This window comes from Anabas testudineus, chromosome 1, assembly GCF_900324465.2.
Source record: "Anabas testudineus chromosome 1, fAnaTes1.2, whole genome shotgun sequence".
In the NCBI taxonomy this organism is placed as follows: domain Eukaryota; kingdom Metazoa; phylum Chordata; class Actinopteri; order Anabantiformes; family Anabantidae; genus Anabas; species Anabas testudineus.
Window position 1 is genome coordinate 7,182,190 of NC_046610.1, and position 144,179 is coordinate 7,326,368.

The following is a 144,179-nucleotide window of genomic DNA, read 5'->3' on the forward strand; positions in this document are numbered from 1 at the left end:
AATTTCCATTAGGAACAGGCACAGCAATGCACTCTGGTATATATCATACCACACACTTGTCAAACATCTGAAAAGCATAGAAAGGATGTTCCACATGGTTCTGATAAAAGCAGATGCAAGCTATGGTCACTGAGCGCAGTTTGCTTGTTCCTGTTCTGTGATTAATTCTTTATGTAAATTGCATTGTAAACTCTGACCATAGGAAAAAATGTCTGCTGTAAATATATGATAAATTTGGGCCCTGTTATTAATAAATTATAGTGCTAGACTTTTATTGTGTTCTGGTGTCGAATGTGTCCCCTTATGTTTTGGGAATAAAGGTAAAAAAATGAGAAAATAGAAAACATTTGGGTTGTTTCCAGCTCACAAACGAAGCATGAAGTATGCTCTCAGTGTGGCAATGATTATATAATCTTTCAGCAACACGGCTAAGATGAACATATAGGTTTATAGAAAAAAAGCACAACGCTGCACATAGCATATGCTGATTGTCTGGAGTCAAAGGGCCAAGCAGTGATTTATGATACTGAAAAAGATGAAGATTTATGTTTTTGCACAATCCTGCAGCAAAAGTGCAAACATATTCTCGCTTTTATCAAAAACTAATAATGTTTATTCAGTGAGAACTTGTTCAGCGAAGATATAATTCCCCTGCTACCTTATAAGAAGCAACCTTTAACTAACATAATAAGTTTGAGTAACAGATTTGTTTAACAGATGTTGAAACACTTAGGCAGGATTTCACACCTCTGAAAAGCTAATGCTGTGTGTATCGCTTTATTCTTCCTCCCAAATACAGTTTAAATCATTCAGGTTACAAAATAATATATTAGGAATATGTAGGAGTATACGGGTGACTTTATTAGTTACACCTGTACAATCTAATGCAAGCAAAAACAGCAGCTCTGCCATGAATTCTACCTTTTACAAATTTATAATTTCTCAGTTTTGGTCGCAACTGCCAGCGGTGATAAGGTGCATTAAATTATCACGCATTTCTAATATTTGGAAAAAAAAAAATTGTATATAGAGTAGTCAATCATCATTGCAGGATATATATGTATGACGCAGGTAAAGGTTTAGCTAGGTTAATGTTTTGCCAGACAATTCTTTTTGCAGTGTATGTATATAAAATGTATATAGGAAATATGTATAATTACAATTAAAATTATTTTAAACATAGTCAGGTGATTGCTATTACTAGATTGAGCTGCTTTTTATTTGTCAGTCTGAGTTCAGCCTATAATATAGTCAAACAGAAGAGTTCCTAGACGCTCATGTTTTTTCTCAACTTGGACTTGAATAAAAATCTCATGGTACAAATCTGCATTACTGACACTTTACTGTTCAGTCTAACAAAGATAAGTCAGACAACCTAAACTCAAATGTGTGAGTTAAAGCACAACACAGAAACAATGTAATGTCCTAGTAGCTGCAACAAGGTGTATTTTTAAATAAGATCATCTATGAAAACACTGCTCCACAACCCTTTCTCTGCCCAGTAAATGTAAACTAAACTCTTTCTGTTCGCCTTGCGGCTGCATGTCCCCTAAGATGCAACCCAGGAACCACCATGCAGAACTTGTTTACAGGCCAGTACATATCTCAGTAGAAGACTAATGCAGATCAACATGAAATCCAAGCCAGGATGAGAACACAGCTGTGCTTTATTTGTAACTGTGCCTCCTCTTTCATACGACTATCAGTCTGGACAATCAGATGATAATCTTTTCTTCTTCTTCTGGAGGAAAGGATTGTTGTGAGCTCATCCTTAACCAGATTTGACAAGTGGGGATTTAACACAGATGAGTGTGCATTAAGATAGGACTAAGAGATTGCTTGCTTTGATTCAACTGTGTCTGTTGGAAATTGACACCTCCCTGTTCACCAATGTAATATGAAATAACTCAAATCAACACAACAGATGTTAACGGCTACTAGAAATTATACTAGCATGTCAGTCACTGCAGATAGTTTAGGGTAAATTAAAATCCTCTCATCAGGCTTACGTGTTGCATATCTCTTAATTTGCAATCAGCAATAAGGAAGAAAGTATCTTTGCAGCTACCTTTGAAAGGGAATTACCTAACGTATCTATTAAAAATCCCTGTTTCTGCCAAAACTAAAGTCTCTGCCTTTGCTTAAGTGCAAAATGAGACTGCCAAATGTAGTGACTTGACTGAGTGACAGAAAGTATTTGATAGAGATCTAAGATCACTAAGCTGCTCTTTACTTGAGTTGCGCAGACTGTTGAGAGCTGAGACGCAGAAGCTTGTTTGGTCAGATCTCCTGATACGCCGAGAGGTCTCCAACATCACCGTGATCCTGGGGCTATGAAACTGCTGAAATCACAAATACAGAAAAGTGTGGAGCTTGTCAAAATCCACTTAGGTGCAGAGGAGAGACTGGACTGAGTCAATAAATTGTTACGCACATATCAGCGACTACATGCATGATCCACTTGGTTGGTATGGTTCAGAGCACGGCTGTTTATTATCTTTCATGAAACTATCTGATCAAGAGTTTAGTTCCTCAGCTTCCTCAGCTCATATGTTTCCCTGAGGGCAGCACATTTGGATTAAGAGCAGACGAAGTGGAGCCATGCTGAATCACTTTGTATTTCTTTACTTTTCTTCGAGAAGCAAAGTTCTTAGATGTTCAGATCACTGTTCTCAGCAACAAATCCAAAGTCCAAATGCTCCACTTACAGTAACTCTTACTTGTAGCCTGATAATTACACATGATTGCTGTATTGTTTCACTTCATTCATACATATTTGAAGCACTGAACACATCTAAGATGTGGGCAGTGATTCAGAAGCTTGGAACCAGGTATTACCAAACACTGAGACGGAGATCTGCAATCACTAACAGGATGTAAACCTGATAAAATCCTTGGATGTGGTCTTACTTTGCAGCAGAAGTGTACAATGGAAGAACTGATTCCATCACCGTAACAAATCAGAGGAGACAGCTCATCAGTATTGGGATTCTTTCTAAAGCCAAACTAAATGGTGTAAAGTTCAGGAAATATTGGAGCTTATGATTGAAAATATGAACTGTCCTAGATTGAAGGAAGAAAATAAGCTACGTTCATTGTGATTTTATTGTTTTTTTATTGGCACAATGCATTAAAAGAAGAGGGAGGCATAAAAGGGCCTAAATTTAAAAAGCTGTTTTTTATTATTCCAGGATGATAGACTTAACCACAAAACAATGTTGCCTTTCTTTGGTTATTAAAGTTAAACCAACCTTGAAAAAATTTCCATTTAGAATCTGCAACCAACGGCAATAACAAAGTGTTTCATTTTCTGCACATACAAACATGTTTACAATAAAACATTCAATTATTAATCGCTGACTCAGACATCTGCTCTTATTCAACATGCTGCATCTTAAGAATACAGAACAGGAATGAACTCCAGCTTCTCCAGTATTAGTTTTATTACAGAGGAGAGTTATGATATAAACTCAGTCTAAGTGTTTAAGCAACTATATTGTCTCCATAAGAAAATTGCCTACACCATCTTGCATTCCTTTGACCCCATGCTCTTGAAACCCATGAGCCAAAAAACATTAAAATGGGAACAGTCCTTCATTTTACCCTGAAAAAGTCTGATTTGTTGGTTTCATTTATAGAATGAAACCAAACTGTGCAGTGTCCTTTAAAGCCTCCCATAATATTTCAGGTGGCAAATGGGAGTTGGAGTTGAATGTCATAGATAAACAGAGTCAAACTCAGAGTCTACACCTGTACTTCCGCCTCCAACAGGCTTGCTGTTAGGGGCCCTGAGTCAAGTCTGATACCCCCCACTCCAGTGTCAGAGACAACTGGTGAGGCACTGGGGGTTCTCATGGTGAGAGAAGACAGTGAAGGGGAAAAAGTGGGTGTCATTATTGAAGGGGTAAGTCCTGTGTTCCTGGCTAAAGGCGAATATGCGTATTTGCGGTAAGAGGGGTTTCTGCTAAGGCTTGGCATACGCCCCATCTTTCGGGGAGGTACAGTCCTGATGCCAGCCTGAGCAACTCCTGTTATTAGAGGCGGTGGGTACATCAGGCAGCTTGACTCTGCTGCTAAGTCCTCACGGCCGCCTTGGAGCTCCTCGTCAGGGAGCATCCCTATATCATTGAAGACAGAGGACATAGTCTGGAAGCGTGGCTCCCAGTCCAAAAGGTAGTCCCAGCTGTAGCTGCCCTGCAGCTGCTCCTCCGTAAACACCAGGGAAGTGAGAGAATCTGCACAGGCTTGGGCTTCTGAGAGGGGAGCATACCCTTTTGTTCCCATATTCTCCTCCAAATCTCTAACCCTAAGTATTGCAGGAAGTAGTCCCTCGCCTCCTCCCTCCTCTTTGAAATGGTGGAGGCTTTCTGTGCTGGCCATCCCTGAGACTAAACATTTATTGACTGATAAAATCTGTTCTGCTCCTACATCATGAGAGTGGCAGGAGATATCATCTCCAGGTAAGGCAGAGTCTGGCATCTCAGTGGTCCCATTGCCCTTCATGGATTCATCTCTTTTACGACAGGGATACTCATTTATCCACTTGATCTCCTGGTCCTCAGCTGTCTCACCTTCTGCTGATCCGCGGCCACTTGAGTGTGACTGATTGCATGTGTCCCTCTTGGTCAACAAGATGCTGGGCCGTTTCATTTCTTGCAGAGAGATGTCGCTTTGCATTTGGCTATTGGACCTACAGAACGAACCTGTACCGTGGTTCAGTGCTGAAGCAATGGCAGCAGCCTTTTTGATCGCTGCTTCTTTGATCTTATACCTGAGCACCAAGCTCACAAAAACGACAAGGACAAGAAGGAACATAACCAATGAGACACTCAAACTAAGCATATGAGTATCAAGAGGCACCCCAGTAAGTGCCTCTGCTGAGCTGGAGATATTGACAAAAACCACACAAGTGGTGGATCTGGAGCCCAATCTGGGGCTACCAGCAGACACTACTAGCTCCACCATGTCCTCACTGGCATAACCTCTCCTGCGGAATACAGGACCTGACACATAGATAGCACCGATTGTTTTATTTACTGAGAAAAATGGGGATGAATTCACAAGGGAGTACTCCACCAGCCCATCTATCCCTCCATCATGGTCCATCGCCATTATGTAACCAACTGTTTCTCCAGGCTTGATGTTTTGTGGCAGGAGAAAGTGGTACTGCTTCTGGGTGAAGACGGGACTGAACTCATCCACTCCCTTGATGGTCACCTGCACTCTCACCGTAGCAGCTTTGCCGCCTCTGTCTCTGGCTTCAACTACAAAGCAGTACTCGTTCTCGCGTTCGTAATCAAAGGTCTGTCTGGTGTGAATGTCGCCTGTTAGGGGGTCAATGGCAAAAGCCTCCTTCCTCTCAGGGCTGCCACTGCCATAGTCCATGTAGCAGGAGGACAGAATTGAGTAGGTGAGCTGCCCATAGGGGCCTAAGTCATTGTCAACAGCGTGCACCGAACAGATCTGGGTAAACGCTGGGAGGTTTTCCAACACAGAACAGTTAATGGTTGGGAACATAAAGAATGGAGTGTTGTCATTTTCATCCAACACTGTGATTAAGACAACTGTAAAAGCCACTTTACGATCCTCGGATGATACACCACCATCAGATGCTCGGATAGTGAGGACGTATTTTGAGTCTTCCTCATAGTCAAGAGAGTGGTTGACAACTAAAAGGCCGGACTGAGGGTCGAGCTTAAGGTGACCTTTGCTGTTTCCAGATATAATGTCATAGCGCAGCAGTCCATTGGTTCCCAGGTCAGGATCATGAGCGCTGACCTGGACCAGCCTGGTACCTACTTGGCTGTTTTCACTCACGTGTGCATGGTATTCTGTGCTTGAAAAGACAGGAGGATTATCATTGCAGTCTGTCACAGTCACCATAATGACTGCAGAACTGTTCAGTGGAGGTACTCCTCGATCTGAAACACTCATTGTTATCGCGTAGCTCTCAGTGGTCTCTCGATCTAAAGGTTTACACAGAACAAGTTTTCCCAAATTTTTCATCTGATTCTCAACTTCAATCATTTTTACTTCTAGACAGAATCGCTTCTCCTCATTTCCCCCAACGATGGCGTAGTCCAAATGGGTATTTTCAGGACTCCAGTCTTGGTCTTCTGCAGAGAGTGTCAAAAGTGTGGTGTCTGTGGGGGTGTCCTCTGGGATGGTGAGGGTGTAGATGTCCTGGTGGAACAAAGGTGCATGGTCATTGGAGTCCAGAATCAGCACATCTATAGAGGTGACCGTAGACCGCACAGGATCGCCTGCATCTTTGGCCTCAACGAGAAGATGGATCAGGTTGTTGTTTGTGATGGCCTTTAGTGGCTTATTGGTGAAAACAGACCCTGCAAGACAAAAGCAAAAGCTCATAACTAAGTAAGTTTCTTTAGTTACACTCAATATTTTTACATTAGCAAAGGATCCAGTCACTGGGTAATGTGAAAGAGTTGTTCGTGTCCACTTCCCCGTTACTGCTGCACAGTGCTGCTCCGTCTATTTACAATTTACTAAACAGACACAAACTGTTCCTGGATTTATTTCTCCTCAGAATAAGAACTATAAAACACGCCTGTTTTTTTAGCAATATATCGAGAGTTAATTCAAAATTGCTCTTGACATTAGACACCACAATGCAATTTAACTTCCTGTGTGGCAATTCTTAAATTAATTCCATGTGCACACTGTAAGAGTCAATATACTTCTTAGATGACAATAAAGTGTTTTTCATTATAATTTATTGTTCCACTTCCCCACAACTTATACTTTTCTCTAGCGTAATGCTGGTCAAAGACTTATTGTTCATGACACATGTGTCAAGGAAAAATGAGATCCCACCACAAAAAAGCACCATATTCAATTCTTGGACAGTGTTAGTCAACATTGATGCACATTTTCAAATTACATTAGTGTTCCCCACTGCAAAATAATGTAAACATGGTAGAAGCCCATAAATCACTCATAAATGGAAAAGACTGGTAAGTAGTGAGGAGTGATTGGTTTGGTTACAGCTCTGTAGGCTCTTCTTTCTTTATTAGTTTGAGGGATTTTAAAAGGGAGATAATAAGCTAGGCATGGGTCCTCTGAAGCACTTTATCTTACTGACTTCTAATTGCCCTATTTGTTGCATCACTCTCTCCTTGTGTTCCCTTGCAGATCCAAGACTTCAAATTATACAAGCCATGGAGAAATATACTGCCACTGGCATAATGATATTGCATGCTGAGCTGCTCATAATAAAGACTTTCTCTATGCCCTTTTCTTTGGCATGTGCCCCTTTAACTATTCCAGAAGAACAGATTTTAATAGGGAGAATTACAGAGATGAATATAAAAATCAGAACACCAGAAAATCATAAGTCATGAAACTTGAAGCAAAGTAATATCTTTTACAGAACTATAAAGTATATTTTGGATTCAGTTTTCTGTTCTTTATGACTTCCTAACCTGTTTAGTAATGGTTTACTCTCAGTTAGACATCTCTACCAGAGCTATTAGAGGATTTATTTTCCTTCAGTTAAGCAGCTCTTACCATTGTCTGGCTGGATGTAAAAGCCTTGTAAAGGAGATGAAAGCAGTCTGTAGCTGATAATGCCATTGAGTCCTGAGTCTCGGTCAGTTGCAGACACTGACAAAACAAGAGTGTCTGCTGAGACCAGTTCTGATAACTCCACCTTAAAAAAAAAAAAAAAAAAAAAAAAAGGAATAATCAGTCACATTTACATCCATGATATCCAGTGAGGTGCCACCTCCTACAAAGAAATAGTTTTAGCTTTATAATCAAAATGTGTAAGAACAGCACTTAGGTATAGGGTCTCTACCTTTTTACTGTTCTACTGTATGTTATTAAAATTATTACAGTCTAATATCAATAATACCTGGTAGGAGACCTGACTGAATGCTGGAGCATTGTCATTGACATCAAGCACTTGAACTTTGACCTCTCCTGTGGTCTGGTGGAGGGAATCAGATGCCCAGACTATCAGAGAGTACTCTGCCTGCTCCTCGTAGTCTAGGGCTCGTGTCAGAGTAATCACACCAGTGTATCGATCTATAGCAAAGGGAACATTGGTGCTACTGTTGTCTGAGAAGCTGTAGGTGATGGTTGAGCTCAGGTCCACGTCATTTGCAGTAACCTGAGTGACCATGTATCCTGCTGGCAGATCTGCAGAAAAAACAGATAACGTCAAGATAAGAGCATAAGATGGAGAAGGAGAATATAAAGATACTAGATTCAGATTTCAGAGAGGATTGGAGGTTGGTTTTACTCTCTGCAATGAACACGGGTTCCATGGAGGGGATGGCAGGGCTGTTATCATTGACGTCCACCACTTGGACTCTGACGGTGGCAGTGCTGCTAAGCGGAGGGTTCCCCCTGTCTGCTGCCTGAAGAACCAGCCTACAATATAATGTGAGCAAACAAAAGATGGCACTTAATCAAAATACTCCTGACTTGTGCAAAGCAGCGTTTGCAGATCACTACGTGAAAAGGGCCCAAGATTACCACACTGGCTTTCTCACTGTGACAACACATAGTAGCAGTCAACTTGAAGCTCATTTAAACTAAAAGAAGTTACTTCCTTTTTCTTGAGACAGAAGATGAAAGTATTTTTTTAACATTCAACTATGGCTGTGGTGTGTTAAATACCAAATTTTACAAACAAATACAGTAGATTTTACATATTCTACTAGACACATATTTTAGAAATTCTAGACACATTTTTCTAATTACATATTTTAGCTAGCTAATACCATTCAATATATGTGTTTGGCATACTTATATGAAGGAGTGATCTCCCGGTCCAGTAAAACATTGGTAGCAAGGATCCCGCGCACAGAGTCCAAAATAAATGCTTCGTTGTTGTTACCAGACACAATGGAGTATTCAATCTGCCCATTCATGCCACTGTCAGCATCAGTTGCAAACACCTGCACAAAGGGGAAGTGGCCGGTATTAATGGGATGACCTATTATCACAGAAAAATACACAAGACCCTTACTTAATATTTATAATGTCAAAGAGCACTTAAAACCTGAGAGTATACCTGCATAATATAGGTGTTGTGCACTTGGCCCTCCCAGACAGCTGTTCTGTAGCTGCTGTGTTCAAACAGTGGTGCGTTGTCGTTGATGTCCAGCAGGCTAATGGAAACTCTGCAGTGAGCTGTCTGCAGCCCGCTGTCAGCCAGCACCACCAGCTGGATCCTAGGACTCACCTCAAAGTCCAGAGAGTTATCTTTCTGTACTCGGATCTCACCTGTATGAAGCAAACAGCCAGTAAACTCAAAAACTGCACTCAAAACAACACCTGGGAGAAGAGTAATCCATTTTACTGCATTTACAGGTAAAGTGGAATGAGTTCTTTAAAATATAGCAATCACACATTTATTCTATAAATAATAATATTAACATATGAACACATTTCTACTTTGGTTTCAGCCTTTCTGTCTTTACCCCTGCAATGCCCCTTATTGCCTAATTGGATAGAAATAAAGGGAGAAGTTGGCAAGAAGAAGAAGAAGAAGGCAGAAATAATTTTAGGTTCATGTTTTTGTGGTAACAAAACAAATATTTTAGTTTAACTGTCTGCTGGGTTAGAACATGATAAAATCAGATAGAAAATACAGGTACGGTCAGGTTTTTTTCTGGATACCAAAGTTTGAAATACAAGAATACCTTTTGCCCATGACCTGCAAATTAAGTTCCACCGCCAGTAAGAAGAAGAAGAACATACAAAAGCATTCATATGTTTCTTACCTGTGTGACGATTAATGGAGAAAACATGATTCTCGTTGCCACTAAATATGGTGTACGTGATTCTTTGTCGGCCGTTGGTTTGGTCACTGGCCTCCACTTTTGTAATCCAAGTGCCTAGACAAAGAGAAGGTGAAACAGTTGATGAGGTTTTTATCGGTATTAGTGAAAACAATAGGAACAGCAGCAGTAAGACCTACCAGCTCTACTGTTCTCCTTGACAGTAGCGTTGTACACTTTGTTGCTGAACTGTAGTCCTTCGTGTTCTCTCTTCAGATGGATAAAAACGAGGCAGGTGGAAGTCAGAGTAGGTTGTCCTCGGTCTGAAACCACAACGTGCAGCTTCCTCCCAGAGAAACCTGCTCTCACTCGTCTCCTCAGTGAAATCTCTCCTGACTCGCTGTTTATGTCAAACAAATTTTCTTCATCATTCAACATAAACTGTATTGTCCCATTCTCTCCCTGGTCGGCATCTGTTGCTATCACTGTGGTAACTATGTCGTTTGGTAGTGTCCTCATAGAAACCCATGCATTAATGGGATTCTGGTCGCAGACTGGCACGTTGTCATTAACGTCCTCCACCTGTATGGTCACAGATGCCACAGAGCTCAGTGGTCCTTGAGAGCAGCCATCAGTTGCGACAGCTCTGAGGGTGTACTGCGCCCTTCGCTCTCTGTCCAAAGCCCTGGTGGTGCGGATCAGTCCTGTGAAAGCGTCCACTGAGAAGACCCCCTGGCTGCTGTCTTCTGTCAGGGAGTAGGTTATGTCCCCGTTTGATCCCTCATCGGGATCAAAGGCATTAATATGTAGGACCTCGGCTCCTGCAGGCAGGCTTTCGCTGATGGAGACATGGTAGCTTTTACGAGTGAAGGATGGGATGTTATCGTTCTGGTCGAGCACCAACAGCTGAAGCTGGGTGGAGGAGCTGAGCGGGGTGGGGCCATAGTCACGAGCCTGTATGGTGATTGTATAATTCTGCATTTCCTCACGGTCAAGTACCTGCGTGGTGCTGACAGCGCCTGTGTGACTGTTTATTGTGAAGCGACCTCTGTAGTCCTCACCTGAAGACACCAGTGGATAGATATTAGAGACCAGACAAGAGAATACTCACTTCATTACAGCCTGGTTCACACATTTGTCCTCACCAAAGTCATGGCTAAGATCTCAAAACATTACTATGACAAAGTCTGAAACAAGCTATTAGGGCACCAGATTTAGCACTAGGCTATACCACCTCTACTAAGAGGAACTATACCTCATCTAAAAATTACAATCCTCATACTCGATGTGAAGAACACAGTTCATGCTCCTCACCTACTATGGCGTAGTGTATAGTTCCATTTTCCCCATGATCTGGATCAGAGGCCTGAGCATTGTGGACCACCCCAGGAGGTACGTTTTCTGGCAGACTGATCTGGAAGGATGACTGCATGAACTCTGGAGGGTTGTCATTTTCATCCAGCACAGAGCACAGCACTGTGGCCGTGCCAGAAAGAGGCCGTGTGCTGCTGTCCCGAGCTTGGACTGAGGACAGGAATTGAAATGAAATTACAATCACACTCACTCACCCTCCTACTACTGAAGAGTCTGGCATAGCTTTTGATGATACAATTACAGTTTGATTGTCATTTGAAAAAAGTAATTTAATCTCTTCTTATGAACTTTTTAGGAGGAGTTATCACATGTAGAAAGGTCCTAATAAGAATTAAACATGGAGAGGTGCAATCACAGTATACATTTATGATATTCATCCACTAGACCACCGTAACTCACTTATATACAGTATGTGTTGTTAATAAGAATACGTCAACATGGACACAATGACCTTCTGAAAGCACGAAACCAAAGCAAGATCATTTAATATTCAACAACGTGGACATATGAATGTCCATAAAACAATTTGTGTGAATGAGCAGATGTTGAGGAATTAATTGAAACCAACAATGCTAAATAGTGATGCTAGATGAATATTCAAGAAATCATCAGACTTGACTGGATTCATCCTCTGGGAAACACGAACACATCATCATTATTGTGCCTCTAACTGTTACATACCACTGTGTGTGCAACGAAAACATCTGTATGCATTATACTTTTGCTCAATATGCCAATATGCCAATCTTACAAAGATTAAAGCATAGTTGAGTTGCAGTACAGACACAAACTGCAACAGATTTTAACACTTGAAAAGATTTTTTTTATTTTTTTATTTCTTTCCAAATTCATCAGCAGCCAGATAAAATTGTCCCAACAAACTTTGGTATTTTCTAATTTATATAATAAGCCCTGTTTGATTCTGGCACAACTTCAAAACATCCAGGCTTTTGTGTAATTATATTTTATTATGAGATGTAATTGTTACACTTACTTATTGCTGACTTTACAAATATTATAATAAAACATCTGAAAGCAGTTGATCACTAAACAAAATTGCTGAATAGTTTTAATGTAATTACTGCGTGCGCCTGTGAGGGAGGGAAAGCAAACATTTCAAAAGGCTGAGGGTGCAGCGGTGCAGTGAGAAGAGGTTAGATATACTGCACCTCAGCTCTGTAAAAGTCTGATGTTTCCTTCACATAAATCAATCTGCTGAACAATATTGCCTTCATACAGAAAGCAGACCTTGAATTCTTTATGATTTTGGCTGTGAAGCATGACAAGAGAGAAGGTAGAGAGAAATGTCTGTGTTTAATTGAGACTGTAAAAGACAGTTTTATATGTTTTATTTAAGCTATTGTTTGATGTGCTAAGATATAAGATATTTTTATAACCCTCCAATAGAAAGACCTGAGCCAAGTATCAATGTGTAGCCAAGCAGGAACATTGAATCACAGACGTTTGAATTTTCGGCTGTAACTGTACTTTTATCTTCAGTGTCACTTCAAAGCGATTTCAGTATGAGAACGTTTTTATTAAAACCTTCCCTCAGGCAAATCCAATCACAGCCGTTCACGATGCAGGTCCAGCTGGTCAGTCGGAATCTAGTATGACTCAAAATATGTTCAACACATGATTATGAAATTAACTTGATCCTTTTGTTTGTTTCTCCTCACACATCGGTGCTGGATTGTGGCTGATTGGGCCATTTGTCACTACTAATTTTTCCCTTTTGCAGCACGTTGGGCTGAATAACTACATCCAGCTGAACGTCTGATCAGTCACCTGATGCATCGAGTTAATGATGTAGCTACTGGTTTAACCTTTCTCCTCACTCATTAAGTAAACATTTAATTATACAGGGTAAATATTCATGTAAAAAATGCATAAAGATAATCTCCAGCAACAAGAAAAGACAATATCATTTTTCTTTATGTAGAAATTAGTTTGAACAATGCTGCTTTCTCAGATATATAACTGCTGTTGATCAGATCCAGATCCCACAACTGGCCATCTCTTGATACCCCATGATAAAGTCATGGCTGCATTGCACCACTTGGCGTCAAATAAATGGAATAAACGTCGAAGGACCATGAAACTTGAAAGTCTCGTTGGAGTAATTTAAACTTGTTAACAATGCTGTTTGAACATATGTGCCTGCGTGTAACTCTTATCACATGTTCTTATTTGTCCTGCGACTCAAGTCTCTCTTGCAAAAGAGATCTTAAATAAACAGTTAAAATAAATTAAGGTTTTAATAAAGTACATGGCCTTGGCTGTGTGATGCAGAGTCACTACTGTGACTTCTGTGATGCTTAACAGGCTTATATTGATAAAAATTTAATTTCAGGCAGAGTCTTCAGATGTTACTACAATATACTCAACACAACTCCTGTATCATTCATATCAGTCTTAATCACAGAGAACAAATGAAGTAAAACATGAAAAACACCCATATGGTAGGAATCGCTTTCCAAGTCACTTGTGTGTTTCTATAAGTTTAAATTCTAAGAGTATTAATATGTTAAAAATAGCATCTTACCTCTGAGGGCATAATGTTGCTGTTGCTCTCTGTCTAAGTAGGATGTGGTGGTGATCAGACCAGTGTAAGGGTTAATGCTGAAGAGCTCGTATCCAGGGCCCGGCAACAGACTGTACCACACAACGGCGTTTTCCTCTGAGGATATTAATAATAATTATTATTTTATACATCATAATAAAAGTAAACTTCAGGGCTAGAAAAAACAATAACATACGAGATACACTCTACTCTGCTTTACTGTGGATGTAACCTGTATCTTTCACAGATTTCTTTTCTTGACGTACATGACAAAATAGGTTTTTATTGTAATTGGAGTAAACCAACATTACTGCCAGTTGTTCTATAATTTAACTGCTTCCCAGTTTATTAGAAAATGTGTTTTTAGAAGTGTTAAAAGTGTGTTGAGTGGAGGCCAAGGTGATTTTAATTAAGTAGCAGGTGGCCAAGTGAAGTACATGTACATACTGTATACTGTACATTGGGCACATGTGACTGAACTAGTTTCAGTTCACAAATAAAAACAACCAGAAACACTATGTTTAAATACAGATGTCTACATGATATGAGGTGAGATGTGGTGATCAGATCCTGCCATGAAATTACTTTATGAATAATCAAACTGCATCTGTTTGGCGTGACCCCAAACACAACTCAGTTACTCTTTTAAAAATCCAGCAGAACATGTGAACAAAGTGAAATCCAGGATGTGCAGAGTAACGCAAAGGTTAGCTGTCACACTCGTTGATACTGCACATCTCCTCTGACTCAGTCCAACACATGGAAACTGGATACAGAGACCAACAGAGAAACAAAACAATGGTCATCTTTGGGGAGCAATGGTGGAAAAGCAGCGTAAATGATAATCAAATAAGACTGGTGGGGGAGCTGGCTGAGCTGCCAGACGAGGTGATTTGAGGAGGCAGATGAAAACATGGCGCCTGTTGGCACAGATGGTTTGGATTAGGGAAATCATCACGAGACGGGACCTTTCAAATCTCTCAAAGGAGCTGTGTGCTTGCTGTTCTTGGACAACTCTCACCCCCAAGAATGTTAGTTCATATCAAAAACCCGTCCTGTACATGTCCTCCTGCCCCATGTCCTCCACCTCATGCATTTAAAAGGATGCATACTGTCAACATGACGGGCTGAAATGGGATTTAGGAGGCCCCGTGCACGATGTGTTAAAATAAACGGGACCGATGTGTAGATTTGTGAATATGATTAGGGGTCAGATGAATAAAATTTGCTGGGATGAACAGTGAAAGCAGCTCAGGAAAAAGCCTGAACAGGAACAACACACAGGGAAAAAGGGCAGGGGTTGGTTTCAATTAAACGCCTAATGGAGTGAAACAAAACAGACGTTAACCTTGATTCACTGCAGTGCTGACGTTTAACCAAAACACGGGAGGGTGAGCTGCTGCTCCACTGTATTTTAACTTGTGGTACTACGCTTTAAAAATAATACGTACACTACTGCTTCAATAGTAAAAGTTGTTTGAGAATTTCCAAAATTTTAATTCTACCTTTAATTAATATAACAGGTTTGAGAGCTGCAGAAAAAAAAAGTATTCAGTCCCATGTCCCATTTTACAATACCGCCTACAGCATCATTACTATCATCTCAGAGGCTTTTCCCATTGGCTTTGTGACACTCATTGGTTATATGTTAACTGACTATATGATTTGAGTTTGTTAGACTTTACAGATACATGCTAGTGCTGCCATCTAGCCACCCTGGAAGCATACTACCATCTCCATGTCACTAGGAGCACTAGCTAAATGCTTGACATAGTGGGAAATGCAAACAATGCAGATCATGTTTACCTGAATCTTTATCAGTAGCAGAGACTCTGACCACTGGCTCTCCAGGGTCTCTGTTCTCTGCGACACTGGCATTGTAGATGCTCTGACTGAACACAGGTGGCTGGTCGTTCACATCACCCACTTCTACTGTGAGTGTCTGGGTAGAGGAGAGTGAGGGCAGGCCGTGGTCCACCGCACGGACGGTCAGACGGTGGAAACGCTGAGTCTCATAGTCCAGAGGCGCAGCGAGAAACAAAAGGCCTGGAGAAGATGGCAGAGTTTGAATATGACGGCCAAGAGGGGGAATACAATTACCTCTTTTTGTTGTGTCACAACATAAAATGACTTGATTTGATGATGAGGATAGTGTTGATTAACATAATGAGATATATTTCATAATCAAGACCCAAAAACATGGAACCCAGAATTATGTACAAACATAAACTCACCTGTTTTCTCCTCTAGTGTGAAAAATCCTCTCTTGTTTCCAGCTATGATGGAGTAGGAGACAATTCCATTTTCACCTTGATCTCCATCTATGACCACAAAATGGTGCAGCAGACTCCCCACTTCTGCGTCCTCCATCATCTGAACTGTGTCCGCTGATATAAACACCGGCCGGTTATCGTTCACGTCCAGCAGGAAGACCTGAGCGGTCACCGACGTCTGTTTACGCTCCTCCTTCCTCTTCGCCTGGTCAGTGGCTGTTACAGTGAAGGCAAAGCTGGAGGTGGTCTCGTGGTCTAGAGGTAGTGCTACAGTCAGACTCCCTGTGTCAGGGTTGATGCGGAAGGGGAATCGTGATAAAGACGCACTGCGTTCAGGGTCAAAGGTGAGAGTGTACTGGAGGGCACTGTTAGGAAAGGTCCCATCAGCGTCTCGGGCATTAAAAGCAAACACCAGTGATCCGACTTTGGCGTCCTCTCTCAGTCCGAACGTCACCAGTTTGTCAGGGAACCAGGGTGTGTGGTCGTTTACATCCTCCACCATCACATTGACCAGTACAGACATGTTGACTCCAGGAGCGAGGCCGGCATCTTCAGCTCTCACCATGAGGAAATACTGCATGGCCGACTCATAGTCCAGCGGCTGGTTGATGTATATGTCACCAGAGGAGCTGTCGATGCCAAAGTGAATGCTCCCATCCCCCTCAGAGATTGAATAAAGGAATTTCCCCGTCTCTGAAACACTAGCAGAGCCGATAACAGTGGCCGGCTCAGTGTCCTCTCTCACTGTGAAGCGTCTCACAATTTGCTGATCAGCATGAAGAGGCTCTAGTCCATGAACCTGCAGGTGAAACACATTAAACACAGTTAGTCCATTAAAAAAACAGGTCAAACAAGACAAAATGTCCCAGTTGTGGAAAAAAGAAAGATGCTCCAGCATGAAACCTTTTCATATACATCCCAAATACTGAGTCGGCTCATGGTCTAATGTTTGTATGAACCTTTGTAAAATCTAAATGAATGTCTCCCCCTTGTGCTAAAGTTAGGCTATACATAGAAATACGTTATAAAGTAAAGATGACTCTTTTACATTTAGCAGATACTTTTATCCAAAGCAAAGGCAGGGTAAGCGTAAGGTTTTCATCTAAAAACAACACACAGGATGCAGAGGATTAAACACTGTACCTGCACATGAATTACTGCAGTGTCTTCCTGAGGTGCGGCTCCATTGTCCTTGGCGGTTACTTTAAGAGTGTAATACGGTTTAGTGTTGTGGGTGAAAAGCTCTGTCGTTCTGATGTCTCCAGTCTCACTGTCAATCTCAAAGTGTCCAAGATCATCATGTTCTAGATTGAGGAAGAAAAATAAAATGTGTTTTTTTCTCAGAAACGCATTAATAAGTTACAAATGACAGGAAATAGTGATGACAAAAACATAAAATAACACACCTGCGACCAATGAGAAGGTAACTGTTCCATTCTCTCCTGCATCCAAATCTTTGGCAAACATGTTTGTTACCAAGGCACCTGGTTGTAAATCAGACCATATCTGTAATAGAGAGAAGAAAGAGTTCAATACACACATACAAATCTGACAGGACAGTGACCATCCTGCACAATTTAAAGATATATACAGAACAATAAATAATAAACTTTATTATATGACAAGACAAGTAAATCGTTTAATACTGCTGTTAACACTGAGAGCCATTAAAGTAAAAAGTTTATGAGAGTAAAAAACTCTTTCTCATTCTTACCTGCACATTGTGCTCTTTGCTGGCAGGCAGATGTGTAAACTGAGGTGCATTGTCATTGGCGTCAGTGACCAGGATGTGAACGGTGGCAGTGGCGTTGAGACGAGGGTGACCCTGATCAGTCACCATTACCTTCAGGCTGTGCTGACTGTGCTGCTCCCGGTCCAGAGCCACCCAATTGATGATTTCTCCTGAATGGTTACAGGAAAGACAAAGATAGGCTGCGACACTAGAGCACAATATGACCTCAAGATGCCATTTTTAATGTGAATTAATTTACCTGTTTTAGTGTTAATGCGAAAGAATTTTCCATCTGAGAGCAGGATATAGGACAGCTGGGAGTTTTTCCCGAAATCCTTATCGATAGCCTTGACTGTTCCCACCAGGCCCTGAGGTGATGACCCCTCAGACACAGTGAAGTAGTAAACCTCACTGCTGAATACGGGGGCGTTGTCATTGATGTCCAGCACCAACACTATCACTGTGGCTGTAGCTGTAGTGTTAGTGAGCGACGCTTCGCTGGCTGTGGCCAACACTCGAAAACGGTACACTGATTCGGTCTCGTAGTCGAGGCTGTGAGAGAGATATAACCATCCTGTCTTTGGGTGAACCCGAAACGGAGCAGGAGGGAACCCATCTTCTGCCTGCAGTGAGTATGTGAGGCCCGAGTGCGACATGTGAGTTCCTCTGCTGCGGTGCGCCCTCACCTGGATGACGCGAGCGTCCTTCCGATATCCTTCGCCTATCTCCACCTGGTAAACTAAAGTCTCAAAGGCCAGGCTGTCTTCAGCTGTGGTGTGGTCTATGTTGACCGTGAGCATCAGGGTGGAGCTCAGGGGAAGTTCTCCTTCATCTTTAGCCACGATTTCCAGGCTGTACCTCTGCTGATGATCCACCTGTAAACTCTGATTTAACATAACTGTCCCAAGGCTGGGGTCGACAACAAAAGTGCCATTTCTGCTGCTTTTCAGGAAATACTGCACCCTCCCATTAGCACCACTGTCGTAGTCGTGTGCATGAGCGATGAACAACACTGTTCCCGGTGGAGTGTTTTGAGAAACTGTGATGGTGTCACGGAGTTTGGGGAAGACAGGAGCGTTATCGTTAATGTCAGCTATAGTGATGTTGACCTGGGTGGTGCTGTAAACTGGAGAGGTGTCCGTGTAGGATTGAAGAACCAACAGAGCATATGGTTGTGACTCGTGGTCCAGAGGTTGGATGTTGCTGATCAGGCCAGACTTTGGATGAACTGAAAACAAACCCTGAGGGTCTCCAGAGGAGATTCGGTAGGACACAGGTTCCACAGAGTCTGTGAGGACAGAAAGAGTTAAATGATAGACGAGCCCTAAAACATTAACGGGTTCATCTCTATGTCTTGTGCACTGATTTTTTGAGTATGCTTTGGTCTTAATTCATGGTAACGTGGGTGAGAAACATAGTTTTTATAAATCAAGTACACTGGTTTACCTGCACCTGAACACAGCACACACACACAAAAAGCAGCATTAAGTAATTACAGCACAGGTTGGAAGATCCCATTAATCCCCTTCGAGTGTTTGTTGCACTCCAACACTAACTACAAAGCACAGAGACAAGCAGAGAGCTTAACGGTGCCCGACCCCTGTCAAAAAGACCTAATTCTGTTGTTTCCGTTTTAAGTCGAAGCCTTAATCTCTTAATTGATTGGACAGCCTTAAATGACTGTCTAGTTTATGAGGGGGGTTTAAACACTGAAGGGACTCAGTGGAGTTAGTTGCACGTAACTAGTGGACTATGAAGGGATAATCCATATAAACCAGGGGGCTGCTTTTCAAAGAGAGCAGGATAGTTCACGTTAGTGTAGATCAAATATTATAAAGAGTACCAGCTGATGTTTCTCCTTTACTCCTAATCTTATTACTGTAATATTCAACATGTCCTTCACTTTTACCTGCAACAACATCAGATGAATACACACCTCACTAATCTGACTAATACTTTAACAACACATATTTAACATCGAGAAAAAGTCCTATACATGTATCTTTGATGTATGTTAAAGACATCATTACATTTGACTTCTAAGAACAGTCACACACTATCTAGTGCAGCTGTCTCTGACCATTTATCATCTGTCATCTGTTTATGTGGCTAAGGAGGATTAAAGATTAAACTGGAGGAAGGAGATCTGAATGATGGCAGCGATTCCTCAGTTGTTTTTGTCACAATCATCTGTCAGCTCCAATCCAGCTTAAATCTATCAGTCCAGTGTTATTTGAAGATTTTCTATTTGAACCTTCTAGTTTGAATTAAACTGGACACACAACGAAGAAGTTTGTTCTACGAACCTAAAAAATGTTTTGTTACACTTCAATTTCCCATTAAATTACTATCGCTGTGTCTGCAGTAACTCCCTGTTTACTACACAATGAACTACATTTAACCTGACTGAGTGCACAACCTAAGGTAAATCTGCACAGACATGACAAACACATCAGTAGTGTGACTTGCACTCGCCAAAGACATCATTAGCTTCACTGTCCATCTACAAATGGTCTTAGAAAATGAATCTTTCCTGACACTCATCTCGTCTAGTCTGTACATATAGACATGAGCTAAAAAGCCCCTCGTTCATGAGTATGAAGTACATATGGCACAAATATGATATAATTTATTAAGAGATATTTTAATCTTCCCACTGACTGAAAGAAAACTACAGTATGTTCAGTAATGTAATGACCTTCACACCCCTCACAAGTAATACCAGCCTTCTCATAAGCCCCCAAATCTCATCCAGCTGCTCTCAGACCAGTAAATGAGGAGGAGACCAGATATCCACTGACCTGCTGGGTTTACAGCCTCCACTGTGCCCACTGAAGTCCCTGGAGGTGCGTCTTCAGGCACTGTAAAAGAGTAGCGTGACCTCTGGAACACAGCTGGAGCCTCAGCGCTGCGTAAAACATTGATGGTGACCTCGGCAGGTCTGGCTGAGGTCAGGCCCTCACCGTCCTGTGCTGTTATTAGGAGCTTCACACTGGCTGCACCCAGGTGAGTCAGAGAGGAGGTCAGGAAGAGCATTCCTACACAGCCAGGAAAAAGTTCAAGTTCAGCTTTATTTATAAGATTCAAAGCTCTGAGTGTGTGTGTTTTTTCTTTTAATCATTTATAAAAATGACAGACAGCTTTAATTGAGATTAATATTTCCTCTTGAAGACAGCTCCAAGAGTTGATAAAATATTTTAAATGCTAAAAAGCCATTAGAGACACCAAAGAGACCAACTGTAAAACTTTGACACTGCAAATCTTCTCCTGCACTGAGCCATGAGGGGATATAAAGCTTTGGGCTTTCTGCAACACCCCTGCTGAGCACGACACTAACAATCATATCAGGGGGACTTACACAAAGTAGGCAGTTGTTTATCCCTGAATACTGGAGCTGCCAGTCGCACTAGTTACCGAAAGACTAGTGAGTGGAACAAGTCACTAAAGCCTCAGAAGTCACTCAAATACAAAACCCCAAGATAACATAACGTGTGATTCCTATATATTTTTTATGATGGAGTGTGACTTGATTACGATGGATTTGTTGGCTGCTGAATTATCATTTCACTCTCATTATGACAGAGCTGAAGATCATTTTGCGTCATGTTCACGTCTCTTGTGTCTGTACCTTTATTTCCTACGCGTTCATGCCTACCTGTTTGTTTATCCAGTGCAAACAAACTGGACATGTCCCCAGGAAGGATGTCATAGGTGACCTGGCCAAACCTGCCCGAGTCTTGGTCCGTAGCGATGACGTTGAGGATTTCTGTGCCGATCTGTGTGTGGCTGCTGATGCTCATGGTGTACTTGTCAGGGTTAAACACTGGAGCGTTGTCATTTAGGTCTTCTATCTCGATGTGCACATAGGTTTGAGCACTGAGGCTTCCCTGTAAGATGAAATTAAACCACATTACAAAGCTGCAGTTTGTGAGGCAAATGTAATTTATTGTGATCATGATATGTCAAGACCACTCACTGCATCTTCAGCTTTGATCAGAATGTCGTGGACTGTCTGTCCCGCATCCCGATCGATATCCTGAGAGACGCAGAGCTCTCCGGTCTGTGGGTGGATCTGGAACAGGGGGTGTTTTTCCTGCTTGTCAAAGCCGTCAGACAGAGAGTACAGCAGTGTGCCAAACTCAGGGCTGTCTGCATCTGTGGCAACAACCTAGACAGAAGACAAACCAGTTGTGAAGATCCTAAGGACTTAAAACATTTCTGTGTGTACATCAGTATGTGAGCACGTTCAGTGCACGTGAAGAAGGTTGTATCTGGTACTCCACCTCACAGATTGACAGACAGATGACTGACAGACTCCCTGCTGTTGCCAAAAACAGTGTGATAAACCCTTTTATATAACAATGAGCTGCTGACAATTATTCCCCCACATTTAAACTAAGTTTTTAAGAAGAACAGAGTCTGAGGAGAATATAAGTCTTAAAATTTTAAATGAAACAAGACGTGTGCACATTCTTGTCTTTGAAAATACGGAGAATGATGCAGACACATTTTCCGTTGACAGTTAAAACTTTAAAGCCTTATTGGATGTTAATCCTTTGTTTGTGTGCACTTGCTCACACCACAAAGCTTTTATCCACTGTGGACATAATCTTAATAGTGATTAATCTCTCACTACGTGAGAGAGCCAGCAGAGACGTCTGCTGCTCATGTGCAGCTGTGGTCGAGCTGCAACAGTCCCAGTTCTTCTAATATAAAAACAAACTAAAATGGTATCAAGTTAATAGAGGAAATATCTCTTGACTTCATAGTCTGTAAGAAGTCTGAAGCGTAACTAGTGACTACTTTCATTATTGATTGATCTAACAATTATTTTGGTAATTGTGTAGAACCAGAAAAAATTTACCTTTAAGAAGTGAACAAGTGATTTTTATTTTATTTTGTTTTGCTTAAAAAACTTTCATCACCTCTCTAAATAATTGCTAAATAATTATCTTCAAGTAATAATTTCAGCTTTAAAGCTATATTATATATAAATATGTATATTACTTATATATGGGTATAGATTTTTGCACACACATCAATTTCTTATAATAAAAATAATATTATGTTTTCCTTTGCACTCTCTGTCTATTTTTGGTTTTTATGCAACACTTTATGTGACTTTCTAACAAGGAATATCATCATTTACTTCACACCTCCTGACCTCTAACGCCCCTGAGCCTGTGCCAGGTCGGCCCCTTCAGTAATCTGAATAAGTATATGATTAACATTAGTGCTGCAGTGTCGTGTCGTTAACCTTTGAAGACACTGAATCATAATGAAAGTCTTGGTTTGCCAACAAAGATCAACATAATAAAACCATAAAACATCCCCACAATCAAACGGTAAGAAAGGCAAACTGCCGTGCAAAAGGCTCAGCTCGGGTCCAAGTGAGCTCTTTTCATGTCGGACTGTGCTCGTGACAACAGACACATTTCACAGATAAAGCGCTCACCTCGCAGTCATAAAGATGATATCATCTCAGACTTAACCAACTGTGATCAAAGAACGTTTGAAAGACTTGGATCAAAGTCTGATTAGACTTGTAACACGCCCAACAAGCTTCAGGCCATCTGTGTGTTCTTATGTGTGGCTCCTTGATTTAAACACATCAACTGCATTTGTTAACCTCGCTTCTTTGGCAGGAACAGTAGCTTCTGCTAAATCTTTTCATAGATCTCCTGTAGGTCCACGGTTGACCATTGTTTCATATCAAATGTGTATATAGAGCAACAGATCACAGCTCTTCTTTGTTCTTAGCACACTTCTAAATCGGACTCCCTCCTACATTATGAGCCCTTTCTGTATTTTCATAATCCATTTTCAGGTCTTACTTAAACTCCACTTATCACTAATATACAGATAATGCACTGGGACATAAAGCGTCTTTTGTAAAGGGCTTCATTTTGTGCCAGGCTACAGGATCGTGGTACCAGGCGTCACGTCATGTCAGAGTGGAAAGGGTGTGTGTTGTGTGTTTAGGGGGAACACTGCCGACTGTGTGCGTATGGAATAAAGGAAACTTTTGTCTCATGAGACGTAAAGAGATGAGATGAGAAGACAGAACGCTAGAAGCCAAACGTTCACAGCGCGGATTTCTGAAAACTTATATCTGCAGCTTTTTTCTGTAAGACATAGCTGGTCTAAGTAGAACTGAGAGATCAGACATGGTCAGAGTAAAACTATCCATGTATTCATGCACAAAACTTTAAAAAATATAGTTTTGACCATCAAAAATTAACTGGATTTATTTAGTCTGACCTTTGTGCATCATCTGGTTCGCTCTGCTTTTACAGTCAGCACTATTACATTCTGTGTAATACAGACATAACAAAGCCCTCAGCCCATCAGTATGGCTAGATCCCTGAAGAAATGTGAGAGAATATGTTATTTATGTTGTGATGTGAGTGAACCATCAACCCCGAAACAAGAATATTCTCCAACATACTTGTAGAAAGCAGCTTCCAATGTCACTGTGCTCTGGGATTGACACGTTGTACAGCTGCTGCTGAAACACGGGTTCATTGTCGTTGATGTCCTCCACCAGCACGGTGACTGTTGCTGTGGATGACAGAGCGGGTTCCCCTCCATCCACCGCCGCCACCAGGAACCACACCTCCGTCTGTGTCTCTCTGTCCAGAGCTGCAGCTGTGGTGACCAGGCCTGACTCTGGGTCGATGCTGATCAGGCTGTCCTCGTTTGACTTGAGGATGGAGTATGTGACATCGGAGTTGACGCCTTCGTCTGCGTCTCTGGCCTCCACCTGGATGAGGGAACTCCCCTGAGGAGCATCCTCTGAGATCCGTACGACGTATACATCCTTCTGAAATAATGGATGGCAGTCGTTGGTGTCAGCCACCCTCAGGAAGAAAACTATCTCACTGCTGAGCGGGACGCTCCCAAAATCTGATGCCTGCACCTTCAACTCATACAGATCCTGTTCTTCCCTGTCAAGTTCTGCATTAACACACAAAGCATACAGGAAATCATCTGTCTGCTTCAAGCTGAACTTCCCATCACCTCCCTCAAGTGTGACAGTGATCCTCTCCTCCTCAAAATCAGGGTCTGACACTGAAATCCGGGCAACGTAGTCCCCGATTGTTGCCGACTCTGACACCACAGCATCTCCGTTCTCACTGAGAAACAGCACGCTGATGGTCGGACTGTTATCATTGATATTTAGCACTTTAACCACAACGAAAGTGCTGCTGTACTCAGGCTGAGCCCCATTGTCTCTGGCACTGATGATCAGCTCGTGAAAAGCCTGAGTCTCAAAATCCAGTGGCTTGTTGAGATAAACTACCCCGGTGGTCTCATTAATGGAGAAAACTTCGTTTGGGTCACTCTGCCGTCTGTTGATGTCATAGGTGATCTGTCCATTGTCGCCCAGGTCCAGGTCAGTGGCGTGAACCTGACACACAGAAGACAGGACGGGAGCATGTTCTGGTACAGAGGCGTGATATTCAGTCTGGTTGAACACAGGCGGGTTGTCGTTCTCATCCAGGACGCAGACGTTCACATGAAGAGTCCCCGTCCTGGCTGGGATCCCACCATCGAAGGCCTCAATGGTCAGAGAGTGGAAGTCCACGGTTTCTCGGTCCAGTTTGCTGTCAAGAACCAGATCCAGGCTCACGTGGTTGTCTGATCCAGAGCGAAAATCAAGGTGGAACAAGTCCCCCATGTCACTCTCTGTGATCCTGTAGCCCTGGATACCAAACTCCCCCTCATCCTGGTCTTTAGCACCTTCAAGTTGAAACCGACTTCCTGGTGGACTCAGCTCTGATATTTCCAAATCAACATCCTCTGAGGGAAACACAGGCGAATGGTCGTTGACATCTTTCACCTCAATGTTCACTTTAATCATCTCCCCTGTGAGAGTGGCTGCAACAAACTCATACCTCTCTCTGCTCTCTCTGTCCAGAACCACGGCTGTGGAGATGATCCCCGAGTCTGCGTCTATTTCCAAATCTCTGAACACGTAAGAGTCTCTGCTCTCGGAAATAAAGAAGCCAGTACTTGGCCTGCGGAGCCCGGCTCCGAGGTCTCCAACGATAGTTTTAGCGGGCAAGCCCTCTTTAACAGACAGCGTCAGGTTGAACACCTGTCCGCGCGTGTGGCCGCAGAGCAGGCACAGGGCGAGCGTCAGGAGGAGCAAACCCGAGGCCTGTCTGCGACCCATTCCTCCTTTAGACGTGGTTTTTCTTCGACACTCGACGTCAGGTTACATATTTCCCGGTAAAACTCCCCCTGCTCACTCGCGTTTTAAAGCACCTTTCCAAACAGGTGAACGCACCGTGCGTATTTGCGCGCAGAGAAGCAGCCAGCTGTCATTCTCCATCTCTGTGTTTCCGACGGCCCGTTGCGTGATTGCGGGGAGGAGAGGAGAGGTCCACGCGTCCGGTGGCGCAAATCCCCAGAGCTTCTTCACACATCACGGGACTGAGGGACCACAGAGCACCAACTGTGCGCACTGAACACACCTCCTGGCAGCCGGAGCGCCTCCATCTGTGGCACAGATTGCTTGAAATTTAATTAGGCCGAGAGATTAGCGGCTGCCTTCAGCTGACAGGTGGCAGAGTAACTGTGACCTGTGGAAGACCGCAAAGTCAGCTGGGAGGTGGAAATTAACCATAAAACATCTGGAATGGACCGAAAGAGAGTTGAGCTAATTCACTGACTTAGTACGTACATAAAAATAAATAATAATAAAATAAAGTTAATATTTGGTTCAGCGTTTATTGAGCAGTTTAAATATCTGATCATAGATTTTCGTTTGGGTAATTCCATGTGGCGTCATCGTGGCGCCCTCCATTGGTCAAAACAAGACACTTCCCCGCACAAAGACCCTAAAATTCATTTTGATCGACCCTCTCCAGCCAAATGTTATTGTTTCTTATCATGACAGGACCTGTGTATCTACTGCTCTTTGAAAATGTGTGAGTGTTTTGTCTGACTGGACTCACTGAATAACTAAAATGTTCCCACACTGCTGACTGGAAGGAGGGAACCCATCTTCAGAAATCCCTTTAGACTGTCGTCATTTGTACGGTGGTTTCAATCTCAGTTTCAGAACTGGTTTACCCTTAATGTACAACAATAATAATAATACTTGAGCAGAGTCTATAATTTGTTTTTTCTTTTAAAGAATGTAAACTCCCACCGTGGCTAAAACCCCCAAATAAAATAACATAAAACACAGAACATGACCAAGACGTCTGAGATTTCCACTGTAAAATAAAAGTGTTTTACTAGAGGAGAGTTACATGTATTGTAAGTTAATAAAATAATAACAGCAACAACAACTACTGTAAGGGGAGTTCATGTAGAAACTAGTTCTAATGAATACTGTTTCCGTTGTTGTCTGATGTTGTCATCACAGGAAGGTGAGAAATGATTTTTGTAATTTGTTTGAACTGACTCTTTAACCCCACTGTAACTAAGCTGTGTCACTACCAGTGCAGTTGATGTAAGCTTTGTGCTGCTGTTGATGGACTCGACTTCACGTGAGCAGATAATCCACCCGACTGGTGACAGCAGAGACACAGTGCGACGCCTGCAGATCTCTGTTACTGTAAGGAGATTAAGAGTAACGGCTGTAAATGCAGGAACACTGTCACCACCTGATCTGTGTGAATCCAGAAACTCATCTTTGCAAAATAAACATTGAACATGTGAAAAATGTGGTCTTTTATTAAATGGAGCAAAATAAGCTTCACAATGCAAATCAGAAAAAGGCAATGTTTGTTTTCATGTCTGTACAACTGGCAAAACGATATTTTCCTGTCTAACATCTTACGATAAAGACTGCATACGTTTTATAGGAGAGAATTTAGAAGTTTGCCTGGTGAAGAAACACTAACAAGCAACACTTGATGGGTGGGTCTAACAGTCGGTTTGTAGAAATAAAATTCAAAATTGTTGCTGCAACAAAAGGAACAAAATAAAAATCATTAAAATCGTTTCCTCTTGAGGATTTCTGGTTTCCAGCTGACTGGATGACTTTCTTCTGTCTGTAAGAGAGAAAACAACAGTTGATAAATTTTCCATCTGCTCACTGGGAATAAGCTAAGAAATATAAACTGATTTAAAATTGGATCGTCAAACTTACCGCTGTGTCGTCCTCTTTGTAAACTTTAATGGTCTTGTCAGCCTCCGCCGTGATCAGTCTGCTTTCCGAGTGGTCGAACACGCAGGCAAAGATTCCAGACTCACTGTCCAGAGACCCGGGCTGCACAGCGGCGTGAATCCGCTGGAAGTTGTAGCCCGTCCTCCAGTCCCACATGTGGATGGTTCCATTGTCGGCTACAGAGAAAATAAATGTGTGAATTTTGTGTTTCTAATATTTTAATACTATAACAAACTGACCTCTAGTAATGTCTTATAACGTTATTATCTGTCACTGTCACATCTGATCATATCATTACCTCCAGACACTAACACGCCATCAGAGTTAACAGCCAGGGTGTTGATAATGGCGTTGTGACCCGACAGGTTCTGGATGAAGTTTCCATCTGGAAACATCCACTGTTTGATGTTATCAGCAGAACCAGAAGCGAACGTGTATCTGTAAATCAGAGGAAATAAACCAATATTAGAACTCCCTGATAGAGAAAGCTTTGCTTATTTTGTAGAAATAAAACCTTATTTACAATAAAATAAGACCAAGAAACAAACAAACAAAATAAAAAATAATATGTTAACCTGACAAATGATTTTTCACAGTTTATCTAATTTATAGACATTAATGTTTTGTTGTGCAGCTCTTCAGACGACCTAGATTCCCAGCACCACACTTACTGCCTGGGGTGCAGCACCAGAGTTCGGACAGACTTTTTGTGGTTGGTCAGTGTCGCTCTGGTTTTTCCAGCAATCAGATCCCACAGCCTGATGGTTGAATCGTGGCTGCCTGCAATGAGTTAATCAGCTGTCAATAGTTACTCAGGAAGAAACTGCAGACGTATAGCATTAAACTGCAGTTAAATGTTTTTACCAGTGATGATTTGTGGCTCTGCAGATTGGCATCTGACCGTGGCCACAGTGTTGGTGTGTCCGGTGAGTGTGTGCACGTTAGCTTTGGTTCTGATGTCCCACACCTGTGTGGACAGAAAAGAGAATCCATTTAGTCTGACGGATTAATCCTGCAGAGTTCAAAACATATTCATCAAAGAATTTACTGGTGGAAGGACACGACACAACAACTTATACACCCCATAACTTGAACGGATTGAAATTAAATTTCCAAAAGCAGCAGGATTCATCTGGACGCTGTGTTTGGTCTTCAAACAGGAGAAGTTATTAACATTTGAACCTGAGTGTAAACTACAGGTAACTAATCCAAATGTACACCATTGAAAAACCCAAAACCAGAAGTTATTCATGCTTTCAGACAGGAGTCAAACCACAGTCTCTAAACCACAAAGTAAACATTCAGTAATTATAAATAACTCGTCTCCTTTTGACGTTAGACTGCAGCAGGAATATAAATAGATACATTTTAAAGTTTTTCTCCTTGGACAAAACTAAACCTAACAGACTAACTAACATTCAACACAACACATGTAGAGTGAGCACTTGCCCTTGCTGTGGCATCTCTGCTGCATGTTACCAGCACGTCAATGGTTGGATGCAGATCTAAATCGTACACAGCACTCAGGTGCCCATGATAATGCCTGATGACCTAAAGGACAATGAATACATAGAAAACACAGAATCATGAAAAACAAATTCCTCAGTTTATTTTGAAAGTGACTCTCAATAACTCCATGCTACCAATAACACACCTTGTTGTACTCCAGATCCCAACACTTGACCTGCTTGTCTTCTCCACAGGAGAAGAGGTAGGGGCTGCGGCTGCTGACAGCTACACCGCGCACCGTGCTGATGTGTCCAGTCAGAGAGAGTTTCAGCTTCCCACTAGCCAGGTCCCAAATCTGTCAAACAACCCACATTACAGTCATGTTAGGATCATTATAGAACATTTCTACATCATAAAAATATCTTTATAAAAGATCATGTTTCAGTTTTGGTGACATTGTTAGACATGTACACATTGAGCGTCTGTTTATTGTGGAGGTCTCTGTTAAAAATAGTGTTGTACTGGACTATAGACTGCATCATATTGGGCCTGTATATTTTTGTTTTGCCTATTTTCAAACTGGGTCAGAACATTACATTGTATATTCCAGTCCTACTTAGTAAAGTGTTCTACGTTACCTTTGTTATTGTTTCTGTTGCACAGAATAATTAGACAAAACAACAGACACATTATTTTCAGCTCTACTCACCTTTATGGTTCTGTCAGCAGAGCCTGTGACAAACCACTGATTCCCAGGTTCCACAGCGATAGACCTCACCCAGCCGAGGTGACCACTGATGACCTATCAGATAAAACACAGCACTGTTAAAAATAACACAGTAGGTGGAGACCTCACTTTAGCATCAGTGTGTCAAAGGCATGCACACATTTTATTTACCCGAAACAGTTTCCATGGTGGATGCCACTGGGGTTTGGGCATTGTCGGCGCTTTCCTCATGAGCGCAGAGTTTCTGGTGCCGCCTCCTTCCAGTAGAGACTAAAATAAATACATTTATCATCAGCTCTGCACTTTTTTCAGGGACTATACAGCAAAGAGAAAGATATTACATAAATGAAGGTGTAAACACAATGCGACCTACCACAACAGACTGAGGGTGAGATCTCTCTGCTCCTCCTGCGTGTCGATGAATGTCAGCAACACTAGCTGCTGTGCGGCTCGCGTCCAGCCTAAAATTCAATTATGATGTAAATTTTGTTTGTTGTCTAAAAAGTGTGAAAAGTTTTGCATTTTGTATTATGAGAAACTGCTACTAATAATTTACCTTACTAATACACTGTGGAGAGAAGAAGGTGTTTACCTGACTTGTGAGGGTGGCAATGCCAGCGCCATGGAGTGAACTCCTCCCTCACTGGGATTCCTGTGCATCTTTGTGTCGGCAGTCAAAGCTAAACCTGTCAAATGAAAAATACTGGTGTTATAAATTAAAGTAATATTGAACTAGTGCAGCTCAGCTAAAATAAAACCATTGTACTTACCAGGACCAGAGGGGTAAGCATGTGTCCCTGTGATCAGGTATTCTGGGTCATCTCCTGGATAAAAGGAAATTATTTTAACACAACTTCTTTCCCACAATGACTGGGAATTTTCACTGACACATCTACGAAAATACAATTTCTGTGTGGGTGTTTTCTATTAATTTACTGTCATGAAGCTCCAGTGTTTGTTTCTTCCTCACCTGGCTGTGTGTAGCCCTGCTGGCCTTGCATGCTGCCTGAAAGATGTAAAATTCGGTCTTTTCCTTCCTTTAGGACGGGCATGTGTAAAACTGCACCATAGTCTGCTTTCAGTTTTGTTCCCATCTTTAGTTTGTGACTGCAAATACAGAAGACAAGACACATCAATACCTTTGCTCCAAAACCAAACATTTGACCATAGTATCTAAGGAACATGCTTCATATAGTGGTGGAGACTCTTTCATACAAGCAGCAACATTTAAGGCACCGAGTGCTCAGGGTTCAGTGACATATGGCCAGGAGGACCTGGAAGTTGAACTACTGTTTGGGTCGCAATCATAGTTCACTACTTGGTTTGCCTGAGTTATGTTTGACATAATGAACATATACACTAAAGCTTTAGTTTTCGATTTGTTTGTTGCTCAATTGGCACAAAAATAGTGGCAGATTTTATTCAAATAAAAACTAAAAATACAAAACTAACTATTTTGAATATTTGGGACATCACATTTTGCTGTGTAAGGTTGTTGGTGTCTGACTAAACACCAAATAAAATGAAATAAACAAAAAAGCCAAAGAGGGCTCCTGAAGTTAATGGGAAAGTTAAAGGAAACATATCTCTATGTTATCAGAAAAAAATATATGGGAAATGGGAATAACACAGTTTGCATGTTTCTGCAAAAGCATGAAACTACTAACATGAAAATATAGTTTAAGTGGCAAATCAAGAAGATTAATAGATCATTTCCAGTTACTAAATAAACATTTGCCTATAAATTAGCAGAAAATGGAAACACTAAATAATAGAGGTTATGTAGATACTTAAAAACGTAAATGTACTTTTACCACAGAACAACAAACACCACTGAGTATTTAAATATTATGTTGAACTTTGTGAAACCTAATCGTTCGTGTGAAAACACATAAATCAACTTTCTTCAACAGGTATAAATATAAATGATCAGATTTACCTTTCATCATCCAGAGCGATAGATTTCGCATGGTCGGACACAAACATATCATGAGTCCTTTTGAGAGACCTGAACACCAAAGTGTGGACTGAGTGCTTCTGGACATCCTGTGGAAAAACACAATCATCTTAACTACCACTGTATTTTACCCGCGATGTTTGAAGTTACTCTAATTTTCAATATATTTAAGTTTAACACATCTAAAATCACAACGTTAAGATATCGCGTTTCAGCAATTAGCCGGGCCCGACCGTGTGTAACGTAGCTAGCGTCTGAGCGGGAGCAAAGAAAAAGTCCCGAAAGAAAAAACATCAGACATCATCTTACCTCAGTCATTGTGGTAAATAATATACTGATACAACACAGTGGCTCAGGAAAGTATTTACTCCAATATTTATCTCTTGGTCACGGGCGAAAATGTATCACAAACGTAGAACCATGACCACCATAGACGACCCGGTGATCCGGAAGTAAACAACAAACCAGGGGCGCCTATAGTTGGTCAGCGCCACGTCCTGGTCAGGAGGTGTACTGCAATTCTTCTTCTTTAAAAAATATAAGAATAAAAATAAAAAAAAGACACTATATTCCAGAAATGTCAGTATTTTAATGTTCACTCGTTGATATATTAATACAGTGACTGTAAGTAGTATGGAAGGAGAAAACCCAGTTAAGAGCAAAGTCGGTTTACTTAAAAAAACTCTCACCAGCTGGACGTGAATACATACATATATATACTATTTAGTATGGTGATGCATAAAGAAGCCCAGTTTGGGGGCTAATTAAATCATGTAAAGTGGCGCCCCCTAGAAGTAATGTGGTGTAGGGTACATGTATCAGATTACAGATTAGATATTTTTATTAAAATAAAAAATATATTTCTATGTAAATTAAAAACGACAACAACAACGACTGAAGAGTGATGGAAGATAGGCTCCACCTAAAACATTGCGCAAACGTCAGACCTCTGGTTGAAGGTCTGGACTTGAATCAGAAGTTGAGGAAGACACACACCGCCCACAGGAGTGAGAAGGGAATACACAAAGAACCCAACAACCCCCCCTGGCTGTTGCTGGCTGGGTTTAACTTCACAAAGGTTCAGAGAGGACAGAGGCACAACTAAATTAACACACACAAAAAGGAAACTTTGCCGATATCTGGTGATCTCAGGTGGCGCTCCATGTATGTGGGGATTTTACCCATTTGAATGAATGTAACTTGCAGACAGCACAGGCCAAAGTGTCCTGCATGTGTACTAGACCATGTTTGCCCAACAGAGCAGCTTACACTGATCAATGATTACCTGATCCCCAAAAGCCAAAAAGTGCTGTCTGGCTTGTTTGTGTAAAGTGTGTCAGCTGCCCTGTTTTGGCGTAGTAAGGCTATAACCAAACAATCACGTTTAAAACCAAAAAGTCTGAGATATTGCAAAAACATCTCTTGACTTTCGATCACTTCAGGGAGTGAGGTGGCCTTTATGTGGGGCATTTGCACAATCAACTGATGTTACGACAATATACATAAAAAGGCATTTGTTATTTTGGCACTACCATTTACAACAAAGCAGGTGGAATTTGGACTCTACAAGTAGTTGCTGAGATGAGTGGGACTAGTACTAGTACACAATTAAAAGTAAATAAACTGTCCAAATGCAGAATGAACTTCACATGGCAACTCTACCACAATAACTTTGGGCGTAATACTGAAAAACTGAATTGTGTTGTGTTTCTTAGGAAGCAAATCAGTTTAATCAATGATTTTAATTTAATTCCATTTATTAAAAAAGGTTTTCTGTGGAGACCTGTTCAGTGTGTACCCCGCCTGTCGCACAAAGATAACTGGAAAAGACTCCAGCACCCTGTGACCCTTATCAGGAACAGCAGTTAAGATGGATGGATAAAAGGTTTTCTGTGGAAAACCACTCATTTATCAAAATGTTATTAAAGGTGATGCAAAGAAAATATGCTGCTTGTGTACCCATGTGATATTCCAGTCATTTGTAAAGAATTGAAAGTCAAATTCAAAGTGTTTGTGCACATTTCGCAGTTCAAAAAAATAGAACATCTAAGTAACACAGTTACCCAGGCCTTGAATGTAGAGTGGTCAGACGTCACAGAAGCCACAACTGTAGTTTTAAAGGATGTATATGAATATGTTGGGGTCTGAATACTTTAGTGACTGTAGATTGTGTTAGTATTTATAAAACTTTAATAAACACTGGTCAGAGGCGATTCCAGGATTTTATCCTCAATGGGGCTTGTTAATGAGGAATTCAATTTTGTATTAGCATCAAGCTAATAGGCTAGTTTTACACATTCATTGTCATTTGACTGGGATGAGAAATGTGTCTCGATGTTGTAGATATTTAAATGTGCTCTCAATTTTGATATGGTTGATCTAAATATCTTTTCTTTTGTATATTTCAGTTTAAAAGTGTTTCTGGTAAGTTGGTGTAAAATGACAAAACGTTTTTGCAGACTCAGACATACGCCTTGTTTCTTGTTCAGACGTTCTACATTATTTTCTTCTTTTGTCTTATGTCCACGTCGTATTTCTAACAGTTTTTCAAATGGACTTCACCCGGTTGTGTTTCCAGGCTAATAAAGTTATCACAAACACATTTGGTAAAGACGTTTATTTAGTGCTTAAAACAACACTTAAAGGAGCTTAAAGGAAAGGAAATTGTTAATTTTGGTTTCAGTTTGGATCAAATCACCATGATATGCGAATCTCACACAGAGAAACATCATACAAGCAGAAATTTTCCATTGGGTGAGTTTATTTGATCGAAGTGGGTTCAGGACTGTTGTGCTCAACACAATGAGCAGAAACAAACCAACACGTGTCTGCTTTTTATACGTCAAGTCCACCAAACTGTTTGACACCAGCATGCTGTCCCTCTGTTGCGATGCGGCTGAGGGGAATGAGCTTCATGGTGGTCTCCTTCAGGGAGTACCAGCGGTTGTGCCATGTGACCCAAATGATGCCGTTGTCGAAGCCATATTCACCTGCATCCTTTTCTGTGTACCTGCCACCTGGATGAAAAGAACACAGCCACTTTATAGCAAGACCTAAATGACTTATATGTGCTACCGGTTTTGTTAATGTACATGTGTGGTTTGTTAATTATAGAGCTTTAAGTGCTGCTGTTCATGCATGTGAGCATTAGTTAAAGGACTGGTCACTGGTTTTGACCATGTATTCTTACCCTGGTAGTATTTGCCGTTCAAATGTGCAGCATGGCATCTGTTCATCCACCAGCCAGAGCCATCCTGCTGAGCGCAGTTACCGTCATACTTGTCGTTGTCCTTGTCACGGGTGCTGAACTGCATGCCGTTGTGTGACGTGTAGAACTTGTCGCTGGGGTCGTCTCCGAAGTCGAAGCCATCAAATGCATCTCCAGCGTCACCGCCAAGGTAGTAACCGTAGGTCAGGCGGTACATGTCGGCCTCTGGTCCCACTCTGAACATGGTGTAGTCTGCATACCTGGAGACAGGGAACCACAAAGAGGGATGGGGGATTTCATTTACCAGTCATTTTTACTTACATACAAACAAACAAACAAACAACAAACAAACGCATGACTGGGGTCGTGTTTGCTTTGTCAATGAGTCCCTTTGCTCTCTTCTTACATAATCTGTTATCATATGTGTTTGCTGTGTGTGGGTGTATGTGTGTGTGTGGGTGTGTGTGTGTGTGTGTGTGTGTGGGTGTATGTGTGTGTGTGTGTGTGTGTGTGTGTGTGGGTGTGTACTTTTTCTTGCCATCCCAGTCAACGAGCTCTATCCTCAGAACAGTTGGAATGGCTGCACTGGCTGTCAGCAGATGGATCTTCTCGTTGCCAAGCCAGAACTCAGTGGTGTCGTCTGGGGAGAGGTAACCAAAGCCCTCCTTGTACTGGATCCAGTCCTTGTTGAAGTCCAGTTTTCCATCACGTCTCTGTGGAAAGCAGTGATCAGAATTTGTTGAGGAAGAAGAACAATTTGATTGTAATAAAATACTGAAATAATCTTTTGATTATTTTCTTGCTAGCCAACAAAACCTTTCCTAAATCCTGATGCCAACTCTAAAAAGACGAATTGCATCAAAAAACTTGTTGAAGTTGAAACTTGAGTTAAAAAAATAATATACAGGAATCATCTAGTGTAAGATGAAGAGCTTCTTTCTCATGTTCAATGGTGCATACCCTCTGAATGACTGTGAAGCCGCGTCTAAAGGTGTCGATCTCACAGTAGACCAGGAACTTCTCAGTAGCCTTCGCTGGCTTCACATAGTAAAGACCACTGATGGTGGCGCCTTTGTTTGCAATATCCTGGCAGTCTGTGAACAAATTACATGTTATGTGCCAGGTGATTTACAAAAAATAAATCCAGACTCAAACACAAAGACTTACAATTGTAGGTTTGAATTATATTTTAGTTGAGAAGCTCGTTAAACACGAGGTTACGAAACGTTATGTCTAGATACATGTTTACTTTGCACTGATGCAGCATATTGATCTTAGTCTCTGACTAAACACTGAACAAGGACAAATGTTCAGATGAGGCATGATTGAGAAACCTCTTATGAAACAGAAGCGACCTGAAGGTCACAGTAGATTTTTTATTTTTTACCTGATCCTGTAGTAGGTTGGATCTCAACCGAGTCTTTGCAGGGCTCGCTGCATTTCTGCTGCAGCTGAAGGGAGAGTTGTTTCAAATCTGCCATTCTCCTCTCGTTAGACGAAATTAAATTCTCAAGTTCACTGGAAAGAGGGAGAAAAACAAGGGTTATGTGGTTTTATCATTAGGAATGAGGGGATATTTAAAAAGATAACTGACCATAGTTGGAAATAATTACATTTTAGTTCTGAATTAAATGTATTAATATTATTAATTACATTTTTTTCTGAATATCAGCAGTGAGTCTATAGGTCAAAGAGGTGTGGGTGGCAAATCACCCCATGATCTGTGCTCTGTGCTAATTGTGTGGGCGAGGAGAATGGTGTGCATTGACCTTCAGATGTGGGCGGTGGAAAGCAAAAGTAGCAAAAAAAAAAGAAAATTGGAATTTTTTTTAAACTAGAAAAAGCATTTAAAACCTTCAGAAGTATCAAAAATAGATTCAATGAATCCTCAATGTCACGTTATATTTTTGGATTGAGCAAGTAAGTAAGTAAGAAACACTGTGACATGAAGTAACTTCAGCTTCAGCACATTATGACAGTGGACTTTAAAGTACTCTAAAATGTAGTAAAGTAGAAATAAAAAGTTACATAAAGTACAGTAAAGTTCAGTACTTCAGTTGTTGTGGTCTGTGTATGATGTATTGTAACTTACAATATTTGTTGATCCTGTGCTGTGATGGTCTTTTCAAACTGACGAACATCTTCCAGCATGCTCACTGACTTTTTGTAGTACGAGTCTGAAATGAAAAGTCAGTTTCAGCTGTGAACTCAAATCTACAGACACATTTTGTGCTCATGTCAAATAAAATCACACACATTCTGTCAAATAAAACACAAAAGCGTAAATGATTGTCATCATCTTAAAAGACGATGTGGCTCAGGACAATATTTAAAGGCACCAAATTAAGCGTTTCACCTTGCGGGGAACTCTTTTGATGTGAAATCGCAGAGTCTTTCATGTAGACCACCTTTTCTTCAGTCCCCTGGGTCAAATTGGAAATTGTTTCCAGCTCTCTTAGCAAGTAGTCCACATCCTCCGTCGCTATGTCTGTATACCTCTGCAGGTAATCGGCCACTCCACATGTAGTGGGACAATACTTTCCCTATTTACAGACAGAAAAAAAAATAACGCCATTGTGCTCAATAATGTCTCAACATGCAAACTGCACTGCAACTTGTCACGGTTTACTTACAAATCCATCATTTGAGCTGCATGACACAATGCTGTCTCCTCTGGTTTGCTGCACACAAAGAGACACACGTTTAGAAAATCAGTGGCAGAAATCGGCGTCAGTGAAAAATCTCACTTGAGTCACTCACTGCTGATGTGAAGGAGAAAAGTAACAGAAGTCCTCCCGCCGCTGCAAGAAGCGATGGAGCCATGTTGCTTTGGCCACCAGTTGTGGTCTCGTCTTGTTGGAGAATGAAGAGCAGCTCGGTGGTGTTGGGTATTTATCCGAACAAGGTCCTCAGTTCACTGTTTGATAAGAGGTTCAAATGTAAACATCCCAGTCAGAACAAAGCTGTGACTCAAATGTCCAACAGCAATCATTTCCCAGATCTGATGGGGTCTGTAAGCTGGAGTCGAACTATCAGAACACAGTCGTCTGTGATTATAAGACAAACTGTATATTTGTGTATTTCACAGTGATGCAATGATGACAAAGCAAAGCTAAGTAAATGATGACTCAGCTTTGGACATCCATGTCTTTTGCGTGAAGCGCATGGCTTGAACTGCCAGTCTGCCTGAACCTAAAAGGCATGATTACAAAACAGTTCACTAACTTCTCTCATTCATCTTATCTTAAAAAAGTGAGCGATTTCTTAAATAAACAATGTTCAGATGTCCAAAGCATTAGCATTAGTGTACCAGCTGACAAATGATGCCCACACACAGTATTTCTGAAACAAGACCAGGGCGAAACAAATGACTGGCTGGTGTAAATTCAGAATCAGCATGTTGTTGTTGCTTTTTGCTCATGGCCGCCCACCCTCAGTCTGGTTCTGCTGGAGGTTTCTTCCGTTACAGGGTGTTTTTCCTCTCCACTGTCACCTCGTGCTGCACAAGTGGGATTGTTTTGTTTTTTTTTAAACTATATATAGTTGTATTGTTAGATTCTGTATGGTTTCTTCATTTTTGAGTGAGATATAGAACCTTTATTATCTGGATAACACCTTCACTGAGGACTTACCACAATTCACTCCACTGTTTAATCACTTTTCAAAACACGCTATTAATTCTAGTGAGTACGTAGGAACTCCAATGAAACAATGCCAACCTCAAAAAAAGGCGTTATGGTTATTTTTTGGAACATAAAGAAGACAAATGAGTCACTGGTTGAGCTGTCTTTGTATAAAGATAAAAAATCAGGGCCATTTAAAGTAGTTTTCCATGGGAACTTGCTCATGCAGGCCTGTGTTTCAGAGAGGTATTAATGATTTTCATCCTCCAGTCTAAAGGGAAAAGGTGATTTTCTCAGAACACAAAGCACCTTTTTCACAGGCTTAATTTGTAAGAAGCACATGTGCAGCTGAGCTACTGTTGACAAAACTCGAGCCAAACTCTTTGGCACAAGACAAATCAATAGAAAAGAGCAGAACAGTGCTTCTCCTGTGGCCAGTTAATATCTGCACATGTTTGGCATTAACAAACTATCCACTGCAGTAAATAAATGATCGAATCTTTGTCAGCCCCTAAACAAACTTATCAAATAAGTATGAAGGACAGCTATCAAATTGTTGGTTAACTGTTTTAATGTTGTGCTATAGTGACACTTTACTGATTTTCCATTATAGTTTTTACTAGTTTTTTTTTTTTATTCAGTCCCACTCTGTCCATGTGGAATAATCTCATTAGGACAGCTATGTTAATCTGCATGAAGGATGATGACCACTCGCAAACAAGAGTGCATAGTCAACCACATAAAAAGGATAAAAAACCTGAACTGAAGCCATTTAACAAAAAGACAGACCACTGGACAACTCAACATAAACCACGTTTCCCATACTGAACGATTTAACGGCATGATTAAAGTCTATGTAAATGTTCAGATATTTACATAACTCTCCAGGACAGTAAAATCACATCATCGTCTCTCCCACATATCTCTCGTTTCACGTTGTATCGCTTGTTTTGAGTCATAGTCATGAAAATACACCTCTTCTCTTTTAACGAATGAGTGTGAGGCCATTTTTTTTAAAGCATGGCCCACATTCAAAATGGGAACATCTGCTCATGATCTCAAGGTTACAGAGTGAGTGGGTTGAAAATCTATTGCTTCAACGTGAATTGTGGTGATATCGTGGAGTGAAGTGTAATATTTTTCTGTTTGACAGAAGAATGTTTCACTTAGTCCTATATTGTTCCACACACTGGTGATATCATGCTAATATTTAGTGGGATGTACAGGTTAAAATGGAGAGTTGTTGATAATGGTTAACCAGAGGCTGTTGTTCAGGGAACACATGGCACACACACCATATTTTATTACATCAGGACAAACAGTGAGGACACACGTAACAAAATAAAGCTTAATAAAGCTTCATATGTTGACATTAGATGATAAATCTTACCTTAACTCTGTGTGGGTTTTATTATGTGGAAAAAAAAACTGGCCCCGGACAGATATGAAGAGTTGCTGACCTGAGAATGAACTGTCGGGCTCGTCAGCCTAAATAGAGCTGAACCTATGCTGAACTGGCCTCTTTGTGTAGATACAACACATGGAAAGTGTCTCAGTCTTTCTTCACGTGCCATGAAGACATGGATCCTGTGTCCAGGATGTTAAGATGTGCTTCGGCCTGTAGATGTTGGTGATGCAGTCTGACACTGATGCAAGGATGACAATAATACACAGTTTATAATTCATCAGAACATAAAGCAACATATCAGAAAACACTGTCAGTTGTCATTATAAAGACAAACAGGTGCAATTCTCCAATATTTATCCGGTAAATCGAGACACAGGAAACGCTCACGTCTTCAGGAAATGTGTCAGCCAGTAATCAACTTAGGTTCGGCATTGTTCACATGCCGTCAGACTGAGGTCGTCTCACAGGGAATTACATTTTAAGAGCCGCGTTAGGGCCCCCCCCCCAAGTCTGGAGCTCTTTGACCACGTTGGAAATCTCCCCAGAACAGAGGTTGTGATGCCACCTCAGGGTTCAACCTGTGGTCACAGACTGTAAGTCGACTCAGCTGAACGTGGTCTGAGCCGAGCTAAAACGTGCTGCCTGGTTGTTGTTGCTCACACATCATAGACGTTGGTGGTGTTCATCATCTTTCATGAAAAATATTGAATTTGACAACTTCTTTTGTTTTTTTGTGTTACTAAGCAACTAAATTGACCTGAACACAGTGTGTTGCTCCTAATATTAACAGTACTCTATACATTTATTGTAGCTCACTCTGCTCCCATTTGATTACATGTGGTTTGATGTGGGATAGTTTGATCTTGAAGCTGCACTATAATAACACATGGCTCTCATGGTCTTCACACTTCTGTTTGCTCACTGCTTGTTCCCATTTATTACTGCAATCAATTCGTGTAGTTCATCCTCGTATTCATTCTGAGAAACTAGAAGCTGCTCCAGATCAGTGCTAAGTTATCATATTACAATGTCACTTTTATTGCCACTAAATGCCACTGTTAGTTCCTAACATAGATCCACAGATGTTTGACACACACAATGTTTTATATCACTTTTAATGAATTTCTAATTATACTGCAACAACTACTGTGAAAGGTACAGAGCCCCCTAGGGGTCATGGTGTCACTGCTGCATATCCACCTACAAGGATGGATGTTTTACCAGAGAAAACAGAGATAATAGGATGAATTTAGACATTTTTAGAAACTATATATATATATATATATATAAACTTATATTTTTCTAAACATTGACTCAAAGTCTTAAGCGGCAAGACTTTATTGGCAAATAAACTTCTTAAAAAGCGATAAAGGAGTTTGAGCCCCGCTTTTGTTTTCAGTTTATGAACTTGAGTTGATGATTTTCTGCTTTTCCAGGTTACAAGTACAGTGTTGTACAGTACAGAGTCATTAATCACAAACACTTACATAAAACACATGCTTTGTAGGTCAGACCACTCGGCCCATATTTGAAAACACAGTCGGCCTAATTTAAATAGGTAGAAGAACAAAACGCTATAGTGTTTCTCAAGGATGTTTCTAGGTCGAAAAACAAACATGAAAATAAAACTTTCAGGATTATGGTAACCAGGTCAAAGTAATGTTACATCACAGCATATGGTTCAGAAAGTGCTGATTATATAGAATAAATCTCTGTGTTTCTGCAGGTCATTGTTTGGAGAGTAATCAGCTTCAATGTCTAATTAGAAATGAGTTCCACAAAAGAGGTCAACAAAGTAGGTGGTTAAAAACAAAACAGGGAGTAATAATAATAATAATAATAATAATAATAATAATAATAATAATAATAATATAATGGAAATCACCAGTGTATTTTACTTTAAACTGGAGCTCTATACGATCCAAAGACAACTGTAAAGGCTCCTACTTTTTGTGAGTAACTCTTCTGTGGTTTCAGTCAGATTTGATCCAGGATTTGTACTTAGTAAATGATCTCATTACTTCTTCGAACCAATCAAAGAATCTGTCTAGAAATCATAAAGCGAATTGAATTGCTCTGTTTTAATGCAACTAAAAGTTCATAGTGAAGAACAATAAAAAACAAAAAACAAAAAACAAACAAAAAAAAAAACAAGATGTAGAGAAGGGGGGATGAGAGAAAATGCGCACGTGTACACGGTCACTCGTGACCAATCGGGCTCTCCGGATTTTCTCTCCTCGTGCAGCCTGTGGGAATAAAAGGCTCGTTGCTCTAAAGCACCTTCACACGTTTTCTACGACAGCTCCCAAGATGCTGCAGCTGTTGACCTTCCTGGTGCAGAAGCTCTCTCTTCTCTCCAACTTCAAGCTTTTCGAGTTCAGCTGGTCCGAGGATGAAGACCGAGCTGCGCAGCGCGGCGCGCCACAGGCCTTCCGGAGGGGAGACGTGCTGCAGGTCCCCAGAAGCATCTTCATCCACTATGGGGTTTATTTAGGAGGCAACAAGGTCGCTCACATGATGCCCGACATCCTCCCCGTGTTCACAAGCGACAGGAAGCTCATCGGCTCCGTCATTACAAACAAGAGACTCATCCTCGGCTGCATCTACAGGCGCGCCACAGTGCGCGTTGACACGCTGGACAACTTTGCATATGGCGCCAAAGCAGAGGTCAGCCGATTGTACAAGAGGAAAAATGCGCAAGCGTTTCGCAATGAAGAGGTCGCCAGGAGAGCCGAGCAACTCGCGGGGGCGACCCCGTACAGTCTGCTGTGGAATAACTGTGAACACTTTGTGACCTACTGCAAATACGGATCTGCAAAGAGCCGGCAGACTGAGGAGGTGCAGTCCCCCATCCTTTACTGTTGCACCAGTGTATTATGAAATACTCATGTATTCCCTTGATCTAAAATACTAATGGCAGTGGGGACGTTTATCCAATGTCATGTTGAAGTGTGTCTTTGTACTTATGCTCAGGCCACTTAAGGTCCAGATCCACATTCATTCACTTTGTTTGTAGTCAGTTGAAACATGTCTGAGAGCCGAGGGGTAAAAGAACATCCTGTTTAAATCCTCATTTGACACGAAGGCCCCTAAAAAACAGTATTTTGCTGCAGGGCCGGAGTATTGTTCCTGGTCTTATGCATTGTCTGTGTCTGTCCCTGTGGTTCATTGGAGCACAGTCTTCAAAACAAAACAACATGGGGTGAATCTGGGATTTAAGGGCAGGGGTGTATCCGTCATAACAAAGGCAATGCCTGGCAATACACCTTGAAAATGTTGTTTATAGAAGTTATTCCCTTTAACTGGTGAGACGTGTTGCTGCCATGGTGTTTACAACATGTTAGAAGTCTGATTTTAACACTTTTTTAACACAGCTGAGCAGAAATGAATGTCTGAACTAATATTTATACACAACCTGTTAAATAACGAACTATTTCTTTTCTTTTTAGTTCTGTGAGGGCCTGAAATCCGTCATCAGAGATAAACGCAGCATTCTCGTAGCAGGACTGCTTGGGATGATCTACATGGTCTATTTCGGAGCGGCACCTTGGACGACACTACTCACAGTTCTTATCCCCTTCAGTCTGTGGATGGCCGGTTAAAGGAGTTGAGCACAAGGAACATTTAGCCGTTAAAGACTGACCAGAAACCTCTCTAAATACTTTCATTTTATTGTATAGACAGTGTTTTGTGCTATGATGTGCAGCAATAGTTTTGTATATGACTTACTGTTGTTTATAACTGTACGTATGGGGACTTATAATTAGTGGTTAATTCTTTCTAACATATGGAAAACCACAAATGTGGATATACAGGTCAGTATAGTTGTACACTGACTACAAGTATATCTTAATGTATATATAATGGGCATTTTAATCTTAGTGTACTTAATATAACTTTGTAAATATGACAGATGTTTAATAAAAAAGTTATTTTACCTTGTGCGCCTTGTGTGAGTGTGATTCTCCAACTGCAGTGAAAGTGATGACGCAGTGCCATCAAACTGCAGTCAGAGTATTTTTTACATTATATTATATTATATTATATTATATTATATTATATTATATTATATTATATTATATTATATTATATTATTATGGATTTAGCTTATTTGATATTACATTTCAATTTTAACTTTGTTTAATTATGTGATCCAGTTGAAAGTGTAAAGTCCTGATCAACACTGAGGTAAATATAAATCTCAAGAATATAGACGCTGTTTATCGTGTTTACAATGTTTATTTGGGAACGATGGATCAATCATATGGCTTGATCTGAGGCTTCACCTAGTTGCCAAGTCAGTCTTCTTAATGAGGGCCCTTGACCTTAATACCACAAACAACGCCTGAGTTTCAAAATCCAGCCACGCAGCAAAGTGATTATAGAAAGCTCCTTTATTTCTGTCAAAATCATACTCCGAGGGTTGACCAACATCTAATCCAACTAATCACACAAGCCCCTCCCAGTGCCAACATAAATAAAATGCTCAGGTGTCAAGCACTTTGCTGCACATTGCCATCATGTTTCTCTGCCAGCTACTCAACCTTTTCTTCGTAGCCGCCAAAACGGAGGAGAAGCCGAAATATGACCTCTCCCTTTACAAGCGTGGTGATCTGTTAGAGGTCCCCAGGACATTATTCACCCATTTTGGTATCTATTTGGGTAACAACCGTGTGGCTCATCTCATTCCGGACATCCTTCCTGCGATTACCAAGAATAAATCTGCTATTGCTAAGATGGTAACAAATAACCGCCTGCTGCTGGGGGTTATCTCAAAGGTCGCCAGCATCAGAGTGGACTCTGTGGCAGATTTTGCTTATGGCTCGGAGATTCTAGTCAACCACATGGACAAAGTGTGCAACCAGCCTCCGTTGGACGGGGACGAGGTGGCACGAAGAGCTGAGAAACTCCTGGGATCAGTCACCTACAGTTTGCTGTGGTACAACTGTGAACACTTTGTCATGTACTGCAGATATGGAATGGCCATCAGCTACCAGACGTACCAGGTAGAGTGAGTGAGCTCTTGTCAGATGGATAGATTCACATCCTTTAAAGTCGGTCTTAATACCGTAGTGTCCATTTGAACCAAACCTGTGATCTGTAAAACGTGTTTTGATTTGTGTTAAGACATTTGGTCACTGCAGGTGAGCTGCTGTGAAAAGATTATTTAGTTTCTTCCTGAATAACAGAGGATAAATGAAGAAGGAACGGTTTACAAAAATAAAGTAACTGTGAAAGATCACTTGACTAACTCATATCACCTTTAAAGTACTTTCTTTATGCACAGAATGAGGGCTCCGATCTTTGACAATGAATTTGCTGCAGGAAAGAATTACAGCCAATAAATGTTATGGTTGTGTGAGTATGGTTTAAGACAGATATTAAAATCAGATAAATGAAAGTGCTTTGGATGTAGTAGGATTCAATTGAATTACTGAATAGTGTTTGGTTTACAAACTGTCTGCTGGTAAAAGCTGAGGTTGTTTTGGTTTGGTTCATGTTTTCAGTGACCTTTCATGAGTCGTACTTCCACGTTTTATGGCTAAAACATAACCTGTAATTCTGTGTTTCTATCCTGAGGAATGCTGCACTACTTTGGTCACATGCAAAGCCAGAGGTTTCCCACGTGTAGCATTTGAAATGTCTTTAGTGATTTCCATTGATTTTGTGATGAAGAGATTACTGAAATATAAATACTCGTAACAACTTGTGTGAAGCAGTGTTAACGTAAATAAAGTTGTGTGATTCAACAGTGATATTTCATAATAAGTGATTACTTTAATGCCAAACTTCAGACTTAGTGCTGTGGTTATAAAAGGATTAATTACACACACTAAAGCCTGACTCATTTGTGAGGATAGTAGCTCCATCTAGTGTTACCTTTAAATCACTCTCATCCTGGAAACTGGTAGTTTTCACAACACACCTTCACTGCACTATGTCATTAATGATTTATTTGGCATCTGTTTATTCCTCATTCTCTTTCTTGCAGTTTTGCACAACGGTACGGAAGATAGTCTGCAGCAGGATGAGTGCCTATACGACTGTGCTGTGTGGTGTAGGAGCCATGCTGTATCTGGACTGTGTGTCGCCGCTGACACTTTTACCAACCCTGCTCGTCTCATTCACCATCTGGATGGCAGCCTAATGTCATCTGGCAAGACAGTCTGACTCAGATATAACACACTGAATTGAAGTCTTATGGATTAGCATTGAGACTAAAGGCACTGGGAAAGAATAAAGTGTCATTATGTTTTATATCCTTTGGGAAATTTTTGCTTTATCTCATGGTTAAAGATTTTCTTTTCTCCTAATTCTTGTGCTGCTATAAAGTCTCTTCTTTCTATTAAATGTCTACATTTATCTGTTGTCCCTCATTAAAGTTTACCAGGCTCTCAGCAATAATCTAATTTAACAACAGCAGCTCTTAGATTATACATTGACATACAACGCAGCACAGTGGTTAAACTCCTGACTGAGATGAAGATGAAGACTTAATCAGGATCGAGACTATTCACCACTGCATGCAATGTGGTCACAATCTGTCATTGCACTGGACAACAATTATTAACAACATATTTAAATAATGAATTATTTCAAGGATCTTAGAGTATGATTTAAAAATCATCAATCCTACTTACAGAGATAATGATTAAAATATGGCTTCATGACTCAGAGGAGATTTTTGGCAGTGATAATTATTCAATATATCATCAATGCATCTTAATTAGCATTGAACTGTGGAACTGTTTTTTAAGTTTATATAAAATGTACTAGTCTGGAGCTAGGTTTTTATAAGTGGGCTCCAGTCTTTGTTGTTTTGTTTTTGATATCACACACATTACTGCAAAAACACTAAATAAAAAAAGAATGAGTTCAAACAAACAAGGAGAGAAGAACCACAATGGAAAGTTAGATATGCAGTAAAAAGGGAATAATAACAGGGTAAGAAAGGAAATAATTACTTTGACCAACGCACAACAAAATATGAGAAAAATAATAAACCGAACTTTTAATATTTTCTAGAAATATTTCTGCAGCACTGAAGGTCCCAGAAGCACAGTGGCTTCAATCATCTGTGACCTTGAGCGGGCCGTCAACCCAAACTGAGCAATGAAGAGAGAAAGGCCTTAATCAGAAAGGTGACCAACAGCCTGAAGGTCACTGTGAAAGAGCTCCAGCGTTTCTCTGTGCAGAGAGGAGGACGATCCAGAAGAACAACCAATCAGGCCTGTACGGTAGAGTGGTCAGACGGAAACCACTCCTCAGTAAAAGTTCGACAAAATACATCTAAAGGACTCTAAGTCCATGAGAAACACAGAAAACTGGAAACCACAGCATGAGCTCTTTAGCCTGAATTTCAAGTGTCATGTCTGTTTGAATATAGAAATTTACAGAGACACAGGACAACTTGCTCTGAATGTCCTTGACTGGTCTGGTCAGAGCCCAGACTTGAACCCGACTGAACATCTCTGAAAAGATCTAGAGATGTTCAGATGTTTGTGGAATTTTGAGAAAAATAATGAATTGAATCAATTTTGGAAAAAGGCTGTAACATAACAAAACGTGCTCTAAATACTTTTTGGATGCACTTTACAATACTTTCCACAAAAATGTGAGCAAACCTGTGATGACAGAATCTCAACCTAAATGACCATGCACCCTACAGTTTGCTTGTCTCTCTTGATCCATAGTAGCCTCTACATGAAATATATAGGAGTACATGACTATACTAACATCCCTGCATGGACTATATCACCTGAGTTTACTCCTCCCCTTCACAGGTAAATGTAATATTGGGTCGTACTACTGCTATTATACAGGAGAGAACAGTTTCCACAAAGGCACTGACCCTTCATTGTACTGAATTGATTTACAAGAGGCTGATACAATGGGACGGATCCCGCATGTTCTATTAGGCGGAGTGCAGATGCACAGTCCCAGCTGAGACTGAAGACTAACTCGGTTTCGCCATCCCTAAAATTGACGCATTTCAGCTTTTAGATGGAAGGAATCAGATTTTCATTTCTGTATTCCCACAAGTCGTCAAGGGGCTCGCATATATATGGCTACCAATAATTAAATCAGACGTGATCACATGATTGATTTAAAAATACATCTTTTAGTTTCTGAGAGAAGAAAGTGGGATAAATCCATACTGTGAACAACAACAAGAATTCCATCTCCAGGATAAACATGACACTTCCATTCATTGCCATTTAAAGCCAGTGTTTATTTTTGGATTGTCACAAAGATCAATTCTCCTTCTGCATTTGTGCAGATTCCACGCTTTGGAAAAATCCTCAATGGTAGTTGAGTAAATATTCACATATGCAGATTCCACTCAAATCTACGTGCAAATCAAACCTGACAACTGCTAAAAATGTCAAATCAAATCATAACTTTTACATTTTCTACATTAGAGTACACTTTCAGATTATAATGATCACAAATTCAAACACAGACAACTCCACAACATTGTGAGGCTCTTAAATTGAAAGTTAATCATTAGTGCACATGTACTGTTGCACATCCTCTCGATTCTTTTGCCTACTGTCACCACCAAAATGAAAGACGGGGAAAGTATCTGTCAAAATAGTTTGTGTGCAGAAAATAATGGTGAATTGCTCTTATTTAACCACTTCACCTTCAAACTGGTATTTCACCTTTCGATCTCGACATCATGCAGGGATCTGCAGAACTGCAGAGAACAGATGACATTTGGTCGATAATTTTATTTAATAGGCTGTGATTAAGTATCTCTGACATAATGTCCCTGTGTAGCTCAGCATATTAATGTCTCTGCTGTTCACAATGATGAATGCCCCAGTGTCTCCTGCAGACACAGTGTGTACGCAGTGAAAACTCCTGCAGGTATTCAAGTATCCATCAGTCACATCAGATATCTCTGGAGCATGATTCTATTTAGATCAAAGAGATCAAACGTCAGTGAGAACTCGGTGCTCTTTTGCTCAGTTAGCGGCTCAGTGCATGTTGTTGTTCAGTGTTTTAACTTATAAGACAATATAATCTATAACTTTACACAAGTTTTGATCAATAAATCATTAAACATAAGAGGAATTAAGAAGGAAGTAATTAGACTGCGTGTTTTTTTCTCACAACAGGAGATGAACTGTTACCAACAGGGATATGTTCTAATTGAAGGGATATTTTTTTTATGCCGAAAGCTGCTGCAATTTCTTCTGTGGTTATGATCGTTTTACAACATCAAAAGCAGGAAAAAGACATTAAGCTGCTCTCACCAACATTTTTGTACCAACAATGGCCAATTACTTTGGGCAATATCAAAGGTTTTGCTTGTAATGATGAATCAGCAGGGAAATATCCGGATTCAATGGCTTCCCTCAGCCTTGTCAAGCTTTTTAATTTTAATTATTATTTTTTAATTAAACATATCTTAGTTCATTATTAAAGTTTTACAGTGCACAACTTCACCATTTTGATTCTCCTTTAGGACTCTCAGAAATTGTGTTTGCAATGCACTCAGCTGCATTTTTAATCCATGGTGGCAAAGTCAAAGAGAATGAAAAAACGGAAACGAGTGTAGAAAATATCCAGCAGATCGTCATGTCAACTGTATTGACAGAGCTAAAACTGTTCAAGGACAACAGCGGCTTCTTTTCTGCATTGATGTTTACATTGAAACAATGTCATTGTTTACAGTTAGCTCCACCTCCTGAAATCACTGGGAATCTCAAACACCCCCCTCTGTTCAGGGTTTCCTGGTTTTAGTTATTACTTCACCATCTGTGTAGTTGCATTATGGGCAAAGTGGGCTTTTACCAAGGAGACTGTTGGACAGTAACTCAATTTCTAGCGGCCACATGATGTCTTGGTTTTTAACATAACATGTAACATAATCACATTTTGAGCCCAACGAGGAGCCACAGGCTCAACTGCCTGATTTCAGACACCTTACATGACTCATTATCATTGACCATGATATAACATGTCAGAGCTGCTTCTGATGACCTGTTTTCTGGGTTGCGGATTTAACCATCTCAGTAAAGTGGAGCTTTGCTTCAGTAGCTAAATTTCATCTGGACCACATCTGGTACACATTTTTTTAAAGATACATTTTAGTGTTTTTATCTGATCTTTGGTTGTTAGAACTGAAACTGATGATGGGAAATTTAAAAATGGATGAAAATGAACTCCTACTGTTGATGATCTGCTGCACTATGGTCTGAAAACCCCTCATGGTGTTACCTTTAATTAAATCCAGTTACATTATAAATTGCTCCTACACATGCTTTGTGTTTTTGGTGTCAGTGTGGCTCCTTGTTCAGTGTGTGCTGGGATGGACGTCAGCCCTGCAGATGGAGATAATGGATTGATGATGACATTTGAGTCAGTAGTGGTTTAGTTGCAACCTGTGACATCTGAAAGAACAGAAGAACAGGTTTAGTTTGAGGAGTTTCATGCACTGAATTTAGATTGTTTCATCTCTTGATTCTTTGCAGTAACACAGTCTGTAAGCACAGTGGTACATCATAAGTCTGTATGTTTTATCTTTATTATTGGTTTGTGCCTGTCAATCACAGATACATTCAAATAGATCCTAAATAAATGTACATTCATGTTCTGGTTACACGTTTATTTATTTGGCCATTTGATGACATCTGAATATTCTACACACACATGTTCCTCTTCATTAGCTCTTTGCCATTCCTGCAGGAGCAGAGGCATGCACGCTCAGAAGGTGCATAAAAACAACCTATTGTAAGGTAAAATGTGAGGATGTTGCTCAGGGGAGGACGCGTTTCCTCCCTGTAGCTCAACGCGCTGCATCTGTCGGTGTCTCAGACGGAGCAGGTAACGCGCCCTCAACCTCCGACGGGCTCCAGTGCGCTCTGGCAAATGTTGCGCGCATTTTTCTTCTTTGAAGAAGAGATTTATTATTTCGTGGCTGTTTGATGGGATTGTATATTTGTTTTTGTTTGTCTGGATATCGCCGCTTCACAAGAGATCACTAAACTTCAGTGGATGCAGAGACAATGAGCGCAATCTAAAAACTCTCCCTGAGGTGAGTAGATCTTCATCTGAGTACAATGATCGTTCATCTTGCATCTTAATTCTTTTGTTTTAGGCAATTTCCCAGTATAAGCCGTAGCCTGCTGTTTACTTACTTTACAAATCAGGAACCTCACCTTATCAGGTCGTCAATAACTGTCTCTGCTAACATCAGAGACACATACTGTAGTTAAATATGAATAAAGGTCAGTGCAGCATCTATCAGCATCTCTCAAGCAGAATATGTGGCTGTGGTTCATACTCCAAGAGCTTTTCAAAGGAAAAAAAACCTCCTTCAGAAACTGTATTGTGCTATTGATAGTTGGAAAACTACTGACAGTTTAGTCTGTGCCCATATCATGGTAAAGAAAATCACTATGTCTAATCTAGACAGCTCCAAGATCAGTCTTATAGAAGCTTCATCTGCAGCCTGTCTCTGTGATAGACTGGTCAGATTTACAAATGACAAACAACATCCAAGACATTGCACATTACGTTCATTGTACTTCAAATGATTTCTTTATTAATGTTTGTCTCAGTGTGGTTGTTGCTCAAACTGATTATTAATTCCATTCATTCACAGATTACCTGTTAATCATGGATACAGCAGATCAGCTCAACACGACTCAAGCAGAATATTCATTACTTGAAATGAAATCCTTCAACTGCTGCTCGCATTCAGGCAAAATACGCGAGGAGAACATTTTAAAGCTGGAGGAGGAGGACAGCACAAGGCTGCTTGGAGTTCAAGTTATTCTCATCCTTGCTTACAGCACAATCATATTTTTTGGAGCCATCGGAAACTCATTAGTGATTTATGTCGTCTACAAGTTTAAAAATCTACAAACTGTTACTAATTTCTTCATAGTAAACTTAGCAGTAGCAGACTTGCTGGTGGACATGCTGTGTTTACCTTTCACCCTTGTCAACACTCTGTATGGCGAGTGGAAGTTTGGTCAGGTGTTGTGCTTCATGCTGCCCTGTGCTCAAGGCACAGCGGTGCATGTGTCGACCATCACCCTGAACATCATCGCCCTGGACCGCCACAGGAGCATCGTGTACCACATGGAGACCAAGATGTCCAAAGACGTGTGCGTTGTGGTCATTGTCATCTCGTGGGTCATCAGTGCCCTGTTGGCCAGTCCACTCGCCATCTTCAGGGAGTACGGGACATTCGATTTTTCACCAGACAGGTCTATTCACGTCTGTATGGAGAAGTGGCCTGGAAGCAACATGAACGGAAGCATTTACAGTATATCAATGCTTCTGGTTCAATATAGCTTACCGCTGGCCATTATCTCTGTTGCTTACATCCGCATCTGGAATAAACTGAAGAATCACATGGCGTGTGGAGGTCGAAATGACCGTCACCAACGCAGGAAGAAGACCACAAAGATGCTGTTGACCATGGTGGTGGTCTTCGCCATCAGCTGGTTGCCTTTCCACGCTTTCCAGTTGGCGATTGACATCAACGGCACTGTGCTGAACATGAAAGACTTCAAGCTGCTTTTCACCGTGTTTCATATAGTGGCGATGTGCTCAACATTTGTCAATCCTATCCTGTACGGGTGGATGAACAACAACTACAGGTCGGCTTTTTTGTCTGTGATTAAGTGTTACCAGCCCTTCAGTCTGAGGTCAAGAAGCTCCAAAGGCAGATACACACAAAAAGAGGAAGACAGGGTTTGCACAGATTGCAAATCTACCAATGTTTAAGTTGCACAGTCAGGACTCAAGTTCAGTGATAATCATTTGTGAAAAATATGACGTTAGCAGGATTTTGTGTTGGCATTTTGAGCTCTCAAGATGAGGCATGAAAACAATATATGGGTTGTAACTCATCCATGTTCATTTCAACAGTTCAAAAAGATATTCATGTATAAAATGTATTAAATGATTTTTACTAACACTGTTACAAAGGTGGATCAAACTAACTCTAATTCCAAATAGTAGTTCTAACTGGCAAAGAGCTGCAGTGTGCGCTGATTTTCAGTGGGATCTAGTCAATTGATTCAATATTATATACAAAATATTGCTTAACAGACATGTAATGCATATATCATCAACACACAGCTTGGTTTGGCGTAAAAGTATATGACTACTACTACTACTGACAGTATGCTGTCAGTTTTCAGCAATCAAGCCAAGTTTAGAAGTGCTGGTGGTAAAAAAACGGAAAATGAAATGAATCTGAATTTTACTTTGTTTGAACCTGGAGGTTTATTATGGTATCTAAGCCACAGACGCTGAGGGACGGAGATGTTTGTGTGTTTGCATTATGGGTTCAGCAGGAAACTGAAACAGGCAGACAGATGAGAAAAGTTCCTCCCCCCTCCCGACTCGTCTTTGTTTGCAGCGAACATCCTAATTACCACTCTTTGCTTTCATAGTGATTACACCGGCGCTCAGGTTTGAAGAGCCCTTCCTGTTGACCAGGTTTATTTTATGTGTACGTGAGGAGTCGAGGCACTGGGATATTAGCTCTACCTCTCCATTTTTAGTAAGCTACTCATGGTGTATTCATCACTAAATCAATAATTGTTTCCTTGACTGAGCGATGTTGTGGAGCAGCTGCTGCCACAAAGTGTGCCATCAGGGGGAGGATACTTGATAATCAAGTAAGATAAACAATAGCTATAAATCTAATTAAATGTATCCTTGTTTATCAATGGTCTTGTCTTTTGGCTTTCATAAGAGAAAGCACTTAAGTCATGTCTTCTGGATTTCTTCCAAATGTAATGTTTGATTAATAACCTTTCCTTCATAGAGTGGGTATCGATTTTCTGTTGTGGAATAATCAAGTGGAGCCTGTAATGAAAACACGGTGTGACAGCATGTTCATCAGAGTTGACTCACAGAAAGGAGCCACTTAAGTGTATTTGAAGGGGATGCTGTGACTATACACAGTATTTATAGGAGTGCAGTAATGCTGGAAACATCAACTGTAAATAATGCGAGAGTGACTGAGAGCAGGCTTAAGAAACTTGAAACCAAAACATGCTAAAAGGGGCTGAAAGGCTTGGGAAAATTGCATTGTTGGATGCAGACCCTACATGTGTTTGCCACTACTAGTGATCTTTTTGACTTGATTTCATGTCAATCCATCCCTAACGGAAGCAGCTTTAAGACGTCACTTTGGGTTCTGTTAATGTGCATTTATCTTGTTTTTTTTCTTTTAATACTTAACATTAAATCACTGAAGCAAAAAGAAGCTCAAGAAGTGTCATTATATTTTGTACTAGAGTGAACGTTTTTTATTGCCAAACTGGAAAATATCCATCTCAGCACCTCTGAGCGAGTTCTGTTATCATGAGAGATGGTCAAAGAGCTAAAGAATGATGCTGTAGCTCCCCCTGCTGTCTGAGCAGGGAGTTGTCATTGCAGCAACATGTTTTATTCTTTATTAATTTATGTACTGATGCTACAGTTGATCCTAAAAGTTATTATTTAACATCTTGTTTGTCCACTGGAGACTTGATGTTTCCATATGCCTCATCACTATATGCATATTGAAGTTCGTATCACATGCATGTTTTGATTTTGTGAATCATTCACCACAGTTTGTCAAACTGGAAACTGAAAGTGGATCTTCACCGGAATTTTAAATAAATTTATGTAGCTTTAAAAAAATAAAAAGATGAAGGACCCAGTGGTTTTTATCTTTTGTGTAGAGAGGGAATGGAAATAAATGAAAGTTAATGGTCATCAAGCTGCTAACCTACAGCACCCTCTTGCTGGTGAGGTGCACTGCATCATCTTGTTCTCTCATATTTCTTTCTTGTCTCTGCCAACTTCCTTGACATCACTGCACTTCATCAGCGCTCCAGGTCTCCAGTTTGGCTGCTGTGCTCCAGTGCTGATGTTATTTCCTCTTAAAAAGACCAGATGACGAAGACCAGGCTACACAGCTTAACCAAATACAATATGCTGGCTTTTTTTTAATTGTACACTACATGTAACCAGGCATTTTCCTTCTCGTTGTTAGCGTGTATTATTATTTTCACCTGCACTTTTTACCATGCAATATCCAAAAGGTTTTTTTGTAAAAAAGGCTTGTGATGGCAGGTTTTTGCAGTAGGTCAAATATCTCAAAACTCTATTTATCACCTAAACTAATTTCTTTAAAATAGATTTTGGGCGATAACTCTCAATTGTGCTTTTAGATGAAGAGCAAACTAATGAGGACAGTAGAACAGCTGCCATCCTACAGTACAGAACAGAGGTCTTTATTGTAAAGACATCACAATTGTGAGAAAGTGGGAAATCTGAATTATTCTGTGGGGCTCTTTACATGACAGATGTTCCTAAACATAGGTGATTTACAGGTCAGATCATCAGACTGTTACATTTAGAGAAAAGTGTCTTCTTGCTTGTTATTGCACACTGAAAACATTAAAGTGTTCTTTAAACTGATAGAGGACACTGGGTGTTTGCTAGAACGTGTGTCTGTTTGCACGTGTGCTTGTGTACGTGTTTGTGTCCGTGCTTGTTCGAGGGGAGTCTACGCAGAAGGATAAGTTGTGATGAGGTCGTGTCCCTCCGGTGGTCTCATTCTGGCACGAGCGTGAGTCTCACAGTACAGCTGCCCCTCCACAAAGAAATAGCCCTTCTGTTTGAGGTTGACATCACAGTCGGAGCACACAAAGCAACCGGGGTGATGATATTTATCCCGGGCTTTCACCACTGTCCCACTGTAGCATAAAGGACAGAGCAAGACAGAGACGTCAGTGATGTTTACAACCTTAATGTTAGTTCTCATAAACATGCGGAAAGAAAACAGGAACATCTACTGTATTGTTGTTCTAAAGAATTACTTAATAACACTGTATATTGATAATATGTGTTTACGGGTATTTGTTCAGAGTAAGAAATTCCAAATAAGCATCTATATCTAGTGTGAAATAATAATATAACTGCTATATAATAAATAACTACCATTCTGGGCTGCAAAGGAATTGTAGTGTGACAAAAGTATAAATTGATATTTGTAATCTCCATGTGCTGCATGTTCTACATTTATTAATTAAAGCAAAGTACAGTTTCACCTTCATAATCTCATCCTATATATGTATATTGAAATAGAGTTTAATTTATACAATGACAGTGTTGCTCTGTGGGACTGTACTGTTTCTGTAATTGTCTCCACCCTTTGTTTGCTGCGATTGCTGGAAAGTCTGAATGTGATTCACAGATGATTTGTACTATTTTAACTCACACAATCCCATTCCCACACTTGTCGCAGATAGGGCAGTTTCTGCAGGTTTCCTGTGGGCGGAGCTGGTTTGGTTGTGGGGGCTTTTACTGTCTTGGTCACAATGGGACGAGTGCCTGCCCACAAGGGAGAGAAACCAGTCAACGAAACAAGTCTGGACTCAGCACATAGATGTAGCACATAGATGTAAAGCACTTAGATATAAAGTCAAGGAGACATAGACCGTCCTGAATCTTAACCTACGCTTCCTGTTGAGATACAAGTCTTCTTGTCTTCTTCTAAGTCTATTTCATTAGATTGAATAATAAAGGGAACACATAGAGGGAACATATTGTCTGGGAGGAAGAGGAAGAGCAAGAGCTCACCATCACTGTCAATAAAGTCCTGCAGGGCTTTGAATGAACCAGACTGCCGAGGCTCCTGGGGCTCCTCCTGGTCTTTCTGTAGCATCCGGTACACGTCTGAATCCTCAATGCTGGTCAAAGCCCTGGGACTGAGCAGCACATTCAGACTCGTCAGAATCCAAACACAAATACACACTCTGGTCTACAGTCTGCCTTATACCTGTGACAAATTCAACTTATTGCTTCTTTTTTTTTTTTTTTTTTGATCACACTGAGATTTCATTAAAAGATACTGGTTCATGCTGGTTAGTGCAGCAGATCAGGTGAGATTAGAGTCACAGTACAACATGCTGTTGTTTTAGCTGGTGTTTCAAGAACTTTTATACTGAAGTTCATATCATATAATCATGGTTTAATATAAAATGATTAGTCTACTGATAATAGTGGTTTTGACTATAGTACATTACAATAACCATGTGAGTCTATGTTGTGGCGTTGACCTATGTTTGATGTGATTTATGTCTTATTCAGAAGTCACGGTTAAGCTATGGAAAGATCCATTCCTGTGTGCTGTGGTAATATATTCTCAGTGTGACAAACCATACATCAAGTAGCCTAATGAAGTCCACATGACCGCGTAGGAAGGTTGAAGACCTGAGTGTACTGTAACACATCTGTGGCCGCATTAAGCTATTCAGCTGACACCTTCAAACAAACGGAGTGACTGACTGGCAGGGTAATTCAGGAAGTGAGTCACGTAAAGAGCAGGTGGTTTAGAGGAAATACAACAGAAGCTAAGCAGAACAAAATGAAGTCTGTAGAAGAACAGACGTAAGACGAACAGGCTGCATATACTGTGTTTTCCAGAGTAAAACCCAGTTTGGCCTGTGGGTGGCGCTGTGAGCAATGTTAGCATGTGAACTGAGGCTCAAAGTACATCTGAGGGTGGAAAGATTTTTAATTAGTTTAAGGTATGATGTCATATCACATCATGTAATTCTGATTGTAGCCACACTGCACAGTCCAGTGTTATCCCCAGTGGACTGGGATGCGAGACATCGCAATCGCATTCTACGGAAATGCATCCAAACATTCTGTCTCTGTACCAGAGACAGATGGATGAACTAATGGACAGACTCAACCACAACCTGATACCCAGAGTCCCTGTATGCTCAACTCATATGACCTTTGAAGAATCAGACTGTCGTGAGGAGCTGCAATGACCAGTTACCTCTCAGGCTTGGGGTGGACAAGCCCTCGGATCTGTCCCTCCATGGCATCCTGGATATTGCCTGTGGAGTAAAGGCCTATAGGAGTGTTGTAGGATGTACTGACCACCTGACGCTTGTCATCGATGTTTGCTGCTGCAACAAATGGCTGAGCTCTGCGGTTGTGAGCAGCACCAATGGGTTTATACTCCTGAGAGGAGAAGAAGAGAAGGGAAACAACATAAGAGGAAGATGTGAAGCAGGATGGCTGCTGTGATCTTTAATAAACATGAATTTATTTCTCATAAACCTGTTGTTCTGCTTCCAGGTTGATTTTAAATGGGTGAGCTCTACCTTCCTCGGTAACACGTGGTGACCAGAGTCTTGATTCATTCCTGGGAATTAAAGACAGATGTTCAGAAGGTCAACTGAAATTGTTACTCAATTCAATTTATTTGTATATTTGCCAAATCACAACAGAAGTCATCAGTTCCTGCTGTAATTTCAGTGGAAACCGAGCAGTGTGAAAATGACTATGTAGGCTGGCACCCACACAGTGATAAATCTTAGGGATTGGAAGATGATTAACTGGTAAAGGGGGCCTCCGTTTAATTTTCAGGCCCCACAAAAAGGGAGGTATGTATGATGAAACTGTGACACAACTGTACAATATGTAATGTGTTAAAATGTGTATTATACTCTACACGTGTACTGTACATGTGCTTGTGTGCATGTGTCTGCTTCTAGTGTTTGCATACAACCTTTCCACAGTGAGACAGAGCTGATTGGTGGACTCCTTTATCTTATTCTGGGCTTCACAGTGCATCATGTTGGCTGCTGGGACTCCCTCGATGGCCAGGATGACGTCACCGGGGCACAAGTTGGCTACGGATGCCTTACTGCCTGGAGTGATCTAGAAAAGTCGAGAGGAAATGTCATGTTCATGTTATTCAGGTGATACAAAGGGGTGAAGCCATAGAGTACTGGAGCTACATGTTTTCTGGAGGTGGTTTCTTTCATTTGTCACCATCTGTATGTTTAAAAAGCTGAAGGACTTTTAGTTTCAGTAGAAGGAAGCAGGTAGAGAAGAAAGCTGTCTTTGTTTGCTTTTAATTCCCCTTTTTAATCACATTGCTAAATGATAATATATTTAATCCATAGAACAATAAACCACTTAATAAATCATTGCTGTATAATTACATTTTGAGTTCCAACCACAAACAAAAATATGCTTTGCTCAACTGCATCTGACAATATTTTTGATGGAGGTCATGAGAAGTTTGGGACATAAACAGTGGCTGAAGGTGATGGGTGTGTTTTTTCCTGAGAAGATATTAATATAAATACTGTATATTCATACATTGTTTACAATGAATAACCTGTTTATCTTTAATGGGAATGAATGAATGATCCGACAAAAACACCATCAGGAAGCTAGGTGCTATATTGTTCCTCCATTTTTGAGAGTTTCAATAAAAAACAAAGAAATTAGAAAATAGTTTCTCATTACGTTTAATCGCGCAGCGATTTGGTTTCTCTGCTAAATCCAAAGCAAGACAGTTTATGATGTCGAGACGGTGCAGCCTTGTGAAACTCCTCGGTCTGTTCTCCATCACTGGCACTTCATGCTTCAGTTCAGTTCTCATGTTCCCCTGCAGAGATGTGACTTTTTTCTGTTCTCTCGCTCATTCTCACCTGGCCTAAATACTCACGCAGCAGACCTCGCTAAGAAGCTCAGCTATTCAGACAAACTCTCAGCAGCATCAGGGTTCTCGTTTCAGAAAGCCATTGCCCTGCTATGTATGAATGCGTGCAAACTGTCCGTCCCTTGTCATGGAGATAAAGTAAACATGTGCTGCTCCTCACTAAGTGACAACATCCAGATGGAATATGTATTCTGCTGGCCAGGAAGTGATCAAGATGAATAAGAACGCTCATAAAACCGTCAGGGTCATAGAGAATACCTCAGGAGGTAGCTTCAAACCAAACCGAATAGTCCCACTTGGACTTCACAGGGCGTGACCTATGCTCAGCCATATTGCATTACGGGACATAGGAAGCTTGGGATGTTACACAGAAACTTGAATTAGGTCATCTGCCTATAAATAACAGTGGATGAAAGTGCTGTGGGGATGTTTCATGCTGCCAAAGAAGGCTCAGTAATTTACAGTGGAGCGTTTGTTGGAGTGTCTCTGTCTGAATGTATGTTTTACTGCTCTGATGTCTGTTATCTGAAGCTGTGCACAACTATGCTTTTTATTTCTCCGCTTCTCAGTTGTCATGTCAAACATTTGTCTTTCTCTAAATTACAACCAACTTTCCCTTTCTGCGTTGTCCGTCCAACTTTCCTTTTCTCTTCCTTTTATTCCTGCTGCTTCATCTTGTCTTCCTCTAGGCGCGGGCAAACATGTTATTCATAACAACTTTAGACGTTGTACATTATTGTGTCTTTGGGACACTAAATCCCAGGTTGGCCCAGTGCCTTACATGGCAGCTAGTGTGTAGCTGCCACGTAAGGCACGTGTGTCCAAAATATTCCCACTAGGATCAATAAAGTAGTTAAAGGTAGTTAAATGACAGTGTTCCATTGAGCTCAAGTGGCCAAGAATGAACTTAAAACAGGTTTTGAATTTGGAAATATTTAGACTTAATGAAATATAAATTAATGCCACGACATTAAGACACACTACAGAATCTCCATTTGTCCATCTCTAACAGTTCCTGACAGCTTTGGTTAAGATCCCCCATACCTTGTAAATACCCACGTCTATCGACCCCTCAGGTTTTTATTGCAGGCCTTATGTTATAAAGTTCTAGTCTTCAGGCTCAGACTAAAGGCTCAGCATTGTGTTATTAGACTTGACCATGCTCCTGTAGAACCACAGAAGAAATTCTTACACTGTCAGTAGTACCAACATGACACGAAGATCAAATAAACTCATGTGGATGAGTGTAAATTTGGTGGAGGCCCCCTTTAAGACTGCTGTCTGCTGAAGAAGAAGAAGATATTGTGAGATGTGTTTACGTTCCTTGACCAGCTGGGAACACATAGAAAGAGGAGGATGTTCCTGACCAAAAATGGCAGTGAAAGGAGGCACTGGATTCTGTGAACTGTGAAACGAACTGTGGCTTCATTTCATTTGTTTTATGTTGTTTGAGGTGTCACTCAGTTAAACAAACATCTCTGGTATATAGTAACACACACTGCTCTGTCTGTGGTACCGCTCACACACGCTCAGTGATTCTTATCTGCTTCTACTCCTCGTCCACCCCAGTCTTCTCTCATCGCTGCTCTCATATGAGCCTTTGGGTGTCCACTAACACAACAGGTGGGATGTTGTTTGACAGAGCGACCGGTTTGAGACCTAACTGTGCTTTCAGTCAGTACTTGATGAGGTAAATATAGCTGCACATAACCCCAACAGAGCAGGATTACAGGATCTCTTCACATCGGATCCCGTGTGATACTGGAGACACGGCCCACAAATGAATCGAAACGCCAAAAAAAGACACCACTGTTTGAATCCAGGCTTTGTGCTGAGTTAACCAGTCCCTGTACAGAAACAGGTACAGTTGCAACCTGTTCATCTAATTCTCACTTCAAAAGAAGAAAAAAACAGCACTACTCCATTAAACAGACTCCTTTCTTACTGCTAACTTTATGGTTACTGCAGTTTCATAACTAAATATAACTCAGTTGTTTGGCTGTCCTTCTCAACAACAGGAAATACCACATTCGTGTAAATAATCCATTTCATCCACAGTGAAGATAAATTCTGACACTAATCTGAATCCGTTTGTGAAAGAGTTTGTGCTTCAGTTTTTAAGCATCTGTCTCATAAATCACCACTGAATCTATAAACTGCTTACTGGAGGTTTTCTTAAACGAATTACAGTTAAGCCTAAATGCAACATGTCAGTTTCCAGCTCTGTCGGTTTAGAGGGATGATAAGATGCATGATGCTAAGTGATGACCTCAAGTTGACGTTTACTGTGTTCTGAGCAGCTGCCCTGCTATAACAGGCATCTCACAAAAAGGCATTTAACACTGTGCTCATCATTTGCAATCACTGACAAAAGACAAAAACATTTGTCCAAAGATATAAAGCTGATTCTCCATCTAAAGAATTCCACTTATCGTGTTTAATCAGGTTTTAGTCTGACGTGATTCACACACTCAGCAGGACTTGGGTACATTTTTAGGAATATTTTCCATGCCTCTAATTCTTCAGTCTGAACTCAGCTCAGGGAGACGTGCACATATGTGTGTGTGCACATGTCAGAGTACAATGTAAGCTGCTATTTGTATCTAAGCCTCTTGCATTTACTGTGGCACAGGTGCAAGCCCCGTGCCACACCAAGTCCAGGCCTTTTCCAGAATGCACCCTCCTGGAAACACAGTTTAAAGCTCCTGTGGACTTGACTGCCAAGGGAATCAAACACATTCACATCTGACACAAGAAAACAAGAAGGAAAGAAGAAAGGACTTCAATTAGCAAACGACTTTTCTTTTGGCCTATGGAAGAGAAGTCACTCACTCACCCTGGAGATGGTCAGGGGCTGGTTGAAGTCCTTTCCTCCCGTCAGGCGAAACCCCCAGGGGGCCGGACCATCCAGGACGACATTCAGTGGCATGACCCTTTAATGTATCCTGCTGTGAGATAACAGCAGCAGAGACAGAAACTGCACACTGCAGGGAACACAGTTTAAGAGCAGGGGAATATCAAAGTGATGGAGACTTTGAACCATGTTGGGGTGGGTTGGAAGGGGAGGGGAATGGACAGACCCCACCCCGGGGGTGAAGTAATTGGTCAAACTTTGGGAACTGACTCTTCTCTCTGTTCTAGCAGCACATGCCTGCCAGTTTTCCTATTTCTGTTGGGAGCTTTTTTCTCACTCTTCTTTTCTCTCTCAATACCTTTGTATTGTGTTGTGTATCTTTGTGTTTGCTGCTAAATCAGGTGCAGCCAAAGCTTCACTTGTCCTCTTCTCATCTAGTGAACCTGTGTTTGTGTGTTTTTCCTTTTAAACTGAGTGGGAAAGTAAACCAGCCTCTGTCTAATGCCAGCAGCCCTCATAGCTTCTCATCCCCGGGCAGCTCACGGAGAGTCTGGCCTCTTCTTGCTCTGGTTGACGGGTCTTGCTGCTCCTGTCCTTATTTGGTCTTGAGGCACAGCTCCAGTCTGAGGCCCTGCAGGTCCCACAGGCACATTCCAGCCACTATTGATCTGGATGGGACCCAGGACTCTCACTGCTGAGCTTGTTAACAATCGAGTTGTATTCTGAATTGGACTTTTCTCTGTATTTATACTGTCACATATTCTAATTTACTCTGTCCTATTTTTAAACACTGATTCATTCACACCAGCTCAGGGTGGCTTTCTCGAATCATTACATACAGCACCATGTCCAAAAAACACCAAATGGGATTTATGTGGATACTAGAAAACTATGTCAACAAACTGTGAGTAAGGCATATTACTCACAGTGAGAATCTCTCTCTCTCTGTGTGTGTGTGACATAACAACTGAGCCTGAGTTAACTGTGCATATTCATTCTGTAATAAAACAACAGCAGGAACACATACAGTCCCCATGTACTTTTACTGGATAAACCTATAAAAGAGACATGCTGTCATCGTTCATGGGTCATTTTTAACCTAAACCTAAAGTAAAACTAACATAAAATAGAAGTACTGCAGTACATAAAAAATTTAATTAAGTACAATACTACTACTATACTACTAAATGATTAAATGAATGACCTGGGAATTCATCTTCCCCTCAAACACTGCATGGCCAGGCCCTGATGTATCAAAGCAGGTCCAAATCATGATGTTTCCTCCACCATACCATAGAATTGGGATGATGTTTTCACGATGATATGCAGTGTCCTTTTTGCGCCAGATATAGTGCTGCGTGGTCTTTCCAAATAGTTCAACCTTAAATCAAAACATTTTGCCAATACTCAAACTTCAGGCGTGCAGCATTGTTCTTTTTAGTAATCAGCAGTCTCTTTTGTGGTGTCCTGCCATAGACACTCTGTTTGTCCAATGTTTAACCCTTTAACACTTTGTAACCCTTTCCAGCTTTTTGTAAATCAACATTTGTTGATTGTAGGTTCTCTGAAAGCTCCATTTGGCGAAGCATGGCACAGTGTGTTCTCCTTGTGTCGAGCAAACTCAAGTCAGTTGAAGTAGCTCTAGTCCACACCTCCAAACTAATTTTCTTAACTTATGCTTATACCTTACTGCAATTAGGTTTTTTGAGGTCATAATTCACATACAGTTTTTATGGTTGTTCTCAATAAAGACATAAAAGATCAGAATTTGTTTTGTGTTTTAGGCACATTGTATTTGTTAATACTCTTGACTTAGATGAAGATCTGATAACATTTTATTTAAATTATTGCAGAAAACCATGAAATTCACATACTTTTCATTGCCACTGTACCGGTGCAATTCCTGGACAAACTACTGTGCCAAAAGTTTTAAAAACGGACTTACTAATTATCTACAAAATATTTATTTTAGACCTTTTTTTTTTTAATTAGACAGCAGTAAGTAACTGACTTCAGGAAGACAGCCTGAGTACTGAGAGATGTACTTTTTCATGGATTTGTTGATTTCGCTAAATAACTGAAGGTCACTAAAAACAACACTTTCAGCTTGTCTCAGTTTGCCCTTAATACTACAATATGACACTTAGCATGATACTCAAAGTAAATCCAATCTTCTCAAATAATTTAGAGTCTTTTAGAGTTTCAAAGAGTCCAGATCAAAGAATTCTGTTCACACATTCTGAACCACCACCACCACCACCACCACCACCAGTTGATGTGGAACTGTGTGAATTAGAGGGAAATAGATGTTCATACCTCGCATTCCTTTTCACTCATCAACAAACTTCTCTGTTACGATAAAAAAAAAAAAAAAAAGGAAATACTTCATCTACCAACTAGATTTTATTAGCAACACAGGCCCATAAAATCATCCAACATATGCTAAGATATTGTAGAAACGCTTAGGTCCAAGAGTGTGCATCGACTTTGATATTAACATGAACAACATAGAAGATTTACATTTTCATTACATGTATAAATATATCAGGAGTCAAATTCATGTCTTCGGTCCAAATCTGTCTCTACAGTTGTATCAAAGGCAGACTAGAGGTTCAATGACTGATTCAACACTGTAGAGTTTGTGCGCACACTTTCCTGATGTTTTCTAGACTACATATGCATAAATTATTCTAATTTTTTTGCATCACAGAAAAGGTTTACACAAACATGGCTATTAGTGAGTTGGCTATAAGGCAGCAATCACCAACTCTGTGCGATCTACCTACAGTAACTTCAGTTTAAATATGTCACTGACTCTTAAAACAACAATGGAGAAAACAAGACCACGTGCTACGACACACAGCTTTCAAATAAGTTGGGGGGTGTGTGTGTGTGTGTGTGTGTGTGTGTGTGGGGGGGGGGTTAGCACCACTGATGATAAAAAAAGTGAAGAAAGAAGGAGCGGAAACCAAATATGATGGTGAGTGAGAAAAAGCTGACTTTATAAAGCAAGTAGATGTTGGCCACTTTACAGCTCTCATACAAAAAGCTTACAAAAACACTGGACACACACAAACAAACGTGATCTCACACCAGCTGAAACAGTCGATGGCGGGGGTGACAGTGAAGGACAATGATTGATAAAACAAAATATATATTTTAAGGTGCTTTAGCAATAGTTTTGTTGTCAGTGTCCATCCATTGTGAGATATATCTGAGAACAGGAGAAAATATAAAACACAGATTCACTGAAGCCAAGATAATTTTGAGATTAACAGTGACACGCGACCCATTCACTCCGACAACAGGGTTAAAATGTTCAACCAAAGTCTAGTGAAAACTGGTTACATGATGTTTCTGATACAATGAAATCTCATCCATGTATTCAACTTAAATAAATTCAACACAAATACATGACACTAACAATTCGTTACAGCCTATTAACTGTCATGCTAGTTGAAGTTGTCACTCTCAGAACTGGAAAATGATACTTGACAACAAAAAACAATCCCTCAAATGTGTGTTTGCGGCTATTAAAACATATTAGAAAAGCAATGTGCTGTTCCATTCTTTCTAAACGATCTTATAATTTCACCAGCTCGTTTCCTCTAATAAAAACAATTCCTAAAAGGTTGGCAATCTTTTTGCACACACTTTTCCAAGCATGATAAATATCCCATAATCTGAGTCCCCTGGGATAGTAAGTGTGTACAATCCTGAACTAAAATAAAACAAACCCAAAACTGTGTTAAGATTTTGTTAAAGTGCATGAATCCTACTGTGAAGATGAAAAGAGAAATTGAAATGTTTCGTGATTTTTAATCTTACACTTTAAATATTGGGTTTAAACAGCAAGTACAACAGTGTCAATGACATTTGTTCCACTTTTTTCAATCGCCAATATTTGAAATAATTGCTTGATTGTGATTAATAATATTCCCAAATTCACATCCAGCAATTAATACCTTGAGTTACACATAACATTGATACATGCACAATCTTTTCCATATGTACTATCACTGTGGGAAGTAACCTCCTTTTTACCTGTCACGGTGATGCCACATGTTAGCTGCATGGCTGCAATCCCTACAACATAGTTCATATGACAGACCTGCTGACTGAATACTGTTTTTACAACACTCTTTGCACTAAATGTCTTTGGGCACGTTTGTAATAGAACACTGACATCAAATGTATCAAGTGTTTTTAAACTTGAGATGCTACAGGAAAATAAAAAAAGTGACAGTGTTGATCTTGCTGCTCTTTAACAAGAAAGAAAAAGCTTTACTGTTTTACACTGTTCACTATCAATGAGTGTCTGCAAAGTTCCTTCAATATTCCTTCCATCAATGTCAAAAGTTAAAGGTCACTCATTGGAGCACAAAGTTTGAGTTCTCCATGATAGAAAAATAAGGATAAAAAGATAAAAAACAACATTATTTTATAGAAGTCTTCCATTAAAGATGGCTAGTTAGAGCTAAATGTTCTGTCTGTGTGAAGCTGACGAGCCACACATACACACAAATACATGTGCGGCAGGTCTCTGTTGACCACTGCTGGGAGGTGGTGTCCTGCGGGTGCTGTGCTGAGGGCGATGAACGTGTCACAGAAAGGGCCCGGGGGGAGGGGGGAGGGAGTCTGGAATCATTATAGCCCCTTCACGTAGTTTCCTGGGAAAGTTCCAAACAACTTGCTCCTTCGAGAGGTCCCTTCAGAAACAAGGAGAGATAAAATTAGATTGTCAGAGCTTGAAACACTGGCTGAAACTTGGCAGTAGCTGTTATTATCACTATTCTATCTCAGTGCAGTCTGGAAATCAGTCTGGAGATTAAACTCTGAACTGAACAACTGAAACACCAAAACATTTTTTTAGGCACACTTTTCCATAAAAGAATGTAAAGGTTAACATAACAAAGATAAGACTGAAATTGTACTTAGCTGTGTCTTAGAAGAAAGTTTAACACAAGACAAACATAATACTGGCTATACACTGTATGTGGTGGCACCACACTGCCATCTAGTGGCTCACGTTTGCAAACAGTCAAATGCTTCCATTATAAGCCTTGTAGATAATTTTACCAGTTCTGTAAGAGTATATCATCTTTTATATAACAATGTAAAAATAATCCATTATGTTCTGTCCTATATTTAATATGTTACCCATTCAAAAGTGCATAGGTATCAAAAGTATTAATTTCATAAACATAGAGACCCTATAATTTACATTATGTATTAACAAAAATAATAATTATTGGATTGTTACTTCCAGTTCAACAGTATGTTGTTTGGTGGTTCTCAATAAACAGGCCCCTTGTAGCCAGATAAATCTGAAGGGTCATGTAATAAATACAGGGGAAAGTAATAAAACACAGGTATGTTGTTTGTATTTTGTGTTTTTATGTGTTTAGTATTTAGTGATGAACAACCTCTCAGTCTTTACATGTCTGAGTTGATATTTTCTCTCCTCTTACCAACAAACCAGCCATCATCACACTTCTCCATCACGTCAACAATATCACCCTCCCTTAGCTCCAGTTCATCCTCGTTGCGCGGTATGTAGTTGTACAGGGCTTGGTACCTGTGTTAGAAATAACAACTGTGATCCGATGTCCTTGTTATGTTGCACTAAAAATACTTCCTTCTCCATATTCTTTGATAACACAGATCTGTTTACATATCATGCACATAAAGCCATATTAATGACATTTAGTATAACTTACGGGTCTCCTCCTCCATGGAGTGCGTCCTGTACCAATCGCTGAGTTAGAGGAAGAGAGAGAAACAGACAATTACTGCAAGTTAATGTAGTTTTTGTTGGGCAAGGTTTGAGGAGGCTAAATGGAAACTTTTTATAATGTCCTTACTCAGAGATACTACAGTTTCTCTTCTCTCACGATGAAAATTACAATATCCTTAGAAAACCGTCATACTTTAGCATGCATGTTACAGAACGTGGTGATCAGTCATCAATAACATATCTAAAAGTTTCCTTTCTTCACAGAGTCAAGAGCATGGTTGAATGAAGACATGCCCCCCTACCCTTCGACCTCTAATGGGTGACAGATAGGATCTCCGGCACAAGATGGGGCTACGAGGAGGTTTACCACCAACAACTGGATCCTGCTTAACAGGCAGAAAGACCAGAAGCAACACACCTATAATCTTTAACAGTAACTAAGTCAGCAACCTTCACTAAGAGATGAATACAAAAACTGATGGCCATTGACATGCTGTTAGTGGTCAACCAACCTAACTTTGATGGTAGCTGATTAATTGGACCTATGTTTGACATTTCTAATTAATCGCACCATAAATTTGGGGAATATGGCACAGAATTAACAGGAACAGTAGTGAATCACCTCTGTTTATTTGGTAGAAGACATAACTAGGCTGTGTAATTGAGCTTAGTTTTCAATTACTTGTGGACATGTTTAAAAAGTTAGAAGACTTTAAAGGCATTGCATAAGCAGCATTTCAGGGTGTGGTGTGGAGGCACTGAGATATTTCTGGGACAATATACCATCCAACACAAGTATATATTATGACAGGCCTACATATCAGCATCATATATCCGCCAACAGCTTTACGACTCTCTAAAGAATGGTACTGGCCATTGAAAAACCCACTTGGTCGACCGTTACATTACATGCTGTAAATCATATTTCAGCAACATGCCAATGAAAATCCTTCTAGACATACCACAGTAACACCAACCAGAACAACACACACTAATTCCAAAAATGTTAATGTCCACTGAACGTTAGTTTAACATATACCATACCAAATACCTTTAATTTTGATTAATCATTTAGTCTGTATTCAGCCTGTAAGAATGCCAGTATTATTTCTTAGAGGAGAAGTGTATCATCACATGGGTTCTTGTAACAGCCCTTGGTACAACAAACAATCAATGTAACAAACCAATGCAAACATCTCCACATTCCAGCTTTACCTTCTTCTTGGGAGACCTACATCCTTGATGTGGTACAGTGGGGGGAGTGGGAGGAGAGCGTGGAGTAGCAAGTGGGGGAGAATCGGGTTTAGGGGGAGATAGGGCAGGTACGGGAATAGGTGACCCCGACTCAGCGCAGGGTGTGACCGGATGAGAAACACAGGGAGAGCTTGAGGGTTGAGAGACAGAAAGCTTTGAGGAAATGTTTGGAAAGGAGTGAGTGGCTTGGAGGAGAGGTGGTGAGACAGGTGGAGAAGGAGAGACTGGAGGTATGGGTGATGCTGAAAGCTGAGGAAGAGATGGGGGCCGAGAAGAGACAGGTGGAGAGAGAGAGATGGTGTCACAATCATGTTGTTGTGAGCGAGAGAAAGAAGAAGTAGAAGGCGAAACAAAAGCAGAGGAAGAGGGTGGTAATGAGGTCGGAGGTGGTGGTGGCATGGAGGGTGAGGAGAGGCCAGCGTGAGAAAGCTGTGTCACAGGGGAAAGAGAGACACCAGCCTATGGATGCAATGACACACACATTAATACTGAGGCTAAATCACAGGAACTTTAAAAATGTTTTGAGCGTTTTGCTATTTATTTATGTATTTTTCTAAACCCCAGAAAGGATTTGGAGGAAAGATTCTATTATAAACTCAGTCTCTCATCTCATCAAAAACTAGAAGCATTTGTTTCCATGGTTATTAATAGATGGCTTAATTGAGCCGCTATTTCTGTGTACATTAATATCCTTTGTCTTAGTAACTCTAATTGATTGTCTTGTCTTTTTGGCTAAACTTTTGCGAGATAATGCTAGAATCTGTTTTTTAAGTATCTCAATTATTTTCCCCAGTGTCCCTTCTGGGGCCCTGTGTTATCCACACACTCAATAGATGCAGAACTCACACCATGCTCTACCTGTGGGCTCAGTCTTTCATTTATAACTCTAACATCTTCCTCTTTGCCTTCAAGAGCGTCATCGTCTTCCTCAATGAACAACTCAGTATATCCCATCTCCTTAACCAAGGGTGGTCTTTCAGATTCAATTGGTTCAACATCATTCACAGCCTTTGACTGACCTCCCCAGGTGATGAAAAGTGGCTCCATTGTCACAGGCTTGTGAAACTGCACATCTAACCAAACACTGCCTGCTGATTCACTAGCTGGAGTGGCTGCTGGCTGATGGGATTGTTCTGTGTTTAACTTACACCACCTGCTCTTGGATTCAGTGGTTAGGGTAGATGTTGAGGAATCTTTTAGAGATAATCTGGTAGATTCAACAACATGTGTACTGGGAGAACCATCCAGGACCATAGATAGCAACTCATCATAAGGGTCTTCTAGTTGCAGCTGAACATCAGGGGCTTTGCTACCTTTGCTAACTTGCACAGTGGATTTGTGATGATGTGGAATTTGTGTGGATGACTTTTGTGGCTCAGGAGATGTGCATGACAAAACTTTTGGCTTAGCAATGTGTGACATTTTGGCAGTTTCAGTGAACCCTCTGCTTCTGTTGTACTGGAGAAGCGAATCGGGCATTGGAGAAATTGATGAAGAATGAGGGTCAGGAGGAGGAGGAGGAGGCGGAAGAGGGGGCTGAGTGATAGGCAGAACAACTGGGGTGTGACCTAAACTGAGTGTCCTGTCTTTAAAAGGTGGAGTTCTGGAAATGGTTTCTCTTTGTGATGGCGCAGGTGAGGGTATCTTAGGCGCCTGAGCTCTTGGGAAAGATGCAAGGTCAATTGGAAGAGGAGGAGGTGTGGGAGGTATAGGGGTAGTAGTGAGGGAGTGAGCTGGAGTGAACGATGATGAGTCCATTGTGAGGGACAGCCACTCGTTGGTGATAGCTTGTAGGTCAAGCCTCGTCAACGAGGGGTGGGATGAGGGAAGGTCACAGATGGTGGAGGATGGAGGTAGATGGTAGAAAGACTCCATGAAGACAAAGTGAAGAGGAAGGAACAGAGTGTGATTTTTAAAACTGACAGAGAAGACAGAAATAAACAGTGAGAGTGTGAAGATGTATACACGCCCATATGCAGATGATGCAGCTACTTATTTTTCGAATATACACTTACATAACAATTGCCCGAGACTGGACATTTTTTACATTATGTTTATGTTAGAGGTTGTAAAACATTTCTTTGTACTAATAATGTTTGGTGATGGAATCAATCAGTTATTTATTAAGAAGCTCAATATGTTTTGTTTTAAATTTAAACCTAATTTCAGATGGAAAAATTTCTACCTTTCTTGTTTTGGTTGTATGTATTTCATACTGTAGTGATTCCCTTACCTTGACAGGTGTTGCGCTTGGTGTCCTGTTGCCAGGGTAGGCATGTGGATCTATGTGATGGGTGGAGCTTTTAGACGGGGAGCGCTTGACAATGTCAACGTAGGACACAGGAAAGATGCCCTGTTTGTTTGTGTCAGGGATTTTGCCTTCATACCAGTTCTGATCCACCTGCCTTATCACAATGATCTTCTCACCCTACACACACAGAAACACACACATATACTGCAAATATCAAACAACTGCCTGGTTTTCTGCTTTAAACTGAAGAACTACACTGTCAGAATCTACACCACACTACAATAAGGTGGATTTAGCAGTGTCAACAGGCTACCTTTCTGAGAGACAACTCCACGTTTGTATCAGCATTGAAGTTGTAGCGTGCCACTGCCTCTCCAATCTCTCTGACATGTGCTGGCGGTGGAGGACGAATCGGGTGCTGTTTCTCTGAGGACGGCATTTTCTGTGTGTGTGTGAGCAAGTGTGTGAATACAAAAAGATGCACTTGCACACATACAGATCAAACATACAGATTCATGTATTAGTTTACCTCCACATATGATATGGGGAATATCCCCACCCGTCCACGGTGCTCTCCTTCATACCAGTTGTTGTCTATCTGCCTGATAATGTTGACTGCATCACCCTTTTTAAATGTCAGTTCCCTGTAACACAGTCATATCTTTAAAGCATTTCAGCATGCATCACTGATCCATTGCATAGATGTTAAGGAAGGCATGAACCGAACAAGACACCAACGCTTCTGCCAGCACAGGCCATCTCATATAAATGGCATCATGTGCAGAATGTCAATATGTCAGCCAATAAAGCATAACAAAGTGAGATCCAGCACAGCAGAAATTAGCCAAACTCATGCACACATTTAAAATCAGGTTAAGCCATCCAAGTGTGGTTGTAAGACATGACATCAAAGTTGCCTTAAAAAGAAAAAAGAAACTATGCAACAAATATTTAACAAGCTGAAAAAACAAAAACAAAAAAATGTTTAAAGCGGAAAATTGAAATGTAAAATGTTCAGTTAGACAATTATGCTTTAAAAGTTCTTTGTGTGCATTCTGCAGCTTTACTATACTCACTTAGGTGTTTGTGCCTTAAAATCATAAATGGCTCTTGCAGGCTGTTTCTGATGAAGGAGAGAAAACAGAATAAGTTGTGTCATCTGTTTATGGGAGACCTACAAAATGAGAGTGAGAGGAAAGAAAGCCAGCAAGCATTACCAGGTATAACATAAAAAACAGCTTTTGAATGTTTGTGATGAATTTTGATTGTGCAGTGGTGACAACTGAAGACAAACATATTAGCTCTTTCTGTCTCTATACAGATGACTGTTGGTGAAAATATTTTAAATATTATACCTCTCTGTCAGGAGTAGGTCTTCTACTCTGGGGTGTGTGGCGACCATCTATGGTGGAATAACTCCTCGAGACATCCTGGTCTGTGATTTGTAGAGACACATGACAAAGATTACAGGAATACCATAGTAATCACGTTGACGCCACATGCACCTTTACAATACAAAAAACGTGCTTTGGGAAGGTAGTGAATGGTAATGTGATGGAGCCATTCCAACAGGTAAATGAGGGAATGAAAGCTTGGCTCAAAAACAGATGTGTTTTATTTCCATTTCATAGGAAAAACAAAGTAAAATGACTTTTTTCACCGTATGACACAAAGAGACACGTGAGTGAAACGAAGGGGAAATACAACTCAAGATACAAAATATGATAAAACCATTTACAAACATACAAGGGAAAGAAAATGTTCCTGGGGCAATAATATCCATAAATCTATCTGCAAAACAGACAAATAATACAACCAAAATGATACTCAAATTAAAAATCAACAAAGGGATATTAACATTTTCTCCAACCAGGGCATTATACTGTAAATTCTCAAATAGTTGCATTTATTACTATAAGAAATAATCCTGTTTTCAAATTGTTCATACTTGTATTTTGTTTAGTTCAGCATAAGGTTCTGCCAAAGAAACATGTCCTAAATATGCTTCAAATGAAGTCTTTGAGCAGCTCAAGCAGCATAATCCCCCACTATTTCCTAGCAGACCTTTAATTTGAAATATTAGCAGAATGTTTCACTGATTTGAAGAATTATGCTAAACCAAAGAAATATATTTTTACTTGAGAATTTACAGCAAACAATTACTGAATGCAATAGAAATACACAGAAAAGCAGAGGATGTACTGGTTTTGCAACGAAGGGAATATGGCAATGAGTGCAGGAAATACTGAAAAATAAAGGTAAATGTATTTGGATGCATATTTTACCTATGCATTATGTGCCTTAGTGAAGAAAAAAAAAATAGTAGGTATGACTGGCTACATGAAAAAGTGTATGTGCATAATTGAGGTGTAACATGTGTATCATCTCCACCTGAATAAGAGAGACCATTTCCGTTGCCCTGATCCTCTCCATATTCATTATTGTTTGAGTTGTCTGAGTGGCGTCCGTAACAGGCACTAATTGGTGACTGTAGTTGCGGTGACTGTAACCGTGGTGTGGAGGGATCCCCTCTATATGTGGCATAGTCAGTGAGGCTCCCATCTGGGTACAAAGATGCAGAGGAGTGACCCCCTTGCCAGCATCCCCTCCTCCCCCGCAGTGAAGAGCTTCGTTCAGGCACATTTGGCAGCAGTTCGGCCAGTATTCTCCTCAGGATGCTATCATCTGGTGCCCTAGTGCCTCTGTGGCCTCTCTCTGCTTGAATGTGCTCATATATATCTCTCAGGGCTGCATCTAGTGCTTCATATATAGCCTGTTTAGACTTGGGTCTGCTACCATGACCTCCGCCACCACTGCTTCTCCTAGAGGTAGGTGGTGAGCCCTTTTTCCTGCGGAAAGGCACTGGACTGACCAGAAAGGCCAGCTTGGACATCGCTTGCTGGGACTGCGAATTCTGGATTTGGGAATGACTGCTGCGGCTCTGCTGTGAAGGTCTCTGGTGCTCCTGGCGAGCTCGTTCTCTCTCATGGCGAAGCATTGTTGTGAAACGGGTATAAGAGGCTGGGCAGCGGCCTTTGCAAGTGCTGATGAGGTGTCGATGTTGGTAGCCCTGGCTCTGGCCTACACTTTGGTGACCAGGGTGGTGGTGGTGATGGTGGTGGTGATGACGCAGGTGGTGATGGTGGAGGGTGGAAGAGCCAAACAAGCTCTCAGAGGAGGTTAGTGAACAGTGGTCAAAGTCACTCTCACTGCAAAATGAAGAGCCCTCCACCTGGATAAAATCACTGAGGTCTGACGCAACAGCATCTTGTTCACTATCAGAGTAGTCTGGGTTCACCTGTCGACCTTGAGGAACAGGAGGGGCAGGAAAGGACAGCCCACGGCTGGGCTCTGGTCCAACACGAGGCTGACCCTCTGGTGGGCTACGAGGTCGATGTAAGTGATCCATGGTGTGAGGTACCGCTCCACTATTGCCATTGTTATCTTCCTCTAGTAACGATTCTATAGAAAAGCGGCGTTTTGGAAAACTGGGGGTTCCACCACCACCACTACTAGCCCGAGATGATGAGCCACCTGGTGTGTTAGTGCCAGAAGGCACCTCACTGTCACCCAAATTAGGCATGGATTTCGACTTCTGAATAAGGCGCTCATATTCAGAAATGCGGTTTGGCACCATATCGCGTGGCACCTCCACACCCCAAGAAGGTGTCCAAGGAGAAAGGTGATGCCGATGCAAGTGAGGTTGGCGCTCTAGTTCAAGGATGCGAGCACGGACGGAGCGTATAACTTCAGATGGAATGAGCTGAGCTCTGTCAATGTGATGCATTTTACGATAGAGCTGGAGAAAGCCTGGCGAATCATGTGCCCGACGTCGGTGGAGTCGTGGCAAAGAGCGGCTAGAGGTGGATCCAGTTGAACCTGAGGGATTCCCATCACATACCAGTGACCCAGCACTTTCTGAGCGGGTGGCTTGGCGTCCACCTGAGCCAGAATGCCCATCGTTTAGTAAGTCATCACAGCTGCGTGACTTGAGCTTGGCAGGAGAGGGTGGCACCTCCTCTGCACTGCTCCATGTCTCACCATCCTGGTGTTTTGCCTGCCAACCATTTTTACAACAGATAGACTGCTTTGAGGAGGAGCTGTCTTCCTGGCTGGCATCTTCATTGCAATGGATAGAGTCAGAGGGGACAGGGGGCACATAGGGGGGCTGATAAGGACCTGAGAAGGTCAAAGCGTTTGAATACATGTTGCATGCGTCCCCACCTTTTAGATGTCCAATAGAAAGCAGCGTGGTAAGAGAAAAGAAGGAGGAAAGCAGGTTAAGCAAAAATATGCAGCAAAAAGTGGAAGAGATGGGGAGAAGGAGAATAATTAGGAGAGAAAATAAGATGTTCTTCCTCCAACACCAGTCAAGGAAACACATGAGCACACCAGAAAAAAACAAAAAAATCCAATATACTACAGTACCGTACACACTGGAGGGAAAAAAAGGAAAAAGACTAAAACAAAGACAGAAAAAGTATCAGGTGAAAGGGAGATGTTTGGGTTCACATGCACATACCTTTGACTCTGGAAGGTGACGAAGGTGAGGAACGAATGACAGGTTTTTTTAGGCTGCTGCTGGGTCTGTAGGCTTCCACTGGTTTAGGGGAAGCTGCAGCTCTGCTCTGGGACTGAAGGTTCACTTGGGAACTTGACGGCTCAGACTTCCTTCTCTTTCTGTAGTCGCTGGCGGCACTGCAACAGAGTCAGATATCAGCAATACAAATGTCTTATCAGTACATTGTATTTACCATATTTCCTGTATCGGCTGTACAAATGAAATATCTTAAATTATGAGCAAATTAACAATTTTTCACATCACTAATCGCCCCTGTGAACTATGTGAAAACAGCATAGACCATTTTTAACTTATTTCTACTTTGCTTATATTCCAAAGAGTGGGGAACAAAAACGTTTTTCACATTAATAATTGTGGGCATAATGAAAACCTTGAATGCACTTCTAAGTATGTCCAAGCTCCTTCTTAACTTTTCTTGTTTAAAATGAATAAAAACCTATGGCCTTTCTATTCAAAGGAAACACACTGAATGTCACTTACATGAATTACATGCCCTATTCATCACATCCCATTTCTGCCCTTTCTGTTCACCAAGGAAAATGCGACTGAATAAGCAGGCCATTGGTGAAAGGGAGTAGGACAACGGGAGGGAAAGGGGGGTTGAGGGAAGGATAAGAGGTGAATGCTAGAATCAATACATTTGCTGCGTTAATTTATTCTGGCTCAGTAAGTGGCTGGGAGATGCAAAGCACTCTGCATTTAGTAGCAAAAGCAAATAAAGACTAAAAGTAATCCTTGTAAATCATCATTAATAACATATCAGATTCTATTTGCACCAGAAATCGGGCAAGACAGAGCAGAATTTTGATTCTGTGCCGAATCACAATAAGGACCACTGCTGTTCTGAGAGGATGGGGGAGGGGGATAGGGGCAATGCAGAGGAAAATAAAAGAAACAGAGGTTACCTTGCAGGGCGCTCTGGAGTCTTGTCTGCAGGAACGATGTGCAGGGATGTCTGAAACAGGGCAGAAAACAAGAGAGAAAAGTGAGCTCTACAAGAACAAAGGCTCGAGGCAGAGCAGTTCACAATGCACAGCCTGCGTGCGGTTGTCGCTGTGCCACACTTAAAAAGCTCCCCCAGTGTAAGGTATAAGGGTTGCTGGTTCCACATAGTAGGCACACCTGACAGAGAAGAGGACTGCTGGTGTAAACAGTGAAGACAAATTTCTCTTGAGGTGCTCGGGATGATCATGGCAAAGGTGATAAAGCAAAGGATGTTATGAGCTGAGCTCAGGGGGGCAAATGTTGCCCTGGAAACCTGGCATGGATCAGATGGAATGGGTCTCAGTGGTTCCAAAAGTCTCTCGGAGGAAATTCTTAGCATCAATACAATCACACAGTAATGTTGATAACAAAAGGATTTATGTTTTGCACTTAAAATAATAAATCCTAGATCTTTATCAGAATTTTCCAAAGAGAGAAATGAAACAAGTGAAAAAAATGTTTATTTTTATACAATTCCAAGCAAAAAGATGAATAGTATTTCAACACTTGTTCAACGGTCTTCATAAAGTGACATCACATCACGTTTTCTTTTGGATGGCTAACATGTTGTTATGAAATAAAAAAAAACTGCATTAGTGTTACATTACACAGCAATTAACAATCACATTTCACTCATTTTTGATTTTTAATTACTGTGAGTTGTTAGAAATTGTGAGATTAACAACATTACTGAAACACTCAAGTGATTACCTCAATGCGCTGGCGAGCGGAGATGTCTGGATTATAATCCAGCCGTTTTTTAGGAGGCTTGAGCCCCAAGCAGCAGCAGTGAGCAGGAGGAGGAGGGGAAGAGAGGAATAGGGAGAGGAGGAGTAGGAGAAAGGTGAAGATGAGGTGAAGGAGGAGAAGCAGTGTTGACATCATGGGGAGAAACCAAAAAACAAGAAACGTGGAGAAAGTGACACCCGTTAGAGAATCTGAGTAATCAGAGATGGACTAGTTCACAAATGTGGCACATGTGTTGCATGTTCAATGCACTCATGTGCACACACTCTATGCACACTAAAATGCTATCACTGACAAACACAAGCACACGACTAGAAATAATGCACGCTTATTCATATGCACATTCTACTTTCATCATGTAATTTATTGATGCTTTTTTTACTATGTTCAAAATAGCTAAATTAAAACTACTGTTTGTAGTTTTGTGAGTTAAGGCTTCCTACATCGACGTTTATACCACACATATACATATACAAATGTGTCCATCTACCACACACACATGCACAGTGTAAAAAACAAGCTGTAAAGCAGAAAGCCAAGTGAAGCACAAGCCGCAGTGTTAATTTGAAAGTACAATAAATTGCACTACCAAATGTTGTCATTTAGTGCAGATAAACTACTGTTCATCCAGTTTGTCAAAACGTCTTGTAACCTGTCACCTCAGTAAACATTCAAACTAAAATACTGTGAGATTCTAGGAAACCATCTACATTAAAGGTACTTATTCAGTGAGGTGAAACACACAATGTTGCAAGCAGAAATGTCAACTTGCAGCCGAACATGAGTCTGGAAGACAAAGAATCATGACAGCTCCACGTGTGACATTTTCAACTGAACATTTCAAATAAGTCATTTGCTGATGTCATGCTTTGGCATGGACATGGGCATGTCTTCATGACATTTTATACATCAGTTAAACTGGGGTAATTTGATCTTAAATCTGTGGCTAGAGGCACCCACTGCCCTGAGCTATTAAGGCTTTAATACCATCTATATCCAGCAGGGGGCTCTAAAGTAATTTATCTTGTAGACAGTGCAGAATATTCCTCCATACATTCACAAGTAAAGACAAAATTAATGAATGATCATATGAATGAAAGGTAAATAAAATACTGTTTTGCTTATTAAATTATATCTATGTTAGGATGTGCAAGAGATACTTATAAAACTGCTCAGGCTCGGTTAAGCAGAAGTAAAGGATAATATTTATTAATAGGAAACTCATTTAATCACATTAATGTTCTGATTGAGTGACTGAATGTAGTTCTACCAGCCTAAAGGTCAGGTCACTTAAAAAATCTAAAGTACACATTCTTTTACCTATTTTTTCTACTAATTTGGGAGCAGAAATTACTGCAATAATGAACCAACTTAAATAAATCTCTACATATGTGAATGACATTTTCAGTGCCTGCAAGCCACCAGACCAAAAAACCCAGTAACTCAAAGACATAATACAGTCTGTGAAAAAGGTGGGGGGAGGGGAAGTCACAGCACCCAACAAGTATCACATGCCCAAACAACTAGCCCCACCTAATCTATTGGCAGCAACATAAAAAAAACATCATGGGTGGGGTGGAGAAAGTGGATGTACTGTATGCCTATAGCAGGGTTGTGGTTGTGGGAGTAGCTATGGCCCTGACTTACCGGCCGCCCAAACTCCAGCTCGGAAAAGAACTTATACCAAGGCTCGTTCTCTAAATCTATGTCATCATAAATCTGGGAAAGCATGACAGTGACAGAGAGAGGAAGTAGCAGAAAAGACAGAAGAAAGCAAGTGTGGAAAGAAGTCACACAAAGAAAGACATGGACCTCATGGTTAGGTATGAGCAAAGGTGGCACGGTGAGATGGGCTCAGGATGAAAATTTACTGCCTCATGGGGACAACAGTGATGATGCGAAACCCATTTAATGCTTCAATACGTTCCCTGATTGAATAGTAATTCTAAAACTTCAGACAATGCAAACTACAGTATTTGTAAGGAAGTGTACAACTGACAGTAACTAAACTGATAAAAACAACTTGTTTAACTAACTCAATATGTACAGTCCAAGCCATTTACATTTTACATGTATCACAATTGAGTAAATCCCATGACACAGTCACGTAGCCGCTGCCTCATTCTAAGCCATAGGACAGGTGACAGTTAAAGAAAATCAGCATGCTAACCTGAGCAGTACATATTAAACAACCAACTTCATTATCTACACATTTGTGCTGGTTCAGTGGATGGCATACTAAATACTACACAGTCCTAGCAGGTAAGACTGGCAGAAAAAAGAAAGGTTCTCAGAAGTGCTAAGATTTTAAGATTAATAAGAAGAGGTACATATTAAAGAATAGTGTGGTAAAGATAAAGGGTATTGTTCACGTCTAGACCTGTATGGTGCAATATTCAGATTCAAGTGGTACACACAGCATCCTGAAACATCTTACGCCAAGTGTCAAATATTTAACTGTGAAATACGTGGTCAGAGTTCACATACAGATATCGGCTGTGGGTTTTTATTATTCCTTGAGACCAGATAAAAGATCAAGAGAGAGCTGTGGCCTTGCAATTAACACATACTTTTTATTTCCATCGTTATGTGTCTAATGTGTTTCTTTTATGTTCTGTCTTAATGTATCTTTATGTCGTTTCAGGAGCACTGTGAACTGCTTTATTGCTGAAAGATGAGATGCAAACAAAAGTGTCTTGCCACCACACAGAACTGGGAAATTTTTCTCTATACTCCATCCCATTAGCAGATCTCATCATGCCTCATAGACATAGATTTAGGGAAGGGAGCACAAGTGTATCTTTTTTGATGTGACATGATGACTTTTAACACCCAGCTCTTTCCTTGTACCATAGAAGGTACAATTTTCATATCAAATCAGCCTGTAATAAATTAAGTCAGCTGGGATGGAAGGTATTTACATGGAGCAAAATAGACAGATAAGCTGAAACACTGGTACTGCTGTGTCCTAAGTTAATCATCTACACTCTTCTGTGGCGTGTTGAAACTCCAACGACCAAACTATTTGCTACTATTTGTTTTCTTTTGACTATCTTCAGTGTGCACTACAGTCAAGAAGCTTATTTATGTTAAACAAGTTTTAGTGTTATTTTAACTGTGAAGACAATGGAGTAGTTTATTACTCTGTCCACTTTTTCTAACCCTGTTCCCACATGGAAATAGCCAGGTGATGTTTTGTAGGTGTCACATCGCTCTTGCTAAAAAGAGAATTCAGCTTTGAGACGTATGAGTCACCCTGTAGGTAAGTGTGGCCTGCAGTAGAGTCTGCCAATCACACAAATGCTGCAGACATACACAAGGGAGAAAGAAACTAAAGAAACAGAGTGCCATTTTTGTTTGCTGTGGGCCATAATTGCCCAAATGGACACCTCAGAGCTCAACAGAATGTTGTAGGTGCTTTTTCTTACCTTGAAGACTGGAGGAGAAAAAAGCACTGAAGAGACACATATATAAGGGGACCCAGACAGCAAATTAGTCAGCGTGGGTTCACTTCTACTTTCTCCTTTTATTGCTTCTGTCTATCTAGTCTGACTCATGCATTATTGCCCTGGGAGCTTTTTCTGCAGACATCACATTAAGCATCAGGGAAACCTTCACAAAAGCTTTTTACCCTCTTTCTATATAACAAACTCATCATGTGGAACACAATCTCCATTATCCTGTTCTTATCACAGATACCTCATGTCTATTAATTCTTGCTCTCCTTCAACACAGTAATTAGCTTTGCTGTCTGGTTTGTCATTCTCCCCACACAGACCGAACAGCCAGTACAGCACAGTCATTAGAGGATACAACACTGGAAACCTTTAATTTTGAAAGCCCACATCACCTCTGATGGAAATAGGTCCACACAAAAACCCATTATATGAAAATATATTAACGTCACAGCAATGTCTACAAAGACTACTGCAGAAGTTAGGAAGGTAAATGTGTTTGTAACTCTGCTCAATTCAACCATTCACTCTTTGTTTGTAGCTCCATCTCTGCTTAATGCAGTTTACCTCTCTAGAAATTGACTTTCTATTTTGCTCCAAAATGCTGCAGAGAGAAAAAGAATAATTCTTTTGCCGAACCACAACAAGAATAGTTACCAAAAAATAGCAACAACACTTCGCTGCCAGAGTAGTTTGAAAATTCCTCCCTCTGGAAGTCAATTAGGGAAGCTAGCATTATGCCTACTATTAAATGTTTAGATGATTCCAGATTTGTCCATATAGACCTCAAAGGTTCATCAAACAAAACAAAAAAGAAAGGCAGTAATGTGTTGATGGCTGGCAACCTCTAATTCGATTTTAATGGGAAAAATCCCAGAATTCAAAATAATCACATAATAGAAGAAGTTTTTAATACTCACTGGTCTTTCGTGCTCCAAAATAGAGGACTTTCCAGGCTCATACTCAAAAATACTTTTGGGTTCTGCACGGTACTTTCGTGTATCCACTTTTCTGTCAGGAGGACCCCATTCATTCCTGGTGCAAGAAAAACAAACTTTAGCTTCAAACAAACAAAAAGAGTAAGAATTACTTTGAGTAAATTACTTAATTATTCATGTATGGACTAGTTTTAATTATTATAGGTAACACAAAATAATGTTACACCTGAAGAAACAAACAAACAAACAAACAAATGTATGTAATGTATGGATTTATGTATGTAAATGTATTAATTACTTGATTTGACTAGAGTTGAGTGTCAGTATTTTATTGAGAATGATATGTAATACATGAAAATGATAGGTTTCTCTTACATGTCGGGGGAGTCTTTCTCACGGTCACTGTCTCTGGCCCTAAGCTGCAGGAGGGATGGCATGGGTGGAGGTGGTGGTGGTACAGGGGATGGTGAAGGCTCCCGAGGTCCAAGATGCCCTCCGTTGTCTGAGGGGCTCTTTGACAGAGGCCTGTATGTATGTGTGCGGGGGGCAGGATGGGCCATGGTGGCACTGGATGACAGGCTGTAGTCATCTGTTAAGGACAGGACAGAGATATAGCAGACATCAAAGCAAAATGTAATGAGACAGAGTGAGTGGGAGAGGAAAAAGCTTATTGTTTGAAACACAACTATTCTTGCACATAACACAGGTCTCACCATTGTTTATGACAGTGTATGTAGCATTGTATGTGTCAGAATAGTCATCATCTGTTGAAGAAAAAAAAAAAACACACACCAATTAGGAATAGTCAGTTACAAAGTCATTTCCAATAGGGACCGTTTTTCACAGAGAACAAACATTATTCAGAACCACTCAAGAGGCATAATCAGCTTTTCTTATGTCCATCCACAAGCTCAGCATGTTGCACACAATTGCATTTCCAATATGAATTTATTATTCAAGTTTTAGGAATTGTGACAATACCCACTACAGTATATATTTTTTCCATTTATCAGATGAGAAACGTAGAAATATTCTAGGGTCACCTTTTAAAGCCTAAAAGGAAAATATTTATGTGGGACTAAAGAAGGGCTGTTGAAATCCACTGAAATTATATGAATGTTAAAGGAAACATGGGAATTCTGTCTCATGCATTAAACAGAGCCAACCCAAGTCTGTAGATGTTTTAGGCAATCATGAAACAGCCTATAATAGTGTGTGCTGCAGTAAAAGAAGCCTGAGCAGTTTAGAACAAACAAGCCTTGTACTGACTGTGTGATTCTGTCAAGCCCACAAAATTAGAGCAGATTTCCCAGGACAGCACTGTGTCTATTAGAGGTTTCTCTCAATTCCTCCTCTTCTCCACACTCCCTTGCTCTCATCTAATGAGTTCTGGCTCTGAGGTTCTTGGTTTAACAAGAATGGGCATGCACAGACACACAAAGATACACGACCTAGTACAAGCAACACGCATGCATGACCAATTCCAATCATAATGTTTGATGTTAAAATCTTTGAGTGAGAAACTTGGTACAAACCTACCTGCTTTGTGAACCTTGTGTATTTGTTTGAACATAGTTTTGTACCAATCCTTAGGCCTATCCACCGTCTGCGCAGAAAGAAATAATCATTAAGATTTATGTGCCGTGAAATGCAACATAAAATTGATAAGTTAGAAAATGTAAAGAGCTCACACTGTTTTAAAGAACATTACTGTGCAAAGAAATCACACTTTCAGCCTGTTTAGATGTCAATATTTCACTCAAACTTTAACCTAATAAATATCAATTAAAACATTTTTAATTTATTGTTAGGATATTATTCACACTTGACAATCTTTTTTTCAGGAATTACTTGTTAATTTTAAGTAACTGTTTTAAACGTCTTCATAAGATGTCGATTTATTTTAAAATATTTGTCATCAGAGTTCTCACATTAATCTTAGACAGGTTCTACTCCTGTGTTGCTGCTTTAATTGTTCTATCTCTTGATATATTAATTATATGCAAATAAAAATTTATTTTTACAACAGTCTCCTCTTAATTCATGTAAGAATCATCTTGAACTCGTGATATCCTATCACAGAGTGATAGGATATCAGGAGTGTTTGGATATCAGTTGGCAAAACTTTGTTTGCATTATCAAAAAATGAATGATATATTGTCTTTGGTGAATGGATACAACGTGCTATGCTACTTGATAAACTACTATGGCCTGATGGTCCTGTTTTAGTATTAATGTGTGTGTCAGCAGATTTAGTTACACAGCACAGGACGTTGTGTTGCTACAAAAACACAAATTGTGAAGTCCTGGTACTGTGCCTGGAAAATCCAAGAAAAACCCTGGTATGTGTGTCTTTGTGTATACAGTATAGATCTAACAGCCACTTCAAAAAAGAGCTATCAAATGGCAGAGAGACTTAATCCTTTCTTTATTCAGTAGCACTAAACAGTGTCTGGACTCTGGTCAGAGAAGAGGCATATTGGTTCCACAGAGAAAGAGTGTGTGTGTGTGACCGTGCATGTGGAACTGGCAGAGCCAAGAGACAAGCCAATTACCACTTCACTCTCCACGGTTACCAAAACGAGTGGCCACAAAAATGTTTGTGTACTCACAACAAGGAGCATATGTTTTTCTTCTTTCCTGCTGTTTTTTTTTCCTTTTCACCTTTTTTCTTTGCCTTTATTGGCAGTCCCTCATTCTTCCTACTTCTCTTTCTCTTCCCTTAATTTCACGTCTGCCCTCAAGAGCCGCTCAGACATGGATAGTTGACTGAAGTGTTAATATGAAAAACCTTAGCAGAGATAACACTGTCACACACACTTTTCACAAGTAAGCTGCAAGGATTTTGTAGCCCTGAAGAGACCTTGCCTGAGCTCATTCTTATGACAGCACACAGAAATAGAGTAAAACAGATACTGAGATAGTGACAGTGTGAGGAAAAAAGACTTTTAATGCAGGGTTAAAACCTGCTGACAGCTGAAAGTAATCCCCTCTCGTGAGCATGATCATATGTCAAGACAACTGAAACAGGTCAAAAGACACCCCTATACTATGCTACAGTACCTATCTGAGTTAGTCTGCCCTTTAAGCACTAGAAAAGCTGGACCTCACCGTGCGGATGGCGATAGGGATGCCAGACTCGTCCACAGGGCCGATGCCTTCATAATGAGGGGCTTTAATAACAGACACCTTTTTTTCTTCCTCTGAGAAGCGGGCAATAGGCACAGTGCTGCTGACACTGGTGTGGCCTGACACCATAGACTCTCTGGTGATGGACTCGCTGCCCTCTACATACAAGAAGGATAAGAGAGGAAAGAAAAAACATGACAGCTGTGTCTTAAAATGCTCAGACATGTTTCCTCTACAATTAGTGGACCTGGTCCACATGGTGAAGTGTCCTTGGGCAAGACACTGAACCCCAAATTGCTCCTGTTGTTTGTGTGCTTACTTCTATGTTGGTTTGAATAAAGGCATCTGCCAAACAGCAAAATGGAAATTTCTTTCAAAGGTTCTCTCTTTTGGTAATAGACACACAGTATGTACCTTGACATGATTACATATTGAAATTCCGAGTGTAGACTATAGGTATATACAGTACACAGTAATAAATAATTAAAAAATGTTTATTGATTTTGTTGTTGTAGTAGTCATAGACTAAACCCATCTGCAGCTCTGATTATACATATAAATAATATGCCTAATTCCATATTTGGAAGGTCTGGATTTAATTTGTATTTGTACTGTAAAGAATTGCTGGAAAAATTTGCAGTGTCCTTTGTTCAAATGAAAGAAGGAAAAGTAATTCACCTGAACTCCTGCACTGTCTCTGCACTCCAGTGTGGAGTGAGGGGGGAGGTGGAGGATAAGATGGGGGAGAGAGGGGCCTCTGTGGATGGCCTGTACTTCCATTCATAGTGTGGGACAGGATCTGGCCCTAAGGGTGAGCCAGAAAAAGAGGCATTAAGACACTAACAATTACAAATGTCAGCAAAATTTACAATAGTGCGCATCTTTTATATCCACTATAATACAGTAAGTGTAAATATTAGAACAAAATGAAGCATTTATCAAACAACAGAAAGATTAGTTTTATAAATCCAGCATTAGTCTTCTTATTTCTACAAACATTCATAGGGTAGAAGATTTGATACAGAAATTAATGGTATATTTAGACAGATATTGGATCTGATTTAATTCCCAGGAAGTGCTGAATCTAAGAATGTGATGTGAATGTATAAAGTAAGAAAAGTTAGTGAGGGGATAGGACAATTACTAAATCACTTCACTCTAAAACAAAACCACAGAGATTTTATCAGTGACAGTCAACTGACACCTCTTTTACATTCACATACAATTCACTGTAAATAAGTTGTGACATAAGACAGCAGGCAAAACTAACGACAAACTGTATGATTTATCTGACTAGGGTAAAAGACAATTTTTAAATTTAAAAGGCCTTCACGTTCAAATATTCGTGATAGTTTAAAAAGCAGTGACTACTCTAAACACAATGTCAACACAACAGTTTATATTTACAATAAGGCAGCAAGCAGACACATACTGTACTAGCATTGTATATAATTCCTACTTCTAACTTCAGTGTTTAGTGTTTAAGCATAGAGCAAACCTTTCCCAGGTTGGAAAGGCAACCAAGCCAATCAACACCTTTGTAGATGCTGGATGCTAAAACTGAAAGTTTGGTGGAGGAACAAATGATTGTTCTTACTTGACTGAACTGATGAAAGACACATTTAAAGAGGTTTGGCTTTATGCTCATCAGTCTTGGAGTGTACTGATACAAGGTGATTAACTGGCTAAAAAAAAGCCCAAATGTTGCAACACTTACAATGAGGCAACTTAGTTTAAATGTCAGTCTTGTATAGATTGAAAGATAAGGTGCACATGCAAATTGACGTTGCATTATAAAATCCTTCAACTTCAGCTTGAAATCTTCGGCTTTCAACTTTTTATTTTCCAAATAGCCAACAACAGGGTACTTCACCCCAGTTTGACTTCTCTGAAAATGGTTGTAATGAATTTTTGATATGAACTGGCCTTAAGAGACAGTAAAATTGTATAGCAAAAAGGTGCAACAAAAAGAAAAAGACAAGCACACATAGACAGAGCGCTCTAATGAATACAGACACATTAACATAATAAGGGAACAAAGTGAGCTGAATTTAATTCTGGTATCTTACAGATAGGTTGCAGTTGATGGTTAGTGGAAGGTAAAAGTTGGTAGTAATCACACATTTTGTGGAGGTTTGGTTCAGTCATCCAATAAGTTGAGGAAGGGAACCATTTGTTTTTGGAAATGATGTGTGTTACAGCAGTGATTTATTGGGATATTTACGTTAGTGACAGTGGCTGCTGCAGCTGTGAAGGCCACAGAGGCTGTTAGCACATCATCAGGGCCAGCAGTGGATGTGTAGGCAGAAACAAGGCTGAGGGTTGGCGATGGCGTGGGTGAGGCGCCAGGTGAGTCCAGGCTACAGATCTGCAGCTCATCCAGTAGACCCGCCGTAGAAGACGAGTAGTGGCTGAGAGCTGACACGGTGACAGGGGAAGCCGAGGGCGACAGGCAGCCACTGATGCTCACGCTGCTGACTGTGGTAAGGCTTGGCCCGCTGACCGACCCAGCTGTGCTCCCAGCACCACTGGCATATGGAACATATGGGGTGGGTGACAGAGCCTTGGGCCTTAAGCCTGACAGGTAGTCGAGTGAATCTGAGCTGTGGCAGCGGTAGGGAGAGTGCCGTGCTAAGGGGTCGGGGGAGGGAGGCCCCTGGTGTTGGGGTGAGAGGGAGTTGATTGGAAAAGGGGGAAAGGGAAGAGTGCTTAGTGATATCACTCATTAGCGATGTTGTCACAAAGCATGTGTGGAAGTAACACAGAAGCCTAACAGGTAAAATGCTGCTGTGAAACCACACTAGACCCAAAAAGGCTGCAGCATCATTCCCCGAAACATGAGTAATGCTGTGAATTGAAGAGAAGCTCTGTTAGTTCAAACTCTGTAAAAAGGCAGCAAAATATACAGACGGTAACTGCAACACATAATAAATCAAACACTTGGTTAACACATACAAACGTCATAAACTGTATATAAAACCACAGTTAGTTTTGTTGGTTGGATGGCAGCACCAAGACTAACAAACTAAAGGCCAACACACACAAGCAGCACGTGACCATTGAAACACGTGCCTGTTTAGATGACGCCGGTCTCAGACACAAAGGGAAAAAAGCACCGTCATGACTTTAGTTCTCTCCTAATTCGGCACATCCTTACTGTGATGCCCTGACTACGTTCTTTGTTTGTTTGGCACATCCAGTGTGCTCTATTGCCATGAATGAATGCGATGAAGCCGATCACTTTTGAGGTTACCAAGAGAAAAAAACAGTGATGTTTATAATGACCTGAAAATGTACACAATTATTGTGCTCCTTTGCTCGGTGTTTACAGAATGTAGTCATGTACCAACAACTGTGCAGGAGAAGGTCTTGGTGGAACTGCAGGCGGGGCCTCCACCTTGGATGGAGTTGGATCTGTGGTATGATGTTGGGCTTGATCAGGGGCCTTGAGTTCCTCCGTGGCATTTGGAGGCTGAGGTTCTGGATTTTTCAGTTTCTCAGGATTCAAATGGACAGAAAGCGAGGATGTCTGTGTCAGGGAAAGGATGGGAACTTTTTGGAGAGTTGAGGAATTAGGTGGAGGGGAGCCTGCGGTCTGGGTCTTGGTTTGGAGATTAGGGTAAGAGTTAAGGTGAGCAGGGGGGTCAGGGATGGTGATCGGGGTTATTTTAAGGGAAGACACCTTACGTGTCTGGACCTGTTTATTAGGGGCTGCAGATGCACTATAGTTGCTAATATCATTTGGGAAAGTGAGCTGGTGATCCTGTTTGACTGGTTTTGCACTGGTCTTTGAGTAGGCGTAGGAAGATGTGTTACTAACAGCGTAGGACTCTTTTAAAACAGATTTTTCATTTTGAGTGAATGTTAGTGTTCCAGGGCTAAAATCATTAGCCAGGGCAACAAGGGAACTGTAATCTGGTGGATTAGTGCCAGTGGGAGAGAAGTGGAAACTTTCCCTCCTGGGGGGTGGCAAAGGTACATGATTGAAATCCTTGTTGGCCGGTTAGAAAGGAACAGCCAAAGTAAGTTCAAACAACAATAACATAAAAACAAAAACAAAAAATAAATCATCAGTGAAAAGCTTGACATAAATCATTACTAGGTTTTTTTTTGTACAGATTTTATAGAGATTTTATGTAGAAATTATTCATAGTTAAGATGTTTGTGTCTATAAGATTATTCTAGTCAGTGTAGTGGGTGATATTTACCTGTGTTGGTGACTTCTTGTCCTGCAGGTTGGGTCTGACACTGCGGAAACCTTTGGCAGCAAGAGATGAGCTGCTGGCATCTCCATTTTTAAGGCCGTCTGTGGCACTGTGTGATCGCCAAGAATCTGAAGTTAACACAACAGTTTTTTGATTGCATCTGGTGACCAACAGGGTTTCTCATAGACTCATCTGTCATGATCAATGCCAACATTCTCTACCAGTGTTCACCTAAAGGAACTGAGACTTACCCAAGTCTGATGAGTGAGAATCACTCCCTGGGGAATAGGGAAGACACAGCAAAAGTAAGTACCATGAGTTAATCTGTAATTCCAAATATCAATAATACTGCACAGGTTTGCATCTTAAGTGATTCCACAGCGTCATCCCACAAAATGCTTATGACAGTAATATTTAGTGGGACAAGAGGGACTTGACAACAGGGGTATGGGAGTAGACACAGGTTTGAGATGGCACAAACTGAAAAGGAAAAAACTGAAAAAACAAACAAACAGAAACAAAAACAATGAAAAAATATATACAATATAAAACTGGTTGTTTAATCTTGGTGGGATGCAACATATCAACTGCTATCTTAATATTTTATTGTCAATCTCTCACTGTAATGCAATAAAATGATACAGCATCATAATCTCTACGCTTCAAAATGATCTTGTTCGGTAGGTGAATCACTTCTCTGCAGAAAACTGAACATTACACCTTCAAGAAGGGAGGATTCATTGCAGGACGGCAGACAGACAGACAAACCAATTTATTAAAACAAAACTGCTAAAGCATTAAAAGTATATAAGAAATCAACACCAAACACATTATCTGTATCAGTGGGATTACTGCACATGCAGTATATCTAGTGTGGGTACATCTTTAATGTCTTCAGAGATGATGGTGTTACAGCAACAATGGAAAAAATTATGTTGCTGGCATTCCAGACATTCACTCAATCAACTGTTGAAGGACCATTTCACTCCCAAGACCAAGAAAAGACATAATTCTTTAGAGGAGGATGTGAGGCCCATTACTAATAATGACGATTCACATCTGCGGAGCAACAGGATCACATTCTCGAGGGTGGTTGATCAGATCTACTGTTCTGTGCTACTAAAACTGTTACATATGAAAGCAGTCTAACAGATTTCAGAAAGCGCTACTATTGTTAAAAAGAAGCTGATAGAGCCAGAAGGCCTACATGGGTGCAGCTGTTAACTTGTATGCTGACAAGATGCAATCCCAAACACTGCTCTTTCAGCAGAGTAAAAGGAAAACGCAGTAGGAGACATTTGGACTAGCCTCTGGGAGCCTAGGAATACAGCCAAATATATAGCCATCTCCTATATACAGTAAAAACACATGGCTACTCGTGAAATTTCAATATATCATATTTAGCGTGAATTTGCTTGGACAGAACTACCCCACTGATCATAAAGGCTAACGAAGAATAGTGCAAATTAAATTACATAACAAGAGACATGTTTTTTGTAAGGGTAGAAAAAAACAAGCTAGGAAAAACACAAGGACAATCTGCATACTGGAAAGTCATGTGACCACATGCCACACACTCCACAGCCTAAACAGAGACTGATTGTCAACTTTTTATTATGGGTGTATATAATGAGCCAACTGCACACAAACACAGAACATATGTTATGTTCACAGATGACCATGTTTATTTAATTAAATCCCAGCCTTAAGCAGTTTTGCAATATAACCATGCAGCATTAGACACTGATAACATAAAGTGTCAGCCACAGACTTTTTGAAAGGAATTAGATTATGCTCAAGCCATAACAAGTTGACAAAATCCAGACATGAGCCACTTTTTAAAAACTTACCTCATGCTTTGACCAACAGTTTAGCCCAGCTAGGAACTGAAGAGGCCAGTATTTGATTTATTTGAATATCTGTTCATTTGTTGTGTGTTTTTGAGTGTTAGTACCTGCAGCTAGACTGGGTGAGCTCTGGACCCTCTTCATGGGTGAGAGTATGATTGACAAGGCCATGTTTTTGCGAGTGGATCCTCCGCTATCTGAGGGGTTGCAGCCAGGCAGGTGATTGTAGAGGCAAATGCAGCAGAATACATGCACATGCATGTACACAAATACACAGATACATACACACACACACACATACCCACACATGCATAGAGACAGAAAGAAGCAAAGCACATGCATTAAAACAGCTCGATTTTACTGAGCCAGATTTTGTGACAGTTTAAAAGAAATGAGCTCAGAATTTGCACAGAAGCTAGTGTGCAGCAGAATTACAAAATGTTACTGAAGTAGAAGCATGAAGATGCTATATTGTATTAGTTTACAGAACTGTAGCTACACAACCATTTCTGGAAAATAGGAATTGTAATGGATTTTAAATCGGTTGACCATGGATGCTACTGCATTAGCTTCTAAAGAAGACAGTATTATGACTTCAGTAAGACATTCGTATATATGGAATAAACATCTGTGAAGTGATAACATTCACAGAAACATCTGTTTTGAAACACAAAACAGCTAAACTAATTCAGTACTCCTTAGTAAAATACAAGCTCACATTCTTCACATATGCTTATACATTGTTATTGCTGAGGTATTGTGTGTAAAAAGTTGCACTTCTGTAGCAAACAAAATTTCTTTATAATTTTAGCTGCTGGACAGAACAGTTAGTGTAAAATGTTTTTGGTAATTTCTGGTGACAATTAGTTGTCATTCAACTTGTGTTGTCGCCATCAGTATTGTGACTCTAGCAAAACAACTGAGATAACATGATGTGTCATGCTACCACTGGCAGCTAAACACAGTGGTGCTGTTTACAGCACTGATTACTCATCCCTGACTCTCCAGCTGAAATACACACTTTGCTCAGAATGCCAAGTTTAGGACAGAGATTTGGTAATGCATTGAGGGTGGAACACGTCACTGTGGCTAAAAGCAACAGGCTTACTCTGCTTATTGATGCTTTTAGTCACAATAATTGAATCCCAAAATGGACCAACACCGATGTGGTGAAAAAGGGTCACGGTTAAAGTTACAGACTCATGCCTGTGGCACAGAAAAAGCAGCACGGAGAGCAGTTTTTAAAATAGCTACTGTAGGTGGCCTAAAATGCAAAAACATTCTTGACTTTTACCTTTAGAGCAGGAAGTATTTAAGCAATGTTTGTATGTTCAGTGAATACACAAAATGACAATTATTCTACTTTGACAAACAAAAGTAATAGATGGATGGATGATTCCCAAACAGTCTAATACAGTATATGGTTTGTCTATGTGTATGTTTGTGTGTGTGTGTGTGTGTGTGTGTGTGTGTGTGTGTGTGTGTGTGTATATATGTACATACAGTACCTGTATTCATATTGATGAGCACGTCTTACTGATCTAATGTAGGGTGATACACTTTCCTGAAAAAGAAACACACAGTTTGTCACACAGAAATTATCAAACAAACCTTGAGCTTAAGTTGACTCAGCTTAATCAAAGACTACTGTCTCTGATTTACACTTACGTTACATGATCTTACTGAGACCTCTACAATAAATAACTACTTCATAACTACCACAAGAACTCAGTTTTATGTGTTAAATCTATTAGATTAAATCTGAAATATGAGCAAATATTTTGGAGATCTGCCAGTTTCCTGCTGCCTCATTAGGTTTAGTTTGATTGTAATCACACTGCTTAAAAGCTAAAATCTCTGTTCAGTGAGAGTGTGGACAGATTAATGATGTTAAGGAGTAAGACTGCTTTGTGTTAACATATTTCAAGACGCTGCAAGTCAGCTGAATTTTAATTCCTTTGACACATTTTCCCCTTATTACAAAACCTGCTGTCTGCTGAGGTGCTGGTTTCCTGGACATTAAATATGTAATAAATCAGATGAATAAAATAAATAACCAGCAATTCTGAACTGCACGGCAAAGTAAGGTGAAATTAGCCTGGTTGCTGCCCTCTGAGCCACCAACAACATCTCTAAGGTGGTCAGTGATCCATGTGAAATCATCTGAAATTGCAGTTCAGTCAGATTATCATAAAATGGTTTAGACCTGTGATAAACCATAATATCTTGCGTAATATGTGAAGGGGTGAGTCCATCACAACAGAGGAGGGAGCTACGTGGACAAGAGGAAGTGGAAATCAATCCACCAACTCTGGAGTTCATAGACATCAGAGCTACCAGTTGATTGAAAAACAATTACCAATTAACTGCTACAATAAGCCAAAGAATACTAGATGGTCATATGATGTGAAAATATTTTAAATACGCTCATTTAGAGTAGTAAATACTATTTACTACTACATTTTTGATGAGCTGTGAAAGCTCCGCCACTTACATACTTTCTCTACTAGTCGATTTCCTATGATGCACTGTATAAGAAAGCTAGTTTAACTGCCTGTCATGTTCAAAAAGATGTATAAGGCGAGGGCTAAAACCATGGAATCCAAATGTGGGAACATAAATTGTTCCAGCTGAGTGAGACACTTAATGACCTTAGCAAATTCTTTTCAGCACACCGATGAAACATAAATAACACTAATGGCACGGATGTATAATACAGAATGCTATGTTTACTTCAGGGTACCCATATGAGATGTCTGTATGATACCATACGGAGACCTTTTCTTGAAACTGTTAAAGTAGGGCGTATGACTGATGGTAATGGGGTACAGATCAAGAAATAAATGCACCATACAGACTGATAGAGTTCTGCATAAATGCATGCATGTATCATATAGGTTAAGTAATGATGTGAGTAAATACCTACATATGCATATTTGAGTTTGTATTTCAATGTATTTTAGCATTTATTACTTTACTGGTGGTTCTTTTGGAAAAGGTATGCAACCGTATGCAACCATACATTCTGACATAAATGTATTAACTGCCTTAGCAGCTGGCTCTGATGATGAGCGGCATAGATCAGTGACACAACATTGAGTATTTTCTGAAGGAAAATATACTCAATTTGCACTCTAAGACTAGACTATGACATATAGTGCTCAGTCCTTAGCCTACATATGTTCTAGGTCTTTTTTTTTTGAGCAAGTAGCGATGTGAGCACACTTTTTCAATAAAACTGGCATTTTTTTCAAGCTGCATTTACAATGCAGCAAAGGGCAAAAAGTGAAAGTCTTAAAATAATTTTTTAACTACCATAACTAGGAAGTACTATTGCTTGTGGGCCTACATCAAGCCATGCATCATGGGATTCTTTCAGTCCCTGAAGACCTAATCCTTCCCCTTATCCAGAACACCCTTGTAAATCTATCTCTGACAAACACACACACACATACTGGGGTAAATCATGTGTCTGGCGTCGCAGGTTGTCGGCGTCCAAATGATGGTCAGATTATAAGCAGGATCATGTTTCTTGGGGACAGATCAGTGGCGACATGGCAGCTGTGGCCATGCTGCAATGTTATGGCTGAACACAGGAAGAAAATGCACTAGGCTCTACACCTTTAAAGAGCCCTATCTTTATACATAGATCTTTTTAAGCTTTTAAAAACAGTGTGCAGCATTATCTAAGGCTGATGATGGATCATTAGCAGTGCATGCATTTAGCATGCATATCACAGTGTATACTAGTGAGGAACAGAATTCTTCCATTATTATTCACTAAGTGCTTCTCCAAAATGCAGCAAATAATGTAATGCTTCAAAAGGAAGTTATGAGAATAAATGTTCTAGCATTCATAATAATGAATTGACTTGGCTGTAAATGTCAAGTCCCAGAATCTTCCTCTACAAAGACATCCACTATAACTTTACTGAATGAAAATTAAATGTTAAATAAATGGATAATAAATTAGAGACCTTAAATTCCAAAGCTGTGTTTTCAGTTCCTGATTTTGCTGGCCAAAACATTTGGTATGTTAAGTTTCTTTTGAGTAATTTTATTTTCTTACTTTGCCGTGGTTTATCCACTGACTGTAATTTAGGCCTTGGTGGACCACTCTGGAGACTAGTGTGTATATAATTACTGAGTGTAATAGCTGTGGGACTGCAAATACACAAGGCAAAGCTATAAGCCGCAAAAAGCTGTGATGTCCAACACCACGAGCCCATCTAGTCTCATTAATCTGGTAAGTGACCAACTGGGACTCATTTGGTCAATATGAGTGGACTAAGAGGGTCTGTGAATTTAAAAAGGATAGGACACTGTAGTATCTGCGCGAAGAATCTCAACCTCATGTTCTAACTAGAAGGGCATCACTGTTAATGCCAAAAACTGGTTACTGTACTATTGCATGGCCAATTTGATGACACTGAAAACTTTTCAAAATACTGAACTTGACAAAAACCTTGCAGACACAAATTCACTTCTGAAGACAAATTAAATTGTTGTGAGTACATGGGAATTTCCATGTGTAATCTGTGGCTGGGTGGTGTGCTATTTAGATTATCTCATAAAATTAGAGTGAAGACAACACTCAGATGACAAAGCTGGGCTTTATCGATGCCTCTAGTGACTGAGGCTATCAGAAAATGGAATGAGGTACTAAATATGTCAATACTAACAAAAATGGTTCATTTAGTCCTTGTATTAAATGAAACTTCCAAAAAAAAAACTATGACAAATTGATAACATAGAGAAAAACATAACCCAGACAGTATGACTATCAAAAGAAAGGAAACACAAAAGGAAGGAAAGAAAAACAAAAACATGACCTCAAAGAGCATTGACCGGGATGCTATTACTCACTGGCAGGCTGCCTTGGCACAGACAAAACAAGTTTCTAGAAAAAAATATGGCACCTTCCTTCCATGAGAAAAATTACATTAATGAAAACAGGAGTTGAAATAATAATACATTTCAAGCTGTATTTAATATTTTAAGATATTCTCATCAGATCTTGTACCAACTGTCCAGGACTATGAGTTATATGTTATATACTGTTACTTTCTCAGCAAACCTCACAGCTTTATTCATTTGCAGTATAGTAGTAAAACTCTAACTTTCTCTAATGTATTACTCAAATATTAGTTACTTTAATTTGAATTTGAATTTTTTTTTATTTTAGAATGGCATTTTAACAGAGCTTTACATTTGTGTGTGTGTGTGTGTGTGTGTGTGTGTGTGTGTGTGTGTGTGTGTGTGTGTGTGTGTGTGAAAGCATGTGTAAAGCTGGCAGAAGAGAGTGATATAAGTCACTGGATATAAGCTGACTATGGCCTTAAGGGTCATGACCCTGGGGTGGTCACTCAGACTGAGACATATCCACGGGATGTCAACAGATTAAGCTCTTTAACAAATCTATTTTAAGACCTAACTAAAATGTTGTCAGATAGACATTTTTTACTCAGTCAGTCTTATATAGAAAAGCTTTTCAGCCGTTGAAAGGTTAATAAAACAGAAACTAAGCACTAGCTGTATGTGCTATATTTAGCATAAGTGATTAGGAAATACTATTTTCTAGAGTGATGTTCTGCAGAAAACATTATTTACAAGCATCGACTCGGGACATTGATGGGGATAGAACTGAAGTGTAATGCAGAGCAATCTGTAAAATCCTACCGTAGGAATGAGGGATAACAAATCCTTTTTCAACAAGGCAACACAATGTCCCTGGAGATCCGACATAAATCTCCGTCGAGACGTGACTAGCCTAAAAGCCAACTGACAGGGAGAATGACCCCTCCAAAAAAGGCAGAATTTAGAATCGCTTCATTCCTTAATTACTGAATTGCAGCCAAGTTATTTTCATGGTGCATTTTTGTGGTAAAATGTGGGGAGAGCAGGATTGTGGTGAGAAAAAAAACAGAGAGGCTTGGGAATCAAAATAAGAGTCTAGCTATGAAGAATTACCCATTGTGATTTGTGTGGACACTTAAATTTACAGTTTCAGGTATTTCTAGTATTATTACTGTTAGTGGGTATTCACGTTAGCCAACAGTCAGAGTAAAACAACCAACATTTCAACAGTATATATTAGAGGCTATAATAATAATCTGTGAGAATAAAAACTGTAATACATGGATGTAGCAGCAATTTCTACAGAGAGCTTCATTAGGTAACATTCTTGTTTTTCATTATTTTAAAAAACAGAAAGTCATCCAACACTGACAGTCTTGGTGCAGATGTCTTATTTAAAATTACTAATTATGACAGGAAACCTGATGAATTTGGCAAATCTAAAAAATTTGGTATTGCATGGTAGGCATTGCTAAACAATATAATCTTCTGAAAAGTGTGTTTCTTTAAAGCTACCTTTGCAAAAATGGCCTGATTTAGTCAGACCAATCGAAACCTGAAAATGTAAACAAAAAACAAACTCGATGATGTTATCATTTAGTTAAAATTCTCAAAATTGTTTTGAGAATGTGACATTAAGGTCTAATACAAATCAATAATATCTTTAAAGACTTTAACACAGAACAAGAGGCATGTGTTGACATCCTTGCTGTGGAGTACTTCTTAGCTGTAGTGTTAAACTCCTTTAATGTAGATCAGAATTATGATCCTGCATATGCCTTGATCACTTGCCAAACATATAGGCCTAACAGGAACTTTATTGCACAAGGTTAAACCCAGCTTATGGTTGCGTTGCTATTATTTCAGCATACAACTAAATTATTTAAGATGAGCCTCATTCTCCAGAAAGTCTGCTATACATTACAGTATTTTGACAAACAATGGTTTATTTAAATATACAGTAAATGTATATAGGCTTCTATACCCACAAATAAATTCTGCATTAAGGCTGTTGTTACAAAAAAAAAAAGGAGAATGTGTTTTTCCTGGTATAGTGCAGAACTAACAGTTTTCATCAAATGAGTCTTTCAGTCAAAGAACTGTTTTAAACCTCCTTTTACACAAGTACAAAGCTACTTCTTAGCTGAAGATCATTATTTAATAAAGGTTTATTTTTCAGTACCATGTAACTGTTCTACCACCACATTACTGCCTCTAGTTGAACAATAGCCACTTCCAACAAAGTCTCTGTTATCAGCCTTGTTTGTTCAACCTTGCCACTCATTAGCAGACCCCCCTCTGGCCCTATGAATGGATAGGCGAGGTCAATACACTGACCCTGCGTGCCCACTTGCTGCCCATACTGCAAACAACAGAAGCCCATGTGTTCTGCAGATTGCATCACGACTCCACTAACGAGCAGATCCATTGGCCTGAGAGCTCTAATGCAATTACGCAACACAGGCCCCAGTACAGTGAGTCAGGGCTATGGGAAAAGAAGAATGAATCGGATCTGACAACTTGTAGGTTTGTTGTCCTGCCATTTCTATACAGAACTGAAGATACATACACTGTATACTCCTCTGATTTTCATAGAGATAAAGAGGGAGAGGAAAAAATTAATACAGCAAAATAAAGTATGGACAAGAATGAGAAAAACACAAATGAAAACCATAGATGAACACAGAAAAAAGACAGACATAGAGTTTATATAACATATGTTTGTAATATTAAACAAATGACATACTATTGAAGTTACAAAGAAGTCAATATTAGGATGTTGCATTATGTAAGCTATCTCACTAAAGCCATCTGGGGACACACATTATCAGCAGTAAACAACACCTCTAGAGCTGCCACTGTTTTCATCTACTCTCTTCCAAGATGAGGGCATTACATTTAGAGCTCTGTAATAAAGACAAGTGACTACAATACCATACGACCTCAGGCAACAAACTTAACCCACACAACAAGCCATCATAGGCACAGTTATAATAAGGTGGCGGGACAAACAATGGGTAGACAATGGCAATTTCAAATACGAAACTTAAACTTTTACTGGCTGGATATTTCGACTCAGTTGTATAAGTGAGCTCCAGTCATGTCTGCAGCTTTGCCCAAATGGTTGACTGAAGGGAGAATTACTACGCTTTGTTTTACACATTTTTATGCTCACAAAATACTAAACACAAACTTAATCCAAGCAAAAAAAAAAGTAACTTCTTGATGTGGGTTTTAGCACTTCAACTAAGTGCACCAATCCACCAAGACTGTATGGCACAAATACCACCTACAGCTGCTGAATTTTAATTACTAACAAATCCTGATATAACTGCCCTACAATATAAGTCAGTCAAGCATGAACACAAGCGTAAACTGAACAATAACTAACTTGATTCCAGTCTGACATTACCTCCTAGGAACACTGGTCCACTAAACATCTCTAGAGAATGAGGGAGGATGGTGAAGCAGTAATGAAGGAATTAATCCTGAAAATGGTCTTTAATACTTGAAGCAAAAGATACACTAAGGCAGAATGGCTATCAGCTGTGGCTAAGATTACATTCCCCATACATAGTCTGGATTCCCCAGGTACCAGTGTACAAGTGTCGAGCATGAAGATAAGAGGAATTTGATTAGGAAGGGCGCTATATTTACTGCCATTAGACAGGACCCTTTACCCTCTAAGGTGGTCTGGAGGAGCAGGAAAATCTATCTGAGGAATCTTTGAGTGTCAGGCAATATTACAATTTTAACAGTTTCATGCCTAAAATTTAGCATAGGGTCAATGGGAAATGATTAGACACCATCTAGCAAATAACTCAGAGAGACAAGTTAATGATTTTAATATGAAGACTATTACCCTATTACTTTCAGTAGGCTATGAAAATGTATTTTTTATGTCAGAGAAAAGAAGATGCCTGTAGATGCCTTAAGAGTATTACATATAAGACTAGACTAATTCAAGCGCCTTCTGCTATTCTGCAAAAGCAACTTTCAAATATTTTGCTCCTTTTCTACATCAGCTTTAAAACAAATACCCAGTATCAGCAAGTATTGAGGAAGAGGAGGGTCAGAACAGAGTGTCACTAACAAGGGAATTAAAGAGTTCAAGCTGCTCAAAACAATGGTATTTCTGTCTCTGCTGAGAAACCCGAGATCTGGATCAGATGCAAGATCACAAACTTCAAAACATTTTGTAGTTTATTCTAGACAAATAAATACATAGATTTAAATCTGATATAATTTGGCCTCTCTCCAACAGAGTACTTACTTCCCCACATCACAGGTGATACACATCCACCCAAGCAGCCATGCCACCTCTGTGCCAAATAGTGCTGAACCAAAAAGCTTTGTGTGACTGTAATAAATAATTTACATGTATTGATGAACGTGGAAAATAGGATGTTCTGTGACATTTCCAGAACAGGGAAAAATAAAACAAGTACAGCACGCTACGAACTGAGGCTGGGAACCACCCCTTACTATGTACCCGAAGGGTCAAGGTGAAATTCCACAACACCTCTGAGACTGGTCTAATGGAGGAATTGGTGCATGGCTTTTGTTGAGTGGGAAAGAAGAGACTATGAAAAGGAGTGTAACAAGAGATGGAAGTATGTAAAAGGTACAGAGGAAGAAAAAACCTTTCTAGAGCAAAATCATGGGGTAAGAGGTAACAGGAAAGAGGACAGAAAGTTTTGTTTATCAAGATATAATATAAATTAGGTAAGTTGTGTTGTAGGTATTTCTCCCTTTTATTTAGGAAGTCACAAATCACAACATTTCAGTAAAGAATCGGTCAAATCTGCTAGGGTTCGTGTATAAAAAACTTGTAAATCCTCAAAAAGCAAAAAAGTTATTTGCTGATGCTATTTCTGAGGTGACCATGGTAAGAACCACTGTTTTTATTTGACACCATTTCCCCTGTCCACTGTCACAAAAGACAAAAATTCTACTCTCACTCTATAATTGTGGGTTTTGGCAGGATGGATAAATACAATTCCCTTTCAGTGTTTGGGTTGTAAAAGCTATTCAGACGTCTTCTAATTTGCATTCCCTTTAGAGCATCATGTGTTCATAGCAAGTAAATATAGACACATCACAAATAACTAGACAACAGTGTCATCTGTTTTTGTGTGTAATCAAACATGATCTAAAATAAAATATTAAAATTAACGATATTTTTTTTGGAATAGCAATGTCAATTAAACCCGTTCTGTTTAGTCCATAATGCATGTTTAAAAACGTGAATTGAGTTTTGGAATAAAAATGCACAAAAGCAAATATGCATATATTTATTTACAGGTCTGACATCTTAACCAGCACAGTGCAGGTGCAACAGTCTATCAAGCAGAGAAAATTCAACTCTTACCGTCATAAAACCAAACACCTGGAGACTTGCTAAAAAGGGTCAGATATAGGTGATCTCTGTGCGTAGGTACCAATTCTTCTTCTTTCTCTTCTTCTATTCTGATTTATTTTCCTCTTCTCCTTGCCCTCTGCTCAGGATTATGTCTCCCCTCCTGGCCAAGTTGTATTCCCAGATCCTTCCCTGTTTAATGCCTGGGAAGCACAGAAACAACAGATTGAGAAGAAAGTTAGAGAGCCCTAGAGAGGGAGTGACAGGGAAAGAGAGTTCCCTGTTTGGGTGAAGCAGTGATCAGATACGGCTATTTTCAGACTAAGGCATGCTCGTCTATGAGACTGGAAAGTTACCCCCCAGTGTACATGGGTGGGGGCTAAGTGACAGGGCTGACTATCTCTATTTTACCACACGCACACATGTTTGTATGCATGCATACCACACAGTATGCAGTATGTATCTCATGCACACATAAACAGGCTATTTTTATACACAAATTCTTTTACTATGCAAACACAGTCGCATTCATATTTTAATTTCAATTTGGTACATTCACACACATTCACAGGTAGATAATACCTTTGAAAAGATAAGCCAGGGTAAAAAGAGCACAGTTAGAATAACAGTGGGGGTGTAAGAGAGCCTCCACATGCCCATCTCTCCTCCTGGGCTTTAATGTCACACAGTAGCCAATGTAGTCAGTGTGTGGCTATGTAAAGTGGCCTGTTCCATGCAGAAACTGCAGTGTCAAATTGTGCTCACATGAGATTTTCTTTCACTTTCTGTTGGTGACACTTTGATTGCCTGTCAAGAAAGGTCACTTAGAGATGTGCCAGTGTCCACACATTAACATCGAGAAGCACAAACATCACCTTGTTTTTGAACCACATAAAAGACATGTGCAGTCAGTGGCAAATCAGGTTGTAAATGTATACACACTAATTATGTGTCCACTTCCCTGTCATTAATAATCTTACTGCTGTGTAATGCATATGGGAATGTATATTTGGAAATGACCACACACGTACACACAGGCTGAATATACACAGGAGGGAGGTCAGTCACAAGCACCTCTAGACCCCAGACTCCCTGCTATTCCCAGAATGATGATGTAACCACTGCTATTAGCATCTCATATTTAGGCCCAGGATACTTAAAACCCGGCAGCTACTGTGCAACATGCTATTTGGACCATTCTCCTCTCATCACATCCATCCTCAACAATAAACAAAACTGGTACAAAAATGGGAAACTACCAAATTCCTGTGTAGCAGGGTTCAGGAAGGCTGCAACAGTCACCACTAGAGGAAATTCATTAACTTATGTTAATGCAGCTCCATTAGGGGTAAGTGAATGCTGATAGGATTGCTGAGTGGTGACTAATTTTCCCCACCAAAAACAGATAGTCAAAACAACTGTGAATCAAACTGACTGTTACAGTTACTGATGTTGCCTCCTTTTTTGCCCAGTCCAATTTCAAATTTATACAATAAAACAGTGAGGTGAAATTAACCATCTTTCTTTTGATGACGTGCAAATATCTGAGAATGTGCAACTGTATAAGAAAGTTTAACTGTGTTGACAACGGGTATTTTTAAAAGGTATAAAGCCAGAAAGGTAAAACGCCCAACTCATGAACAAGCTCAGCTAAGTGTCAACCTGCTGCCAACCTTTAAATCATGGACTTGAGTTGGCCTGGATCAACACTATCTGTGTCCGCTGTCATCGTGCCAGTGATGAAGTGGTAATGTAAAAAATTCCATCTACATGGGCCCAGATGGCTCCAATGATAGCAGTACCACTGCAATGTGTACCCCAAGCAAGCTTCAGACCTCGAGGTTCTCACAGCACACTACACAGACTTGATCAAACAGCAGCTGCCCCCAGCATTTTCTGGTCACGTGCCAAGGATCAGTGAGGTATGGTGGAAAGCTGACAACTGACAGGTGTTAATGATGTAACCTTGGGGACAGAATCAGGGGAGTATCAGGGGACCAATAAAAGCATTGAAGGAGTTAAGCACCTGAGTTTAGTTGATGATTATGATCTATTTACCACATTTAACCTACTTAAGACTTTACAAAAGATGACTAACAAATCTCCATCATCACCTCAACACAAGTTTCTTGCTTTTTATAAAATCTGGATCACATTCTTCAAGCATCTAAATCTAAGTTTTGCATGTGATGGAATTATTTATAAAAACAATCAACATGACACAGCAGCAGCTTATGATATCATTAAAGTATCAGAGCAAACTATTTTTATAGCAAGTGACATATACTCACTCTCAAACACACCGATACTTTGACCTATGAGCCACTTCGGACGACAGTGCCCGTGTCGACATGGTCTCACCCGTACAGTTTCAACACCTAATTCATTATCAGCTTCTGCAAGGCCCTGCCATTCCCAGTTAAGTAAGTGGCAGGATATAAAAAGCAGAAGAGCTGTGCGTGTACACATTAGTAAGTGTGACTAACTGTAAAACACATAAAGCTAGGATGAGATCAAAAAAGCAAAAACAAATCCACATATATATTGTTCGACAGGCATAGCACCAACATTTGTTACTCTGGAACAATATGCAGTGAAGATGAATGTGAGGATAGAGTGATTTATCTCACAAAACATTCTTCAGCACAATGCACAGCTGGAGACATTTTACAGCCACATTGACTATTTTTATTGATGTAACTAAATCCAACTGGATGCAACAAAGCATAGGCTATATGTGATTGACTGGCTATCACACAAAGTATTAATGCTGCACATACAGTTGCTATCATAATAATAAACAGAAATAATAAAACTATGAAACTGTGGACCAGGCAACACTAATGTCCAACGGACAGAATTTGTGATTTCCGACCTACGCACATATGGTACTTAAAGTTAGCTTGAGCAAGACGCCCTCTTTTAACTAGTCAGGCAATAGCAATCTAATCAACCTGATTAGTAAGTGTTGTAGTGTTCTCATTTATTGTCATTTTTGTATTGTATTGTTACCATAGAATATACAAACTCGCATTTTTTTAACACCTAAATAAGTTACTCCAAAATAAGCCAAGGAGAAATGAATGGAAAAACTGGAATTTCTTTGTTGTATTCTTCCGTTTCTATTACTTTTTGCACTTGTTCACATCTGAAAAAGTAAAGCTACTGCATGTCATTTTTACCTAAAGGTTTGTCAGATAACCTGGAGGACCTTTCTTTAGGAAATGTTTAAATAAGAGTGAGACAAAGTTAGAAAATATAAAAGAAAAAAAAAATGCATTTGTTCAATTTTAAATACTAAATGAAATTCAGAATTTAATGTAGTTAGCCAGTTTCTGTAGTAAAAGTGACAGTTTTTTTTAAATAATTATTTCATTCATATATACAAAAAACATTATTGTAACAGCTCAGGCTCAAATCTAGCTCAGTAGCTCAAAGGCACTGATTAATCATAATGAATTTCCACTATCAAAACCAAATTAATATTGTCAGAAAAGAGAAACAGTTTCGCAGTTCAGGTAAATTCACAATCATCAAACAACTTGGTAAGCTCCAAGTGATTTGGTCATTGAGAGCGCTCAAGGAGCAAGCATGTCCAACAGGCAGCCCCTATTATCAGTGAGACTAAGAATTAGACAAGCTTTTCACACACCACTTGAGCCATGACATCAGCCTCTGATGAAAGGCAGAGAAAGGGGATAAAGGAGCAAAAGGCAGCAGAGGGACAATGAGAAAAGAGCGGGCACCAAAACAAGGAAATAAACAGGACAAAGGAAAATAAAAGGAATGTGAGTGTGTGCATGTGTGAAAGAGAGACGGACAGGGAAAGTGAGCTATGAGGATAACCCGTTGTTACACTCTGTACTTTCAGGGGAAAATGTATCACATTCTCCTATTCCCTAATGGCCTGCCTTGATCCCTTTTCCTCCTGTCACTCTCTTGCCCTCAAACATACATGCACACACCATGGACGTATACATGCTGTCTCTCTTAGTAACTCAAAACCGGCAGGTGCAACTAAGTTAATGCTAACACAGATACATTATACAAGAAATACTTTCTGGTCCTTTGGTCGTCAATCAAGTCAAAATGTAACGAGCTCCCATTAAGTGTGAATATTTAAGCTTCCATGAGAACCTGTTTATTGGTGCACCAGCCCATGCTGAGACAGATAGCAGCCAACTGTTGCTCATCATGTTGCATCCTGCTGCATGGCTTCCTCTCCCCAAGGCACAAGTATGCAGAAACAGATATATGTATATTAAAAATACAACCACTAATGTCTGCAGCACACACACACACACACACACACACACACACACACACACACACACACACACACACACACACACACACACACTCATTGGTCAGGTAGGCCACACTGGGAGCGGTATGAGGTTCCCGGAGTGATAGTGTTACTCTTTGTGCCTCCTGGACACCTCCCCACTTTCCCTGCTCACCCAGCATTCAAATGGGTCTTAAAGATACCATCCATCGCTGCTGGCCTTTCATTTCTCTCCTCATTACATCATCCCTTTATTCTAGTTAACAGCATTGACACAGAGTGGCTATCAGCACCATGATATGCAGGTGAAAAAGGTGAAAAAGACATACTGTATGCAACACATCAAAATATTTAAATCTTAAAGTGTTACGTGAATAACTGTACTAGTGAGGAAGCACTCCACTCTCAAAAACCTAAAGATTTTCATGTCACCCCCTATAAATTAGAGACCGTTTGATTTATACGTTTGATGACAGGGGAATGCAACACACAAGCAGCAGGAATGAAGAAAATCTGTATTGCAATATTGACTTTACGGTTCCCCTGTGAAGCATTGGCCTGCAAAATACAGCACAGTCATAAGGTGCAGAAATTGCATTGTGTTATAAGTATTGGGATCATAAAATAAAATAGCTCCACAGGGCACAAAACAAGTTTTCTAATATGAAGATAATCTGCAATATAGTAGACCAAAATCAACTTCTTTATATTTAATGTTTGCATCATTGCAAATAAAACGTGCACGCTAACAATAGAGATTATCCTTTGGGATTTAGGTTAAACATGGATACCCTATTCATAATGATTGTGATCAAGCAAGCTGTTTGTTACTGCACCGTCTTTACAACTAATGTTCAGCATTATTTATTTTTTTCCACAGGTTAAAAGCTTGTGGTTTGAGTATTTAACATCACAGCAACCCTGACCGCATCTTCCTTTAATGTACTGGAAACACCAGTCCACTGGAATGCACTTTAGCTGAAACAGAAGAGACCTTACCGCATCCCGGATGAGCTGATTCATTTGCCCTGGTCTCGCCCCATACAACTACAGGGTCATTTCTGCTTGCTGTGGACATGAAACTCTCAAAATAGCTTGTTTACCCCCTCGCACAGCACGGGAATTCAGCTCTGGGTCAGATCCGCTGCGGCTGCTAAAAGCGGCGCGGAGGGAGCGGTGTTAGCCCCCTGACAACAGCGCACAGCGGTGACTGTGTGGGGAACCTAACGTTACCTTAAGACGACTCGACTAGTTCCGCAAACATGTCGTCAGGTTATCCTCAACCTCTTCCATGTGAAAATGAGCTGAAGTCCTCACATGAAGGAAGTCTTGAGGCCCCGAAGGAGGAGAAGCCCCTGTGATGACACCGTACACCTGTTTTTCGCCGCGCACGGATGTTGCCGGTGTCGGGCAGCTAACTGACGGCGCCTCCCTCTGCCGGGGGTCGGTGCTCGGGCTCGGGGGAACGTTAGCGACGCGGTGGCGCTCACGGCACAAACCTTCGGGAGGCGGCACACGGACTTACCGCATGTGTCTGCCGGCTCCAAAGCTCCAGAAATGGCCCGAACCTGCCTCCTGTTTCCGTTTTAATCATTAGTGAATGATGCCGCGGCTTCTTGCGCAAAATGGCCTCTGTTATTTCCATTCAGCCACAGTCGACTGGGCGCTTCTCATTGGGTCTGCGCGTAGCCATGGCAACGCCCGCGGTTCAATCAGCGCAGGCAGCTCGATGCTAACAGGAGCTAGCAACACACACACGGCTAATTCATCAGTTCATCTATTCCGACATATTCATCTATCATCAGTTCTCTTATACTGAAGGCAATGCTGGTTTATTTTGAATCGGTCACACAGACACAGTGCTGCTGCAAAAATACTCTGTAGAGCACCAAATCCACAACTTAAAATAGTCCCAACCAGGCTTAGGAAGTGATCCCAGGCTAGGAATAAACTGTCTTCTGTGTTTCTCTGCACTGACCAAGGGCAAAAAGTTTGTTTTTATTGTCTTTAGCTGAATGATTGGTTGATTATTCAAATAGATCTGTGACAGCAAACCTCGGTTTCATGACATTAATATGTTGTCATATTATAAAATGAAACAAACCTTTGCTTAATTTGAAAGTAAGTGTGTTTATAATGAAAATATCTGCTGGTTTGATCATTGCAGTTCTTTGTTCCACTTCAGCGCACATTTCTGATGAATTTGGGATTAATCGAATTATACAGGCTTAAATGATATGGAGTAAATCTGGAGCTGTTGTGGCCGGAGGCAGGAGGTGGTTATACCCACTATGCCTGGTTGGTGACCCATCTTCATTTTCCTATCAACATACTATGTCTTCAAACTGTTTCAAGGCAAATGTTGATCTATTAATAAGTTATTATTATAAGCTTTACTTATTGGCCTACTTTTGCTTTAGTTGTTAACAGGGCTGACATGATGGTCGGTAATTATCTGACAGTCTTATAGGTGTGAATTTATATCAGCATTTGCTATGAGATCTGCTGCCACTGCCGGATACACACCAGAAATTAAATTATGTTTTTGCATCTTTAAGTGTTGCCCTGTAACTAAACTGTATTCATCTTTATTAAGCAAAGCAAACCAACTGAACCGTGTCTTGATTTTTTGATGGCTTAACTGTGGAATTCACCCCCCTCTGTGTTGTCTGACTCCCTCTCGCTTCCAAACACACCAAACTGTTTAATTATTTACAGACTGGATGTTATCCCTTTATAGTCAGTGCTTTGGTATCCTGTGACTGTGACATATTTTAATGTATTTTAACAAATTACAAATGTTAACTCTCCATGTAACACCAGAGACTGTGGACTTGGAGGAAAAAGAAAGAAAGAAAGAAAGAAAGAAAGAAAGCACTCTATTGCTCATAAATTGTTAAAACCTTTAGAGGACTATTACACATGGTCTGGTGAGTTGATACAGAATCAGACACAAAGACAAAACATCACCCTTTAGCCTAATGAAATCGACACTAAAGGGGTGTATCGAGCTGTTATGTAGATATCCTTTTTTAATCATAATCCTTTTTTAACTGACTCCTTTCCTATGAAATGTGTGTTCATATTAAGGTCTTTGAGACACAGGTGAATTACCTAAATAGCAGTATAACATACACTGCTTTCTATAAGTAATCAATGAAACTGATAATTGGATATTAAAAAATAAAAATAAGTTAAGCTAAGCCTATCACCTCATCTTACATTAATAATAAATATCTAGTAAAGAGCTTTAAAGCAATGTTATTTTTCAAACCCACTCATAAACAACCCTTTCTTCCGCCAGCATTAAAGGTGTCCAAATTTAGACTGTTATTGATAGCTGACCTTTGTGAGGTGTCAACAAGACCACATCTGTGAGTGTGTGTCTGTGTGTGCACGTGTGCATGCCTGTGTTGGGTCTTTTATCACCAGCTCTTATGTGCAGTATAGGCAGCCATTTGTGGATCATTCTGTTGTCAAGAAGGTGCATTTTATAGGTGATATGCTATCCAGAGGCATATTATTAGCCATCTATTTTGACAGGACCGGGGAAGATGATGGAGCACCTTAAGTCTGGTATGCAGTGGTCCTATGATGATACAGCCACAGACATACTTCTGGAAAAGCTTTGAACATTAAAGCACAATATACAATTAGCAATGTCTCAGGAATTTTACCAACCCCCTCTGAGAGCCAAAAATGGACTAAGCATTGATGGGAGAGGTGGCCACCACTCTGCAACATTTAGTGGAGTCAAGTGTTGACCAAAAGCTGGCCTTGGACATAAGATACTGAAGGTAAGTGTGGTCAAGAAAACTGCAGTCCACACATTTACCAGATATGTGTCGGTCCCTGCATACACGCATATTTGTAACAAACCCTCTCTTCATAGTATTTCCATTTTAGGATGGTGATGTGAACCTTATGTTAGTGGGTGTGATGTCATTACCACATATCATATATATATTTTTTTTTTGACTTGTCTTCATCCACATTATTTCTGCAATTATTTAATGCCCAAGCGTTAACATACAGAATACTACCAGCACACACTCACAACCTCACTTAGAATAACCCACAATAACAGGGAGCAGCCTGGCACATAGATCTTGTGAAAAAATAACTCTTTTATCTGAGCCGTGTTGCTCTCACATATTTCCACTGTTCCTTTTCAAAGAGATCCACATTTGGAACAGCTGATACTGAGGTTCACCCATCTGCTTAATGTTGAAGTAGAAACAGCGGTGTTGAATAATTGGAGGACATATTGCGTGAGTGCATGGGGACATTGTCTGGAAATGACATCATCTCACTTCCACTTACATTTCAGACTTGCTTTGATGTCTAAGAGCTGACCAGGTGAAATGTCTGAGCAAATCTATGAGAATGAGGCTGCTGATGTAGAGTCCTGCGTCATCTCTCTATTTAGCACTGCCACTGAAATAAGTACTTAGCTTTGCTGTCTCAGTATGGCTGTAAGCATGTACAGTATTTTTATGATAATAAATATGTTTAATTTTCTTTGTTAGACTTGTTTTAACTTTGTTACCTGCTGTTTGTTAGGTGTCTGTCTTAATTAAGCTTAATATGCTGCTGCAGTTTTAACACCATTAGTCCATCCCTACACAGAGGAATTGCAAACCCTGACTTCTGTCATCTAACCAGCATTCAAACACACAATTGCCAATTATACTGACCTAACGCTCACCCAGACCACCACCTTCCCACTGCTATATAACAATCATGAATAGAAATCCAGTGAAAATGGCAGTGGCACTCACACCTTCATTTTGTATGAAAAGCTGACACTGCAGCGTTATGACAGGCGTTGGGGACAGGCTGGCACAACAGAACACAGAAAATTAGTTTAAAGGGGAAGATAAAGGATAATAGAATAACAAATGACACCTTGAAAGACAAAGTCAAAGTGTCATAGGTTAAATTTTTGCTTAAACAAGTTAATGTGGTTTAACTCAAGGGAGTCTCAGTAGCATAATATTGTTTATTATGGCTGAAAAATACTGATATCTGAACTCATACTGCTTCATTTCACCATGTAACTCGAATATAAAGCCTTATGTAGACATGTAATAATGAGTCAGCCAGGAGCAGGTATTTCTATATTCACTTTTGAATTTAATGAAATTCCAATTATATGGCATATTGAGAGTTCAGTGTGTGTATAATGAGTGTAATGTAACAACTGCATAAGTTTTTTTTAGATATATATTTTTCAAATGTTTGGCAGGATGAGACTGGAGGCAGTGAAAGGAAAAACCAAAGTAAGTTAATCTCCTGTAATATTTATCTTGCAGAGGATTTTCAATAATACTTCCAATACATTTGCCGATTTCATCTAAAAAGTGTCAGTGCTCTGGTTGGTGTGAAGTGCTTGCGTAGTCTTCAAAGCTCCACTGATCAATAGTTTCTATAATAACAACAGATCAGATGACTGTATTGAATAAAACAGTTCTCATTGCTTGTGCTGGTACTAGATTCTACCCCAATAAACCCGTATTTCCAGGCACACTTGCTGTATTTTCTCTCTTTAAATGAAGAGTCAGCAGCTGTTGAACACTGGGATGCAGGCAACACTGAGCAGCTAAACTGCAGTTGTATAATGAACAGAGGGAAGCATTATAATTACAACAGCAGGAAATTAGGATGCTTTTAGATTTGCCGAGCGCTAATTTTCCCAACTCTCCCACTTCTAATTTCTTGAAGTGTGAAACTACACAGGGGATAATAGTTAATTTCTAAAACACACAAACAGCTATCCCGTTTAGATCTTATAATTCTCATGACAATGAAAAGCAATTTAAGAAGATGAATCATTATAACTTTGGTGATAACTTTACCAGTAACTTTATCAATACAGTATTTCCAGCAGGTTGCAGTTATTACATCCCTGTGAAGTATCTCAGCATGCATTTGATGGACTGGAAACAGATTTGAGAAAATAATACGGTCACATCTAATGACTATAGTGATCTTGTTACCTTAGTGCCACCATGTAGTTTTGTGTGAAATGTGTAAATGATAATTGGAAGGTTACTCGTTCATCTGGTCTCTGAAACGAAAGGATTACATTTTGACAAATAAGTTAAAAAGCATCTTGTCCCTGTCTCATCAAAAACAATGTGGTGCCTTTGAGCGAAACCCTTAACATCAGCTGCTCCAATAGAGCTGCTATTGTGCCAGAGTTTTTACTAAGGGGTTGCATGTCTATTAATGATTTTAGTGACTGAGATCATTATGGTACCATCACCCTACACGTGATCCTTTACTATGCCACCCCTGATATTGGATCACTTAATCTGATTCTTGGAGCTCACAACATCATCCACCTCTTTCCTTTCCCTTATGAGGGCATGAAGGGAAGCCAGAGCTCATTATGCAACAGCTCTCTTCATGTTTCCCATGTGTGTCTTCCCAACAGAATTACTGATAGACAGTCTCTGGAACACATTTCTAATATTACAGTACTCTGCACTTCATCCACCACAAAACCCCTCACTGTGGGCAAGCCAGGCCTCTCCTGTGTGACCGTTAAGTGGATTGATAAGTGGTGTTGTGGCTGATGAAATGTTGCATAGCTGGATGCTTATGCAATGTCTGACTGACATGCCACCTAGAATATCAGGAGGCAAGAAATGCAACATAGAAAAAAACCACATGTAAAACCAAGGTCCAGTTTCAACAATTAATTATGGGTTAGGCAACCAGTGTTTAAGGCATTATTAAGCATGGCCTGTGAATAAAATGTTATTCAACCATTCTAATGTTACACCTTAAGCACATAAAAGTATGTACAGGTACAACTAAAGTACAGTACAAGTACAATTAAACATTATGATTATAAGAAGAAACCATTGAAGCTATAGTTAGCTTCCACACAACCAAATAATGTGTCACCGCCATGCACATGTAAACGTTCTATCCTGTTGTTCTATCTGGAGGGCAGCCACAGAGACAGCACAGAGACTCTGGACAGTTTTGGACAAACTGTGTATTTGATGTGAAACAGATGATCAGGTGTTAATACTGCTTAGTTATTTTTATTTTCTTTGTATTGTATTACATTCTGTAATATATGTCCACTCCACATTGTTTTGTTTTGAATTACACAAAACAAATTTGTCCTTAAATACTGTTCTGGAGTCTACCAGTAGAGGGCAACACGGGGAGCTCCACCACAACTTCCATTAATCTGTTCTATTTAACCAGCCAACACTCACAGTCATGTTTCATTCCTTATTATCTATTCAATGTTCTATTCAATACTGTATTCCTATCATATAAACCCATCAAAGTCAGTTAGATTATAAAGTGACTTTGTCCATGATGATACATCTGTGTATTGATAATATAGAATGATTTCTATAAGAATCAAATCCTGCAAAAAATAACTAGTAACTTATGATGTGAAAATAAAAGAAATGGAGTAAAAGTAACATGAAATGAAAACTCTTCAAAATACATCAAAACTACGGTAAGTAAGTACAGTAATCCACCATGTAAATTATAAACCTAAAATAAACAGTGATAAAATGTTTCAAAATTCCAAGTTTCACAAAAGTATATCTTTGAATTTAAATCAAATACTGCATATATCCTCTCCATAAAACTATGTGATGTTCCATAAGTGCAGTGGAGAAACCAGCTGGGGCTGTGTGTACACAGTTGGCAGAATCAACAGCATTACCAGCTTTTTCCTTCATCTACTTGCTAATGAGCCTGTTAGTGGGAAGTATTTCTGAAACAACAAATCTGCTTCAGAATTCTGCCCTTGATTTATTGGTAAAGCTGTAAAGCCTTTTCATAGATTTTCAGCTTCTTCTCGGGCTTGTAATTAAGTAATGGCTCGGTTAATCCTATCAAACCTGCATTGCCAGAGAGGAGCGCAGGGACATTCATTAAGAGCCAAGAGGAGCAGATTAATACACACCAAATATACAATAGTACTGATGCACAATATTGCAGACAACAGCCTGCAAGCCATTATGGGTTTAGTCTAAATGAATGTATAAATAACCTGCAAAGATTTTATGTTTGTATCCAGAGAAGAAATGTGGGTAAAGAAAGGTTTAAAGGTTGGGAGGAGTGAAATAGTAAATTAAAAAATAAAACATTCTCCTCTCAATAAGCTGAACACAGAGGGAGAAGAACAGTGAATACATTGTAGTTTCCCCATTCATTGGTCTTTTCATTTTAAGATCCAGCATCCTGTGTCACATTAAGGATTTTTTAGCACAAACATTTAACAGGAAGTGAGAATAATGGTAATGTACAGTTGTTAATGGTTCTAGTGTCTTTGGGGCAAAGCAATCTGTTCAGGCTCAGAAATGTTTAGGAGAAGGAATGTGATCCCTGAATGTCCTTCTTCCTTCTTTGGTAAGAGTACTGCTCTGCTACATCAAAAGAGACCTAAATCACTACACCAGTTTTGACCACATGACCCAGGGAAATATTTGTGTTTTTAGCCAAAGAAGGATGAACTTGTTATAGCAGAGTGAACAAAAGACAAATGTCACGAGGGTTTATGTGTTCGCTGAAACCTCATCAAAGCAGTGTCTCTTTTCAATGATCTGTTTCCTTGGTCATGTCTTCTTATCTTATTCGGTTTTCTGTATCTGTATGACTTGAAGATATAGTTCATTATTACCAGCACATATCCATAATCATTTATTTCGCTGTAGTGAAAATAAGATGACACGGCTAACCTTTTCTTTACTTCTACCTGAATGAGGATGATGAGAGATATCTGATGTGATTTCTGTAAATTCAGCTGGCATTGTATTCTTTTAATAACGGTGCACTTTTTGCATGCAGAATAAAAAAGCAATTACACCTTCAATGATCCCACCATCCATATGGCTTTTTCAATCTAGCAGAAATTAAGTCCCATCTGTAAACTATCACTGACAGGCTGGGTTGTTGGTGCTGCCACACTTTTGCAGCCAAAGCATAAGGTGCTAGCACAAAGCTCTGCCTGACTTCCATGCACTCAGTCAGGTGTTAGAAAGGTGTAATCTCCCACTGAAAAGGCCACTTGTCTCAGAGCTTTTAGCACATGGTCAAAGCCTAGTGGTCTCAACTACTCACACAGAAGTGGTGGACAAAGCTCGTAGCACAACGTGGCACAAATGACACTAGATATCATCACATAGTCTCCACAGGAGGACATGAACATTTTGTTAACATGATCAACATTTGCCAAAAGAAAAAAGATGTTTCTGGATTCTGGCACATTTTCTTCCGTACTAAATTGTCTCTCCTTGCATCTTACTGAGCTGCACTGCAGAGAGTTAACAGTACAATAGTAGATGCATGCTGCTGATTCCAGTTGAGTATTGATGTCCTGTCCCCCTGGGGAACACTTATAGTGAGAAAAGACCTGAGTCAGCACTTAGTGAGTAGACAATGTTGATGAGAAGCACATACCATCAGCTAATGTTCAAATAAAAAATATTATATATTTATCGATATTTGCACAACAGTTGCGGCAGTTGCACTGTAAAAACTGTGTTTATTGATATAGCTGAACATTCTGCCACGTGGGTTGAATTAAACGTGCAAAACTGACCTCTGTGGGATGTTCACTGACTCTCATCTCCTGTGCCGCGTGACATATAATAAGTCATTCACACAGTGGATGTGTTCATGTCCTCAGTGAGGGGCTAAATCAGATGTGGAACAGCAAGTATAACACACCCGTGTTCTGCTCTGTATCCTCTCCAGCTGAGAAAAATCCCAGCTTGAAATCAAAGGACACCTATGCTCGTTTTAATTGTTTACCCCTCCCTCGCTCTAAAGTGTAATAACTGCCGTGTCCGTGAACGAGCTGCGTGTGAGTGGCTGATGTTTTGGAGTATGACCTCCAAACATCATTGGTCAGCAAACTGGGGAGGGGGAGATATACTGCAGTGTCTTTTTTTTCTGCAGAGGGCAGTGGGAACATGCGATAACGTCACTGCCGCTGCCTGCGCTCCTCCTCGTATGCACATCCACAACTCTATCTGCCCGTTATTCAGATTCTCTTCGTCTCACATCTTCACCAGTCTCGTGGGAAAATAAATAAATAAATAAATGATAATAATTTTTTCCTCCCCTTTTCTTAACATATTATTATTGCTCTGTTTTTAGGATTCTGAGCTCCAGTTTTGTGTATTTCACCTAAGCTGCACTTTTACATCATGTCCATTACATCAGACAATGGCATTACATCACTGCTAGAATACAACTATTCCCACTAGCTGCTTATTAACATGTACACCGTAAATAACATATGAGGCACAATTACTGGTGTACGTCCGTGTTCTGCGAAGATTTAAGTCACACTGTGAGTTACTACACTTGATTATATAACATCCAGCATCTACATGTAGCAGTTGAATAACCAAGAGGGCAAACTCACCTTTTGTTTCAAAGCATTCCAACACTCCAGAGATTCAATCTGCAAATGAGGGAGAGGAGAATTACCGAGCTGATAAGATGAAGAATGTGGCACACACACACAAATACACACACACACACACACACTCCCATTGATGGAGCCGCGTCCACACACCAGTTATCCCTTTTGCGTGAGTGCATTCAATAACACATACGCATGACACGCACTAGCCACTCTCTAGCTGTTATAGGTGAGACATGTATAGCAGTGCCTGTCACTCAGGCTGCACTACAGTAAGGGTGTTTCTCCTTACTCTTAATCCTCCATTCCAGTGCCTTGTGGTTTCCTCTGTGAAAATCTGATCTGCGCCTGATTCCTGTCAGCTTTCATGTCTCTGTTTGTCTCCTTCCCCTCCTAAGCTCTTCACTGGGCACCTCATGATTCAGCCAGTGTTACAGCAGGACGGAGCTGCAACAATTCCCTGCTGCATCATTTGCTCTGGTTCTCATCACGGCCCTTTCTGCTCCGTGTGCTCTTTGTCTGTTTTATAGCTTTGTTTACCACTGAAAACTCTTGAATCCCCTCTCTCTTTTGTTTTTATCACATTACTCCCTTGACCACTACAGTGCTGACCGTGCTACCTCTCCCCACGTTTTACAGGTCTTCAGCCATCGGCTCAAAGCCCTGTAAGCTGGTCTCAGCTTAGCACTGGGCTAAACCAATCAGGTGGCCTGAGGTATATCCCAGGAAACACCTGCTCTATTAATCCGAGGGAAGGATAAAGGAGAAAAGAGAGGAAATCTACATGTGGGTGTGGGTGACTAAAGATGATGAGGAGAATGTGGGGCAATGATTTCTGTTTTTCACAGATCCTCACATTGGTATGACATCTGTAATGGTCAGGGGGTTGAAAAGTGATTATGATTCATTTTGTGATGACCAAGAACTTTTAAAAATAAATAATAAATCTTTTAGCCATTTCTAAGTAATCATCCAATAGAGATGACATAAAAAAAACATCATACACCGAGTCATTAGGATATCATTAGGATATCTTTTAATGACCAGCAGATGTTCTGATGTTAGACTAAATTAGAGAAAACCTTTTTGTCACAATCAGTCTTGAGTTGTCCTCAGTGTTATAAAGATTGGTAGAAATATACTTAGGCAGTCTTCTAACCAAAGTTCTCATCTCATCAGCTCACCAGCTTTGAACAGTGCCAGCGTTGGTTTGGATTAATAGACCAGAGTTACACTGAATACGCTGTGTTGTGTGACAGCTGATGTCAACATAATTAACACACTGGGGCTCAAAGTGGTTGTCAGTGAAATATGATTAAAGATTTGAAAAGACACAGAAGATGAGTGACTGGTAAGTGAACTGTCAACGAAGACGTGAAGCAATCATACAAAAAAGGAAATATTTCAATTTAAAAAGCAGTTTGCTAAAACTGAAAGGCTTTTTTCTTTCAAGCATAATACCGAGTCTGTCTTATTAATGATGAAATGATATATCACTTGCTCATAATCTATAACAAGACGTTTATTGCTTTGCTGCAGCTTTAGTTGATCTATTGTGGTTCACATATATGGCTCATTTAGCACAGCAGCAGCAGGTCATTTCTGCTTTTACATTACTGCTGCCCACTCTAAATGGATTTGGCCATATGGTTATATCTTTAGATTTATTGTGCCTGGACGGACTGTATCAGCATGTGCATTACTTAGACGTGGAAAGACATCCATTTACTTGCAATGTATGTGTGTCATAGGTGAAATGCATTTGATTTAAATTGAATACGTATTACATGTATGTATGTGCAAAACAAAAAAGAAAATGATAAATGTCACAAATTGATTTGCACAAAAGAGCAAAAGAAGATTTCATTGGCGGTTTGAGTTTAATACTTTTAAAAATAATGACTTGTGACTGACTGATAGATGAGGTCCCCACCAGGACTGGGGAGACTGGGAGATTCTGTAATTACATCGGTTTCTCATGTTAGACACAGAACCTTGCAACTTTATTTTTCAGCTTAATCTTCTCAGCCAATTGTTATAGTGTTCTCTTCATACTGGGGTGAAGCTGCAGCTTTTATTGCATAATTCCCAAAAGAGCAAGAAAGAAGGGAAGAAAAAAAAAGCAGAAGCTAAACTCTTAAAATACTGCATGAGTTGTTTTTGCAGAGGCATTGAGTGGCTGAATAGTAGTACTTTACTGCCCTCTAGTGGATATTTTTAAGTGCCTCAGAATTATTTTCTTATTTAAGTTTCATTTCTCTGGTGTTGCATAAGGATGTGTTATATAGTATGTAGTTATATAGTTATATAAAATTATAAAGCTAGAAAAACATTTTCTATGACAGTTTTTGTGCCATTGAGCAAATGCATGAATGACCAGTGAAATACAGAAGTGAGCAGCTCTCAGGTTTGTTTACTTATGTGGATTTGAGAATTTGTACCTTTTGTTTCATTGACCTACTTCTGCATTGACTGGAGTCTGGTTTGGTGACCCACATGTCACAGGTGAGTAAATCACTTATTTCCATTTGCTAAGAAAAAACTTCCGAAACATAAAAAGGCTGGAGTGCAGCTGCTAAGGATGTTTTTTTGTCACACTTTAGGAGTCGGTGCTCAGTTATAGAGTGCGCATTACACGTCTGTGTTATTTGTCTAGTGGTCTGGCACTTAATGCGTCTCATGAAACTGAATACATGTATAACTTGTTTACTACATACGGGTCAATGCAGATGCAGATAATAATACACTTTTCATGCAATTTATAGAAAGATTAATTAATTGTATTTATTTAAGATCATTTGTAATAATCATACAATTGTTGTTATTGTGTAGACTGCTGCACCTGTCCTGCTGAAAATCTTATTATTGTCAACCACAGTAGAGCAGGACATGGATGAAGCAATATGCACTCTCAACTGGGGATCCATATCTGTTAAAAAGATTTACGGCAAACCTTTTGCTGGCTTCTTGCGCATCTACTTGTAAGTTTACGGTGTCTGTCTCGACGCGCAGCCGTGAAGTTTATTCTAAGGTCACAGTAAACATCAGCTGGCATTTACCAGGGACTATTTACCAAATGATACCCCAACGCCTCCCAAACAGACAGGTTATTTTAAAGCAGCCTCCAGCAGGCTTTCGTGCTTGTTTCTCACCTGACACCTGCTGTCTGATAGTTTCTGTTCTTTTTTTGTTTTATTTCTATTTTTACGTCTCCATTGTTGCAAACCGAGGTTTGTTAGGGACCGTCTGCAAATGTCAATCAGTCTATATCACTATAGTATCTCAATAATTTCCATGGCATGTGACATATTTCCTCAGAATCTGCTCTAAAATGTGCAGCAACACATCTCCCTGAGAGATACTCAGTACTCTGCATATTTAGGAATAATATTTCAATGAAAATATTACTATCATATCTCAATAACGCATATTATCTGATATGATATACTATTTCCCGACTAGCAAACATCAGACACAGATCGGTGCATCTGTTTTCCAGAGATGTTTCAGCTGATTGCCTGTTGAAAAACCACCTTCACACCAGTCTTAGGGCCAAGTGGTGCCTGCGCCTTTTAATGACCGAGGATCACCTGAACGCCACGCCTCACCAAACTCTTACCGAAGTTTATTCACGTTCAACAGGGATCAACAGAGCATAACCACATAATAACATCTATTACTACATCTGATTGACGCCTCTCTAATTCTTAGGATGTAGTGGGAATTTCATTCAAACTTGTACTTCTTCTGATTAACATCCAGCATAAAACACTTCATGTTGCCATCGATCCAGTCAAAAGTGTGGAAGTGAAACCGGAGCTACCATTTCCTTATTCTCTTGCCTTGTTGCTGCAGTGTCTGATTTCAAGCTTTCTCTAAGACCCATGTGTGCACTTCTGAAGAATACAGAGTTTGGTGAAGTCATATTATGCAACAGATACCTAATATGCAAAGGCATCGTTTGGTAAGCAGCATTATTCTATTCTCAGTATGAGCCAGTGTTGGAGGGTGTGAAATGACAGCGTGGCACTGTGGTAAAAATATTTAAAGAGAGACCCCTAACCAGCAGATTCTCTATCCTAAATGATGGCAAATGTTGTCTATCTCCATGTAACCTGCTAATCCAAGGACAGCGTCATGTTTTTGTAACATATTTCTGTAGACATGTGTTGTATTGGTACAAATAAAACACCTTTCCCTCACTTTAAGTACATTATCTATACTTATTAGTTATTAAAACTTTGACTAATAGAGATAAACCCACAGAGAATTATCATTGTTTCGTTATCACCTTATGTTTTGATTCACCCACGTTGTTTCTTGGCAGTTTTTAGATACGAGGCTCAGATTAACCCACGTTATGAAACCAAACAGCAGACAGACAGTTGTAGCTTGCTGGTGATGCATTTTTCAAACCAACAAATGGTGACTAATGGACTCTTATTAGCTTTTTTTTTTGCCAGGATGTAAATATTCAGCATCTCCTAAATATGGCTTATTCAGATTGTATTACTCTTTTTTTTAAGGTTTTTGAAGCAATGTGTGTCCATCGGTCTCTTCTCCTGACATGGGTCATCATCATATGTTCTTTTATGACGAGACATTGTGTGGCCTCCCAGAAGAAAACCTCCTGTCAAGTGCAAGATGGCAGAGCTGACTGCAGCCACCTGAGCCTCAGAGCCGTCCCTCCAGACCTTCCCAGGAACATCACCAGTCTGGACATGTCTCATAACAGGTTGATTGGGATTGCAGCTTTATCGCTAAAACCGTACCCACGCCTCATCCACCTTGATGTCAGCTTCAACAGTATCACCAAGCTGGAGGATAGTTTGTGCCAGACACTACCTTTTCTGCAGACGCTGAACATGCAGCACAACGAAGTCCATTTTCTAAAGAAGGAGGATCTCAACCATTGCACCAACTTAACACTGTTGAATTTGGCCAGTAATAGGCTAAAGCTACACGGAGAGCCCTTCTCTGTTCTACAGGTACACACTGTATCCTGCTGGTTCACTAACAGCCTGAGAGATAAATAGATTAACAGCATCATTGCACATTATAAACAATACACTAAAGTACATCATCACGGTTGGAGGTTGATTTGTTTTGCATTGCATTAGCAGTATTTGTGTTTTTATTCTCCTTTCTTGATTCACAGAACCTAAAGTTTCTTGACGTTTCTGCAAACAAACTGCCGTCACCCAGGCTCGGCTCTCAGCCCCAGCTGCCCAGCCTGGTGACCCTCAACCTGGCATTCAATGAAATCACTGCTCTGAAGAAAGATGACTTTTCTTTCCTTAACCGTTCGTCCTTCCTACAAGTCCTCAACCTGTCATCGGTGTCGCTGAAAACAGTAAGAAACCTGCCTGAAAATGGGAACTGAAATTGAGCTGTCAAAACTGTAACGAGCCAATCTGCTGCAGTGCCGTGGTTTCAGTTGTCTTGTTTTGTTTCCCTTTTCTGTTTCACTGCATGATATATTTGTTTTGTTTTATTGCAGTTGGATCCTGGTTGCTTTAAGCCCATTTCAGGCCTACGCACTTTAATCATGGATATGAGCAATATGGGCACACTGGCTATTTCTAAACTCTGCTCAGAGCTGGCAGGGACGTCCATTGATGCCTTGTCTCTTCGGAAGATGAAGCTGGTCACAGTTACAAACACAACCTTCACAGGGCTTCACAAAACCAACTTAACCTTTCTGGATCTGTCTTATAATGGACTGGGTAAAATTGAAGGAGGCTCGTTTCAATGGCTGTCCAGACTTCAGACTCTAGTTTTGGCTCACAACAATATCAAGCACCTGACAAAAGAGACATTCGAGGGGCTCAAAGGTTTGAAAAAACTCCAGCTGACCAGAGCTTTGGTGAAGAGTCATACATCCTCCACCCAGATTATTAACGATTTCTCTTTCCAGCCATTAAGCAGCCTGGAGAGTTTGATTTTACAGAATACTGCAGTTCGAAACCTCACTGAACACACCTTTACAGGCCTGACAAGTCTTAAAGAACTTGATATGAGCTGGAGTAGTTACACTGTGCTCAGAAACATCACCAGTAAGACCTTGGTGTCACTTGCTGAGTCACCGCTCATAAAACTGAACCTGGCAGGTACAGCGATATCCCAGATTAATCCTGGGAGCTTTTCTGTTTTTAAAAACCTCACCACTCTTCTGCTAGATAACAATCACATCAAACAAACCCTCACTGGCAGAGAGTTTGAAGGCCTGGGTCAAGTTCAAGAGATTCACATGGCTAACAACCAGCAGACAGTCAACCTGAGCTCCACGTCGTTTGTTTATGTGCCAAATCTTAGGGTTCTAACGTTGGGAAAAAGTCTTAGATCCACAGCCTTGAACCTGGATCCCTCTCCATTCAGACCCCTGTCCAAGCTCACCGTCCTGGATCTCAGCAACAATAACATTGCTAACATCAGAGAGAACATGTTGGAGGGTCTTGTGAACCTGAAGGTGCTGAAGCTTCAGCACAACAACTTAGCTCGTTTGTGGAAGAGCGCCAACCTAGGTGGGCCCGTTTTGTTTCTCAAAGGGGCACAGAGCTTGACGACCTTAGAGTTGGATAGTAATGGGCTGGATGAGATCCCAATAGATGCTCTGAGAGGTTTAAGTAACCTCAGTGAACTAAGCCTTGGTGAAAATCTTCTAAACAATTTAAAGGACTCCATTTTTGATGATCTTACCTCACTGCAGATTTTCCGTTTACAGAAGAACCTGATCACAACTGTAAGACCTGAAGTGTTCAAAACTCCTCTGAGCAACCTCAGCCTGCTTGTTATGGACAAAAATCCATTTGACTGCACATGTGAGAGCATCCTGTGGTTTGTGACATGGCTAAACAACACAAAAATGACCAGCGTGCCAGCTCTCAGGGACCAGTATAGGTGCAACACTCCACTAGCTTACTTTAACCGCTCCATCGCTGACTTTGACACCCTTTCTTGCAAAGACATGACCCCATTTCAGGCTCTTTACATTTTGAGCAGCACAGTTGTCATAATGTTAATGGTAACTGCTCTTCTTGTGCGCTTCCACGGCTGGAGGATCGAGTTTTACTGGACCATACTGATCAATCGCACCTTAGGCTTTAGTGATGCCAAAGTTGAAGAGGGTAGAGAATTTGAGTATGATGCTTATGTCATACATGCAGAGCAAGATGCCCGCTGGGTGGAGAGAAGGCTGGAGCCTTTAGAGAACGATAATTGCAAGTTTTGCTTACAGGATCGAGATTCAGTCATTGGCACGCCGTATCTTCAATCCATCGTTGACAACATGAGAAAATCAAGGAAAATCTTGTTTGTTGTCACTGAAAGTCTTCTCAACGATCCCTGCTGCAGACGGTAAAATAAACATACACTCCTCGATATACTGAACATTTTTACTCTTTATACAAGTTCAAGTAAATCAGACATGCTATTTTGAACTTAATACTGTATGTTTGCTCCTGCTTGTTCAGTATTTGGTGGATTGAACACTCCGTTGTCTCCCTGCCCTCCTACCCTTTGTCTTTTCCCGTCCAGATTTAAAGCCCATCATGCTTATCACCAGGTCATTGAAGCCAACAGGGATTCAGTGGTTCTGATTTTCCTGGATGATGTTCACGACTACAAGTTATCTAGTGCACTCCTCCTCCGCAGGGGCATGCTGCGCCCATGTTGCATTCTGGATTGGCCTGTCCAGAGGGAGAGGGTGCCCGCCTTTCACCAGAAACTCCTCATAGCCCTTGGCATGACTAATCGATTGCAGGAATGACTGTTTTTCACTCATAATAACAGGTGGTGTGATTTGTATGATACTGTAATAATAAACTGTTGGGTAGGTAAATTGTTGCCCTCTGTGTGAATATTCTGTTATTGTATAGTGTGTATTATGGCCCTTTGGTGTTTCTGTATTTTGGTTATTTGTCGTTTAATGTTTCTGAAGGACAAAAACATTATGTTCTAGGGATAATGTTTAAATTAGAAGGATAAACCATGAAAACCTATTGTACAGTAGGTATTTTTTTCTTTTGTTTATGCTATCTCCTAAAGTGTTTGTGATAATATAGCTGGGAAAATCCCCTTTGAGGATAAATAAAGTGACATCATAAGTCTTTTTAGTCTGTATAGTTATTTTACTACTATAGTTACCAATACTAGGAAAACATAGTCAAACAGCACAAGTGATGTTGTTTATTTCAGGCAGGCACATATTGTGTCATTCTGACATCTAGTGGTTGTAGTAAGAAACTACAGTATTTTTATGTTCCAATATTCTGCCACTAAACATTAGTAGTGTGATTGTTGACAGGGTTAAAGTCAAGATGCATGTGTTCGGTAGTTGACCTCTTAAAATTCTGCAATTATACCACGAGCACTTTTTCTGTGAGCAGTCTAAAACATATTCTTACATATACATATTCTTCTTAAAACATATTTCCTGTTCAGAGTTAATTTATGATGTTGTCACTCTAAAGGTTTTCAGATTTGAAGAAATATTTGCATATCCTGGGAAGGTTCACCACTGCTCCAAGTTTTTTTCTCATCATGGTTCACTGGAGTCTCAAAGCCTCAGAAATGGTTTTCTGGACTGATACATATCATTTACTTTGATTCTGTTCTTAAATTCTTTTGTTGTTTTTTTTTAGCACGCTGCACTTTGTCAGACAGCTTCTATTTAAGTTATTTCTTAAAATGTAATTCAGCTTTCCAAAAAATGTGGTTACAGTTCACAGTTCATTCATGATTCAGCAAGGGCAGGGAGGCAGGTTTGGACAGCAGTTTTCCCTTATGAAATAAAATCAGCATTCAAAAACTGCATTTTGTAGTTGCTTGGTCCATCTTTGTATAATCTAAAAAATCAGTTTTAAGGTCTGAATAAGTTCAGTGTCACAAATATGGAAAATAAATAAATAAATAAAAATCTCGATGACCTAAATATGCTTATGGTAGCTATGTCCTTTTATTTGATGGCAAAGTTAGTGTGGCACCACCCATGGCCACAAAAAGACCATAAAAGGTTAGGGTTGATAACATTTAACACATGTTACTCATACTATGATTAAAATATAATAATAATTCTAAACATTGTAAAAACAATAACAGTAAATGTTATTTAGAAAAAATAAACACATACCCTACTATATTGACTCATGTTATTAAAATCGAGCTTCTTGAAATCAAGACCAAAATTCTCTGTCATAAAATATAACCAGTGCGGAGATAAGGCTGTTATTTATTAACCATTAGGTTGGACATGACATAAAAAGATTGTTATTTGAACCAGACTGGGGGAGAATAAGTCAGATGAAGACCTTGGTCAGAGGCAGACGACATGGTAAATAATTAACATCTTCATTATATAATATATTTATATATGATACCAATATTTACAGCTCGGTTCACATTTCACTATTAATGTTTATGCAACCCTCATGTGTCGTGTTATGTATATACTGTTGTGATCTAAAGCATATGACACTAGCAGAGGACACTACGTACAATATGGTACTGTCTCAGGGCAATAAATGACAAAAGTGCAGTGGAACCCCTTGACACAGTGAGTTGTCAGTGATTGACAGCAGAGGAGGAGAAAAGTAGAGCACACGTCACAACCTCTTTATAATCAAGGCACAGCCTGGTGCTACCACTTAAACCCACACATAAACTGGTGACAGACCCTGCAGAAACAAGATGGAAGTTCTACTCGGCACTTACACCATAGCTTTATTTGGAGTCAGCATCTTCATTGCTACTCTGACCTACATCACCTACAAGCTGCTCGCCAGTTACCTGCACAAATGGTATGAGATGAAGCCCATTCCGGAGGTGCCAGGAACATACCCGTTCATTGGAAATGCACTCCAGTTCAAAACCAATGCAGGAGGTAAGAAAGCAATCAACATGTTGAGGCTGCGTAGGCTGACTTATAAGCATAAGAGCATGAGGCACATGGGAACTCATGTAATGCACAATTTTAAAAAGACTCACATTAAAGTTTTTTTCTTTTACTCTTGGTTTCAGATTTCTTTAGTCAAATTCAGGAGTACACCGTTGTGTTTCGTGATTTACCGCTGCTTAAACTCTGGGTTGGAATGATCCCATTTGTGGTTCTGTTTCACCCTGAAACTGTTGAGGTAGGTTGATTAGAAACTCCCCTCTTTACAACATCAGGTAATGCAGCAGGTGTAGGTCTAGCTTTGTGCACACACCTTTGTGTAGGTGAATGCTTTGTCGAGTATGTTTGATTTTTATTCAGTGATATTTAAGCAACTGCAGTGTTTGCACAGGAAAACTGCAGCACTGAAGCTGAATTCAGCCAGACAACTCGAATTGACCTCAGCCCTGTTAGTCCTTTCATCACAACATGGTTATATCACTTTTGCACACTGCTGTTGGCCCACTACACTTGTAACTATACAGTAAATACAGTACACAGCCATATAAATAAATCAACTGAGTACACTACAGCACAGTCACAGACATGTTTGTGCCTTTTATAGAAAGTTCTCACAAACCCTGTCCACATGGAAAAAGCATATGCATACAAATTCCTCCACCCTTGGCTTGGGACTGGTCTCCTCACCAGGTATGTACTGCACATGAAACTCTCTCTCTCTCCATTTATACATGTATAACCTGCAGGTGGGAAACGGTCAAGACGTCACTGGCTCGTCAACAGGGAATCTTGTGTCATCAGCTCTTAAAGCTACGATGTGCAACTTCTCAACATCAATCCATCCAATCAAGCAGAAACAACTGATGATTATCACAGTGAGAAAACACTGGGGAATATGATATATGTTTGGTGAAGTTCTGTTCATTTTAGTATAATATTGGCTCAGTGGTGAAGCTGAGGGTAAGGTAATCAAAAACCAAATTTACTCTTGTTTGATCACGAATATCTGTAAATTTCATGTAAATTTGTTTTCTATGTACGTTATCGTGAGACCACAAAGTTGCCTCAAAGTCAAAGGGAAAAACTTGTTTCCCAGTAAACTAGAAAATGACTAAATTGGGCTAAAGTAAAGTTTCATTCTTGCTTGTGTGTATAGAACTCCCTTTTGATTTGTTTTCCTTCTTTTTTCAGCACTGGGCGTAAGTGGCGTCAGCGGCGAAAGATGTTGACTCCCACCTTCCACTTTTCCATCCTGACAGACTTCTTGGAAGTGATGAATGAGCAGGCAGAGATTCTAGTGGGGAAGTTGGAGAAGAAGGCCGGGAAGGGTCCATTTAACTGCTTCAGTCACATCACCCTCTGTGCCTTGGACATTATCTGTGGTAAGCACATGCACTTATATTGGCTAGTAGATTCAATCACTGGACACTATGTTGAACACAGTCTTGTTTAAACAATGTCTTTCCAGAAACTGCAATGGGAAAGAAAATTTACGCCCAGAGTAATTCTGATTCAGAATATGTTAGAAGTGTGTACAAGTAAGTTATTTAATTTTTTTTCTACAGGCAGTGGTTAAAGATCATCTTAGAAAGTTTATTTCACATTTGTTGTCTCTTACTTTGCTTTTCTGTCCGCAGAATGAGTGACATCGTCAGCCGCAGACAGAGGACACCTTGGTTTTGGCCTGACTTTGTGTACAACTACTTCGGCGAGGGCCGGGATCATGACAAGACACTGAAGATCCTCCATTCCTTTACATACAAGGTGAGTAATGGAATTAGTGGTTACTGCAATGCTGAACTCATCAGTCAAAGCAACCGAAGACCTCATTCTGCCTCCATCTGCGTGTCTTCTCAGGTTATACACGAAAGAGCGGAGAGCATTTCCTCTACTGAGTCAGACAGCGACTCTGACAAGGGCACGAGGAAGAGACGAGCGTTTCTGGACATGCTCCTGAAGACCACATATGAGGATGGAAACAGGATGAGCCATGAGGATATTCAGGAAGAAGTGGACACCTTTATGTTCAGGGTTAGTTGTTCACTAAGTCTCACAGTGCAGCACCACACATTTCAAGCTGCTTTAATTCATATTTTAGACAAACAAGCACCAAATGGCAGACATAGTTAATGATTAGCCAGGGAACACAGTGGAGCATTAGCAGCCTTAAAGCAACATAATTCCCTCAGGAGTTAATGGATCCCAAAATAAAATGAACAGGAGAGAGAATATCAAACTTAACTTTGTGCAGTGGTTAGAAATACAACTAAAAATAGGACATTGTTTGCTAACATTTCTACCATAATAACGTTGGAAGGTGACAATATGACAGTGTTGAAATCTTCTAATGGAGCTTTAAACGATTAAAATGAGTCATTTTCTGCATTTACTCACCTTTATTTTGCAGGGCCATGATACCACAGCAGCCTCTATGAACTGGGCCTTACATCTGCTGGGCTCCCACCCCGAGGCACACAGCAAAGTTCAACAAGAGCTTCAGGAGGTGTTCGGTAACAGTAACATCCTCCCCATCGCTCCACACCTTCTCACATAATTTATTCTCTGCCTGAAGGCCTTGTGAATCATCTATGTTCAGACTCATTTATTCTCCGAGTCAAGGGGAGCGTAGCAAAGTTAAAAGCACAGTAAAGTATAATAACTGGGAGAATCCTTGCTAAAATACAATCAGGAGAAGCAATGTCATGTATTTCTGCTGCTATGTGGAGGAACTCTGTATGTTTTGGTGATATACGCTATAATATATGGCCGTGCAATGATAGCAGATGCTACGTTTGCCCAGTATCTTTCCTTATATTTAAGCATAGAAGAATGTATTTATCATGTCCTCCCACCAATGAGTCCAATGTAAAATTACACACCTAGTTATCTAATACAGTACATCAATGATGTTAGAAGTTGTTTATTCATGGTCCATAGGCAGGATTTCATCTTTCTATGACTTTACATTGCAGTAGAGACTCTTAACTGTTGAACCTGTGTACTATAAATATCTTATCTAGAAAAATAACACAGGTGTGCCTCTTCAGTTCAACAGTAAACTATTAATACACTGCTACTGTAGAAAGTGATGCCGGTTTAGAACATATCAAACATATACTGTAGAAGTAGACCTCTAAGAGTCTAAGAGTGTTTCCTGGTTAATGTGCGAAGGTACGTCGGACCGCCCGGTTAACACAGAGGACCTGAAGAAGCTCAAGTACCTGGAGTGTGTGATCAAGGAGGCCCTGCGACTGTTTCCCTCTGTGCCTTTCTTCGCCCGCAGCATCTGTGAAGACTGCTACATTAGTGAGTTACAGATAAGTGGGGACACCTGAATGAAACATTCATTTTTTAGTGATGACAAATTATGCAAACAGATGTAAACGTCATATTAAAGGAGAGTTCAGGTTTAATATAACTGAGGTCTTAATTTTTATAGTTCTGTCCACTGTACATGGCACCATACACAACAAGATAACAGATAAAGTCTGGGAATGTGATGGCGTAGCTAAAAACAAGTTTAAAAGGGCACCAGCGGTCAAACAGTCAGACAGGCTGTTTGATCACACGCCATAAATTTCTGCCCATTGGACTTTGTTGTGTTGATGCAATATTTTTTTAGACCTTAGCAAATAATGTGGTGATTACTGTTATAACCACTGGATGTGGTGACCAAACTATGACAAATAGATCCCAAATTCTAAACCACACATTTTGTTTTTAACTCTTGGAGTGTGAGGATTTCTATTAGCCTAAACTAAAGCTGTGTATTTAATAATACATGATAAACACTCTTTTCTTAAATAAGTTATGCTTTTACTTGCAGATGGTTTCAAAGTTTCCAAAGGTGCCAACGCCATTATCATCACCTACGCTCTCCACCGAGACCCACGATACTTCCCTGAACCTGAGGAATTCAGACCTGAACGTTTTCTCCCTGAGAATTCAGAGGGACGACCTCCTTATGCGTACATCCCCTTCTCTGCCGGACTTCGCAACTGTATAGGTAAAAAAGAATAGAAAGAACATAGAGAGACTCACTCTACTCCATCTCCATATTTACACTAACGTCAGGATGAGGCTGTTAAATTCTGTGTGTCATCATTGTGTGTGTTCTGTGTGTGTAACGATCACCAGGTCAGCGTTTTGCACTCATGGAGGAAAAGGTGATTTTGTCGTCCATATTGCGTAACTTCAGTGTCGAGGCCTGTCAGAAACGTGAAGATTTGCGGCCAGTGGGAGAGCTCATCCTTCGACCAGAGAAGGGCATCTGGATCAAACTGGAAAAGAGGACAACTTAAACTTCATCAAAGTGTGCATGAATGTTTTAACACACAGATATCTGTACAATAATGTTGTGTAAAAATGTAAGTAGAAAGAATTAAAAGCTGATAATTACATACAAACTTTATAATACAGAATTTATCAGAGGAAGAGTGTATTACTTTTAGAAAATGAACTGGTCATTATGAAACACACTATTAATTATTAACTGAATGAAAGTGAGATTAATGGTGCAACTGCAATGTCATTTGTCACTGCCAAACATTTCTAGCGATCGTGCTTTAAAAAAAGGAACCAATCATGCAGACTCAAAACACCAGATCTAAAGATTAGAACTATTTTTAGAGATGCTCTGTTATTGCAGTATGCATAAATCCATAGGAAACACATGGATACAAATGTTTTATCCTTCCATTGTTTTTGTGGGACTTTATACATATTGTGTGATATTAGTTTGTAATGAAATGCACAATCCCTTTAATGCAGAAGTGCATAACATGGCTTAGAAACTAACACTTTATTACATTTAGAAAACACCACAAATGAATGCTAATTTTTAGCCTCCTAGCTGCAGCTTGTTCCCCTTGTATGACCCCATACTACAGCACTTAAACTTTATTGTTTTATTTAAGCTGACATGATCATATATTAACATTAACAACAACAACAACAAAAAAAAAAAAACAGATGAATTGAAGTTTTTACTTTTAGCCCCTAATACAGGGTGTAAAATCACTCCATCCTATGTTCCCCATATAGTAACAGGATAGCATCTTTCTTCTGACCTGTCCTTACATAATTACAACCCAACGATACTGTACAAACTTTCTTTGGTTGCTCTTATGAGAAAACATTTGGTTCATTATAAGGAGCAAAACTCTCTTTACTCTCTGAATCACATTGAGGTCAGAAGGATCCATTGTAACAAAGTAGGAATCATAGCATGACACAGTTACAAATGACCCCATCCATAATGTCATAGGATGATTTAGCTGGCATGCCTGCAGGGCCTAACACTAAAATGACATGACTGATGAATTGCATGCTCTTTTCCAATGCTATTATTTGAATTATTGAGAACATCTCCAATCAATGGCCGGACGCCTGAGCTCCAAAAAAGTTAAAGAGTTCATTTTTTAAGAATTTCTAATAAATGGCTTGGATGAAGGAACTTTTGGTCAGATTAAATGTGTTGCTTCACCGGTTTGCATTACATTCATTTTCAGAACACTATGCACCTGTTAAAGTTTTTAATGTTGGTGCATCATTTTAGCCTTGTTGAATGAATCCAAAGAACTTTGTAAACATGTTCATAAGGAGCCTAAACATTGGTATAGAAAAGCTTTCACCGAGATAATTATCTATACAGTTGGTAGGCAGCTCATATCAGTGCAGAGTTATCTGTAGATAGAGCTGCTGATCAGCATTTACTCTTTGACTCTCAACACCCTACAGAACACAAATGGGCAGTGAACAGAACCCCACACCACCATGCTGAGAGCGTGCCTACATGACAGAAGGAAAGGAGAAGGAACACAAACACACGAAGGAAACGCTCCAAACCTAAGGCTATCCACTCTGGACAAAGCTGGAACAAGATTTATCTGGAGCACATTCACAGCAGACAGGGAAGAAAATAAGAACGAATGGAACGATATTGTCATTCTGTATGTTGTGGGGGTGTCAACACACACAGCATCACTCTACATTTCAAATCCAGCGAGACACTGAGGCAGAGGCTTGTTCACCCCGAGGATAAAACACCCAGATACAAACAGGGCAATATAGTGCATGCAGTGTATTACAGACTTGAACAACAACGTTGCAAACACATGGAACAACATGTTCCAGTCCTTACTGGACCAAGAAGGCAGGTGGTATGACTGAGGCGTGAAGGAGGCCACTCCTGTCAAGGTCGAAGGACCCTCTCTCTCAACAGAGGAGGTGGGCTAAAACATAATCTATCTTCGACTTTCATCACTCTCCAGGTGGTTTCACATTCATTCACACTTTGTCACACATGGTGCCGGTGACAGGTGGAACAACAACCCACAGGTGACCATAACGACTTAATGACTCCACAGAGTTCTCACATAACGTAAAAAAACACTTTATTTAAGTTAAAGCTTAAATAACTAATAATAATAAATATTAAAGCCCAAAAACTACATCCTGCAGCCTTGATATAAAATATAAAATACATATAATTTAATGACATTTACATTATAATTGTAATTACCAGCAAACAAGTCAACATCGAAAGAGCAAATGAATGAAGAATTACTATTATTAGTAAATGTAATGTAATAACTGAATTTTAAATTCACACTAGTGATTATTAAATGTACTGTTACTGTCTGCTACAGTGTTGTTGAAAAAAATATGTTGTGTTATCACTTTACAGTAATCCTATAAGAACTAGACAGAACAGTGAAAACAACATGAAAGGCTTCGATCAGACTTTAATGTCAGCGGGTTTCCTGTGAGACTCACACACACCCTTGGGCTATGTGATGAAATTTAATGAAACCACTTTGAGAAGCAAAATGATGACAGATTTCCCCATTTCTGTTCCAAAATTGAAGGTTTGTTGAATGAATTTTGAAATATTGTTTGCCCACAGACAAAATAAAGTTCCCCAAGCTCTAAGGCAACAGTGAGGTCTTAATGTACTAGTGAGTAATGAGCAGTATATTAGAAAATTACCTTTAACGCGACCTGCTTTCACATATGATGTAGTTCAAACTAATGTCCAGAGAGAGGCAGCAGTGTATGCGTCTCTAAACATATGCAGTAGGTGAAGATAAGAATGAATTTAATCTGGTGTGTGTGTGTGTGTGTGTGTGTGTGTGTGTGTCAGACAGCGAGTGAGGGGGATGGTAGCGCAGCACAAACAGCACAGTGCCCAGAAGCTTCATGTGAATGTGAGTGACAGCTGTATTCAGCATGTGTACAGTTTATAGCCTGCGAGTTTCCGATTTTCAGTGTTCTGACACTTGAATGACATGATAAATGTGCAATGTCTCTTTAAAACTGGTTAATTAACACGTGTTCAGTGTTGAGGACACAGGAGCTCGCAAAATTTACAGTTCACATTCTCTCATTCCTTCTCTCAATGGTTTACATGCGACTGAGCAACAACAACAACATGTTATAATAAAAAAGGAATTTACACACAGCCTCATATTGTCTCAATAGTCTCGAAGGGGTAAGAAAAAATGTGCACTTGTCTGATTTTTCTTTTTCAGAATTAATTTCCTCATAGATTAATACAGGAGCTAGAATTAAAATTCATCAAATGTAAAATTTACAGATTGGTTAACTAATACATTTTGACTTCTGTCACATAAAAAGACAACACATATGTCCTTATAATGAAAGTGATTCTGTACCACACATTTCCACGATTGTCTTCAAACTTTAGTGGCTTATTGTTTCCATGCAATTTGTTCAGTATAAGTATGAAATATATGAGTTAAACACAGGCTGAAATTGGAAATTGATGCATTAAGTAATGATTCTCTAATTAGCCAAAGAAAAACTAGTACAGCTTTTCTGAAGATACTACATATGATATGTTTGTAACTTACCAATTAATATGAACCACAAGCCATGAATTTAATTTTCAGGTTATTAATCACGTTAGCGTAAAACAATACAATCATTTAATGCCCCATCAAGATCAATAGAGTGTTGAGTGTAGAGTGTGAAACTGCAGCTGCCTCAGGACACTAGAAAAAGATAAGACAGTATAGTATTTATATCTACATCTCTGTGATGTGTTATAGACCTTGGTGGCCCACAGCAGCACAGAGACCAGTGTTGAGGAGGATAGGATGTGACAGTATCACTGGATCTGACGGAGAACCATGCTGGAGCTTCATGACACACTGCTATCTCTATTGGTTGCTTTTTGTCACTCTCCCACACACGTATGCACACACACACACACACACACACACACACACACACACACACACACACACACACACACACACACACACACACACACACACACACACACACACACACACACACACAGCAGCACTCACGGTTAAACCACCCACTTGTATCCAGCACTTCTCCCTTTTGCTCCTTTCTCCTTTCTCAGCCTCCATTTGGTCCTTTCACATCAAGCGAATGACCCTATTAGAAACTGAACTCCGATAGGGATCGCCTTGTCCAATATGGAACGTGGAAGCAGGGAGTTGTGGACGGTGTGAGTGAAAGGGAACTGGTGAAACAAAGAGATGAACAGGAAGTGACTAGGGTTAGATCAAGTGAGAGCAAATGAGATATCAAGCTGAGTGACAGCGTGACAGCAGAAGTCAGAATTAAGGACAAATTAAAAGTGAGGATTAGTGAGAGGCAGTGATCACATACATCAGATATCTGTCTTCCACAATTATCAGCCGAGGATCTCACTGTCACAGCAAAGGAGGGATTTCTTTAGGTTAACCCCATCTGCCTGTCATCTTTACTGTTCCCATAGAAACACGTGGGTCGGTTGGCCACCAATTTTCAGGTGGATGGGTGCGCATTGCTCAAGGCGCCAAGGCCACGCGTTTTTCATTTTCTTTGAAGTACACCGATACTTAATCTCACAGCTAAATTGTTTGAAATGTAGGTCATGGCTCCAATTTTACTACAGTGGGGTAAGACTTAAAAACCTCCCATAGCTCAATACATCAGTGCCTAGTTCCTCTCATAGCTCGACTCCACAATACGTCTTTTACGTTTCTGTTCTCATTAATCACGGCAGTTTCTGGACATGCTTGATGTTAAGTTTCAATTATAAGCAGCCGCGGGTAAACAAAGGTGCCGGATTGGGGTCGAAACTATTTGCTGCAACTGCTGATGAGAAGTTGACAGAAGGATGTGGCAGTTAAAGGGACGTCTATATGACTGAATATTAAATGATGTCTCATGTTGTTATTTTCTAATATTTATTAGGAGCAGACTTATTTTTTAGTTTAGCGTAAAGTTTGTTTTTACTGCTTTTTTCACTTCAAACTTTTTAATTTGGTTCAGTTGTTTTAGACACTGGATTTGTTAGTTTCACTTTCACTTTTATTAGATTTTTTATTTTAATTTTGATTTGTATTTTTCAATCTTTATAGGCAGATTTCAGCATCGTGTTCTTCAAATTAAACTCTTATCTGTGTGCGTTCACTCTAGGAAGACTGACATTCAGTTATACAAAACATAACCAAGAATTTAATGCAAACACGAGGAGAACAATGACGGAGAACACTTAGCAAACACATGCACACACGTACTGATTCATAGTCATGTGTCAACTGAATAAAACTGAAAAGGAGAGGCTGTTTAAACACTATCCACCCTTTACTAACAACCCAGTAATGTGTACCACTAAATTTATAGTCTCATTAAATCAATATGTTTTATCTGGGCAAACAGAAGCTAGATGTTTGTTTTCCTTCAGGCATCATTTTCTTGTTGATTTTGAGGAACACTTATTGTTTCACTAAAGTGGTGGCTCTCTTCCTCCTAAGTGCCCGCACACTGGACTTTTGCATTAAACAGATGTTTGGTAAGCTGCACGCAACCACGTCAGTTGCCACAAATGCCATAAATATCCTCCCTTATTCCCCAGAAGTCGACTCACTTCATCTCCTGTTTTTACCTCTTCCGTCGTAGTCTGAAACATTTTTACTTCTCATTTCTAATTAATTTGACTTGTTTTGCTTGTTTTACTTTGGCTTTTTCTGCCTTTAGTTTTTAGGAGGCCATAATTAGATTATTAATAGTCCATCATTACATTTTGCTCACTCAAGATTTTGGTCATTTCACACAAAAGGTGCCATGTTCTGTGCTGTTTAACCTGTGAAGGTGTACAAAAGGGGTTGAGATGAACTAAAATCATATATCTACCAGTTTTCACACCACCTTTTATGAACTGTACTTCATGGGTAAATGCACAAAACCTCCCATATAACATGACATCCACAGTCTTCTTCTTCTCTTTCGGCTTTTCCCATCAGGGGTCGCCACAGCGAATCATCCTTCTCCACCTAACTCTATCATGGGCATCTTCTACCCTAACACTAGCCAACTTCATGTCCTCTGTTAAGACATCCATATATCTAATATGACATCCACAGTAATCCATGTAATATGCATGAACCTATTCAGCGACTCTTGTGTCTGATATGAAGCTGTATTAATTATTATTTAGGTCTCTTCATTAATTCTTTCTAGATTTTTCTCTAATCTGGAACTAATCTGTACATTTATTACTAGATTGAAAGAATAAAGGTATACAGTACATACAATACACAGGTGTGTCGTACTGGACTGTGCTTAGATACGAAAGCTACTTTACCTGAGTGATGACGTGGACTGAAACTTTACATACTGCACATGTCAACATATTAATAATAAGGTTTCATTAAAAAAGCAATCAGTACTGTGTTTATAATGTTGTCCCAGTAATGCCACAAAAGCTCCGCGTGCATCAATCAAACCAATCACTCAGCTCAAGTTAAATATGGTACTGGACAAATACAGAGGCCCAGTCTGATAAGTGACCTCTGTGCAAGTTCTCCCTACTTTAGAGGAGGAATAGAGAAACAGGCAGAATGAAAAGAAAGGTTTCACATGCTTTTCGAAGTCTGCACCTTATCTGGTTCTCCATGACTGACTCCCCCATGAGCCCCCGGGGTTCCCAGTGGGTACAAAGAAAAAGGGAAAGAAAGAGATCAACTGCATGCAGAATGCGTAGCACTGCATCCAAAATTGCCCTGAACCACAGAGCAGTGTGTAATTACCATTTTGAGGGCAGAAGAGTGTGTTAAGAGAGGCAAAGTGGCATGATCATTAGTGGGGCCTGACATGCACAAGAGGGCCAAGGTTATGGCTCCACCAAGGTTAGAGCCGGACTGAATCTTTAGCAGCTTCCACTCCATATATGCTCAAGAGTTTAAGTGGCCATTCAAGTATCACAAAGAAAAACTTCACTGCTCCTCTGTTCGACACAGTCTTCTCCAAAAGCTCAACATTTTCTCCAAAGATGGATATTAAAAGTTTAGCTTCAGGGTCTTTCTAACCAGTGACTTTGTTTTCCTGCCAAGCAATTTGTTTTTCTTTAATCACAGAGATTGAATTGGAATAACTTCTCTCATGCTAGATGTCTTATCCTCTAGCTCCTTCGCTGTCAGTCGAGTTTACAGAACAGACACAATAATATGATTATTACTGATTAATTGTTGGATGTTGTTTTTCTGACCTGTACTTGAAAGGATAAATTGGGTAAGTAAACTTTCACATAATGACAGTAGGCAAGAGGACATGTGACAGGTCACATGCCAGACCAAACAGCCAGAACTGGCATCAGTATTTGTTCTGGCGGCTATATTTAGCCAAATATTTACTGTGTATGATAGAAAAGCCAATGCGCTCTGTTTACTTGGATATGCATGAGACAGACATGTTAAGCTCTGCTCCTCATCTTGGCTGGATGACATTAGACAAACCTTAATGGATGCCACCTGAATCCCCAAAGGTTACTCATGTGATAACACTGGCAAATATCTTTATCACGGCTTAAGATGATAAAAAAATTCCATGTTTGCTTTGGGAAACAATATGCCAACTAAATAAACAGAACAATTTAATTACTTCATTCTAACCTCACGCCTGCCCTACCTCTGTTTCCCGTTCCAACTTTTCACGGCGCCTGTTAAAGAAAACTGATGCAAAGTCAACAAAGCTAGAAAGAAGCACTGACTGACATTGTTGTATTTTAGAAATTGTGAATCTTATCGACGTCCACAATGTGAAGATCATGGTGTTACTCTACTGTATGACCTTTAGGGTTGTGACACACGTCCAGGGCACAGAGAGGAACATAAGAATTAATTGAGAGTCATGTTTGTGTTCAACTAAAGAATAGACAAAAGTCCAGTATTCACCATTTTTATAGTAGGTGACATGTAGCCCATGTGTGTAATTGATGTCAAGGTTCCTAGTTATGGTTGGGTCTAAATATAATTTCAAGGTAATTGCAGTAACAGGTTATTTTCGAGGAGGCTTTGCGCGTTTAGGCTCGTGTGGTTTTTAAAAGGACACCTGGTGCAGGAGCAGATGAAGAGATTAAACTTTTGTCTGTGGTTGCAATGTCACTTCTTGATCAAATAGTCTATAGAGTAGTCACAACTGAACACATGAGCCACTTTAAGAAAGACCAAGGCCTTGTCCTCATTAATTAACCCAGCACTGAATGGCATCCCAGCACCTCGGAAAACATACAAGGAAACTAACAAGTAGGGTGAGAGAAGGACACAAAAGAGTGCTGGATCAGATAAAATGAGGAAGTGCTAAAATGTTAACACCAACATCATTTGCTTCCATTTATTTGCTTAAAATGTTCAGTTAAAGAAATAAAAAAAACGTCAGTAGTTTCCTGATAAAATGAGATTCACTAGATTAACACCTGGAACAAATACAGATATTTTGTTACACAGTTATTGTCATTAACAATTACTTTTCCTCTTTAATCGTTTTAAGCTCACTTTCAGGCCTCTCCCCCCCGTTGTCTTGTTGTTTCCTTTATACAGTGGTTTTTATAATCATTGTGCACATGGTGTCTTTGCAATCTGCCGTCTGTGGGTTTGTGCAGAACATGCAATTGTAGTGATGAACTGCTGAGTCCACTTTGATGCCAATGTTACAATCCCAACCAATTTGAATGAATCACACACACAGGCGTGGATTTTACTGATTATCCCGCTCGGTTATAAATATGCTCACGGCACACGATAGGGCGAACATGAGCTTTCACACTGAGATTATCCTACTGATTCCTCTGACGTCAGAACTTCTGATCAAACAGGAACCTGCACCGTTCAGTGTGACGCCAATCAAAACATGACAGAGAGACACCAGCGCTCAGATGACTTGTCTACACTGAGTAGCTCTCACCAGCAGCCTCTGCACTTGTACGTACCACACACCCCGCTGGACTTGATGATGTGATTCACAGCATCACATAAATACATACCTGGAGAAAAATTACATAACATTTTACTGTGTGCTGCGATACAAAAACACAACCACACAGTTTTAGACAGTGTTTTTTCCCCCCATTCTTTCTCACATTATTGGTTTTCTATACAGGTTAAAGGTCTTTGTGTAGAGGAGCAGATAAATGGATACAATAATAAAGGGACTAACATGTCATGTAATAATTTTAATTTTATAACAAAGTATGAGAAAATGGGCCACTGGGTTTATATATATATATATATAGATCTGTGTGGTTATTTTGGTAGTTGTGCAGATTTTTATTTATTTATTTTTTTGTCTCTTTGGATTAATTTCATGTGTTTGTGTTTTTGTCATTATGCTTGTGTTTTTGGTGAATTCTCAATTCTATTTTTCCCCGACTTTTATCTCTTTGTGACCATTTTTATACCTTTTTGCTGAACTCTGTTAGACAACCCATCAATGGTGAATTTCTTTTTCTTATTACCTTCTCCATAAAGTTCGATTACTTGCAATGCAATTAAAAAGAGACATTGTGAATTTAATCTCAAAAGTAAAAAAATCTTTAAGGCAAAGCTGCCTACGTTTGCACTGATGTGGCCCATAAGACAGAAAATAAAGTAAACAGATTATATCATTACACATTTGCACCTCAGATTAAAATCTACTCAAGCGTGCATAACATCCTGCTGTTTGTTTCTTAGGTGCAGTTTCTGAGAGAGGTGAGACACAAGCTGTCGTCATGTGGCACCATATTGATCACTTCGGGGTTGGATGCATGAGCCCATATCTGAGTCACCACATGGGAACCGGAGCCTAAAGTTATGATGAAGCAGACACTCTTTACTGAGGATGATCTCCCATTCCAATAAGACTTCAGGCCCCCACAGAAATCCATATGTGATACACATCTCCACAGGCAGCCAGTCAGGTCTGCTCAGAGAGCACTTGTGCTTCAAGGTCGGTCATACTGACAACACCCCACATTTACAACAACATTTACAGTATATTCTGTTTAATAGACAGAATTAAAGTCGAGCATTAACAAGACTGATGCTTCCACTCAGCAACAATATATCCTGACGGGGCACCACTTTTTAGAAAGTCTGTTCATGAAACTATCCAACTGCTATTATTCAGGAGTTATAATGTCAAGAGAGTCATGGAGAAGCAATATATTTCAAAAGGTGAATTAGACAGCTGGCTGCTTTGATCTCTGTGCTGCGATGATAAAGTGAGATTTCAGGAGAGCCTAAAATTAGTAGCACAACTGAGGCTTCAAACACACGTGGAGATGATTTAGTTTGTAATTTGCTTGTAATTTACCTTTGAGGAACTAAAGACAAATACAAAGCCGAAAAACTGACGGAAAAGTAGAGAATTCTGTTTAAGTGACGGAGAATCCCTTTCTGTATTATAGAGTTGATGGCACAAAGATCAGCATCCACTGTCCCCACTGAACTGAAATATAAAATCTTCAAGAAGAGAGTTGTTGCACGTGATTATTGAGCCCTGACAACCAAGGATATGAATGTCCAGACATTAACTGTTGTCAGCTAGCAACGTATTGTGTGTGTGTGTGTGTGTGTGTGTGTGTGTGTGTGTGTGTGTGTGTGTGTGTGTGTGTGTGTGTGTGTGTGTGTGTGTGTGTGTGTGTGTGTATTTTCCCCCAGACTCCTTTCCTTTTTCATGAAGTAGAGTCCTGGGGCTTCGATGCAAACACATTTTTTGCTCGAGCGGAAACATTTTTAACTCATGTGGACACATCTTTGCCTTTGCATCTAGTGCAAATGAGCACGTATTCATGCACATTAGTGTCTTTTCAATGAATTGGTAGGCATCTAAAATTCACTTTGCTCCCAGGCTGCAGTGAACTGCTGCAAAACCTGAGCTGGCCTTATTATTAGTGGTATTATTCCAGCTAAAACCCGTGTCTGCATGTGTACTTGTATTTTTGATCCTCCCCATCATCCTCCCACATGCAGTACCTGCGCACATCTCTGGTCACGTTCACACCATTTATGAAATTTTATTACATATTTAATACATTAGCATACAGTACACAACAGAAATTCTCTTACTGTTTGATGTTTGGTGTTATTGTCTGCAGTAGTTGTCACACCTATAATAACATTGCTTCCTAAAAGCAGAAAAAGAAAAAAGGAGAGTCTGAAAGCAAAAAAAACAAAAAACAAAACTGAAGTTTCTGATGAGTTCTGGATTCAGACGCTGAGCATACTCCCACGCACACGGCTGGCTTGTCTGTTGCTAGATAGAAATAAATGAGGGAAATAAACGTAAATGGTCCAGCAGTTCACTTGGCTCGATGGATGCTAGGTTAAGGAACACACCTCTCAAAGCAAATGTAAAAAAATGTAATAAATGTAAATTCACTGCATAGACGTCCAGCAACACACAAAGTGAACAGAGGCAAATGTAAAAGCGACAATAATTCGCTCTGCAGCTGGACCTCCACTTCCCAAATGGACTGCAACGCTGCAACCTGTCTGGTCCTCAAGCATCATAAAAATCTCCCATTTCCCCCTAGCCTATCTTAGCACTTAAGACATAAAGTAGATCATCTTCAGCTTAAGTTGCTTTTAGGAAACAGGACCAAGGTCAAATTACTATACGTTCTCCTCCAGCTGCTTCCCCAGTCATGAAATGACTCAATAACTGCAGTCACCATATAAATGTCTGGATTGTTTTGGAATTTATAATACATGCACTTAAACAAAGGGGATGGTGTAAATGAATGGAATTAAGTGTAAATCAATGCGTTGCTATATGAGCCGAGTGGAGAGGATTAGCTCATGACAGTCTGTCAGTGTCATGAGCTTAAACTTTTTAGATTTGTGACACTTAGTGCAGAGATGAGGAGGATCTTTTGATGCACTGGAGACCCCTGCATGTTCCATGTCTTATTATGTTTACCTCAGAACTAGTAGCATTATTAAAACCAGTTTGATGAATAGAATGATGGTGATTAGGATTATTATGACAGATTAGGGGTAAAAATAAGAGAGGGCATTGGTTTAATGTCACAATAAAGTGTAAATGGTGGCCACACCTTTAAAAACTTCAAAATAAAGGATCCTTTAGTAGAACTATTCTAGTACAGACGGCTGTAACGTTGACTCTATCAACAGTTTTGCAGACTATTTGGTTACTGTGTTAGGAACTGTGTAATCACTTGTAACATCATCATCTACATATATAAGCTCTGTTTGTTGCCCAAACTAATCTACTGCCAGTGCCTAATTATTAGCATAAGAAAATGGTCGGGCATGAGTCATGAACATGTTTCATGACCTCCCATTTAGGAGCCAGACGTATGGTGATGAAGCAGCCACCAATAATGTGGCAATCATTGGAAAATGACGGAGATATCAGTTCAGACTTGATTGCTGTTATTTGGTGATTATCTCAGAGTCTGCTATAGATGGCAGAATCATGCTGGATCAAAATGAAGCACATCCATCACTTTGTGTCATGTAAGCATTAGATGAAATTCAAAATGCAAATGTTATCAGCGTTGTAAATTTGTTGTTTCAAGTTGTTCAACTACTATGAAATAATTGCAAATATTATAAATAATTGGCCCCCCTTTCATTCTCATGTACACTAGGATGTTCACTGGGGACAAACTACCTTCTATTAGCTCTCTGCACAGTTATGGATATGTTGCTGTTTTCAGTTTTTATTTTTAATGTTTTACCAAAGAGCAAATCCTTTTGGGCCAGTGTACTTTACGTGACTTGCAATTCTGATCAAATTTAATCAAGTTGAATCGCAGCTCAGAAAGTTTCCAGGAACTGAGGTTAAACCACTGCTGTAAATCACGGCTCAGATCTTTGAAACTTCAGGTAACGTAGCAACAGTGCTGTTGCTACCAGACCAGTTAATGATGAGTTGAGGTTATATAAGAGCAAGTAAATCACAAGTCAATGCTCCATAGGCGTTTTTTTTTTTGGATTCGTGGTTCAAGTTTTCACTTTGTCCATCTTAAAAAAGCTGATTTTTACACTGTGCACCGTCATGTTTATTTCCTGGGAAGCTTCTTGATACTGGGATTTTTCTTTTCTTCAACATGCATTCATAGTGCCATCTATAGTACAAATGCCACCTCTCATACACCCTCTACACTCATGCAGTTCCATACAGCAGACTCCTACTGCTTAATGGCAAAAATAGAGGTGACAAACTGTAACCAATACTGTGATAAACGATAAGAGATTTGTGAATCTAAATATATGTGAACACTTCATACAGCACCACATGGGAAGAGAGGATAGAGCAATAAGAACAGAAAAAAACAACAGAATATGTATCTTTAAGCTAAAATCTGGAAATCTACAGAACAAAACAGGAAACTATTAAGCATTTTGTGTAGTTACATGTTG

General features: G+C 40.1%; 10 protein-coding genes across 19 annotated transcripts; 5 read left to right on the plus strand and 5 right to left on the minus strand.

The window, feature by feature from the left end:
* Positions 1-3,665: 3,665 nt before the first annotated feature.
* On the minus strand, positions 3,666-25,873 carry dchs2 (dachsous cadherin-related 2). The gene is made up of 20 exons (XM_026360368.1): positions 24,140-25,873; positions 21,668-21,859; positions 21,347-21,578; positions 20,493-20,729; positions 17,951-18,979; positions 17,674-17,861; positions 17,366-17,465; positions 17,103-17,263; positions 15,921-16,758; positions 15,493-15,732; positions 13,669-13,803; positions 11,064-11,273; positions 9,950-10,810; positions 9,753-9,866; positions 9,041-9,252; positions 8,773-8,924; positions 8,264-8,394; positions 7,874-8,160; positions 7,528-7,669; positions 3,666-6,344 (listed from the first exon to the last, which is right to left on the minus strand). Exons 1-20 carry the CDS (start codon positions 25,868-25,870, stop codon positions 3,745-3,747), a joined length of 9,792 nt encoding a protein of 3,263 aa, XP_026216153.1. The 5' UTR covers positions 25,871-25,873; the 3' UTR covers positions 3,666-3,744.
* A 1,490-nt stretch (positions 25,874-27,363) lies between these two features.
* plrg1 (pleiotropic regulator 1) lies at positions 27,364-32,394 on the minus strand. The gene is made up of 15 exons (XM_026360913.1): positions 32,260-32,394; positions 31,933-32,039; positions 30,964-31,100; positions 30,764-30,817; positions 30,586-30,679; positions 30,367-30,454; positions 30,165-30,263; positions 29,976-30,068; positions 29,472-29,621; positions 29,267-29,368; positions 28,682-28,784; positions 28,489-28,597; positions 28,116-28,255; positions 27,800-27,993; positions 27,364-27,701 (listed from the first exon to the last, which is right to left on the minus strand). Exons 1-15 carry the CDS (start codon positions 32,266-32,268, stop codon positions 27,642-27,644), a joined length of 1,539 nt encoding a protein of 512 aa, XP_026216698.1. The 5' UTR covers positions 32,269-32,394; the 3' UTR covers positions 27,364-27,641.
* A 2,158-nt stretch (positions 32,395-34,552) lies between these two features.
* Positions 34,553-38,076, minus strand: fgg (fibrinogen gamma chain). The gene is made up of 9 exons (XM_026360890.1): positions 37,919-38,076; positions 37,792-37,839; positions 37,515-37,701; positions 37,251-37,335; positions 36,546-36,676; positions 36,119-36,252; positions 35,687-35,871; positions 35,141-35,418; positions 34,553-34,967 (listed from the first exon to the last, which is right to left on the minus strand). Exons 1-9 carry the CDS (start codon positions 37,979-37,981, stop codon positions 34,786-34,788), a joined length of 1,293 nt encoding a protein of 430 aa, XP_026216675.1. The 5' UTR covers positions 37,982-38,076; the 3' UTR covers positions 34,553-34,785.
* A 4,423-nt stretch (positions 38,077-42,499) lies between these two features.
* Positions 42,500-43,791, plus strand: lrata (lecithin retinol acyltransferase a). The gene is made up of 2 exons (XM_026360442.1): positions 42,500-43,027; positions 43,639-43,791. Exons 1-2 carry the CDS (start codon positions 42,500-42,502, stop codon positions 43,789-43,791), a joined length of 681 nt encoding a protein of 226 aa, XP_026216227.1.
* A 918-nt stretch (positions 43,792-44,709) lies between these two features.
* si:dkey-30k22.5 (lecithin retinol acyltransferase family protein) lies at positions 44,710-46,337 on the plus strand. Its single transcript, XM_026360411.1, has 2 exons — positions 44,710-45,195; positions 46,182-46,337. The coding sequence occupies exons 1-2, from the start codon at positions 44,710-44,712 to the stop codon at positions 46,335-46,337; spliced, it is 642 nt and encodes a 213-aa protein (XP_026216196.1).
* Positions 46,338-51,820: 5,483 nt separating this feature from the next.
* npy2r (neuropeptide Y receptor Y2) lies at positions 51,821-52,939 on the plus strand. Its single transcript, XM_026360976.1, has one exon. The coding sequence runs from the start codon at positions 51,821-51,823 to the stop codon at positions 52,937-52,939; it is 1,119 nt and encodes a 372-aa protein (XP_026216761.1).
* A 2,481-nt stretch (positions 52,940-55,420) lies between these two features.
* LOC113162695 (PDZ and LIM domain protein 3) lies at positions 55,421-62,715 on the minus strand. The gene is given in 8 exon segments (XM_026360977.1): positions 55,421-55,914; positions 56,439-56,470; positions 56,472-56,551; positions 56,801-56,928; positions 58,011-58,198; positions 58,298-58,382; positions 58,749-58,900; positions 62,530-62,715. Coding segments are annotated over 8 exon segments (948 nt in total). The 5' UTR covers positions 62,623-62,715; the 3' UTR covers positions 55,421-55,724.
* A 2,805-nt stretch (positions 62,716-65,520) lies between these two features.
* Positions 65,521-117,009, minus strand: sorbs2a (sorbin and SH3 domain containing 2a). 10 transcript variants are annotated; one of them, XM_026359760.1, is made up of 29 exons: positions 116,887-117,009; positions 116,595-116,633; positions 101,905-102,095; positions 93,185-93,240; positions 91,784-91,873; positions 90,081-90,107; positions 89,833-89,957; positions 87,849-88,280; positions 86,303-86,429; positions 85,607-85,782; positions 84,035-84,101; positions 83,209-83,259; positions 82,871-83,084; positions 82,478-82,592; positions 79,750-79,821; positions 78,067-78,123; positions 77,277-77,326; positions 76,312-76,487; positions 73,145-73,224; positions 72,866-72,963; positions 72,319-72,433; positions 72,103-72,231; positions 71,772-71,966; positions 70,397-71,407; positions 69,500-69,997; positions 68,587-68,670; positions 68,268-68,305; positions 68,019-68,125; positions 65,521-67,256 (listed from the first exon to the last, which is right to left on the minus strand). In XM_026359760.1, the coding sequence occupies exons 4-29, from the start codon at positions 93,192-93,194 to the stop codon at positions 67,195-67,197; spliced, it is 4,206 nt and encodes a 1,401-aa protein (XP_026215545.1). In that variant the 5' UTR covers positions 93,195-93,240; positions 101,905-102,095; positions 116,595-116,633; positions 116,887-117,009; the 3' UTR covers positions 65,521-67,194. The 10 variants fall into 10 exon arrangements, with proteins under 10 accessions (XP_026215545.1, XP_026215544.1, XP_026215548.1 ...); XM_026359759.1 differs by lacking the exons at positions 116,595-116,633; positions 116,887-117,009 and adding an exon at positions 107,703-107,837; XM_026359763.1 differs by lacking the exons at positions 116,595-116,633; positions 116,887-117,009 and adding an exon at positions 107,411-107,689 and having other exon boundaries at positions 68,587-68,667.
* A 3,188-nt stretch (positions 117,010-120,197) lies between these two features.
* On the plus strand, positions 120,198-124,702 carry tlr3 (toll-like receptor 3). The gene is made up of 5 exons (XM_026360771.1): positions 120,198-120,558; positions 121,121-121,582; positions 121,753-121,947; positions 122,095-123,950; positions 124,131-124,702. The coding sequence occupies exons 1-5, from the start codon at positions 120,523-120,525 to the stop codon at positions 124,360-124,362; spliced, it is 2,781 nt and encodes a 926-aa protein (XP_026216556.1). The 5' UTR covers positions 120,198-120,522; the 3' UTR covers positions 124,363-124,702.
* A 1,186-nt stretch (positions 124,703-125,888) lies between these two features.
* On the plus strand, positions 125,889-131,931 carry LOC113162644 (cytochrome P450 4V2). Its single transcript, XM_026360897.1, has 11 exons — positions 125,889-126,474; positions 126,612-126,724; positions 127,091-127,176; positions 127,678-127,868; positions 127,955-128,024; positions 128,124-128,250; positions 128,344-128,517; positions 128,894-128,996; positions 129,658-129,792; positions 130,313-130,492; positions 130,624-131,931. The coding sequence occupies exons 1-11, from the start codon at positions 126,282-126,284 to the stop codon at positions 130,785-130,787; spliced, it is 1,536 nt and encodes a 511-aa protein (XP_026216682.1). The 5' UTR covers positions 125,889-126,281; the 3' UTR covers positions 130,788-131,931.
* Positions 131,932-144,179: the final 12,248 nt, after the last annotated feature.

Bases quoted from the DNA above. Each gene is read 5' to 3' on its own strand.
- dchs2 (XM_026360368.1), bottom strand. From the start codon at position 25,870: ATGGGTCGCAGACAGGCCTCGGGTTTGCTCCTCCTGACGCTCGCCCTG. The intron at 21,860-24,139 runs GTATGTTGGAGA...TCTTCTGTCTAG, and splicing joins TTGGAAGCTGCTTTCTACAA to GTTGTTGCCACAGATGCAGA. The intron at 13,804-15,492 runs GTAAACATGATC...TAATATCCTCAG, and splicing joins TGCTACTGATAAAGATTCAG to AGGAAAACGCCGTTGTGTGG.
- plrg1 (XM_026360913.1), bottom strand. The intron at 30,264-30,366 runs GTAGGTCGCATT...TATTTATTTTAG, and splicing joins CTCACCCTCAGTCTGTTGTG to TCTCTACTGGAAGGAGGCGG. The intron at 28,256-28,488 runs GTAAGTGTGGTG...TCTGATTTACAG, and splicing joins CTGGTGCTGCACCCCAGGCA to ATACACGTTCGCTTCTGGTT.
- fgg (XM_026360890.1), bottom strand. From the start codon at position 37,981: ATGGCTCCATCGCTTCTTGCAGCGGCGGGAGGACTTCTGTTACTTTTC. The intron at 37,840-37,918 runs GTGAGTGACTCA...CTTTGTGTGCAG, and splicing joins TTTTCTCCTTCACATCAGCA to CAAACCAGAGGAGACAGCAT. The intron at 36,253-36,545 runs GTAAAAAATAAA...ATTTGTTCACAG, and splicing joins CCAACCTACTACAGGATCAG to ACTGCCAGGATATTGCAAAC.
- lrata (XM_026360442.1), top strand. From the start codon at position 42,500: ATGCTGCAGCTGTTGACCTTCCTGGTGCAGAAGCTCTCTCTTCTCTCC. The intron at 43,028-43,638 runs GTGCAGTCCCCC...TTTTCTTTTTAG, and splicing joins AGAGCCGGCAGACTGAGGAG to TTCTGTGAGGGCCTGAAATC.
- si:dkey-30k22.5 (XM_026360411.1), top strand. From the start codon at position 44,710: ATGTTTCTCTGCCAGCTACTCAACCTTTTCTTCGTAGCCGCCAAAACG. The intron at 45,196-46,181 runs GTAGAGTGAGTG...TCTTTCTTGCAG, and splicing joins TCAGCTACCAGACGTACCAG to TTTTGCACAACGGTACGGAA.
- npy2r (XM_026360976.1), top strand. From the start codon at position 51,821: ATGGATACAGCAGATCAGCTCAACACGACTCAAGCAGAATATTCATTA.
- sorbs2a (XM_026359760.1), bottom strand. The intron at 83,085-83,208 runs GTGAGACCTGTG...TGTCCTTAACAG, and splicing joins ATACACTGTCATAAACAATG to ATGACTACAGCCTGTCATCC. The intron at 72,964-73,144 runs GTATAATATTTA...CTCATTTTGTAG, and splicing joins GACCTACTCCTGACAGAGAG to GTCTCCCATAAACAGATGAC.
- tlr3 (XM_026360771.1), top strand. From the start codon at position 120,523: ATGCAACAGATACCTAATATGCAAAGGCATCGTTTG. The intron at 121,583-121,752 runs GTACACACTGTA...CTTGATTCACAG, and splicing joins AGCCCTTCTCTGTTCTACAG to AACCTAAAGTTTCTTGACGT. The intron at 123,951-124,130 runs GTAAAATAAACA...TTTCCCGTCCAG, and splicing joins AACGATCCCTGCTGCAGACG to ATTTAAAGCCCATCATGCTT.
- LOC113162644 (XM_026360897.1), top strand. From the start codon at position 126,282: ATGGAAGTTCTACTCGGCACTTACACCATAGCTTTATTTGGAGTCAGC. The intron at 127,177-127,677 runs GTATGTACTGCA...TTCTTTTTTCAG, and splicing joins GGGACTGGTCTCCTCACCAG to CACTGGGCGTAAGTGGCGTC. The intron at 130,493-130,623 runs GTAAAAAAGAAT...AACGATCACCAG, and splicing joins CGGACTTCGCAACTGTATAG to GTCAGCGTTTTGCACTCATG.